The sequence below is a fragment of the Clavelina lepadiformis genome, chromosome 3 (assembly GCF_947623445.1).
Source record: "Clavelina lepadiformis chromosome 3, kaClaLepa1.1, whole genome shotgun sequence".
Classification (NCBI taxonomy): Eukaryota; Metazoa; Chordata; class Ascidiacea; order Aplousobranchia; family Clavelinidae; genus Clavelina; species Clavelina lepadiformis.
Window position 1 is genome coordinate 23,605,733 of NC_135242.1, and position 141,610 is coordinate 23,747,342.

Consider the following 141,610-nt stretch of genomic DNA (forward strand, 5'->3'; position numbering starts at 1 on the left):
AAGGTTTACCGGCATACACCACTCGAAATATATATGTAATTAGACCTAGCAATATAAATTTCGCTAACAATGAAAATATTCTGCAGCAGCATTTTCATAAAAGTCAACCAGTGACGTATTCAATATTAAAAATTTCATGTTAGGTGAGATCCAAGAAACCAGACAGCCGCCTTTTGGTGGCAAAACACATGGCGCATAGCTCTACAACCCAATTTCTTCTTCTTCACCCAATTTGATCATGTGATTGTGCATCGCTTTTTAAATCGTTTCTTGAAGAAACTGGTGCAGAATATGGTGACGTAGTGTACCACACCGATGTAAGGTGGCTAAGTCGAGGAAAAGTACTAAAACGGTTCATTGCTTTAAAAGACGAGACAAAGAAATTTTTGGAAAATTTCAATTTCAATTTCAATTTGGATCTTCAAGGAAAAGGACAACTGATTTTCGATCTTCTTGCTGCGGTAAACGGGTTCAAAGCAAAGTTAGGACTTTTCAAAAGTCAGCTTTTAGATGGAATATTGGTACATTTTCCAACCTGTTCACAGCATATTTTGCAAGAGAGGCATTCAGCAGTAGGAATCAAATATGCTCAACAAATCAAATTCCTGATTGAAGAATTTAACAGCAGGCTTTTTCTTTCCAGTGAAGAAAAACTACAGCTAAATTTCAATAGACACGGAAGAAGCACCTCCACATTCACAAATGGAGGTCATTGATTTGCAAACTTCATCTTTGTACAAAACAAAATATGGAGAAAGCAGTTTGCAAGAATTTTACAAGTCTTTGCCCAAAGAAAAGTTTAAAAATTTGCTTACCATGGCAATACCATACTTTCCATATTCATTTGCAATTCTTCATACCTCTATTCGTCATAGATGTATGACAAGAAAGCTTCAGTCAATATTGGCATATAGTCTTTAGAGCAATGATCAAAATAAAGAAACTACTGGAATTGGCCATTTTCCATTTCCAAATGCCATTGCTACTCTTTCACATTTACCAGCGAAATGGACAACTTCCAGGTGGAAAGGGACGACGGTGCAGGAGTTGTTTTCTATTACAAAAGAAACCAAAAGCAAGAGAAGTCAAAGCTGCGGATCACTGCAGTCCCATGCAATATTTCATCCTAATTCACGCCCATCTTATCTGGAGAGTTTTGTTAAGCTCGTTGCTAATTCCCAACCAAAAATACCAACAACTTTTTATAATCTTGGTGGTGTCTGTTCTCATTCCTAAAAATGTGCGATTTTTCCAAGTCTCGGTACTGAGTACTATATAGCTCGATGTGGACTAAATGCCTTACCATGGTAACATTTTCAAGTCGACAATTCATAAAACCATGATGCAATTGGTCCTGAAGTGCATAACTGAATCTCATGAAAATTAAACTCGAGTGCGGTTGATTTGAACACCTAGTGAATTATCTGTAGGAATAAATCAACACAAAGTTGGAGGTAAAATAATAGGAAGTTTGCCGTTTAAAATCCGAGGAGGCTCCTTGGTGGACAAATGGCACGATTGAGTGATATAAAAAATTGTTATGCCATTGAATGGGGTTATTGCGGTAAATGAGTGTGTGAAAACGTTGCACACAGGCATGCCAGCGTGCTTAGTAGGACTTCGCATCCAACACAAAAATGTAGGCCTACACCTCACTTACTGTGAAGTGCGCAACAGTGGTAACGCTCCTTTTGTAACATGACTTACACGATTCTGGTGTAAGTAAGGCCAAAGGTCCAAAAAGTTAAACCTTTTCGAAAACGAAGATTCACAGGCTACAATCTATTTTGTTCCATCAAGAAACAGAAAGGGAGAAGCTTCTAGACAGCATCACTTGTGTTTCATTTAGTCTTTTAAGATATGTGCAAGGTCTGATATTCTGGCTGGTTTGCTTGATTGATCGTTTGCTTCATTGAGTCATTAGCATTATATCGTTAAATGCACAAATGTAGTTCTCACTCAAAATAATTTTCATTGTTTTTCACCTGATAAATTGCATTCATTGATTTCATGCTTACTGTGTTCGTTACTAAACTTGCATGTCGTAATTTTTTTTTCGCGGTTTGATTGTGAAACAAGTGAAGAGCATGATTTGTAATGAATGATGCATGACTTGAAGTGGATGCTATTTGTGACCTCACATGATACGTGTGTAATGAATTTCCAAAAATGTGTTTACTGTTATGTTGGTTATTACAAAGCCTTAGATACTGAAGATGTTAACATTGATTGACGCTGTTAAATCTTGAGAGGTGTAAGTTTCTACTCAACTTGCAAATTTACAAAAATGAAGGTTTCACTATGTTGTGAAAAGTCATGAAGTAAGGTCTTGCCTATTTTCAGTGTTTCTTACTTTCAATTTATGTTCATTTTTTTATAAAGATTTCAAATGTTCTGTTTTAAGTGCTGTTTTGAAACAAGTTTGGAAAGAGAAAGCAAAGACCTTCAATTCTGAAAGTTGCATGCCACCAAATGAAATGGATGGAAACATGAAAACCAAACTTAGACAAAATGCCATTAAATTTGCGTGATTTTTCTCGTACTGCGCGTGTACGTAGATCTACAATGAAACTGTGTAATGATTTTACAATGCATTTTTCATGCAAACCTGGTGAATTCGGTTGTCTCACTTGGCAGTTATTATCCGGTTAACCGGTTAGATAAATTCCAAATATACGGATATATCCGTTATCCCGATAGTAAAAATTATTATTGATATCCGAACTAACCCTAATTTCAACTATGGAAGCGAAAATCTTCAATGCATTAAGTTAAACAAAAAATTTGAAAAATCACTAATAGCTAACATCGCTCGGATAACTTAAAGTGTGGGTCTATGTGTAGTAGGCCCATTAGTTACGTTCTTGTAGAAATCCTCTAAGCCTACATATTCAGACTGTACAGACATTCAAACCCCAATACTGCAAACCGTTGTTCGAGAAAGAAAAAAAGGCACAAATTTTTTCACAGAAACACGTCCACCCGTACGCTATGGCCACTTGTAACGAATGACTTCATTCTGTCGAGGGCGAGGTTTTATATCCTACAATCAGAACACCAGGCATAACATAGGCGTGATAAATGACACGTGAAGGCGTGTCGGGCATAGAATAGGTTTCTCTGAGGGAAAATCCAGAGTAAATTTTGCTGTTGGTTTCTCACGTAGCACCAATTCGTGGTGACTTCATCAAAGTCATTTGAAGAAATGCTAACGCATGGAGCGCGATCGATGACATCAGGCACTAATGCGTTAACAATTAGTTGGAAACAAGATGACAGCGACGGTTCCCTATCATTTACTATAACTAATAGCGTGCATTTCGTTTGGTAGCAAATGCAAATTTCCTTTATTTGTTGGTGTATGGTTTTGGTCTTTCCTTTTGGTTCTACTCGGTACTGAGTACTCTTAAATCTCATCACTAGATTTGTTAATGTTTTCAAATCACTTCACAACTCCAGTTCCTATAGTTGTATGAAATGGCCATCACCGTGATTAGATAGATGTTAACAATTAAAAAAAGAATTTCTTTCACAGTAGGTGGATGTAGACGATATCTGCGACAGAGGGCACACTAAGAATGGGTACCCCACGATGAAAAAACATCATAAAAGAATGTGATTTCAAACTAACATGTTTTACAAAAAGAAAAGAAGACTCCGTCCACTTTGATCTCCCACTGAAATGCATTGACAAACTTAATGTTGACGACATTCCCGCTGGCTTTCTATCCAAGAGGTTTGTTTATCCAGGCTTGATGGCAAGTGACATAATCAAAGCGACAGAGGATAAAAACATCATGCCATTAGTCCTGAAGTACATCACTGAATCTCATGAAAGTTAAACTCGAGTGCGATTGATATGTTGAAGGTATCAACACCTAGTGAATTAATGATGAATAGGAATATTTACAGTAACACATGATGTTGGAGCTAAAACAATCGAAGTTCGCCGATTGAAATCCGAAGTGGCTCCATGTTGGACAAATGGCACGATTTAGTTAAATGAAAACAATTCATGCGTGAAATGGGGTAATTGAAGTGAGAGTGTGTAAACGTTGCACATAGGCAATAGGCATCCCAGCGTACTAAGCATTGGGACTTCACGTCCAACGACCTACGTTGAGACGTACAAATTCCTTCATTTACGCCATGAAAACATGAAATCGATGAAAAAAATCAGGTTCATACCTCATAGAAGATGATCCTACTGGCACTTGCTGCCAACAAACTTAAGTATGCGCATATCAATGCAGAAATGTACTGTATGTCGAAAATGTACACGACTCTGTGTTAGCCCTACGGAAACATGTAGGCCTACACTCTACTTAATGAAGTGCGCAACAGAAGTAACGCAGCTTATGAAGCACGATTGAAGTTAACAGTTCGTACATTACGTACGGCAACTGGTAACCGAGTCCGCAATGTTTTCAGTGACTGCATCCAACAGGACATCTTTTGTCGGATATTTTCTTTTGTATTTATCTTTAAATGCTTTCTTTCCCGTGCTACTTCACCATTTCAACTTCATCAGCGCAACAAATCAATTCTTGGTGCTATTGACCGTCCATCAACTAAACCCATAAAAATATCCTGCATATAAACTTTACTGTTCAGCTCACACTGGTCGGCAATCTCCATACTCCCGTAGGCCGTACCCACGGAACATACAACAATAGGCTATTCAAGTATGGAAAGAAAAAAACAAAGATCTTCAATGCCACCAGGTGAATCGGATGAAAAAAAATGGAAACAATACCATTGCTCGGATAACTAAAGCTGTAAAATGCCGTGTAGCCCTATACCATAACACAGGTCATGCGTCAAGCTGAATGTTGATTGGTGACACGTCAAAACACCTCATCAGTGCCAGGAGTGAATCACTGGATAAAGAATGTGTTGGCATGTGTTGCATATTAGTTAATTCTGGCTAGGGGCTGTTAAACATATCTTACGGACCCTGTGAAGCCAAGACGCTTAAGAAGGCATTGGGTACAGGAAAGGTTTATTTGAGGCTTGTCCAAAAAAGCATATCACTTTCATCCTTTGAAAACAAATCGCAAAAATGCGGAGAAATGCTTGACTTGTGGTGAAGTCATTTCACTTCCAAGGTACGAATGAAATTTGTTATTACGTGATTACACTTCTACCATATGATATTTAAGTGCATGCAAGCACTCAACGCACATTCATCCTCAGTGTCAAGTCCACAGCAGTTCAATGCACCAGTAGATGTGCCATCTACACCAATTAATGACAAAATGCCCGGAGATCCTCTGAAGGGTGCAGTCATCAGTCCTTTGTTGAAAAGCTGACCAGTATAATGTAAATTTTAAAATGTATTACATCAGAATATCATAACAACCACAGTGATTAGGACAAATTTATTTTAGGCCAGGTGAAAATGTATGAAAATTCCTTTGTTAACTCGCCTCGTTTATCTTAATTACTTCTTGTGTTTGTTTATGCTTCGGGCATCCCTTAGTCGAAGACAAAGATTACTTCTCGGTTCGTATTGTCACAAGTACTGAATTTAGCCTGATGTAAAAAACGTATTTTTGTCTTAGAGAAAGCAGGAACCGCCTGCTCGAAAGCTTGAAGATTTTAAAAGCTAAAAGAGAAGCGGTTGATGCCAAAATTGACTCAACGAGAAACTTTTAAAACATTGGAAGTATAAATAAAAGGCATATACAGTCGAATCCGCTTATTTCGGACACCGGATAACCATACTCCCGTAGCCACGGAACCTACAATATGCTATTCAAGTATGGAAAGAAAAAACAAAGATCTTCAATGCCACCAGGTGAATCGGATGAAAAAAAATGGAAACAATACCATTGCTCGGATAACTAAAGCTGTAAAATGCCGTGTAGCCCTATACCATAACACAGGTCATGCGTCAAGCTGAACGTTGATTGGTGACACGTCAAAACACCTCATCAGTGCCAGGAGTGAATCACTGGATAAAGAATGTGTTGGCATGTGTTACAATCATTATCATAACTTTTTTTGAAGGCTTCAATGTTGTTTAACAATGAAGTCCGGATGATAATTTGACCAAACGTTGTGGCCCAAAAAAGCGCATCTTGAAGCCAGAAAAATACGGAATTGTATGAACATCACTATGACAGTGTTCGACAAGATACGCTTCACCCCCTCAAGGAAACATAAGCATCGGGGACAAAAAATTTCTAATGGCATTGGTTGTATGAACAACTGAAACCAACTCCCACGTTCTCTTGAAGTAACATAGATACAGTACATGTAGGCCTAAAATATGTGATAGCTAATAGGAAAAGTCTGTAGACGTAACGACTGAATGATGACACAACTTTTCGAAAATGACTGCGGTTGATAATGTCGCGTTCATTGGTTCCCAATCAATCAAAATTGCGCTGTCGACCTGAACCAGGCGAATCATGAAATGAGACATGGCCATGAAAGTTCTCATTCACTTGAACGACCAGATAACAAAAACCAAGCCACCGTACATCACAGCATGTTCCATGTGGTTTAGTCTCGAAATCCTCTAAGCCTACATATTCACAGACTGTACAGACATTCAAACACTAATAATTCTGCAAACCATTGCCAAGACAGAAAAAAAGCAATACATCAACTTGACAGTTTTCACGAAAAAACGTCCACCCGCACGATAAGGTGGCTTGTAACGAATGATTTCATTCTGTCGATATCGACGCAACGACGTTTATATCGTCCAATCAGAACACCAGGTATGATGTTGATCATGCGTTCGATGCGTGGCCTAAGCGTGACAAATCAGGCGTGAAGGCGTGAAGGCGTGTAGGGCATAGAAAAGGTTTGTCTGAGAGAAATTCCACACAGGAGTATAGGACCAGCAATTCCCACATTGGTAAGAGGGACGTTGAAAATATAAAAATGGATAGCTGAATTTCCGGTTAAGAACCCAACGAATGTTGTTAACATAGAAAGTAGCTCAAAAACAACCAAAAAACCTACTTTACCAATGTCACTATGTCTTGTTACGCTTTCAATTACAATGATGCGGGACTATACACACGTTCACTAACTATCATTGTTCTCTTTTACTGACCTACTGACAATACCGTACGAAATGCCTAGAAAGGCAACAATTTTACTTGAATAAAGCAAGTGTTGCCTTGACCAATCGCCTAAGCCCTAATTGAATGCGCAAACGTGTAATATGCAATGCAATGCAAAATAGCTCAGAGTCTCCTGTCCTCAGCATCGGGGTTAGTTAAGCTTCTGCGAATTAACAAACAAAGAACTACGGGATTGAATGATTCGCAACCAACAGTGATTTTCACTACGACATCTATTACTGCGATGAGAATCATCATGAAATTTCTGCTTTGCCAAATAGCCTAGTTCAGCGGTTCCCAACCTTTTTGGTGACGTGACCTTTTTATAACATTTGCCAAGTTGCGGTGACCCCAAGGATAAAATTAGTTGAGTTGATCCTCCTTCACTGCACTTTTGGAGCTAACTAGTAGGCTACTAGGCTATATATTAAATTTGACTTCTAAATAAATAAACAACACAACAAATCAACTTATCAACACAACAATTTGTTCAGTGAGAAGGCTGTGCTTGCTTCTTTTTAGCCAGATCTGAAATCCTTGGAGCAGTCTTTGCAAGAGCACAACGCAGATCATCTTCTGCATCAAGTCTGCTCCTGTATTTAGATTTGATAACCAACAAGCTTGAAAAGCCTGTTTCACAAAGGTATGTTGTTGGAAAAGGAAGAATCAGGCGCAATGCGATCTCAGACAGAACGGGATATGACTGCAAACTCTTGATCCAAAATTTGGTAACTGACATTGAAGAAAAATCAGTTTTTGCTGCATCACTGGTAATGAGTTCAATGAACTCCTCTTGTGCATTCTCAGGAACATCTTCAACTCTGATGGTGAATGGGCTTCTAGCAAGTGCAAATGGTGTGTCAGGTAAATTAGGAAAATATCTTGAAATTTCTTCTTCAAGAATTTTGAAGTGTTCTTTGACAGAAAGTATTGTTCTATTCATTGTTTCCTGTTCAATATCATTTTCCTCAAAGAAAGCAGATAAGTTCGGCAACATGTAAATTCTATTTTCATCCAATTTTTTTTGCCAAAGTTGAAGTTTCAACTTGAATGCTCGGATCTTTTCTGACAAATCTAGGCATGTTGCATTTGGTCCTTGGAGAGACAAATTTAACTCATTTAAGATTGCAAAGATGTCAACCAAGTAAGCAATTTTGTGAAGTTGGTTTTTTTCGCCGAAAAGTGCTTCAAACTGTGGTTTAGATTTTTGATTAAAAAATGTTTTCAATTCATCACGAAGATCAAAAACACGTTTCAAAACTTTGCCTCTGGACAACCATCTCACACTAGTGTGAAATAACAGAACATTATTGGATGCATCCAACTCACTGCAAACTTTTGAAAATAGGCGGCTGTTTGAAGCACTAGCTTTTACAAAATTCACGACACTTACAACGCTTTTCATTGTATCTTGGAATTCTTGTGGCAAAGTCTTCGTTGCTAACACTTGTCGATGAATCATACAGTGAGTTCCGATGGCTTTCGGTGATGCATTGATTACCAAACGTTGAAATCCAGACCTACATCCCAGCATTGCTGGAGCACCGTCTGTGCAAACACCACAAACATTTTCCCAAGGAATGCCATGATTTTGCAGAAATGATCCAACTGTGTCAAAGACATCGCGTGCAGTAGTTGTCGTTTCAAGTGGTTTGCAAAAAAGAAACTCATCTTTGAAATCACCTTCATAAATGTACCTCACGTAAACCAGTAACTGAGAACAGTTTGCCACATCTGTTGATTCATCAAGCTGGATACTAAATATTCCAAGTGGAGCTGATTTCATTTCCTGGATTACTTGCTCCATAATATCAGCAGACATGTCGTCTATTCTTCTACTGACGGTGTTATTAGACAAGGATATTGTATTCAGTTTGTTAACATATTCAGCTCCAAGCATAACTCGAACAATGTCTTTGGTTGCTGGCAGCAGCAACTCCTCGGCAATGGTGTGAGGTTTCTTGGCTTTGGCGATTCTGAGAGCCACCAAATATGAAGCTTCAATGGCTGCCACATTTTGCTGTTGGTACTTGCCGCCAGAATCCAGCCTGTTTTTTTGGACACAATCAGCTTTGTTCTTAAAATACTGGACATCCTTGCCCGCAAAGTTTGGATGCTTAGCGTCAAAATGGCGTTTCATTTTGTTGGGCTTCATCGATTCGGCTGACATAATTGTGTTGCAAATGACACATTGTGGCTTTTCAATTCCTGCGTCAACTATGAAAGTAAATCCGTACTTCAAAAATTCCTCACAATATTTTCTTTTCCTAGGCCTAATACTTGTCTCTCGATTCATCATGGGAAATCTGAAATTTTACAAAATAAATTTTAGTTTATGGCGCCCGTTATTCTTAAACTCTTTCCAACGGGTACTTTTTTTGCTTTTTTTTAAGTCTAGCAAATGTTATCAGTCGCTTTTGAAAGTTCTGTAGGCTAGGCTAGCTATCGTAGGCTACCTATGGTTGATGCCGGGAATTCAATAGTAAGCCTACACTGGCTTGCCTAGGCTATCAACTGATGCAAAAATAATAGCCTAGCTCTCAACATGCTTCCTGACTGCTCAATGTTTGAAGATTTAACTTTTTTTCTCACAAATATCAACAAAAATCGCTACCTCAAGTCCAACTTTTGCTTAAATGCATTTCAGGAATCAGCAATTAAATTGTTATTTTCATGGTTTTCATGGTTTCATGGTATTTTCATTCAAAGGCCTTTGTGACGTAATGAATTAACTGAATTAAATGAAACTGCCGTTAAAATCTTGCTTTCCGAGCATATTTGCCATTATTAAACGAAAATCCTGTAATGAGGCCCAGGGTGTTCTGGTTTGTCTAGTATAGTAAAATCACGATGCGCTCTGTGGTGAGCTGCCCATTGTTAAGAGTTAATTTTCTAAATTTCTAAACTTTTCAGAAGGCCTCAGGTGACCCCAGGCAAATTGTCAGGCGACCCCAGTTGGGGTCGCGACCCACAGGTTGGGAACCGCTGGCCTAGTTATAATAAGGTGCCAGTTTTTGACACATTAGTAATGTACACTACGATATTTTCTACTCACCAGAGGAGCTTAATTTTGCATTTTTTTTTCACTTGTCAACAATTCACGAAAAAAAGCAACAAAACTGACTGGTATTAAAATTTGCACAAGAAATATTTGATTAGACTATTGAAAGCAGCGAGCTGCAGAAAATGTTATTGGCCGAATGAAGGGAAGTGCTAATACGTAGACAGGGTTGCCATACCGTCCGGACATGTCCGGAATGTAGGGTTAAATTTTGCGTCCGGGAGGAATTTAAAAAAATGCTCAAATGTCCGGAATTTTATGATGGGCGTTTTGGGGGAATTAAAATTGCGGGAATAATCCTGTAAATCAGGGGTGTCCAACACGTGGCACGCGACGTGTCTGACCTAGACCTTAGCCTAGAGATCACCATAGCCTAACCCTAGCCTAGAGATCACCAGAGGTCAAATCAGAAATAGCCCAATAGCCTAGTTAATTCACGACACTATGTTCAAAAATCCCCTCCGGTATACAACGGATAGGCAAAGCATTGCTACTGTGACGTCATATTGACAGACAATGTGTTCATACTTCATTTTAAAAAACCGCTAGTGGGCACTAAAGAGTGTCCGGATTTTACGCCACGAAAATATGGTAACCCTTGTAGTACAACACTCGATATTGCTCGTTAGCTTCATCAAGTGACAGGGTTGCATAACTCCTGTTATACAGACGGTAGCGATGGATGGCTTTAAATAAACGTCATTGTAAGCAGAGAAAGAACAAGGCATGGTGTAGCTCCATCCTGTGAAATGAACAAAGATAACACTGGCCAACAAAAAAATTTTGGCATGGAAGGTAAGAACGATTTTAGGGTATATCAGGGGCGCTGAGCTCGAAAATGTCATTAGTTTTTGCAAATTGGCTCTAGTTTTTAAGATATTAGCGAATTTTGATATTTTTGGTACCTTTTAATTTTGAACGTAGGTTACATTTTATCTAATGGAACAGCCTATATTAAATGTTGTTGTAAGTCTATCTGCACTAAAACCACAAGAATGAGCAAAAGCTAAGGACACAATGAGATTAACTAAAAGAAGAGGTGCTGCATAAGTCTATTCTTTTCCTTATATTCAACACAAAAAATGCCCCATTTATTCGTCTTTTCAACAGATTCTCTTAACATATTGCAATGTGTGAGACTAAGCTTCCAATACCACATTAAAACTTGCTTGAAGTGAACAATAAATAGCAGTAATTTGGTAATAACAAACCAAGTATGCCTAAGCCAACAAGAAAGACGACAATTTGTAAAAACAGACGAAATAAACAAGCAATCAATTTTTTTATTTGCCACGGAGTATTCAAAACAAAACACTATACGAAAAAATATACCCATCTCACGATGTGCATTAGTGAAGTTCTTAGATGCACTCTAGTTAATTACTCAAATTAGCTTAAAGTCATCTGCAGGAAAGTCCTCTTGTACGACTTTCGTCTGTAGTCTTGTTGTTGACAACTTCGCATTAGGCACCAGCAGTAATCTGCCATCATGTGAGTATCTCATCTACCTTGATATCTCTTATCTATTAATTTGATATCTTTAACCTTTCACCTTCTTCCTCAATCTTATTTCCAAGGTTTTCAGGGAAGCGATCCAAGTAACTGAATAGATAGTGAACTTTTATGTTCATCCTTGATCCAAGAGCTTGAAAGTTTGTAAGCTTTACTTCTAGGAGATCCACATAGTTGCTTGCTTTTGTGCTTCCAAGAAATCCTTTTACAACTGCAACGAAAGAGTGCCAGGCTGCCTTCTCAACTTCAGTCATATGTGATGGAAAAACTTAATATTAAATTAATTTTCGTATTTGTGGCCCATCAAAAATTCCTGCTTTCAGCGTTTCAATACTAAGACCAGGAAATACTTTGCACAGGTGATCAAAACAAGCACTATCTTTATCTAATCTAAGGCCTTGACAAATTGTTTCATCAAACCCAGTTTGATGTGCAATGTGAGTAAAATGATGCGATCACAAATGACCAAAGGTTCATTTACAATGTTTTTATCTTCGTGCACAAGCTGTTCACGTATGGGCCATTCCTTTTTAATCCAGCGTTGATCAGTGGCCCGACTATCCCAGTAACAAATAAAGCAGGGATACTTGGTGTAGCCGCCTTGTTGTCCTAAGAGAAAGTTTAACATTTTCAAATCAACGCATATCTCCCAGTTATGCTCAGTATAAGAAAGTTTCTTCAAGATCATCTTTACACTTTGATAGTGTTCCTTTAAAACGACTGAGTGGCCAATTGGAACACAGGCAAACTTATTTTCGTTGTGAAGTAGCACACATTTCAAGCCTTTTTTGGAGCTGTCAATGAATGACCTTCATTCTTCTGGTTTATACTCAAGTAGACCCATAGATGAAAGAAGTCCTTCGATGTTTTTACAGTACACAAAATTATCTTTTTGAGAGAAAAATTGCATTAACATTTCTTCTCTGTCCCGGTAAAACGTTATTTTTGTTGCCGAATCAAGAATGTTATGCTATGTGTTGATGTTAAGGCTTATGTTAGTGCTTGATGGGAGATGATATAAACTAATCTAAGGTCTTATTTACCTCTCAAGCGAGAAAATTGTGCCAGACAACTCAACATTTGGGCAAAACTAAATAGCTGCTTCACATGGCTTCAGTTTTTGTTAACCTACGTTACTCACTAGCATACATTTGTAACTTTTCATGGCGTATTTAGGAAAAAGCAATATCTCAAAAACTAGAGCCAATTCAGCAAAAGTAATGGCATTTTCGGACTCATATTATTATTATTATTATTAAATATTATCAAAATATTATTATTAAATGGTTTCTCCCAGCATGATGCCAAATAGTCGAGTTCTTGCCAAATGCTCTTAGTTTTCAAGCCGTTCCACCGCGTCAAGGTGGCAGTCGTTGGAACGGTTCTTTGGGAACGGAAAGAATCCCCCACTTCGCTAACAGATACGTATAGAGAAGCAGGATAAAGACCGCTGTAACAAACCGAACACTGTCTCTACATTTATAATCGAGCACAGGATTTGGTAGGTTACGGTTAAACCTAATGTTGAAAAACTGGATTTGTTCTGTTACAGCCAAATCTTTTGTCGAAGAACTAAATTTGTTCTGTTGCAGCTAAACCTAATATGCGACCGCCTTCTCTTAAAGCCAGGGGGAGCCCGCCCAACTGTTTATTGTCCTTTCACTGTATGGAATTACCTGTAACCTGTAAATTAACGCTGCAAACGCGCAAAAATAAGACAACGAGATTGGGCGGACAAGAACACATGGGGACCCAAGAAGAAAATTTTAGGTTTTAATCCAGAACAGAAAACAGACAAGACAACTCATGACCCTACCTCACCTATGAAATGTTGGAGGGGCCTAGCCGGTATCACCCGGTGTGGTATGTTGTGAGAATTTTATACAAGGCAATAAGAGAAGGCAGATGGTCGCGTTAGATGTTGTGGCCTATTGTTGTTGTTTCAATTTTATTTGACTGAAAATGCAGTCAACAAGACCGAAGTGCGGTCAACCTAGGATTGTTTAACTCTGTAATACTTTACCTGGTAACCTGAAAAAAAATATTAAAAATCAACACCGGTAAATCAGACCGGTCATATTTGGATTGTCATATTTCTGAGATTGTGTTTATTTTAGGTTGTGTTGCGCGCTAAGACACCGATCCAACCGCTGCATTAGGTTGGAGTGCCAGAATAAATGAAAGTATAGAGTCTTATGCCTAAGATAATTTAAGCAAAAAATAGACATAAAATTGTACTGGAGTCGATGGACACAGTGGAAATATCTAGCAGAGAATTGTGTGGTTCCAAAAGCTTGAAACCTAAATGTTAGTTCGCAAAGTTGAAATAAAATAGTGCTGGATAACCTAAGCGAGCTAAACCCTAGGAGCACTATTTTATCTAAGGACCCACAACGAACCCCACAAGCGTCGAATTGTTTGTGTCTGTGGCCTAATGCCCCGTCGGACCTACTTGTATCAGTGCCGCCATCTAGGGGAGGCGCAAAATGTCGGAGGTCCCTACCCTAATCTAGACGACACTAAGTACCCCTAGGATAGAGTTATGAGTGTGCAGGCTAGTTTAGGGGCGCGAGGGCAAAAAGTTGATAAAAAATTGGGCCGGGGACACTGGGTCGGTTTGGGCTTGGCCAACCCAGTGCTGCATCGGATCCTGCACCCTTCCGACGATAAAACACAAAACAAATACACAAGAGAGAAAAAAGAACCCCTTTATCCAAACTATGATCGCCCCAAGCCCACATACGAGAGAAATAAAACAACGTGCAATAAAAATAACACCAACAACAATGATAACCATTTCAAGAGATAGAAAAGTGACTATGCCTTCGACTCCAGTACTTTCGCTACAGTATTGTATGTACAAAACGTAATGCCAGCCAGTTTTTTTACTGGACTTGGTTAACTCTTATTGGTTAACCCGAAAACAGTTCTTTGTCTTTCAAAATCTGTTTCCGCGTTTAAAATCTATGCAACTTCTTAATTACGAAAACTAACATAAAAAACTGTTATAATTAGAAATATAATCAGTTAAAATATCAGGTGTATTGTCATTATTATATGACTAGTATATACTACTAAACTATACTATAATATACTATATATGTCATTACTATAAAATAAATTTAATAATACTCAAGTAATGAAATATGAAATAGGCAACTAATAATAATTGAACATTTAATAATCAAGCTAATCTAATAGTAACATTACAGTTGACAAAAAACTAAAGCAACACATAAGGCCTAAGCAAACAAAATATTTGACAATTCACCTCGGATCTTCCAAACGTTACCCCAGGTATATCTGATACATACCCTGAAACAAAATTACCATCGCGTTTGCATTGACGCCCTCTACCGACGAAAGAAAAACATAAGGAGAAAAGGAAGGAAGAAAAAATGCACAAAAATACGAACTGTTTCTGTTCTAAAAGTCTTATTGAATTTTTTAGTCCGATAGCAGAACGTCCATTTGATGTAAACCAATATGACTGATTGTACGCCATCTTGCTGCGCTACATTGTTTAAAATTTGTACACCAGGGGCGCAATGTGCGATGGTAATGGCGCCAAAACCTACGATGCACTGGCGCGCCGGCAGCATGTCGTCGGAAGCTTTCTTTCTCATTTATGTTGTCGCATCGTCACATCTAATCGTCCCTCGTTGGTTACCAGCACGCTTCTAACGTTCTAAAGCTCTACTACTAACTATTGCAGGGATGTCCAACCTTTTATTATAGTGGGCCGCATTGTCACTTGAAATAATTGAATGGGCCGCAAAACCTATTAAAGTTCAATTTCACATACTTTTGGAGTGAAAATGACTAGCGGGCCGCACAAAAATCTCAGGCGGGCCGCAGGTTGGACATCCCTGAACTATTGCTTTGTTGTTGGTCGTTCCTCAACTTGATACAAACGGGAGTGATTTCTTGGTCAGATTGAATGTGGACAAAATCATCTGATGGAAGAATCATTTCGGGAACGAACTGAAATAATAATTGGATCAGAGACATGCAAAGATTTTTTTAAGAGATGCCACTGCAATAGAAACTCACCTGGAGGATGAGTTACCATATAATTAGTATCCGTAAGAGAGCGATGTTCTCCTTGTCGCAATTGTATCGTTGGCAATGGAGATGAACATTTAAGCTCTAGAACTCGTACTTCTAAAAATAAAACTGAAGTCCTAAAAATACTTACAACAAACCTTGCAAATATAAATGAGGATGTCGTCACAAAGTAGGCTTGGCACGTCACATTTACGTCAACAATTGGCGTATGAAAATGCGAAAATGGCAACTTGAACATAGTGTTAGATTAAATCTACAAACGGGAGTGATTTCTTGGTCAGATTGAATGTGGACAAAATCATCTGATGGAAGAATCATTTCGGGAACGAACTGAAAATATAACTGGATTAGAAATATGCCAAGATTTATTTTAAGAGATGCCACTGCAATGGAACAAACTCACCTGGAGGATGAGTTACCATATATTAAGTATCCGTATGAGGGCGATGGAGAGGAGACAATTTATTGTCATCAAACTTTCCCTCCTTTGACGCAATTGTATCGTTGGCGATGTAGATAAACGTTAAGGCTCTGGAACTCCTACTTGTAAATATGAAACTAAAGTCTTAAAAATACTTACAACAAACCTTGCAAATATGAATGAGGATGTCGTCACAAAGCAGGCTAGAAAATATCACGACACGGTGGTGACGTTCAGCGACACAGTTTGAATACAACTGGCTTTATTGACTAAGAGAATATGGGCTTGTTGACGTCCTTTGACATGACATAAAAGAAACTTACTCCTGTTAAGTGATCCTGATAAACAGTTCTTAATTCAAATAGTATAATTTAACAAATAAAAATAAATGGGACAATATTGAACAAAAGCTACAACTCGTTAACCGATGTGCGATGAGGATCGAGCGATGAGGAATCATCGCCGGGTTTAAGTCGTGCAAAGACTCAGGCCGAGGACAAAAATTCTGACACCATGTCATGCCCTTTTAGGACAAACTGGACAAAGATGCAGCAATTGAAATCAAGCTTGAAGTGGGCTGATATCGTTATGGATAGGTTCAACGTGAATAAAAACGATAGAAGGAAACAAGCCGTTCCCAGTACTTTCTGTGATCATCATCAAACAATTCAAAAATTCATCCGTGGAACCAACCCTTGCCTACGTCATGCAGCGGCTAGGACAGCGATTGCAGCAACATTTTGACCGCAAAATCCCTCGAAACGCATCTGATGCTACAAGAGCCGATCGTTGAGTGGTTTGCATCGAACGCATCGGGAAACAGAACAAAGGAAACTGGAAACCGAGAAACGTATTCTCGATCCAATTACACAAAGACGAGTTCCTGGAATTAATTGAATCCTTGAATAGATCTTGTTTGAAAACTGAGGTTCGTCTCTTCTTGACGCTCTTTATGACATCACAATGGTAGACTGAATTCCAGGTTTTACCTAACCCTGGTAGCTGCTTCCTTGATATGCCAGGTTGTGATGAAGACAACCTGGAAATAAGAAGAAATCGCTTTGTTTTCTTCAAATTGACATTGATTTGAACTTATACGCCACCAAAATTAATCGTACTTTGGCAAACTTCCTTCACTGGTGTTCAAAGTGGCGTCCATTTTAAGGATTTCTTTCCTTTGCGTTGGTTATAAAGTTATCGTTTGAACGCGTATCATTGGTTCGTCTTGTGCAGTCTATGGCAAAAAAACAAACGAAGTCGAGAAGATGTTTAGAACGCCAAAATTGATCTTGTGACGTAATAATCAATTCAAGGCTTAATTCTTGCAGTTGTTTTCAACTCGTTTTACTGAGTCAAGTTTTCACGCGACAATTAATTAACTTTGAATCAGTCGCTGAATAAAGAATAAAGGGGAAAAACATGAAAACACTTCAACATATCGCGATAGTTTTTGCGCTTGGAACGGTTGCTAGGTGGGCCCAGATGTGATGAAAATATCGATCCAGCGATATTTTAAGACGAGATGCGATATGTTTAGTCGTTGTGTTTTATAAAGGTGTTTATGGGAGCCAAAACCGTTTCTTAAAATTATGTCTCTGCAACCACAACAGAGAATTAACAGTTAGCAAGAAAGTTAGCAGTTAGCAGAAATTAGTAAGTCTTTAAAAGTCGCTGTCTCTTGGAATTTCTCAGCGATCGCCTCACTCTGTGTTCAGTTGCCGTTTGGTGCTGTTTTTAAAAGAAGTTTGCTCGGTGTTTATAAACAGAATCAAATTCACTCCAAGTATTGATGTTCTTATTTCATTATTTCAGTTGTTTGCGGGGACTAAGCCACATCCTGCCATCGAAATAAAAATAATGTAAAAGTTAAATCGGCCTTCCCATCATCATCACGTGACAGAGGTTAGGCAAGGACAATGTTGTTTATTAAAAAGTCGAATTGTTTCTTTGATTCTTTGGTCACAGAAGAGATCATTCTTGGGCAATGTTGAAGCATCCTCAATTTGCTCTTGAGGACCCATTTCAAATTATTTTCAATGTGAGTTGAATTTTCTGTCGTTATAGCAAAACTAATTTCTCTTGTTTATTGATCGTTTTTACCAAAGTTTTTCCACCAATTAGATTCAGTTTATCGAATGTTCACAACAAAACCTAATTTGATGACGTGTGACGTCGTCGCCAACATGTTTATTAGCACTAACTTACCGTCTGCTATAATTGATAAAGTTTTGTTGAATCGGACTTTCGGATTAAAGGTGCGAAAGTTTATTAGGCCTACTTTATTCCTTGGAAGCGAAACAGAAGTTAATTTTTAACAAAGTACAATACTCCAGAAATATTTTTACCGCAAGTTTACATTCGAACTTCTCAGAAGTCAGCAATCGTCATGGCTTGCTTTTCAGCAATTGTTTGATCACAATGACAATCTTTATTTGGTCAACAAACACAGTTTGAAAGACGCGACCAAATCTTTTGTGTTTTCCGCTTTAAAAGAACTACATCCGGCTTTCCGGTTTGTAACCTTAGTTGCATTAAATAGTTTGTGCGGCATTCTAAATACATCTTTTGTAGAAAATTAAACAGTGTTTTACTGAAACATGAACAAACAACAAGATGTAAAAAGAATGATCGGAATTTTTTTCTGGAAACCACAAAAGATGTGATTTCAAACAATGAATTCGTACTTCATGCAATTACATTATTTAATAATGGACGAATATTTTACAATTTTGTTGAACTGCAAAATATTCTGTGTAACTGTTAAATCAGTGGTTCCCAACCTATGTAGGCTACACCGGGGGACTGGTAAAGATTTAAAAAAAAATTTTCACGGATCGACAACAAAAGATCGTAGTGAATAGAACAGGTATTTGTAATCTTTGTTTTGACTAAAGTTATCATTACGTTTGCGGTATCAACGAAGGCTAGATACGCCAGTTTTACTGCTGTGAATCGGCCTGGCGTAAAATGAGTTCGACAGGGAGTAACAACTTTGCAATGCTTATGAGTCCATATTAAGACTGGCTTGGCAGAAAGTGAGGTACTTTGCGGACCGGCAATAAAATTACGCGGACCGGCGGTTGGGAACCACTGTGTTAAATGACTCGTATCTGTACTTGGTTAACCGATCATGGTTTCTGCTTCTTTTCCATAAATAAAAAAGGTTTTTCTAATACCTGGTTATTGAAACAGCAAGCGATCACATTACGCAGTAACCAAGTAATGCAGAAGCCTAAAGGTTATTCAAAATTATTTTTGAAAAGATTAAATATTTATTGTGAAAATTCTTCTGAACATGCTAAAACTTTTTATAACGGCTGTAGTTATGAACTGGGGAAAACTGTAATGATGGCTGTAATATGTGCAGTACATAGACCATGTGACATAGACACAATACTTCTGATGAATAGTTATGGCAGTACAGTTTACAAAATAAAATTTTTCAAACATAGACGGTGAGGTAGCACGCATTTTGCTCTACACTCTAATCAGTAATCACAATGCAGAACGCACACCAAGGATTCCTTGGCAAGGAAGCACATGTCGGAAGCATGACTAACATTGAAGTCTTAATAAGTACTTTATACGTATCAACAATTTCAAAAATCCCTAAATCATCAAAATCCCTAAACTTGTCCGTAAAAGGGGCTAAAAGTTCCAATTTGGAACTAAATCCCTAAAAGTGAGAGCGCTGACAACGCTGGTAGCTTGAAAACAGACTTTAACTCGCCGTACAACCAGAAGAACACGGCGTTGACTACTCTTCTCATTTCCTTTGTTTAATTCAAATGACCCGTATTCAGGGTGACTGCTCCAACTGGTGACTTATGCCTCATACAACTAATCAATGAAGTGAAGGATTTTATGCTTTCAGCGACATAATCCACATAATTATTGGATTTAGTGGTGAGTAGTTTGCAATTTAATGTTATTCTATTCCATGTAAATTATTCTGTGGTCATGTGAAAGATACCTTCGTCATGCGACGTAATTACTTGGTCATATCATTAAGACGTTCAATATGTGCAGTTAGACTAGCCTATATCATACCTGGAGCAACCCAGTTCACTTCAACTTTATTACTTATGTCTCTGTGTACTCGGTTGTTGATTAATTGTTAATTTCAGGACTAACAAACGCGCATTGCATCAGATAATTATTAACAATAACATGCTTTGGTTTTATTTTACTTGTTTTTCAATGTTACGCATCAATTATTTTGAACTTTGCTCCACAGTCGAAGAAAATAAAAATCCTCTTTTACGCTCAATTAATAGCACGCAAAGTCTAACACAGTTTAACTTAAGTCGCTGACCATCTCACGATTCGAGTTAAACTCGAATGACCCACATAAAGCGTGATTGTTGAAATGGGCAACATATGCCGCGTAATCAATAAAAATGAAATGAAAGACGTTACAAGTAAAAGGATTTTATGCTTTTAGAAAAACGTTCGGCGTAATTGATGTATTTACAGGCAGATAAAAACAGAGCTTTTTTCGTTTGATTTTTAACTTATTGAGTAATCTTGTGAAATATAATTGCTTCAGGCAACATGACTACCAGGTAAAATTATTAAGGCATTTAATATAGAGTTAATATGTAGAAAGATCTTCTCATAATTAAAGCAAGGCAATTCACCACAACCTCAATAATCTCATCGCGCTGGATTGTTAACTCATCCTTAAATATAAATTGAACAACAATTTATAAAAATTCGCATACCCAAATTATTTTCCATGTCTTTTTATTAGCGACATAATATATAATGCAACGTTCATAACTGAAGGACATGGTAAAACACTTAACTGAAGCAAGGAATCATTGTTTGAAATTATGTCTTCAGCTTCTCGTTGCTTCCTGAATAAAACTTACTCTGTTTTAAACGTTGCTCACAGAACTTGTCGTGACTTTTGAGTTGACACTGAAAGATAGCGATTAATATTAGACTGTTTGCAGCATAGGCCTAATATAAGCATTAGGTTTGTTATTCGCCATAAACTTGACAAATAAAAATATAACTTAAACTGTAAAGACTACAAACGTTTTTGCTATGTTTCGGTATAAGAATCTAACTTTTGTGCAAAATTTCCATGTGATTATCATGAAATGATATGTCATGATATTACTTGATTGTTATGTTGTGATTCATATCTCATAAAGATAACAGTGCAAATGGGTCGTCAACGTTATTGTAATGAGCTATGGCCACCACTTACCCGGTTTCAGCCTGGGATCGTTTCTTGCTCATTTGCTCATGATGAAACAACGTGATTCCAAATGCAAGAACTATACATTTATTTCTATTTCTTGTCTTATGGGTTTAGTGGCCGTGCTAGTTGTTACCAGCAATTTATCACCATTATTTGTCGTTCTCGACCGTAACCTACGTTAGCACATGTCATACTAAGAGCTAATGAGGCACTAGTAACATAAAATGTTTGACGTCAAACTTTACCAAACTACATCAAAATTTTCTCTCACATTTGTTTGTAAACTGACGGTATTCGTTTCACTGACAAGACCAGGACCACTAAAAACGTGGCGTACCACAAGCAAACACAAGCAGACAGCAACATCAATTTGACGTAGGTCGAAGCTTGCAAGACTGCACTGGCGGCAAAAATACCTGCAACCAAACAACAGTTACTCATTACTGTGTAAGTAGTAGTCACATTATGTCATACTCATAACTACGGATCGTGACCTGCAGTAAAACCAACACAGATGATAGCATCCGCCAATCCGTATACGGTTCCGTAGTTTGACATTCCACTAACTGCTACCAGCCAGGCCAAATTTGGATAAATAAAACCGGCAACCACCCCACATCCACAGCCAACAACAAGCAAACAGATCAGGATGTGGAATAAGCTGAACAAGAAGAAATATCTCGGTACGTTTGAGCTGATATCTTTGCCTTTTTGGCAAGTTCGTTGTGACAAAAATGCTCTGAAACTCTCAATTTGTAGACAACGTTATTGTATCAAAATACATTTAAACCTTGATGAAAGTATTATTGCCAATAATCCCAAAGAAGTGATGGCCATTCCCAGCGCCACAATCGTCAACGGGAAAAGATAGCGGATGGAAAGGGTTGAATAAGGGACTAAACTTGCTGTCAGCTGGAAGCCAAAAAACGCAGGAAGAAAAACAAAACCCTTACCGGTACCTGGAAACAGTTCATTTTAAAAATAAAATTACTTGTGTGACAAACTTTGACTTAGAGTTTTAGCTACTTGATATTTTGTCTCTAAAGCTTGTAATTGAAACTATAGCTTTAATGCAATCTAGTAATTGGTAAATAAATAACTGATCAAAACCTAAACTCGTTTTAAACCAAAGTTCTCGGAGCAAAATCCTTAGCTAATCGGAAATTGGCCTCTACAATTTCTTATTAAGTTTTTCTTTACAAACAAATGACTGTAATGTAGACACCATAGACTGTTGAGAATTTAAAGCATAAAAATGCAGAGGCTAATATTTTCAGTTTTACCTGAAATTAATTCAGGAAATGACCGACAAGTTAACCAGCTTGAAAATCCGCCGAACATAACTCCTACCACCAATCCAAGTAACAGAAGGGCTTCCAGCACAAGCACGTAGAAGTGTTTGGGGAATTTCCACATGTCGATTGGTTTCTTATCCTATTACAGATTATAGTTTATTCTCTAAAGATCTCACGAAGACAATGCCTAATACAGTCAAAAAAATCAGTCAATGTAATAACCTTTTCAACTTTTTTTTCAGTCAATGTAACAACCTTTTTAATGGTTTTGGTGTCCAAATAACTGTGGAAAAGCTGACAGAGTCCGAGCGAAGTTATCGTCGCTGCAATGACGAAAAACGTGGCTGCATTTGTAGTATAGTCAACTGGGTTCAGTAAGCTCCAGACTGCCAGCCCACCTTCGTTGCAACAGTGTAATGTAATACACTCTACTAAGTTGATGTTGTCTTAACCGTGATAACCGAACAAACTAGTAATAGGCATAAAATTGTAATGCTGTTATGTTTAACAAATACCCCTTGAACAGTACCCACCTGATATGGAAGCTGCTATTGATGCCAGAGTCAGCTCAAATATATTTCGTCGTTCTTTTTTGTGGTTGAAGGTCTTCGCCAGCATAGTCATCCCGCCTACCGTAACACACGAAGACCCAATGCCATGTATGGTGGCCGATAAAAGAAGAAGAGGGTAACTCTGGCCCAGACAAAATCCTAAAATGAACATTTTTAGTTCAACTGAAACAATATTAAATGGTTTTTGGGACGCTTCTTTATAAAAACGTCGCCAATGCAGACCAGTACAAATGAATCCACATGAAAGGGACTAATGTTAGAACAAGACAAATCTAACAATGTTAAGCGGATTAGACTTCAGAGAATGTTGTACCAAAGCTTATACTTACTAATCTTTACCCTTAACTGAACAAAATTAAATTCCCCCCCCCCCCCAATTAAACAAAAGCGTTGTTGTAGATTTGTCTGAGATAAGCAAAAGCAAGAAATGAGTTTAAAATGTGTTGAGTTGATCTGAGTGAATGAACTTCATACATGTAAAAATATAGACTACTGCAGAATGGTTAAAGTAACCGACCTATTGCAGTTATGAAGAGAAATACTGTTCCTGCATACATGGCAAACTTGTGCCCGAATCTATCGATGATTGGACCTATGACAACACTGGAAAAAGCTTGAAATATTGATTTAGCGGTATAAAAAGCAGTTTTGTTGAAGTTTTCAAAGAAAGGAAAATATTTTTCAGCTTCCTTTGAACTTCGTGGCGTGACAACTTGCTGTGCAGACGACACATTTGCAGTTGCCAACCCAAAGGTGGCGTTTGTTAACCTGGTACCGTTAACGCTAGCTTTGGTCAAGTCTGAGTCACATATCATGGGGGTGTTCTGAAAGATCTTTGGAACGACCAGGGCTGTAAAACAAAACACTTAAAGCTTTAAAGCAATAGAAGCATTCCCAGCATTTTAATCCAAGCACATGATATCAACTACAAAAATAGTTTGCAGTAAAGTGTATTTAAAGAAATTTTTTGTTTTAAGAACTGCCCAAAAAACATTCAGCCAGCTTGATAAAGTCTGACATGACGCCTTTGCGTGTCTTCCAAGTTGTATAAAACTTTGACAGTGCAATTATATGCAACATTATAACGAGATTACAAATGTTTTGGACATAAACAACCATTTAATGATAAAAAATCCCAGGTATTAAAACAAACACTTACCCGTCATCGATAGAAGACCAAAATTGATTGTCATAGCAAGATTCACGACAACCACAGCAAACACTTTGAACATCAATATTTTTTCATTGGAATGCATTCTTAATTCCTTGCTTTGGGTAAATGATCTACGAGCTTAGTACAGTATTTACAATAGCTTCGCTAACTTAATGATTCTGAAAAACGAATTTGTAATTGATTCAGTTGAGATGCCAGCCTGGCCATCCACTGGTTTGGTCCTGCAATGTTACATATCGAGAAGAAAACGCGGAGCCGCGGACTTTGACGCAGTGCTGTCGGTTCTGTCTGCTATTGTTAATAGTTGATTAAGATCGTACGAAGTGCAGGATATATTTAGTACACCACAACAAAACCATTGAAACGAGCATATGTCATTTTTTTTTATAATAACAGCATAAAACAAAATTTGCGTTTTTGAAATAACACTCATTTATTCTGACGCAAATACCAAATCATTTTGAGGCGCTTATCTTCATACTTCTCAGCTTTTGCCTCGCACAGGTACTAAAATATTTCTTTGACATCGCTATAACAACCATAACGGTCAACAGCACGGTACCGCCGCACTTTCTTCTCGTTCTCTGACAGTGACAGAGTAGCACCGTTCTGGTACAGACCAGTGTGCGGCTAGTGTATGTACAGTATATCATGTTAAGTTGTAACTATAAAATTTACTTCTATATTCTAATTTACTAAACTTCTTTATAAACGACAAAAAAAAAATTAACTACAAAATAACACAGGCCTATACTTGTTAATCTTGTAGGTGATTTTCACGATTACTGTTCAACCTTAATGAAATTTTGGTTTACATATATGATACTATTACTTCGTTCATACAAAAATCCATTGGTATTAAAACATTTCTTACTTGACCAGTCTATGAGAAAAGTAGCACCATACTTTCGGCTTCTCACAGCCAACGATGAAGAATAAATAACACATTACAACTGACCGCAACACTGTCTGATACCAGTAACCTATTTCAACTGGTTGTCAGCATATAACCAGTTGCAGTAACCAAATTGACAAAGCTGCCACTATTGCACGGCAAAAATGCGTGCGTTCGATACTATTTTTAACAGTTCCTTGTTAACTAATGTTACGACGTAGTAACCTAAATCTAACTTCAATCATACCCCAAAATCAACTTTGGTCATATGCTCTGTGACCTAAATGCAGTGAAATAATCCCTTCCAATTGACAAACCCTGCAGCTTCAGTCTGACAGTGCAACTTAAAAGCTACTGTACATGCGTTGTTACATGCGAACATGAACAACTTATTCTGCAGCTGAAGCTGATAAAGTCTGACATCATGTCTCAGCAACCACAGTGAGCGGTGTGCCGTAATCTGTCGGCTGTGAATAGACTTCATGAAAAAGCAAACCACGTGTCGCTCGCTGCTGTTCTAGTTATGTTATTAGGATTAACCTAGATTCAACGTCTTGAAACGACAGTTCCAATAAGTGACATCTGCCCAGTGCTGTAATATAATGAACCAGAAGGCTGTAGTCTGGAACTGATCTCAGCTCGTCGAAGGAACCGAAGAACACGCCGCCGGCTGCCGTTCTATTTCCTTTGTTTAATTAAGGTCAATCTTGGAGCAGCGTGACTGACCGTTCTAATGGGCAACATATGCTTCGTAGTTTTGTAGTGGTAGTTTTGTAACAGCTGGTAGTTTTTGTGCGTTTCGAAATATCGTCCACGTACTTGTGATGGTAGAATATAATCCCGGCGTGGTTCTAAACTTAATTACAGTCTGGTGAAAGATAACTAATTGCGTCAAGTAACGTAAACCTTTGGTTACATTATCAACGCATTCAACATGTGCATTGAGACTATGATAGATTTGGATCAAGGTTGGCTACAACTAGATAATTTTTACTATCCGGATAACGGATATATCCGTATATTTGGAATTTATCTAACCGGTTAACCGGTTAGATAACTGCCAAGTGAAACAATCGATTTCACGAGGTTTGCATGAAAAATGGATTGAAAAATCATTACACAGTTTCATTGCAGATCTACGCACACGCGCAGTACGAGAAAAATCACGCAAATTTAATGTTCACTGCTTCTGCAACGCCCTCCTTTTAAAGCACAATGCATCATTCAATAATTCATTATGCTTTCTTTGTGACGTGATACTAAATTTCACTCGTGCATTTTACGAGTACCGTAGTTGAAAGTATAAGACAGGGGTGGACAAACTGCGGCTCTCCGGCATTTTTTTGTGGCTCTTCTAGTCGAATCGTAAAATTTCAAAGAAATTGTATAGGCTACCAAGACTACCGTTTATGAACGTTTCTCTCTTTTTCTTTTCCTTATTTAGGCCAGCATTCATGACAAGTTGTTAATTATTCAAATTTAATGATATTTTTCGATTGAGGAATGTAGATATGGAAAAATTAAACGATATAACTATTTATGACGTCATAAGTTCTTATGACTTGGCTCGTCAGTAAAAATTTAACAACCAAAGCGGCTCTCGGGTTCAAAAAGGTTGCCCACCCCTGGTATAAGACAATAGAAGTGTGAAAAAAGGTTTAATTGCGCTCAGCGGGAGTCAGCCTCTACGTAACAAAGCATGTTCAAACTTATTAAAAAGTGTAAAACGCATTAGCAACGATACTCTTCTAACAGGTTAACCGGCAGATTTATATCCGGATATCAGATAGAAAAAAAACCTGCGGTTAACCGGTTAACCGCTATCCGGATAATCCAACCATAGCTACAACCTCATTACTTCGTTGAGTTCTGAAATATTAATTCACTACCTAATCTAAACCTTATGAACGCGTATGTGGCATCAGATGATAATAAGTAGGGCAACCAAAAGTCAATATGGTCAATTTTTTTAACCTGCTCAGAATGCTATCAAACAAGCACAAAACAAATTTCAGCTTTGTACGACGTATAGTATAGAAGTTATTAGGTCAATATAAAGTCAAAATGTTACCTTAGGTCAAAATTTAAACTTTTTAGGTCAAAAAACTGCCCTAATAATAAATAACAATAAAAAGTTAGCTTAACATCTTGGACGTTGTCTCCTACAACAGGGTTTTAAATTAGACTGATCAAGTTTTATTCAATTCGAAAACACTGATGGCAAGACAAAAGGGATTTAACTCGCCCCACACACAAAAACAAACCTAGTGATGCCTTTTTTAATTTTAATCTTTTAAAAACCTTTTTTCTTTTAAAAACCTTTTAATTTCCTTCGTTTTAATCAGTCAACTTGCAAACGCTGAATGACTTCTCCATCAAGCAACATATGCCTCGATGATGAGTTTGCCAGGTCAAGCTGAAAGCCTTAGAATTGCCTTGAAATTACCTGCAAGGCAGACAGTTGTACGTTCATTTTAAAAAGGAACAGCGTCTCGACTTGACCTTCATAGCCTTCCAGAATTTTAACAAACAGACTCGAAGGAATGCCAAGATTACAACAAACTACAAGTTTGTTTTTCAGGAGTTTTAAGTTAAGATTAAGAAGTTGGAATATACCAGTGGGGCTTGATGAAGTAGCAAAATGCAATCTAGCAATACACCAGGTTTGGTTATTTTGCTCTGCGTTTTTTTTATCACTTGCAATCTTTCAATAACAACAAGCAAGCGCAAAACTATAGTTATCCTGAGACTTTTAATCCTTGGAATTAGTTGTTTTTTTCAAAGCGTTTTTGGAAACAGTTTTATTCTTGACCCAATGCTACTAATTGCATTTGCAAATTCTTCACAAACAATAGAAAATATGCGAAGTGCGTCGGTGCGAAACAAAAAGGTTTTGAGCAGTCACTGAAAGGTTCGTGAAACACATCTCTTGTCCTATGACGTAATCTGCATAGCACATCAATGCATCTATTTCATAACTTTCATGGTTTGAAGTTCAAACTTTGAACACTTTGATTTTTATTAATTCATTTTCTGGCTTTAGGCAAAGCAGACTTCGGGGATGTTGTCTTTGCTTCGACTGCTGTAATTTCGTTTGGAATTGCCTTGGTTGCCCCTAACATTCATCCAACCTTGACTTTACTCGCTGAAGAAAATCATGACTCGAACTATGCTACTGTGTACGCATTGGCGGACGTTGCACTCAATGTCGGTGTTATTGCAAGTAACGTTGCGTAAGTTTGACGTAAAGTTAACGTGATTTGCGAGAAGAAGCCAGAAGTTCAAATAAATGCATTTTGTCGGTCTGTTGGCAGTCAGCGGAATTATGACAGGGCCTAACATGCTCCCAGTGCTGCTCTGTTTGTCTACCCCCTTGGCTTTTTATGTCAAGTGTTTTTTGGCTGAAATTCAGCAACCATCAACGCTTGGTGTAAAGAGGTGAGAGCAGTTCTTTGTGTTAGCACATCAGTTTAATCCCAGCCAATTTAGTATGAATTGGAAGTTGAAAATAAAATTGGAAGATATTTAGCTGCAATGTCTTGTGTCAGTCAAGTGAGTACAAGTATTAAGTATTAATTGTTGCGTATGACTATAAGCAGGTTATACAAGGCTCGGGTTCCAAATAGCGACTGTCAGAACAGCGACTGTCAATAGAGCGACCACACGACAGCGATTCATTTAAAACAGCGACTGTCAATAGAGCGACTACACGACTACTTAAAATCAATGAAATTTTTAAAACGACCTTAAAATCAATGTGACACGTCATAGTGTTGCCTTCCATTTATAAATGCCTCATTCGACTCAGTGAACACGAGTTAAGTCTAGGCTTACCATACGTCCCGTTTTAGCCGGGACAGTCCCGCTTTTAAAGGCTTTGTCCCGGCGTCCCGATCAGTCAACTAAAAGTCCCGCTTTGGCATTTACTGAGCCAGCATTGCCCCACACTACACGAATATTAGCATGATGTGATTGGTTTGTTTAGCCAATTTGCTGAAAAGCAATACCCGATGCGTGTTCTTGTTTCGTTGTGTTAAATGTGAAAGTAATTGTTACATCATTGTAGCGGGTAATTGGTCCAGTGGTGAGTTGAATGTTAGCGCATTCGCTTGTTCACTGTTCAGTAATAGTAGGCTAGGAGGAGGAGATGATCTTTTTGCAGTTAGGTTATTGAAAGAACTTATTTCGTACGGTTCCGGTACTCGTTTGCATTTTCTTCCGCTTTTCAATCAAAAAAATATGGTAAGCCTAGTTTAGTCGATATCACAACAGTCGCTGTTTTAATGCGGTCGGCATTTATACAATCGCTGTTTGGAATGTCGCTCACTTGATTACGTCGCTATTATGAAGTCGCCATTATGACAGTCGCCATCCGGCCTCAATGCCCCCAAAACCAGACCAATTGATTCTCTCCCTGATACGTATGATAATTAATACAAAAAAGTATGCTCTTGGGACCCTGTCGATATTTGGATCCACATACGTATGTGAGCTACTTTTCTCTAACATGAACTACATTAAAAACAGATACCGCACACGTCTCACAGATGACATGCCACAGCCCTCACGTACAGATGCTTTGCAATGAAATGCAAGAGCAAAAATCAAATTAATTAAATCTTACTGAATTATAAATAAGTAAGTTCCCTTTTTAACGCTTATGTGGAAGCAAATTTTAATTAAGTTTGTTTTGTATTTAGCCGTTCACCGTGTCAAAGATTTGGAATCAGGTTGTCAAGACTCCATATCTACAAGACTTGATATATCGGTAGCTTGCAAACGTACGTATTTTCAAATACATTGTTAGATATTTCGGATGAATTTTACCGAAAAGTGGGAAGTTTTTGTCACTGACATATTTGATTGGGTTCAAAGTTCAACCAAAAAGTTGTCAACGAACCAATTCTGCATTTTTCGTTGTAAGTCAAAACCTGTAAACATTCAGTTTAATCTTCCGTATTATCGTTATTATTTACGCAATACACAACCTGCATAGGAGAATGGCAGAAATGATTACGTGGGAATTTGCTTGTCTGCGATTTTGCTCAATCACCATTATAATTTTGTATACAGCGGATGAAAGACCAAACATAATGAAATTAACTACCACAAGTCCCCGCTAAACCCATCTCCTCACAATGACGTTCATTGTTGTATCACCACTGTAGTTTACTTGTGGCGTATTTCAAGCTCTCAGGGCTTTGCCACGTTTTTCCGTTTGTTGTTTATTTGTGAGCATATTCTTGTTTGCCCAGTCTACAACGAAGTTAGCACAATGTTCTTTGCCCCGCGCAGTCAATGGTGAAATATAAATATATAGTATGATAAGATAAAAAAAAATTTTTTGTACACTGAAATTTCAAATCAGTGCAAATCCAAACTTTGCAATCGTGCGCACTTTTAGGCTGCCAGGTGTTCTTGTTGATGCTTTAGCAGGCCCGTGTCTGCGAGAAAAAAAATTGCAATAAATCCTGTAAAAATGCATAAAAACGGTGTTCACAAATGATTAAATGCTTTGAAAATTCAGCTAAGTTCATATAAATGTGTTCAACATACCTGAAGTGTACTACTGAATATAATTATAACCGCACTTCAGTGTGCTCTTGCCCAATTCTGTAGACTGCCTTTTTAAGTTGATTGAAGGTTTTACATAGCGATGTTTAAGTTGACATTCACATGTCAGTAAGCGCAGGAAAAATGCTAAGACTGATAAATGGAGTGCACCTAGCGCTTGACAGCGGCTTTTTTAAAAAAGTGTTACTCATGCGTTTCGATGAAAAAATGCTTTTGCTTTTTTAAAAAAATGTGATCAATTTTTCACTCCCACTCTTTTTAACAATTATAGGCATTTTCATTTTGCCGCATTCTGGAACACGATGGTACATTTGCAAGATTGATTGGTTTTACAGTTTCCGATAATCCGGAGACCCCGCTAACCCGACATTTTATGACGAAACAATGTGGTCCGGATTAACCAGGTCCTACTGTACTTACGTGTAGTAAGCTTATTATTCTCTTTTAAATACTTTGTCCTAAAACCCGACCGACACTTTTTAAATGCTCAACCCAACTTCCGTTTCTTGTTTCAACGCTAAGTTATGTTGTTAATTAATAATGTTAGATTAGTACAAGGCAGGTTGATAAAAAATTATAATTTTTTATGGTAATTAAGGTGGTACTGTATTGACCTACTGAAAATACAGTATCTGTAATTTGATTTCATATTTGTATTTTGGTTTCAGATAAATGTTGCTATCATCCACAGGCTCTGTAATAGAATAAGTAATGCGTAAACTTAGCAAGAAATACTGTAGATGTAGAACGAAATGTTGTTGGCCAGGGGTGTTCAAATGATTTCTGCCATGATCCACCACAGCCAAACCTGACAACATGATGCTTCACTAAATACGAATAGTAAACATATTGGACATGCTTAAATTTTTATGGTGTTTTATTTATGTAAATTAACCCTACAACATAATAATAACTTTCTAAAAATCAAAAGTGAAGTGTGCTACAGTTGCAAGATTTGTTCAGTGAGAAAAATGATGAGTTGGTTTAGATCTCACAATAGCATCGAATGGGGGCTTTCTGTCACTCACTGATATCCTCAAAAGCTCATGAAAATGAGCATTTGTGAGCCTCGTTCTATGCTTGCAAAGGTACGTAGAAGCGAAGCAAGTAAGGACCCTTCTAGCCAGCCTGGTTATAACTGGGTACCTTTCCAAGGTTACAAGTGATAACCAAAACACATTTGGATCTGCGATACAAATCTCATCTCCTTTAAGATTACACAGTTCTACCTGCATTTTAGACACCACCAATGCATATTCAGTGGAAAGTTGGGTTTTCCAAGTGTCATCAACATCAGCAGACAGTGGATGAGAGATTAGCTCTATAACTGAACTGATTTCATAAAATTCCTGTTACAAAACTCGGTGTCCAAATTTGACAAAACATGACAAATCATTATCACAGCTAACTTCTTGTACTTGCACTTTCAAGCATGGAAAGTGGAGCATGTCTTTGGTGATAGTTGAAACGAATAGCAACAGCTGTTGCTTGAAAGATTTCTGGCCACAGTTGAATGATAGTATGCCCCTTGCCCTGGAGCTTTAAGTTCAGAGTATTTAGATGGGTAAAACGGTCAGCGAGAAAAGCAAAGTTACATAGATTGGTACCTTCAAGCAGAGTACTAGTTTGACCCTTGTCATTCAAAAACATGACCAGCTCTTTACGAATTTCCCACAGCCTTTTCAAAGCATTGCCCTTACTTAGCCATCTCTTGTTATTATGCGTGAGTACGTCACAAAATTCAGCGTTATGCTGATCTAGAAAGTTCCTTAGTTGCCGGTGCTTAAAAATATTTTTTTTGTTCAATATTTATTTACACTAAAAGTATGAGAATACATATAATTTTATGCTATTAAAAAGTCCAAAAATTAATTTCAACGCTGACAATTGGTATCCACATGAAAATACTGTAAAATGTTTTTTTTTTCAAGACTACATTGGAAGATCCACACAAAAAGTTGAAAAGATCCAGATCGAGATCCTCCATTTGAACCCCCGGTTGTAGGCTATGTTGACACAGTAGCTGAGTGATTAGAGCGCCAACCTTGCAATGGTGTGAATCCCTGCTTTATTCGTAGTGACTCTGTTGAAATGTTCCTGAGCAAGACATAAAAATTGTTTTCTCATTTGCAGTGATTCTGGTGAATAGTTTCGAATTTGGGCAGAACAAATAGCAAGTCAAAGTATAACAGTGTACGCAGAATAGTAAGGTAGCCGACCCAGTAGAAATCATTGTCTAGTGTAAGTGATATGAAGACTTCTGGGTCCTAGGATTGATAGTCCGGTACCATATTAAAATTGACCTTGCAGCGTGTTGCTTTTTGTGATGTGTGTTTCAATTACATTTAATGATTTTTTGATGATACATTTTGTCATACATTTCATGATACATTTTGTGATGTGTGCTTCAACACAATTGATGTGTTTTTTAATTCGCTTTTGAAATTAGTATGATATCAGGTAATAAAGAAACACTAGTTTTAAAAGGGATATTTTCCTTACATGGGCCTATCACAGAAAGTTGCCTAAGGGGCCCGTAGGTGTCTTGCTGAGCCTACGTATTGTACTGTAATGGTGACAAGAATGTCAGTTTCTTGTCTGCATGGCAGTATATCAGTGTTTTCATTCCATCTTAACATTATTACCGTCTTTGCAGAAGTTTACCCATAATTTACGCATACAGGGGATTGAGCTGACAAGCAGTAAGATTGTTTAAAATTCTCCATGCCTTAAACTACAAATGGTAGAATTTGGTAGTATTAGAAACTCCCATCATTACTGTAGCTTTGGAGGTATTACATTCGGAGTACTTACACAGTGAATAGTTAGTGTGTTTGCCAGATGAAACCATGTTGTTTGCTACAAATTGTAACACTAACAATGTTTCCTGTATAAGTCTACACACTCTGAAGAAAATAAATTAGTCATGAGACCCTGTTGTACAGTATTTAAAGTGTTAACTTCTAAAAAAACTGAATTTAATAATAATGTGAATGTTTTAGGTGTATGCTGTATTTAGTTTAATTTTTAGGTTTTACTTAGTTTTTCAAAAGTGAAATGCCTAAAAGACAGAGGTAAGCATGATGCTCACACAAATGTATTCTTATATGTTTTAGCGTAACTTGTATACATGTAAGCAAGAATTACATTTGCAGAGTAGTTTGAATTTGTAGTCCAGTCATCCAACGTTTTCTTTGGTTAAGGTTGTATGATATTGTAATAGACTCGATTTGCTGGCTACTCAGGTAGAGCTACTGACTGAGTATTGGCAACAAGGAATGCGAGATCTTTCAGATCCCAGGGTTGCTGAAGCCGCTGTTTCAGCACATTTGACGGAGAATCAAGTGAAGGTACAAAAAGGTTAATCTTAGTAAAACCTAGAAAGGTTTAATAAATCATCGTTCAATTTGGAAGAACATTTTTTTGTATTTTAGGTCTGGATAAAAGATACGTGGACAAAAAATTCCACCAGCGCTAGTACCCTGGGAAAACTTGAAAATATCTCTTGCAAAAGAAGAGTGTCAGGGTATAACCTGTATTCTTCTTCTCTTAAAAAGGACGGAATTGGTACATTGTTTTCTTTAGATTGTGTTAAAAATTGCAACAGAAATAGAAAAATTTGCATAATTGTGTAGTCTATAACTAATGAACAGCATATATTTCGTAATTGTGTTGCTTATCAATTATGATTTAACATTTGCATGTGCTATTTCTTCTAAGTAGCGTCACAGCTACATGGTATTGAAAAAAACAACTGCTGTCAATTTTTCCAGTTTTCATCCCCCCTGAATAGTTTGGCTTGCCATTTTTCTCCAGAATAGTGTTTCAATTGTTTAATTACTCTGTCTGGTTTTCTTTGCAAAAGTTTATTTGCAGTTGAATTTAAGGTTTTAGACAATGGGCAACAAAATGGAAACAACTGAGTGATGAGAAAAAGAAGGTCAAAAGGCAACTTTGGCAGAAAGGCTTGCTCCAATCACCGAAAAACGAATCAAGCATCTAAAAAACCGTCAGTTAAAGATTATAGAATATAGATAATGCTGTGAGTAAACACTACTGCAAAGTACTTCAGTTCTTGTTATGACAAAAATGGGTAAAGAAGTAGAAATATAAATTATATATATGTTTGTTTTCTAATAAAATATTCAAAAGTTACATGCAACTTAGTTTATTTTGTGTAATGTTTAAAGTTGGAACAAGTTGGTTATGTAGCTGGTGGTGCTATTCACAAGGATGGGTTGTTTGATTTTTTTGGTTGCAAAACAGCCACTCATTTTTTTAGTGGTACATCTTTTCAAGAAGCTTTCATAAATGAAAACCATCTTGCTACCTTTCTAAGTGGTATGTATGAAATATGTCCTTTTTGTCATTTAACTATTAGGATCAACAAATATTAGGAAAGCCTATTACCAGGATGATACCATTACTTTGATCGATGATTTTCTGTTAAAGCAGGTTTAACCAACTACATTAGCAACTTAACATTGCTCTACTGCAATTGCATTATTACATTTGACATTTTGATTCAAAATTGAAGCTTAAAAATGAAAGGTCACTGTTCAGGAACTGAGATATTTGCGGTACTAAAAATTGATCGTATCTACAGAAAGAATTTGAAAAAATGAAAGACTTTCAGAAATTACTTGCTTAACTATGGCAGTTATTGACAGTTTCAGTCTGTTTTTAGTCTCATTTACAGAAAATATTAAAACCATATTTCAACTGTGAAGTGAACTTATTGCATTTTTGGAGCATTTTTATCAGACAGATTTTGCATAGCTGCGATTGATGTGTTGTCATTAATAATTGTGTTCAATTTTTTTTGGGATATTTTAGACAAACCATCCACTTCTAGAAGTTTGAAAATCCTAAAAAAAGAAGTCAGAGCAATATTTAATGAGAAATGTTGTTAGGTTTTTCTTTTGTATTGTTTCAGTTTTACAGTTATTATGAAATAATTGTAGTGTTATTTATTAAATTCTTTAGCAGAAGCTGTGAAAAAAAACAACCAGCGGCTGCCATATTCCAAACTTAATGAACTAGGCATAAGCATGCTTGGCCTGCCATCAGGAGTTTTTTTAAAAAACCCAGCAGCGTATGGTGCGTGCATATGCAAAGATTTTGTCAGTTGTAGGAACCAGCTTAAAGTAGTTATCAACAGGTGTGGTTTCGGCTTTGTTGTATGTTATATTTGTCTGTCATAGATGCAGTATATCTTAAGCTGATGCAGTGGTAGTGTATCTTGTTTTCATGTATCTTGGGATACTGGTATATTCGGTATTATACTATTCTTTTTTTATTGGTAGGTCTGCACCAGAGAGTGAAAAAGATATGCTTGAAGTGGTAGTGTTAGAAGGTTAAACTGTAACAATTCATATAATGATGTTTCATTGCCAGAGGTGGGTGGTCGGTACTTTGAAAGAACAAAGCGATTATTATTAACTCGGCTATTACAGTGCAATACTGAGGGATGTAAGCAACTACACGTGATATACGTACAAACCCAGAAACCAGTGTTAGCAAACCGTACATGTTCAAAGTCGGATTGTTAGAGAGCAAGCGTGAGCACACATGCGGATGAAGAAGAGGCTTTACTGCTTTGGTTCAAGCAAGCTGTAGACTTAAGTAGACGTCCGTGTACTTAAGCTTTCAATTTTATTCCATGATAATGAAATAAATGTGTTGTATATGTGATAAGATAACCAATAGAAAAATACAGTACCAAAATCCGACTGAATTATGACACAACTTTTGTAAAATGAACGCGGTTCACCTGAACCAGGTGAAGAATGAAATTAGACATAGCCATGCAAGTTTTTTTGAAAATTTTAATGTTAATTGTGCGAAACAATTAATTCCAGATGATTGTTTGACGATTGACGAAACGTTGTATTCAACAAGATTACGTTCTGCTTTTAAACAATGAAACCCAAACAAGCCAGCAAAATACGGAAAGAGACATTGATGCAATGGCCGCGAAACTGCTCGGCGCAGCTGACGCCATGTTAGGTTGCCTACAAGGTGACCATAGTCTGCAAGCTGTTGTGATTTGTCTGTTCCGGTAAAGAAGAGCCAGTAACTTGGAACAGCCGCAGGATGCGCTTGACGAGCAGGCGAAACTAACTTGTAAGCGAGCAATAGTCAAATATTCCAGAAAACCGATTGTGAAGAACACGTCAACGCTACACTGTCAAAGACTTTGCCAAAAGGTCGACATTTTCAAAGTACGATGCCTGGGCGAGCTCACCTGGCTGTGATTTGCCGCAACAATGGACTGGGCAGTGGTATAGCTAGGGCGTGTGCAACTTCCGGCGTTGGTTTGCAAGTGGGTTGTCCAGCAACGAAACGCTTAGCTGGATTGAAGAGAGATACCCCGGCAGCTCGATGGCGACGGAAGTTCTGCAAAGGTAGAATATTTGAACAACACGAGCTGAGTGTTCTCAGCTCAGTTCTCCAGTTTGGTTCTATTGCTTGCCATAGATTTACTGACTGACTGCTAGGTTCTTCAGCATTTAAGCTGTAACCACTTCATTACCTCTTAGACTTTAAGATGTTTCATCTACATTTACTCATATGTAGGATTGTAGGTTATTATTCATTGTAGTGTGATCGTGTCTTTGTTAATAAGTGTTGTAAAGACTTAGTGTTCATGTCAGTTACCTCTTTCTGTGTACCAGTTAGTAAATAAAAGCCAAACATCAACTCAACAATTTTCACAGAAAAACTGCTGTTGGTTTCCCACGTAGGACCAATTCGTGTTGACTTCATGGGTATGATGGGTTATAAATTATAATGCCTAGATTGGCAGCTTTTAAAATTCTTTAGAGGGACGTTGATAACATAATTTCCGGTTATCAAGCTAAACGAATGTTGTTAACGTAGAAAATAGCTCATGAACAAACCAAAAAATTTCAAGCACAGGTTCACACACAATCATGATTCTTTTTCACTGAACTACTGACAATACCTTGCGAAATGCCTGAAAAAGCGTTGCCTTGGCCAAGTACCTTACTGATGGTAATGCTAGGAGTGTCCTTAGCATGGAGGTTAAGTAAGCTTCCGCGAATCAACAAAAAAATGAATATGCGGTTGATAGACTGTGGCGGAAAAGAGCAGCCAATAACTTGGGATCTTCATTACCAGGCAAAACTACAAGAAAGCGGGCAATGGCCAAATACTTCAATGAAACAATTCTTTCAAGAATAGGCCTACGTCAAAAACAAGGAAGGTTGAAAGCGTTCAAGGAACGACCCTGCTAGCTTTTGACACATGGCAATTATTCATAACTGCTGATATGATCGACATAGCCATTCTGTTTACTTACAAAAAAGTTGCCTTTAAAGAATCGAAATGTGATCCCAACAACGTTTTGTTCACTTTTCCGCCATTGTCTGAGTGTGGAGGGTTATGAATATTAGTTAAGTCTGGTAAGGGGCTGTTAAATATATCTTACGGACCCTGTGATGCCATTGTGCTTGAGGAGGCATTGAGCACAGGAAAGGTTTATTTGAGGCCTATCCAAAAAAGCATATCAGTTTCATCCTTTGAAAGCAAATCGCAAAATGTCGAGAAATGCTTGACTTGTGGTTGAGTTATTTCACTTCCAGAAAAATGCAACTCCATTTTTTCGAAAAACATAAGGCACAAATGAAATTTGTTATTACGTCAGTACACTTCTACCAGACGGTATTTAACTGCATGCAAGCACTCCACGCCCATGTACACAGCAGCTAAATGCACCAGTAGATGTACCATAAAAACCAATCAATGACATTGACAATGAAGACATAACACAAGGGAACACAATTTTTGTTGACGTCGATCTAACAATTGTTTTTAACTAGGTTTTGGGCGCTGAATCCAAAAGTGACATCGGTTTTTCTCTATCACGTCAAGTTTTTGAGCTAGGCACGCACCATTTTGTCGCATAACCGACAAAATAGTACAATTAACACATCTGCGTTTATTGTATAAAACGTTTGAAGAACTTCAAGCAACCGAAAGTAATTCAATGGTTTCCAAATAAACATTTGTACAGCTCTATTCTGTTTAAAACGGATATTGCTTCTGCAGCACAAAAAGGGCGAGTTTTAGGGCAAAAATTTACTCTTGTAGCTTTTCCTGGCATTGAACCACTGAAACGTTGATGACATGGTACCAAAACCAACTAACTTCAATTTCACCTTTCTTATCTAGTTTCGTTGGATGATTGCATCCTCCATTTAGTCTATTACGTATGGAAAAGCAATACGGCTAATGTCGTGAAAAGTTGCATATTTTGGATGTATGCTGTAGAGCCAAAAACTTGACATGATTGAAGAAAACTGGCGGCATTTTTTAATTCAGCACACCGGAATTAGCCTAAATCAAGTGCAAAATGAAATTCAACAGATTTTTTTTTCCAAATTTTTCCCCAGTGTAATCATTTCAGAAATTAATGATAAAATACCCAGAGATTGCAGTCATCAGTTCTTTGATTGAAAAACTGAAGAGTATAAAGTAAGAATTCAAAAATGTATTACATCAAAATATTGTAAGAGTTAAAAATCTTCGTCTTCAATCAGCTCGAAGAAAATTTCATCATTGGTTTGGATTTCGTCCAACATCATCAAAGCCGGATTTGCTACAAAGACACATTTCTAGAAGCTGGGTCGTCGTCGAAACCTTGATGACAAAGTGACCTCACAGCGGAACGAAGTCTATGTCGTTGAAGACCTGATCGTCCCGTCGTGTCCATACCGCTAAATTCAACTGATGTCGCCACGGGAGAATCCGAGTCGATATTATTGATTTCTAGTGCGACTGAGCAACCATTAAATCAAGCACTGGAAGGCTCCTTGGATCACAGAGAAGGGCAACAAAAACTATTTCTTCAGGGCAGACAGTTTTAGTTGCAGACGAAAGTATGACTGTAGAAGTTGGCGAGGTTTCCCACATTTCTGTTTCCAGATCAAATCCCCTGGCCAAACTTTGGCAGAAAGGGATGCACACACAAGATAATCCAACTGGCACTTGATTAAAATTGTAGACAACATACACATGGTCCTCTACAAATAACTGCTTAGCACTTGTTGGCAATCCCCATACTGCAGTAGCCACGGAACCTGCAGCAATCATGAGGCTTTTCAACTATGGAAAGAAAATGTGCTATGAGCATGTTAACCCTTTGCGGTGCACCCTACATCCCTGGATTACTTTTGCAGAAATGCTGATTCGATGCCTAAAAGTCAATATGCTTTCTGAGTTTCTTTTGCACAAATGCATCATCAACACCAGTTCTTGTATTTGTTTTCTCAGGCACCTCAAACTAATCAATATCCAAAGCTTGAGTAGGCCTCCAAGTTCTGCTGGCATTACTGCTCTTGCAAAGGAAAATAGAGCCATTACACAAACAGAAAAACAGCCATTTCTTTGTTTGACATGTGGTGGCATATTCGAGGTGAAACAGAGTGGGGAGATCCCGATGCGGCATCGTTTTGTCAATATTTTTCTTGGGGAAAACGATCGTTTTGCCGCATTCAGAAGTTTCATTGAATGTTTCAATGTTAAATGTGCTAAACCAGGGGTGTGCGGGCCAAATGCGGCCCGCAAAGGAAAAATATGCGGCCCGCGGAGAAGTGACAATTTTGAACGGTGTGCGGCCCGCGAAACGAGTTTTAGTTTAGTTTAGTCTGCTATGTGCAATCAATTCCAATCCCCTTGCAGTGCTGAATCAAACCTTGGCTGAATGTCTGTGACGCAACAATACCCTAACCCAGGGGTCGGCAACCTTTTTGAGCCGCGGGCCAATTTGATAAAATAAAATATAATGGCGGGCCGGAACTGCCGGGACAGCTTTTCTGAAACGCGAATATCTTACCCTTAAATTGCACGGCGTTTTACACTCCTATTCATGCTTATATAATATGTTCATTGATATGATAAAAGGAATTTATTACTTTGAAATCGATTATTAAAAGAAAAAAATGTGTGTAACAATTTAATGTGAAGTTTGATGTTGTTTGCATTTTTTTGCCAAATTGCCAAAGTCAGTTTTGATATTGGAACAAGAAATTTGTAAAACATCATTAACATGTTCATCAGATAAACGTGATCGAAGTTTATTTTTTGCAAAGTTCATCTTGGAAAATAATTGTTCGCAAAGATAAGTGTTTCCAAACATGGACGCAATTTTTTTCGCATTATCTCGTAATTTCGGAAATAAGGTTGCAGATACATGTTCTTTGTAAAACACTTCCGGAGAAGTAACGTGAAACTTCGACTTTAACGTTGTATTATTCTGAAGTTCAATCAGTTCCATCTGCACGCTATTGTCCGCATCGGCTGGATCCACATCAAAAGGTGTTGCCAGTAACGCGAATTCGTGTTTGTGCCTTCGCATGTCCTGGAACCGGGAAGCAAACTGCTGTTTGATGTCAACAATAACTTCCACATATTTCAACGTACTTGACGGACTGTTGTTACCAAGATTGGAAAAATGTGCAAAATTAGAATTACGAAGTTGGTGTTCCCAAAGTCGCAGCTTACATTCAAATGCAGCAATAGAATCATAAAGAGAACTTATCAGGTGTCCGCGACCTTGTAATTTTAAATTCAAATCGTTCAAATGGGTTGTTAAATCCACCAAAAAGGCCAAGTCAGTAACCCATTCGGGGTCATCAAAATAACTTGTGTTCATGTTCTTTTGTTGCAATAACGTTACAATTTCTTTTCGCAAGTTATAGACTCGTTGGAGCATTGAACCGCGACTAAGCCATCTGACATCGCAGTAATACACCAAGTCAGGATATTGTGAATTCTCATGAACTAACAGGGCCTGAAACTGGCGATGATTCAAACCTCTTGCTAAAATGAAGTTAACAGTTTCCACAACATGGTCCATTACGTCCGACATATGTTTGAATTTTGATGCCAAAACCTCCTGGTGTATGATACAGTGGAGCTTAATAATTTTGTTGCTAAACCTCAATGTTTCCAAATGTTTTTGCAACAGAGCAACAACTCCTTTTCTTTCTCCTGTCATAGCTGGAGCGCCATCGGTAGTAACTGATATCAATTTGGAAAGATCCAAGTTAAGATTGTCTGTACAAGACTGTAACAAAGCCTCCAATACAGTGGTTCTTAAACTGGGGGGCGCTGACAAACTGTCTATTATATGAGCTATGTCTAAACATGCTTTCTTGACTTTCGCTATAGGTTCATTTTTATTAAAATTTTAAAGTGTGTCACGATGGCAATTGTATTTTTGAAATTTGATTCTGAAATATGTCAATTGTTACGTCATAATATCTGTTGTCTCTCCGCGTTGAAGCGTATTGTTTTCCTTTACTCATTCATGCAATCCTAGCTCGACTAACTGTTCTCTTTTAGCGTGACCTGTTTTTCTCACAACGGGGGGCGGTGTAACAAGAAAAACTTTTACAAATGTATCACTTGTAGAAATACTTAACTTACACTAAATGCATTTTCTTTAGTTTTACAATAATGATGTACACAGGAAACCAGGTGTTTTTGCTACTAACCTGTAAATATCCGAAGTTTACGACGTATAATTTTCGAGTCATTAACGATTGAAAACTTGTGTGCAGTGTCGGCCACACATAATAAAAATAGTAATGTCGCGCACCCGGTTTAAATACGGTAAAACCAACGTCAGCCAATATTAAAACCGTAAAATGAAGTAAAACTTAAATTTAATATTGATTTAATAAATACATATTTCAGTAATTAAACTAATTGTATTGAGTGGAAAAAAGAGAAAGTATGACCAAAATTATCTGACGTATGGCTGTATAGATACCACAGTAACCACAGTGAACGAAAAAGTCGTACCGCAATGCGTGATATGCTTAGAAAAGCTAAGCAACGACGTTTTGAGACCAAGTCGTTTGCAGCGTCATCTTCATGAATATAAAGACAAAGCCTAGGAACAAACTTGACTGTGCAGCCGACCTAAGATGTGCATTATCTTCCACAAAGCCTCGAATTAATCGTTTGGTTTCCCAAAAACAACTACATCCTTCTCATTAATGAAAGTTAATTGAAAATAAATTGTTGTTTTGTTTAATGCTTTTTTATTTTGCAATGAGGGGGGTCGCGAAATTTTTAGGTACCGTCAAGGGGGGCGTGTGCCAAAAAGTTTAAGAACCCCTGCTCCAATATGTCTTCGCCACGTGTTGTACCGTGCATGGGTACAACCTCCACAAACTCCTCAGTGACATCAAAATTCGGTGTCACGCCACGTGTAAATACTGCTAACTGAGCTGTATCTTTAACATCAGTACTTTCATCGATCGCTAATGAAAAATACTCCAATCGAGAACATTTATCTCGAAGTTGGCACTTAACATCGCTCGAAATTGTTTCAACTTTACGCGTCACAGTTCTTGCAGATAAACTGACGTTGGAGAAAAGCGCTCTTTTGTCTGGGCAAACTTCATCTACGACGGCCATTAAACATTCTTTGACAAACTCGCCGTCAGTGAATGGCTTCATTTTCTTAGCAATTATGGAGCTGACCGCAAGGGAAGCTCTTGTATTAGCCTCAGCCTCACTGTTCTCCTTCACGAATAAGCCTGATTGTTTTTTTAAATTTGATTTCATCTTCTATCTCAGTGAGAGGACACTTCTTCAAATTTCTGTAGACTCTACAGCAGTGATTCCCAAACTGTGTGCCGCCACAGATTCTCAGGTGTGCCGCGAATCTTTTTGGAATTTTGGAAAAGAACTGTGTAAATATTAAAAGTAAGGCATGCAGACAAGCATATGCGACTTAAAAGCTTTCTAGCTGCTTCAATAGCTGAGAAATAAGCACATGTGACGATGAAACCAATTATGGCATTGTCGATGGAGTAGGGTAAATTTTTAAAGCAACATTTCTTCTCTTGTAAGTGTGCCGCGAGCGTTTTCTAATTTTTCTAGTGTGCCACAAGCTGAAAAAGTTTGGGAACCACTGCTCTACAGTCATATCTTCGTCTGCTTCTAAAGGTTACAAAATCTACAACATATCTGGTTGTTGTAAAACTAATTTGCTGAACTACTGCGAAATTAAAACATTTGTTTTTAGCACAGCGTTCTAAAACTCTAAAAAAAAATTCTGATGTAATACGTTTTAAAATTCTTACATAATACTGTTCAGAACTGATGACTGCACCCTTTGAGTGAAGAGAATCTCCGGGTATTTTGTCATTAATTGGTGCAGATGGCATATCTACTGGTGCATGGAACTTTAATGAAATGATGGTTTATCGTTCCTTAGCCTGTAAGGACGACCACTTCAATTACAAAGTTTGTCTGTTGAATAGTTTTGTTGTCCTCGAAGTCATTGAGTCTCAGGTCGTTGTTTCGCTTTTCTTAATCTTAGACAACTGTATAAACTGATTATATTGTTTCTTGTTTAAACGATTACATTAAATAAGACATTGGGACAGCTACATTATAAAGTCGACCGTTTGTCTGTTGAATAGTTTTGTTGTCCTCGAAGTCATTGAGTCTCAGGTCGTTGTTTCGCTTTTCTTAATCTTAGACAACTGTATAAACTGATTATATTGTTTCTTGTTTAAACGATTACATTAAATAAGACATTGGGACAGCTACATTATAACTTCGTGGACTGTGACGCAATGAATAGCTATAAATAAAAGAATAATTAACCTCACGAATTATAACGATACACAGGAAGTCATGCATAGGCGACACGTAACGCAATGCTTTGCTTTGCTTTGCCGATTTCCGTTTTCTATGCGGCATTCAATTTGCAAACAATTTTATAAAATCATCACAGAACTGCTGTGGACTTGACACTGACGATGAATGTGCGTCGAGTGCTTGCATGCAGTTAAATGTCGTATGGTAGAAGTGTACTGACGTAATAACAAATTTCATTCGTACCTTGTGTTTTTCGAAAATGTGGTGCTGCATTTCTGGAAGTGAAATGACTTTACAACAAATCAAACATTTCTCCGCTTTCAAAGGATGAAACTGATATGTTTTTTTGGATAGGCCTCAATAAACCTTTCCTGTACCCAATGCCTTGAGCATCTTGGCTTCACAGGGTCCGTAAGAAAAATTTAACAGCCCCTTGCCAGAATTAACTAATATGCAAAACCTTCCACACTCGGACAATGGCAGTTTCATCATTGAAGTCTAGTCCCAATGCATTCAATAATTGTTTGTAGTAGATTTTTCCACTGTTCCAGGACAAAGCTGCCAAATGCGCTCATCTTTTTACAGCTGAGGCTCCAAAAGCACATTCTTTTGGACATCGTCTCCACACTGTGGCGTTGAAGGCCTAGTTTTGATTTTGTGTGAAGCCGTCCACACATCTCCTCAAAAGAGATTTATCAGACAGTCTTTGATACACCGGTAGCAAATTGGGCAACAAAGATTGAGGAAGTCTTTTCTTCTTATTTTCTTCATGGTTGTAATTAGAAGTGCCTTCTTATTGGTCTTTGAGAAAGGAACACCAAGTTGAGTCAAAATAGCTATGCTGTAAATTTGGAATAAAAAACCGAATGATGGAGATTTGCGATGATTCTTTGTTGCATGTTTTCAACACTTTTTACAATTTCAGATTGTAGTTTTGATTTTGTGGTATTATCCATTGTGGTTTTTGTGTAAAAAGATACCATGGCTTCAATTTTCTCACCGGTCAATCCTCCTTTGCCACCTTTCACCTCCTTGTTGCTCGTGGTCCGCGGGTGGAATCGTCCGACCACCGTTGTCTACACTTTAAATCAAGTGCCAGTTGGATTATCTTGTGTGACGTATGAACCCAATATGTAACCCGATTCATTTTTGTAAATGAAGGAATTTGCACGTCTCAACGTAGCTCGTTAGATACGAAATCCTACTGCTAGTCTGCTATGCCTATGTGCAACGTTTAAACACATTCACCGCAATTATCCCATTTGACGGCATTATTTTTTTTTGTCATTTGTTCACAATGGAGCATCTTTGGATATCAATCAGCAATCTTCATCGATGAGAGACACATCCAAAGGTGATGGTAACTGAGCTATATTTTTCTTTTTCCTCCACCTACTGTGAAAGAAACTCTTTTTAAATTGTTATGTTTCTTAAATTGAGTTATTGTCTGAGAGAATAACAGCTTGTTATGGCGTTTTCTTGCAATTCAACACACTTTGTGCAAATGGCTTCTCCTTGACATCCTATTCACATTACATAATGTCTCAGTTCTTACGTACAACGATTACATTAAATTAACCCAAATTATCATCTTTACTTGCTCAATAATTTCCTGAAGTTCTTCTTCAGTTTCTGCTGGTGAAAATATTGGTGGCTATTCATTCTTTTGTAACAAAGAAAGGGACAGTAAGGAGTCCAGCTTATCCTCAATCACAGAAACTTTCCGAAGTAGCAAGGAAATATTAGCTTTTACAAGTGAAATTTCATGTGAATGTGACACAACCCGAGGCATGTTTCGCTTTTCAAGTGGTGGTTCATTGCTCAAGGGTCCAAGCTTTTGAGCCAACCTTAAAAAACAAGTAAACACTTACACATGCATTAACATTGCAACATACGCAAGGCAAATTTTACAATTAATCAGCAATGTTAGGTGACACTAGTGTTCAGAGCCAATGTTGTCATTTTATTGACATTCGTTTTATACATTATCAATTTGAATACATACATATATTGAATAACTTGTACATTGTTAAAAACATTATTATCATGATCAATACACACATTTTTAACAAATTGAACATTATCATCATGGTAAATACATCATCACTGAAACATTGACTAAGGAGTTTTTCCCACACCAAAAATGTGGTGCTCCAATGCTGGATAAGCAAGCCAATTTAACATTTCGTATGTTGCTAGCAAATACACCATGCCTTGGAATGCATTTGCCTTTCCTATCAAAAAATGTAACTTTCCTCAACATCTAATTTTGCTACAATTTTTTGATGTAATCGAAACTGTGTGGGTCTCCACCTCCTACAGTGCACTTAAAAGAGAAAGCTTCCTAATTCTTTTTTGAATCCGCCCACAGAGTATCAGTTGTTCTCCAAGTTGCTACTGCATATTCCTCAATGCACTGCAAGTAAAAAGAAGCATGGCTTTACTTTTTGAAGCACACTACACACAAAAAACCTTAGTAATCATTACTACAAATGAATTTTACCATATCCAGACAATAAATGTGTACTGTCTCAATGTGTTTAACAGCATGGTACATGGAACTTTAAAACTTTCAGTGACAAAAATAAAAAAATTGAATTACCTTTTCTGGATGTTGCCCATATTCAGGGTATTTTTGAGCACCTCTTCTATACTGTTATTACAACAAAGATACTGTATTTCCGACATACTATCATTCCTCTCCTTCTCCCACTTTTCTGCTGAGTTGCATCTACCTGCGACACAATCTTGGACAACTGCGAATCCTTTTGCGCACGGCAGCGATTAGTGCTGCCCAGGGCTGATCTCCATTGCAAGTTAGGACCGGGTATTCTGTAATCATGTTTCTCGCTATTTTATTATTATTATTTACAATTTTGGCCTCCTTTCCCAGCTTCCCAAAAAAGACTTAGCAAACTCCGAATGTTGCACACAATTCTTTATACAAAGTTGTCGTGTATGAGCAAAACAGCTTACTCTTTCTGGTAAGTGAGTGAGAATAACAGGAAATCAGCACCCTCCTCGGACATTTCTTGTTCAGGATCAGGATTCAACTGTTTCTCATTGTCCTCATTGATTTAAGTCTAAACTTTTCTATTACGTTGTCAAAAGCCTCAGCAATGTTTTCAGCTGTATGCCGTCCTAAAAATGAGTCCACTGCCAGGACAAAGCTGCGTAGCTTCCATTCTGCATCAACAAAATGCATAGTGATGCCCAAGAAACTTGTCATGTTGCGGTTAGTCCAGAGATCAATTGTCAAGTAAACATTTGACGAAGGTGCAAGTTCACGTCTCATCTCTTCTTCCATTTGCTGAACAACCGTTGGTGTTAGCCTTTGTTGGGGAATTTCTGAATGTGGAGCGGCTTGGTATAACATATCTTGGTTCAGCAGTCAACAACAGTTTTCTGAATGTTTGACTATCCACAACACAAAATGGGAACTAATCACAAGTTATTGATTTGAGTAAAGCTTTTGTTAATGCTTTTTGAGTGGCTTCATATGAAGCAAATTGCTGGGAAGAATTAAAAAAATGACTTCATAGGTGTTTGACTCTGATCTACCTTTGTCTTCTTCGTGTTTTCTTTTCAGGTTTGTACATTTACGATAAAGATTGTGTAGTGTGCCGAGATTATTTGACAGTAAAGAATTGCATTGCTGTAAACTAAAAGATGCCCATTTCAATTTGCATAGCTATTCGAAAATGAGAGTTTGTTATGCAGCACAGCTTTTGTCCAAGTCTGTTTGTGAGCTTATGAAGAAAAGGGGTGGAGAGAAAATGGAGCGAAGTGCATGGCTTGCAAACCTCATGAATAAATGGTTTGACCTGATGAATACAAGGCTCAATTATGGTTACAACAAAGATTTGATTCCCTATGGGTGGGATGCAGCAAAACCGATCAAGTACATATTATCTGTGATCAACTACTATTGATCTTTACTAACGGTATGCACCAGCGACGATCAAAGATAATCCAGGATTAAAATGAGGCATTTAATCCTTGAATTTAATGCTACTGACGAGGAGGTTTAACTCTAGAATAGATCAATGTGAATAATTGATGAAAAGCAAGTTTATGGAAGTATTGGAGAGTGCTATAGGTTGTGTATTGGAAGTGCTACTAGCCTTTGAGCCAATGTTACATGCAATGGCAGTAACACCACAGAAGGTTAAGCCTATCAACCGTTGAACTCATATGGCAGGTAGCAGAGGCTTGTGTTGCTTTATTTCATTACATAATTAATTGCAACCTACACAGCAGAGAGATCAAGCGTTTGCTAGATTTTTTATGGAATACAAACAAAACTGTGAGACCAAGCATCGGTTAACCTTTGTTAACATAGTTACCTTACCTTATGTTACCTTGTTTATTGTGTCATTTTCTGTCAGATTTAGCAATAAAACGTTGCAAACATTATTATTGATTGTATTGAGTTCATTGAACATTTTGTTGAGACAGACCCATTTGAAAATTTTACAGAAGAGCAATTTCGCGAACGTTTTCTCTTTAGAAAGGATTCAGTTCTTCAACTTTTGATGAGATGATTTCCTCTGATTTAGAGCATAACACAAGTCGTAATCACTGTATACCACCAATTCTGCAACTTGTCACTACTTTACGGTTTTATGCCGCAGGACATTTTCAGCGAATGGATGGTGACTAAATTGGCATCGACCAATCTAGTGCTTGCCGGGTTATTTATAGAGTAACACGGGCGATTGCCGCCAGACATCACCAGTTCATAAGATTTCCAGGCAATCAGGATTCGAATAACATCAAGTTTCATTTCAAAAATATTGCTCAGTTTCCAGGGTGCTGGGAGCAATTGACTGCACCCATATTCCCATTAAAAGGCCAAGTGGAGACAATGGAGAACTTTATCGCAACCGCAAAGGTTCTCCATCAATGTTCAAGCAGTGACAGATGCAAACATGTGCTTTACCAAAATGGTCTATAGGTGGCCTGGATCTACACACGATTGCAGAATTTTTGACAACAGTTCACTTTCATACAAGTTTGAAAACAATCTTCTTGATGGAATTTTGTTGGGAGATGGTGGCTACGCTTGGAGAAGGTACATGATGGCACAAGAAAAAAATCTAACCTGAATTGAAAAAAAAATAAACACATAATTATGGCCACAGTGCGCACGTGGAACGTTTGATGTTGCTCACAGTGGTCCAAGGGACCGCTCAGGGAGTTAGTGTGTTAGTTAGTGTCTCAGGGAGTTAGTTTGCTCAGACTAGTGAAAAATTAGAGGGAACATTGATGATGACACCAATTTTAAACCCTGCAACACAAAAAAAGAATTGAATTTTAACAAATCACATGTTGCCGCAAGAATAGTTGTTGAAAGAATGTTTGGTATTAGGAAGCAAAGATATCAGTGCCGATTTCCGTATTCTATGCGGCATTCGATTTGCAAGCAATTTTAAAAATCATCACACATTCATGAATTATGAAGTCATACTGCCCTACTGCTAATTGCAAAATACTCTCCTCAAACGTAAGAATAAAAAACATGATAATTGTGAAGTATGTTATGTAAGACTTCTATTGTGGAGTTTCATTAAGTTGGGTTAGGTATTTCACGTTAAGAAAGACTTGGAGTTAGGTTAACGAGAACTGATGATCGTCAACTACTGGCTGAATACTTTTTTTTTATTTTATTATTTCAATCTTAATTCACAGAATCAATAGCTCAATAAAAATGAAAGTCAATGAAAAATATCATGTTACTGACAACATCAGATACAACTTGACTTCAACACACCATAAAATGCAAGCTAGTTAGCTTTCACTTTCATATTTGTTTAACTTCATATGTAAAATTTCCATTTTGAGCTCATGGATGTACGTACGTGTACAATTTAAACAGTTACGAACTTCATGGTAGCCTATCTGTGATACCAAAGCCTGCGAGCTTGCCTGATTTCTCCCTGATAGCCTAGGGCTACATCTAGGTTAAGATCTCATAAACAAATAGATACACAGGCTAATGATGCCTAATGCCAATCAACAAACTAATGATGTCCATTGCTTATAAATCTGTCAGTAAGTGCTTGGCCTTTCTATCTCTGTGTTAACTTATGCTGTCTTCAACAATGGGATGTCATGCAGCCTGCACATGATCTCGGTTCCAAATCATTAGGCTGTTAGCGTTGATCAAGATCATGCGTCGATCACGTGATCCTCACCAGATCGGACTTGGTGCATGACAATTAAGGATCCACTTAAAACCTTGATCATATCATCTCATTTTGTTCTTTAATCCTTGATCAAGTTGATCTGTTGTGGTGCATCCCACCCTTAGTCTTGTTCTGTGCTTCAACGACGCACAAAGTTACGTAGAAGCAAAAAAATAAGGACCTTTCTAGCCAGCCTGGTCATAACTGGGTACCTTTCCAAGGTTACAAGTGATAACCAAAACATTTGAATCTGCGATGTGAATGTCATCTGCTTCAGCAATGCATATTTAGTGGAAAGTTGGGTTTTCCAAGTGCCATCAACATCAGCAGACAGTGGATGAGAGATTAACTCTATACCTGAGCTGATGTCATAAACTTCCTTGAACCTGTTACAGAACTCGGTGTCCAAATTTTCCAGAAAGCATGACAAATCATTGTCACTGTAACCGGCAAATTTACAGAAGCCGATCACCTATAGTTGATTGGGCCAACAAGGCCTGAATTCCACCTTATTCAAATAGAAATGCACACGTAATCTTGCAGCTGTTATATTGACCAGTTGTAACGATATAGTATATGGTAACGTACATGTGATTTCTACAAAATACTGAACCCAGGTGGTTACTTAGCATCTGAAAGTACAGTACCAACAATGTAGCCTAGTCGTAGATAACAATAAAATAGGTCTCAATCACATGGTTAATCAGTTTACGAATCACAACATGTTCACTGACAACTACTCAACGTACTGCATGCAACCCTCATGGTTAGGCTAACACAATACTGGGCCTCACAACACGGCCTCGACTATAATTACAGCAATTTACGACAAGAACACGAGGCCAAACACACAATCATCAAGTTGTCCGGAATTTTGATTACCGAGGCAATTGGAATTTTAGTTCATATAAGTCCTTATCACAAATCATATAATTTGGAGGAACAACATGTTAATTTGTACGTTACAGTCACATCTAACCTCTTGTACAGTCACTTTCAAGCATGGAAAATGGAGCATATCTTTGGTGATATCTGAAACGAATAGCAACAGCTGTTGCTTGAAAAGTTTCACTGCTGACCAAAGTTGAATGATTCCTTGTTCTGGTGCTTCAAGTTCAGAGAACAGTCTTACATAGATTGGTACCTTCAAGCAGAGGATTACTTTGACACTTTTCATTCAAAAACATGACTAACTCTTTACGAAGGTCCTACAGCTTTTTCAAAGCATTGCCCTTACTTAGCCATCTCACGTCATTATGCGTGAGTATGTCACAAAATTCAGCATTATGCTGATTTAGAGATGAGTTTGCTTTCTGTTTATTGATTAGTTTCATTGCATCAGTCATTAGCTCTTGGAAGTCTCCGGACACCTTGGCACATAGTTTGGATTGGTTGATGATGTAGTGGATTCCTATCAGATCACGACAGTACTTGGTTCTCAAGTTGGTGACCTCACCTACATAAAAATTAGAAGAGTTGTTTACCGTAAAGTCATGTTACCTCTTGAGCTATGTGAATACAAATAATTATGCCATGCTAGATTTCGTGCAATGAAATATTTAATAGACTTAATACATTCTCTTACAACTATGACATGTTGTTTTTTACATGCGGTTTAACAGGATAATGGCCTGGTTTGTTGTTATCTGGTCGTTCAAGTGAATGAGAACTTTCATGGCCATGTCCAATATCATAAGGATTTTAAGAATCCATTGGCAGGCAAGCGCAACACTCTGCGTTCATTCATACTTCAGGAAAACGTTCACAAGGTTATTACAGTTACCTCTTAGCTATAAGTAACAATTCTAGTTCTCTCTAGTTCCCACTCAATCACGCTATACTTATACGCTTAAGAAATAATAAGGAAATAAAAATACTCTGAAATAGATAATAAGGAAAGAGGATTTCAACTTGAAGAGAATGCGTTTTTCATTACGGAAATGATTCGGACTTTTAAACGTGACGTATTATAAGTCAGGTGGTCGACACAGGAAACAATATGTCAATCAATCAACGTCTATTTTATCATAACACTGCTGTTAATGCGAGGTCAATCGTGCAGATAAACATGTTTACTAATAAGCTGTCAATCACACAGAAGTTAACAAAATGCAATAAGTTCAAAAGTGCAAGCGGAGGTAAGCTCGCGGAATCAACTGTCAATCAACTTCATTTCGGTCAATGTGTAATTTTACCGTGAACTGTGATTGACTTATGGCAAATATGACGTTATGTAATAGCGTGGTAACGTCACAGATATGATTATAACAACACAACTTGGAAGACATTGGAAACAGTGTCTTCCACACACACTCATTTACCGCAATTACCCCATTCAATGGCATAATAATTTTTTACATCACTCGATCGTGCCATTTGTCCACCAAGGAGCCTCCTCGGATTTTAAACGGCAAACTTCCTATTATTTTACCTATAACTTTGTGTTGATTTATTCTTACAGATAATTCACTAGGTGTTCAAATCAACCGCACTCGAGTTTAATTTTCATGAGATTCAGTTATGCACTTCAGGACCAATTGCATCATGGTTTTATGAATTGTCGACTTAAACAATAGTTGTGAAGTAGACTGATTACCATAGTGATGAGAATTTATAGTATTCAGTACCGAGACTTGGAAAAATCGCACATTTTTAGGAATGAAAACAAACAAATTAAACTTAAGTTTTATTGTCAAGTTGTAACTAAATTTTAACGAGAGCGAGAACTTTAGAGTATCTTATCCACTCCTACGATCGGAAATGGTGAGAATTTTAGTAGATGCCATTTTCATGAACACCAAGCGTCGGGAGTTATCTACCATTGCCTACCAAATTGTGTCTAAGTATCCTCAATCATTTAAAGATGAGGTGGATGGAATCACTATTGGGACTGGTCAATCGTAAAAGGAAAAGGTTTGCTGGCATCACACAACCTGTTTTTCAAATGCACCTGCCCTCTACCTCAGCGATATTAACTCCTGCTAAACAGTGTGACCAACGCATGGAATGTGACGAAACCCTTAATGCACACTGCTTATGGCTATGTCAAGAATACAAGAAAGGTAAGTCTAAAATTGCGAACAACATACCGGTTGCAGAGAAATGTTATTCTTGAAAAGAAATCCATTTCTTCTGCATAAAGAGCATCTGCTCAACCACTACAATACACTTATGTAAGGAGAGGCAATTGACTCCCATGAGTTGCTGGATGCCATTACAAATCGATCAAGTTTCATTTACAAGTGGGTTGCACAACACAACACTTGGTTACACAACATTACTATGTACATGTGTTAAAATTTATCAATTGTCATGAAACTTGTTGATGTACTTAAGTGGCTTAGCACAAATGCAGGCAATTTTAACCTTAAGTGTAAGACGTTCAAGATTGCACAGATATGTAAATACCAAAGATTTTTAGACATACCTAAAAGTTATTTTTGTACACTACATACAGAGTTTTGAAAAATGGAAAGGGAAGGTTAAAGAGGAGATTATAAATTTGAAGCAAGAAGCCAGTCGTTTCAATAATAAATCAGCATATGCAATTTTCTTTCTCCACTTGCTGACTTTTTTTTTTTGCAAAGAACTTTTCATTTATCAAAACAAGAATAACTTTCAGAAAAGAACAAAGATCAAAATTTATTACATTGTTTATTTATTACATTGCACGTGGAGGATCAATGATGGAGGACCACATAGGAATGTAACTCGTAAAGTAACTCGTAACCGTCAGTCAATTCAAAGTCATCTACGCACTCTTGGGACATCCTGTTGTATAGATCGATGATTTGTCCCGGATCTCCCATCACCAAGAAGAAGCCTTTGTCTATTTCAAGGTTCGACACCATCATTCGATTTTGTGTCGGAGTTCCCACAGCCTCTAAAATCTTAACCAGACATTTCTTCTTCTCCATTCGTTCGGCCGTCAACATCGGACAAACGATGATGGTGGCAGCAAAAATTCAGGCACATTTGCTGATGAATGATCTTAATGAAGAAGACCGTTGCTTCAACTGGGGTGTCATGGAGGACAAAAGAAATGATGAAAATGGTAACTTCGAGAAAGACAGCCACACCTGAGATGATTTCGATAAAATGTTCGACTTCACGAGCTATGAGGGTGTCTCCGACTTCCAGTCCGGATGCGATGCGTCTCATCACCGTGTTGTCAAGAAAAGCAATCTATCTATGAAGTCTTTGCTGTAAGTAAACTGTTGGATTCATTGTCAAGGTTGTTCTCTTATGACTGGAAGAACAAATGTAGTGTCGATAGAAAGACAAGTCCTCTTTCAATCGAAGTTTTTTGTATTTGTATTCGTCATACTTTGTGTTTGATATGGTATATCCACAAAAAGCCAAATTTACGTTTGAATTTGTTCAAAGGTACTGCATTTGTGTGCAAGAGAATTACTTTGCTGCAAAATACTGACTTACTAATGTTTAATTTTTATGTGAATGTACTTTGCCAAAAATAATGGGCCAACCACCAGGAAACGTCAGAAACATGAAGTTACAAAAACTTAATCGAATTGGAGATTTTTGCTTTCCATAGTTGAAACGCCAAAAAATTTCCTTGGGCTAACACAGAGTCGTGTTCATTTTCGACATGTATTGCATATGATTGATATACACATGCTTAAATTTGTTTACAGCAAGTACCAGTTGATGATGAACCTGATATGTTCATTGTGTAACTGTAAATGAAGGATTTTGTATAGGCTTACCATATTTTTTTGATTGAAAAGCGGGACGCTTCAGAACAACAAGCCCTATCAGATAAATGTGGTTTACATTTTACTAGAAGTATGAGACTATTTTGGATTCCTATCGTCAGGGACAACTGAAGTAGTAAGACACCAAGAAAAACTAAAATAATGGATTTTACTAGGAAACAAAACAATGTTCAAGCATTTGTAAATTTACATAATCGTCCAATCATACTTTTCTGTAGACAATACTTTCTTCCAGAAGTCTATATTCAACTTTATTTTCTCATAAAAACCACAGCAGGAAAAGTCAGTTTTAATTTTGCAGGTGATAAGGGCTTTCACATTCAAATGGTTTTTGCAGAAGAAAATGCAAACAAGTACCGGAACCGTACGAAATAAATTCTTTCAATAACCTAACTGCAAAAAGATCATCTCCTCCTCCTAGCCTACTATTACTGAACAGTGAACAAGCGAATGCGCTAACAATCAACTCACCACTGGACCAATTACCCGCTACAATGATGTAACAATTACTTTCACATTTAACACAACGAAACAAGAACACGCATCGGGTATTGCTTTTCAGCAAATTGGCTAAACAAACCAATCACATCATGCTAATATTCGTGTAGTGTGGGGCAATGCTGGCTCAGTAAATGCCAGATCGGGACGCCGGGACAAAGCCTTTAAAAGCGGGACTGTCCCGGCTAAAACGGGACGTATGGTAAGCCTAATTTTGTATGTCTTTACATACCTCGTTGGGATCGAAGTCCTACTGTTTAAGACGCTGACAACCCGATGTGCAACATTTACACACACCGCAATTGCCCCATTTGACGGCAAAATTATTTTATTTCACTTAATCGTGCCATTTTCGAACTCAATCGGCAAACTTCTAATATTTTACCTCCAACATCATGTGTTGATTTATTCCTGTAGAATATAGATAATGAACTCACTAGGTGTTCAAATCAACCGCACTCGAGTTTAACTTTCATGAGATTTAGCGATGCACTTCAGGAGCAAGAACTTGAAGTTTTTATCGCAGATAGTTTTGTCTGCACATCCAAACGTGATAGTAATTGAGCTATATTCTTCGTTTCCACCCCACCTACTGTAAAAGAAGTTTGGTCATACAACTAGGTGACTATAAAAAGTGCATATGAATTTGTAGGCAGGAAACATCGCCATACTCATGCGAATCGATCAAGAAAAATAGATTGACTTGAAGATTTTTAGTACAACCTTCATACTGGGTTTTTGTTTGCAGTCGTTTTGTTCGCTTAACCCTATTTACGATAGGTGTTGCCGGTAATCTACGAACCGTATGGTGTTTTGAACTTTTGAATCAGGCGACTGACAAAGAACGTTGTTAAAACTGTTTTTTAAATTATGTTTATCAACCAACTTTAATTGTCGGCTGAAACATCTACAGACGAAATCGGTTAATCGCATAGTCAATTTGCCAAGCTTTTTTATGCGATTAACCGATGTATGCGTTTCCTACATTTTCTCCGATATTCTCTTTTTTAAACACCGGCGCACGCATTCTTGGATTATGACGCAACAAGTGAGCTTCCTTCTTTTCATTTCGACACGTGAAAAAACGAAAAAAACAAACAAAAAAAACACGAAACAAAAACGGAAATCAATTTTCAATTTTTCAATAACAAGGATTCTATCGGACAGACATACCTCTTTTCGCTTTGCTGGCTGACTACTTCTTGGCATTTTTTTCGTACCGTATACGTAGGCTACAGTACAGTACTGTACAGGTATGCTATGTTTCTGCAGTGGTTTGCGCTTTGCGACGTAACAATCCTTTGACAACGATTAGTCTTGTAATGTACAAACGTGGGATTGGCAGAGGCTACACATGGCATGGAAAAATCTAGTGAACTGGCAGCATCGCAGTGGTACATCTGACAAGCAAATGCGAATTTCTTTCCATAATTTATATACAATCATGTCCAAGTTCTGGTATGTACTTAAACCATCGTATATCTTGTAAAATGTATGTGAAGTTGTGAACAACTTTAAATTTCATCCACAGACGTTATGATTGGGAAATTCAACTTCTTGGAAGCACTATTGTAGTCCAACTGACAGAGGTGCATGGTGAGATAAATTACTACTTCTACGTCTAACACCCATGCAAGGTAATCATTACAGCTACACTGATACTTTTCAAAATACTGAGCTAGCTCTTTGCGTTTATCCAGTATAATTTCTTTTATGTAAAGGTTGCCCACAGTGATACGGGAAATAACAGAGTTGTCGATCCATCGCTTCCTCACTTGTTGTACACACAGTCTGCTGCGAACAAACTGCATGACATTCAATAAAAGGTAGCTATTGAGATCTTCCTCTGTGTACTTAACTTTAGAATCATAAAGCTTTAATTTTGTCATTGAACATTGTAGAAAGAGATAATGGCGATAGGCAAACATGTTAGACTTTGCATTTTCTACAGAAAACTGAATCAGGTCCTCCAGCGATGGGGTTCCTAATCAGAAGTGTATATATTTGAAAATCGTTTGAAATTTCGTTGCTTCTTTTGATTATACTTCCGGTAGCATCAAAATAAACAATGTCCTTTTGGTTGGTTTCATGATATGCTTTTACCTGCCCCGTTGAATACAGTATTACCCCGGGTTCATGGGCTATAATTTCTCTGATGAATGGTTGTTTGCTTTCAACGAAATGTTCACGAAGCTGCATTAAATTCAGTACCCAATTTGAGCTATACCGTTCCGAAATATTGCCTTGGTATTTTATGTTTCTCAGTACAGCTTGTGATGGTGCGTATGTGTGGCAGCCAAAATAGCGCTCCTCATCAGTCATCTGGTTTTGCAATTTGCGGAATATTACCGCTGGAGGATTGTACTTTAGTTTTTTGTCTATTTTTTTTCTAATTTCGCCCCTGACTGGCCTTGATTGTATGCATCCACTTAAATGATTGCGTTCGCCAGATATTTGCAATACAACTTCTATTTTATCAACAAGTGAATAAAATTTTATTTTTCCTTGCATTGAGCATTTGCAACATGAACATTGAGAACAATATACGGTGACGTAGCCTTCGTAATACCGGTTTTCAGCTGCCTTTATGTTCATCACTCCACATTTACTTCGTAAGTAATGGTTCCTAACACAAGGAACGCATCCGTCATACATTTTTCGAATTTTTTCATCAGTGTCGCTCTCGATTGAAGAAGAACTCAGCAACGCATCATAAGATGAAATGCTTATGTTTGAAGCCAAAAGCTGAGCTTGCTGCGGATTTGTTTCATTAGGTTTTTCTGATGAAAATTCGTTAAGAATATTCTTACACGTTTCGAGATTTATCGTCGAATTGATGGTTGTTTTAACATCTTTCAATGTACCCGGAGATTGTGTTGGTGTGTTATTAGGTGCAGGGTCAAGATGGAAAATTGTAGGAGTTGTTTCAGTGTCATTTATTATTGTACCCTTACACACACAGCGGCTGCTTTTCCACTCCTGTCGTGTTAATTTAAGCGCTACCACCATCAGGAAATACACACTTTGGATGAAGCCAATTATTGCATCCTTCACAGAACACGTACAGCTCATAATTATCTGGTTTATTGCAAAAGCAGTACATTTTAGGAGAAATAATGCCGGAAAGCCTGTCACTACATTGTGTTTTTGAGAACACGGGCAGTTTTACCAAATTTTCGATATTGTTCTGTTCACGTGAGTTGTCTTCTTTTGGGTGGATTTGATTCTGAAGCAGCTCTTTTGCAAGGGTGCAGCTTGTTTGTTGTTTGAAGTTTGTAGTTAAAGCCTTAGATCTTTTTTGATCGAGGCCGCTCCCCGAAAATTGTGAAGCTAACGATTTTGTCATAAAAACTCTGACAAAATTAATGAGTGTCCCAGCATTTCTTCCATCACAGTGCAATAAAAAATGCCTTATTGTTAGGTTGAAAAAGAAGTGGTTATTTTGTCCTCGTTTTTCGGCTGCATGTTATCCACAATCGAGGCTAACAAGCCGTTAACAGATTGCTAATAGTAAGCACCTTTCGTTTGCCAAACAGTACCGAGTACCGAGTACAACTTTTGATCAAAGTTGAACGAGTTTTATACCACATTGGAATGCAGCAGGTCACTGGTTTTATCAGGAATTCAAAACAATCATTTCCTTTCGTGGGATGGGTTGACGTGTTGGAGACGTCATCGTGCTTGGAGAATCTGAGAATTCGAGATGGGAACTATCGAGGCGGGTTTGAAAATCCATTGAAAGTCTTTGATTATTTGACCTTCAGCGTGGATTTTAAATTCACCTGCAAGAATATGTCTGAGGTCAGATATAAATGGTTGGTGTTCCCAGTGGCAACAGACATGGATATGGCAACATATACATATGAAGTTGAGTTTGAGAAGGAGTCATTTGAACCAGAACTTATCATCAGAGCCGATACATTGTCACCCGGCTTGTATGTCATAAAGGTTAAAGTTACCAGTGAGAACGTGACAAGTGATGTGTTGGAGGGAAAACTCAAAGATTATACTTTGATAGAAATTATCAAGAAAAAGCTACATTTTGTGATCTTAGGAGGAAATGTTCTCCAGGCTGGTGAGTTGGTTATTATCAGATTTCTATGTGACTTCATAAAATATTTTCATGAATTTTTTTTTAATTTTCGACTACATTGGACCATCCATAATTTTAATGTATTATAATTTCCCTGCATAGACTGCAACGTGACTGTCCTAAGATTTGAATCTTCAATTGATTTCAACAAATATTATCGACACATCAGCTACAACTGGTTTTGCTCCATCACGCAAGAAGAACTTCCGACAAGGACAGTGATGGGGAAAATACAGAGAAAAGGTTTAAAATTTTTTTTTCAAATATCATTTGTTCCAAATTTAAGTTTTTTTCTCATGTTTAAGATTCCTGCTTTGATTGGCACACTCTCTGGGTGACCAGTGGTCATGTGATGGAAATATCCATGAATGAACTCAGACAAAGTGAACATTATTACATCCGATTAATCATATCTGGACCCCATCATGATGCAACATACGCAGATCAGAAAGTTGTTGTTCAAGCAAGACGAGCCCCGATTGTTAATTTAAAGTGAGCATTGGATAAAATTGCAGCAGAAAAAGTAAAAACATTTCATTTAATTTTCTTTCCATCAAATCGCAGATGTTGGTCCAATTGTGGGAAGTACTTTTATCCTTACCTGTCAATCATTCTACAATTGGAATGTGATGATTGTTTACGTCGTAAATGGACATTGTCACCAAAACCTGGACATAAACTGCCACTATGTGATGATCAGGAGTTTTGCAAACTAAATGCTTTATTACTTATTTCATCATCAAATGTCTCAGGAACAGGTGAATCTCCTAATATGGTACTAATTCATTCACAAATTTAAACCTGACTTCTATGTGCAGGTTACAATATTCACGGAGAGAACTCCTCAGTGACCATTTTCCTCAATGCTCTATCTTCTCATGGTGGTGGTAGCTGCATTGTTTTACCTAGGATGGGAAGTGCGTATACCACCAAGGTTAATGTCACATGTGCTGGTTACATAGAAGGCAAATACCAACCGATGTACAAGTTTTTCTTCCAAGAGAAAGGTGAATAAAGTGTCAGGTGGAAATAGAGCAGAATTAATTTGACAAGACCAAAATTCCATCTAAGAAATATAAATCCTTCCCAGGCCATCGATATCTTCTACAATATGGATTTGATCCAGTTCTCTATGACATCATAATTCCACCTGGACGTTCATCTAATGACGTCACAATTGTCATAGAAATATGCACTCCTGACCAATCGTGTGTTGAGGAAAATCTCTTCGTCACTGTGGTTGATAATTATGACGTCAACGATGATATAATAAATGAACTGGACGCAGCATTGTTAAGTAACAATCTGCAGAAGATTGCTCAGTTTGTTCTCGTCTTATCGTCAACCAACAAACTCAACCAATCAAAGGTTAGTTTGTGACGTATTAACTTTATATTTTTTATCAAAGTTTTAGATTTAAAAGACAAAATTTTGCTTAAACAGAGAAAGGAAATAATTTTCAAAATGGTGGAATATCCCATCTTATCGTTGGAGCCGGTGAAACAAATTGCCGATGTAATAAGCCACGTAACAAACAATCCTAAACTTCTGGAAGAAACTCAATTGGTAAAGTTTAAAATTACACAAACTTGCATTTGGAGTCCACAGGTTTATCCGTAATATAGACTGAGTAGAAGAAAGTTACTTTGTATTACAGCAAGATGTGCAGGATATCCTGGACCGAGTAGAGAGCTTTGTTCCATTTTCTGCCAGTCGTTATGATGACGTAAACTCCATTGTGAGGTCATGTATGACTACGACATCACAATTGATGAGACTTGTTCGATTTTATCCTTTCAAGGTGACCAAGTTAACATTTTCAATAATCTAGCACCTGATTAATTATTCAACTAACAACGACTTTTATGGAAGAATGACGAAAATTTGCGAATGAATCGTCTGGGAAAGTTGCTCATGGCATCATTGACTCCTGGTGAGGAGGCAATATCCTTTGAAACAAAATCTGTCGAAGGAAGAATGATTAAGTTGAACAATCATGTCACGAGTAAGCAAGAAGTGTTACAATTTATAAGCCACGTACATCTGATGCGCACATATTATTCACACACATACAGTGCACAGTGGTAGCAACGTTCTCATGTGTGAGGTGTAACTCTTCATATAAGTTCCAATACTTTGATTATGACCACAATGAAATGTTTTTGAGTGCTGAGTGCTGAGTACACGCTTAAGGTCCACAGCTGAATCATGGTCGGAAATATGAGAAGCCCCTAAAAAGTTTGAAGTTCGGTTTTAATTCCAACAGTAATGAAGCGCTTTCATACAAAGAAATGTTCATTCTACACGAAGCACTTTCAGGATTTGATGCCGGGAGGAACCAATGTTTGATATACAGCTTCGGCCAAATTGAAATATTCAAAATATCAATTTCCACTTCTCGTAAAAGTAGCGCTTTGAAAATGAAAATAATACAAACTTTCGTTACCTCAACCCGTTCTCGTAGTGTAGCGGTTATCACGTTCGCCTTACACGCGAAATGTCCCCAGTTCGATCGTGGGCGAGAACTTGTTTAAAGTTTATTTGCGCAATAAAATATCAGACTTAATGAAAATATTTCAAACAAAATTCAATTGCTATTTCCAATCTCGTTCGATGTTTTGCTTCGGTTGTGTAAAGGTTATCACGTTTGCCTCACACGCGAAAGTTTTCGACATGGGTCGAAGAAACCTAAAGGTTAATCTTTTCAGAAAGCATCAAGCAAATGAACATGTTGCTTTTATAATTTGCGAAACGTTTCGGTGGAATGATTTTACGACCAGTTCGAGACGTCTTTATAACCGCAGGAGGTTTTGTTGCAGGAGGTTTTGTTGGCTCCGGGGCGGTGACAGTTGGTGGTACCGTTTCTTGTCTCGCCGAGGTGGAGGGCAATGACTGCGGAGCAGGATCTTGTGTCTGCAAAGAAAAATTCTGTTGTTGATGCGAACGTGTTGGTGGTAAAGGGGTCTCAATATTGATAGTGTAGCTAGGCTTTAGACGGTCGAGGGAAACGCGGTCCGGTTTCCCCTGTCGAGAAATAACAAAGTACTTTTCGTATCTCTCCAATACTGGAAACGGACCAACATAAGGGCGTTCCAACGCTCTTTTTACATGGTCACAGCGCACATAGACGCGGTCACAATGTTTCAAATCCGGATGAACATAGGACTGTATGAATTTCGTATGCGCGGTCGTTGATGTAAACTGAAGGTCGTTGATGAAGTCTCGATACGCACCGAGGTAGCTGGATGTAGGAACTGCAGAGGCAAGCTTGGAGTCAGAAAAGAAACCACCTGGAAGACGTAAGGTGTGTCCAAAAGTTAACTCAGCTGGTGTACATTTCAGGTCATGCAGATAGCGATTTCGCAGAGCCAGGACAATAAAACCCAGTTTGTGAAACCAACGCTCTGGTTCGTCTGAACACTTGATGGCGCGCTTGATCTCCGCATTTGCACGTTCCGTAATTCCATTGGACTGGGGATAGTAAGAAGTTGTCAGATTGTGTTGAATACCTAGGGATCGCATAATTTCCGCCCAGGCAGAACTTGTGAAACATGGTCCACGGTCACTTGTGAGGATGACTGGAACGCCGACCAAGGAACACCAGTGATTTACAAAGTAAGCGGCGACGGTTTCTGTGGTGGCATCCGGGATTGGTATGGCTTGAACGAAACGCGTATAACGGTCAATGCAGGTAAGAATGTATTTTTACCGTGTGAGGTTGGAAGTGGTCCGATCAGGTCAATTGCAACATCGAAAAATCGATCATCCGGAATCTTGAATGTCCCTGGTGCGGTTTTGGTGTGACGGAAAATTTTTCCTCCTTGACAGTTTGGGCATTGCTGGACCCAGGTCGCGATCTGTTTACACATTCCTGTCCAGATAAATCGTTCCTTGATGAGCTTGATGGTGGCTTTCTTTCCAGGATGCGATAAGTTATGTAAGTGCAGAAATACTTGACGCCGAAAGGATGACGGGACCAGGACCCGCTCCGTGTCGGCGGACACGTCACAAAGAATGGTTACATCGTTATTGGGCAGCTTGCAGTCTTGACGTTTGAGTGCTGTTGTCGCGGCACGTAGTTTTTGAATGGCAGGATCTGTGGTTTGAGCTTCTGCTATTTTCTCATATTCCAAAGGCGGCGGAAAACTGGAAATAGCGTTAATGTTGGGTGTTGCATTATGAGACCTTGACAAAAGATCCGCCACCACGTTTGTCGTATATTCTGTAATGAACAGCAATTGTCGGAATTGTCTTGGTGAGTAATGTTCGGAGAGCTTCCCGAGACTCGAAACCAGAGGTAGATGGTCAGTACGTAAGGTGAATTGACGGCCTGTCAAGAAGTAACGAAAATGTCGAATTGACTTGTAAGCGGCCAACAGTTCTCGGTCGAAGCAACTGTATTTCTGTTGAGTTGCAGTCAGCTGTCTTGAAAAGAATGCTAACGGGACAAGTTGGTTTCCTTGTTGTTGTTCCAACGTTGCTCCAATACCGGTCAATGAAGCGTCAACTGTTAAATAAGTTGGGGCGTGAAGTTTTGGAAACGCCAATGTGCTGGCATTTGCGATAGCTTGTTTGCTGTCGGCGAACGCGCGTTCTGCCTCCGCATTCCATTGTAAAGGGGCGCGTTTGTTTCGATTGCCTGGAACTAGCTTGTACAACGGCTGTAGCATGGCAATAAACGCCCAAGTAACTTTTCAGCTGTTTGCAGGTTTTCGGCTGAGGGTAATCGAGAATGGCTTGCACTTTTTCTTGAGTCGGTCGTATACCCTGAGCGCTTATGTGATGTCCTAGGTATTCAAGTCCCTGGCGGTTGAATTCACATTTGCCGAAATTCAACGTTAAGCCGAATTCATCAAGCCGTTGAAAAAGCATCTTAAGGTGTTCAAGATGTTCTGACAGATTACCACTTCCGATTATGATATCATTGAGGTAGGCAAAGATTCCCAGGTGTTGAAGGGGTCGTACCACTTCTCCTATGAGCCTGGAAAACGTCCGTGGTGCGTCGGACAGACCAAACGGAAGTCTTGTATATTCAAATTGTCCAAGGGGGCAAACGAATGCCGTCTTATGAACGTCTTCAGGAGCCACCGGGACTTGGTGGTATGCTTGCTGGAGATCTAACTTGGAGAAGACCGTCTTACCATATAAGACGTCTGCAAAGCTGTGTAGGAACGGAAGCGGGTAACAGCTGTCGGTTGTTTGTTTATTGACCAATTTGTAATCAATGACAAGACGATACTTGTTGCCTGACGAGCCTTTAGGAACTAGTAACGCTGGGCTCCCGTACGGTGAATCACTGTAGCGGATGATTTCCCGTTCTAGCAAGCTGTCAATTTCTTTCTTCAAGATTTCCATTGTTTCTGGACTATAACGACGCGGGCGTGAACGCACAGGCGGACCTGTGGTATGAATATGGTGAACGATAGAATGTTTCACCGGTTTAACAGCAGCTGACAGGGGTTGTAGCAGGTCCGGAAATTGATGTAACAGATGGCCCACCGGATCTATCTGACTGAGAATCGATATTCGAAGAGGGTCATACGCCTCAGGCTCTAGCGTGTATTGTTGTTGGTTGGGAACATCTATGAGCTGCTTCGCTTTAAGGTCCAAGACAAAGTTGTAATTAGTGAGAAAATCCAACCTCAGGATGAAAAAAGGTGTGTCCGCCAGTACAAACTCAAAGGGATAAGAAAAGCGAGGATGCAAAGAAACATTAAGCTGTTTATTGCCATACGTAGTAATGAGCGTTTTGTTGGCTGCAAACAGCGGCGCTTTTGATTCTCGATTAATTTTGTCAGCTGAACTGGTCGATAAAAGCGAAGTTGAAGCCGCGCTATTAACTTATGCTGTGATTGCTGTCTTCAACAATGGGATGTCATGCAGTCTGCATATAATCTCGGTTCCAAATCATTAAGCTTTTAGCGTTGATCAAGATCATGCGTCGATCACATGATCTTGACCAGATCGGACTTGGTGCATGACAATTAAGGATCCACTCAAAACCTAGATCATATGATCTCAGTTTAATCCTTAATCCTTGATCAAGTTGATCTGTTGTGGTGCATCCCGCCCTAAGAATGAAATGAAAAACTATGAAAACATTAAGGATGTGCTGGAAACACTGAAGTACAGTGATGACATATGTGCAGACATGAAATATTGAACCTTCTGTTATCAAAGCAAGGTGTTCACACCAAATACCCTTGTTTTCTTTGCTACTGGGATAGCAGAGCCATAGATGAGCATTGGATAAAGGATAAGTTTATCACTTGGAGAGAAATATATCATTCATAACCTAGTTTGTTGATACCAAGAAGATCATCCTATATAATTTGTTTTTTACATAGATACATGAAAGAGCGCTAGCAAGGCCGATGGCAGAGGGCGTTCCAGCAGTTTTGATTAAAAGCACCTCTACATTTCGGTTTCTGCTTTGCGGTATTATTTTATAATGAACATATGTAACATCTCAAAGACATGATGTGATAAAAAAAATAATGACAGATTCGGATTAAGCGCCCCAAAATTAGGTAAAAAAGACCCAAACATAGTCTGCCGCAAAAATCGTGTTGACCAGTGTAATTTTTCTTTTATAAATGTAGACTCATGTCTGCACACATGGGACACTCAGAAATTTTGTCAGAGTTTTCATGACAAAATCGTTAGCTTCACAATTTTCGCGAAGCGGCCTCGGTTATGAATGTTACACGCCGCCCAGTTTAAGGACCACTGCTATGAAGACAGTAGCATGTAAATGATTTGAACAATAAAGTAAGATTTCACCAAAAACTGCCTTCTCTACAGTGATTAATAACCACAAAACTACGTTTCATTTAGGATAGTTACATCACAATAGAACACAAGAATAATTTTCATTTCAGTATTGTTACGTCGCAAAGCGCAAACCACTGCAGAATCATAGAACACCTGCATTGAGTAGCCTACGAAAACGATGAAAAATGCCAGGAAATAGTAGGCCAGCAAAGGGAAAAGATTTGAAAGAAAGCATCTCAGTGCGAAGTTGCCAAGGAGTTTGGAATTTCACAGTCCCAAGTGTCGCGCATTTGCAAGACGAAGCGGAAGCTTTTATCCGCTCATCAAGGCAACAGAAACCGATCGTTAAACCCAATAGCAGACGTTTATAGAAAAGATTTTATTCATTGATGTATCTGATTCTTGTTGCTTAAGTTTGTGTTGAATTAACCTTTCATGAGCATCAACAGCTAAACATTCCATTAGTAGATATGTTGTTTTTGTCCGACCAGAGGTCATATCTTTTGTTGCTTTGGAATCACTAGCAATATGCTTCAGGGTTGGTACCATGTATGACATGAAATTGAAATAAACATTGCGTCTTGCAATTAAGGCCACAGTATTCAATGCAGATTTTATGCAGCCCTGACTACTTGTGACATATTGCTCCATCGATGTGCTTCCAACCAAGAAGTTGTGCAGCATTTTGACAATGTTGAGCAGTTTTTACATGCCTCATTAGTTCTGATTTCCCAGCAAAAACGTTCTTGTCACAAATTTGACAAAATGCTTTTGAAATTTGAAAAAAATAAGGTTGAAAAACATTGGGTAGGCCAGTAAAATTACCGGTGACAACTCATGTAGCACGTCTTGTTCCTTTAATAGAAAGGTTTGCTTGAGGAAGGAGCTTTTCTCTTTGAAAGTAAAATTTTCTTGAAAGGTGAACTGGTCAGCACCTGCGACTTCATGGCTTTCCTCTTCCGGGCGGTCAGTTTCGTATGAGTGAGTGGAGAGATTTCCATCACATGAACTGCAATCTGAGCACTGGTGGGCCATCACTAAGCAGAATACCCCCAACCCCTTCAGCTGCAGCCTGATTGCTGGGAGCAGAATCACCACCCCGCTGCATACCCGCAACCCCTTCTCTTTCACCAGCAGTCTGAGAGCTAGTGATAGTGTTATTCCACAGCTGAATGCTCGTAACCCCTTCTACTTTAGCCAGAGATCTGGTGGTTGCACCAACAGCTTCCAATTCCGGTGAATCAACAGCATGGATCTCAGTCACCATCGACGGGGCAAAGTCTGTTTTGTCAAAAATGTACGGGTTGAAGGGCATTGTACCTGCCGACTTGAATCCATTCACAGCTTTCTGAACTCTAGCCGCTTTGGAATATGCAGTGTAAAAAAATCCACACACTCTATAACTTTGAACACGTTTACCACAAATGGTCACCATCCAGTGGTCGATAGCCTGATTCTAATGAGTCTTCAAAGGCCAAAAGAATGTCCTATCCAGGGGTTGCAACTTGCAAGCGGTGAGATGTGTGAGGAGGAATTGACAACATCATGATTCCATTCTGACAAGCAAATCGCAGGCAGGGTGAAATGGCTCACATGATTAATAGAACGTTTTTATCAATGGAGGGATCTAGCCAGACGTTGAGGCAAATCCACGAGAACCTGATGGGACAGTGGACATCAGAATTACGTCAAATACGGCTTTCCTTGATCCGTAGAATGAGTTGCTCGCCTCGACACAGTTTTGTTTGACAAAGAAATTTCCCGCATTTCATTGGCCTCTTTTTGCCGTGAACTGTTGCGCTCATTTTGGTTGCAGCTGGTAAAATATGTTCTTCAACAAGGAAGCCTCAAACGATTCTCTTGTGTACTTCCCTTTATCTACAAATTCACTTTCAAATGATTGTCTTTGTCTTTCCGATGTTCGCAGAAAACGATGAAAAAACTCGACTGGCTTGTTGCGGATAAGTATCATACTTGGTGTGAAGATGTCTTTTCAACTTGTCAGGCTTAAAACTTTCGCTTGCCAGCACTGCATTGCAGATCAAACAAAGTGGACGATGTTCATTGTTTTCCGAAAAAAAGTGAAACCATACTGCAAAAAACTTTTGTTATATTTTCTCTTTTTCATATGAATAGTCGCCTTTTCTCCAATGCACTTGCGCTTTTTCGATGTGCAAGCTATTTTTGCATCGGCCTCTACCTCAGCTTTCACATGATCTGCAGTAGGCTTATTACTAGGGCAAGTTTTTGTTGCACTAAAAACTTGAGAAAGTTGCATTTATTTTTAACAAAAGTTGCAGTAAAAAGTTGCATTTATTTTAGACCGCCGAAAATTCATTTTTTGCCGGTACGCAGCAAGAAAATAACGCTCAACAATAACTCAAATAACTGAACAATAACTCAAATTTAAACGATAGTGAATTAATCAAGCGATCTATTTACATATAGTGCCAAATATTTCCACACATTGTCTGGGGAGAAATGGCGATCGTTTGCCAACAGTTTGCGTAGCATGCTAAAACTTCGTTCCACAGAGCATGAAGTTGCTTGGCAATTCAACAATTTGGTATAGAGTTTTGGACTGATGTTTGGTCGGGTCATTTCCACAATTGCTTTTAGATCACTGTTCAGTTCAAATCGATGATCCAAATACAATTTTATTCCAGATATATTATATTATATTTACGTTTTGCGCAATACTTGATAAAAGTTGCAATATAAAATTCCTACAAACAGCTTAAAACATCATTCTACGTAAATTGTGAGTATTTAGGAAGCTGCCGGAAGCTGTAAAAAAAAGTTGCAAAAACTTGCCCTACTTATTACCATTATCGTTCGATTTTTTTAACCACCTATCCATTCGATCAGTCTTTTCTTAATAATTAGCTACCAGCATGCACTCCTTAAGTTTAAGCTCTGTGTTTTCGGTAATTAGGATCTCGTACGTCCGCAGAGGTAGAGAGATCTATGACGTCATAAAGCGCAAAAAGAAAAAGTTGTGCATGCTACTGCGACACGTGGTGCGTATGCGGTAACGTTCATCAACTGTCAATAAATGAAGTCCTACAATTTACGGTAGTAGCCTACTAAAACTAGAGTAAGGCCTATTTACGTAGAATCTAACTCAGTTTAGGATGATATTTTGCACAATTGCAACAATAGTATAGGCAGTACTTCATGTAAAATTGGTATACGCTCTGCGACCCCCAGTTTGGGAAGCCCTGACCTAATTTATAGCTCTAAGTGTAATCATTTAATATCATGAAGCTCGTTCCTCGTGTTGGTACAGCAGAATGTATATCGATTCATTTTGGGCCGCTGGTGAATTCGACTTCTTCCAGCATTTCCCAAAAGATTTTCTGAGGCCATACGGCTTAGCAACAACTGAAGCATCTGGTACTGAAGACTTCAGCAACGGCAATGGTAGGAAAGCCCAGAATTACTGTCGAGCAAGAGCATAAAAGGGAGTATTACAACGTCAATGGAAAAAGTGCAGAATACAACTGTTTTTCAGTTAGGGATCGTCAATGTACCTCATTTAGGCGCTGCAAAGCTTGTTTTTTAACAACCTCGACAAAGGAAAACGTTGTTATCGGAGGGAAAGACCAACCTTGACTCTATGAAAAATTAAATATACAATGGCAGCTGTGGTGGATGTAACACAAACAGTGAGTTGACGTCAGTGTTTTTTTCAGTACACTTGCCCAGCTTCTATTGGATGAGCTGTTTCACAAGTTTTGGCTGGCTGTAGAAACTGGGAAGGGGGAAGAAATGAAAGACGAAGTAAATCCAGTGATTCTGGTGGAAGCACTGAACCGTGTCTTCAGAGTCTTTGCCAGAAAATACCACTCGGTTCGACACAGCCTGATAGACTGCTTAAATCACTGAAGTAATATCTGATAAGTTTACAAATAATCTATGTTTTTTATTATCGATGACTGTAGTTTCGGCAACAAATACACAACTTACTGAAAAAGTAAGCAATCAAAAAAATGTGTGTTAATCACCACAGTGAGAACATTTCAAAATGAATTAATGAACAATTTCAACATTGCTCCCCTTTACTTGTTTGTATTATTTCCGCCCATATGAATTTACTTCAGGAGCCTCATTGCTTCCTCCTGTACGGCGAACTTAACCAAAAAAAGCTTCCAAAGGTTCTTTGTTGATGCGACGAGTACAAACATACGAACCAGGACTAGTTGAGAGCAAGTACTGTACAAGTTCTGACATAGCTTTCGATGCCATTACTAGGCCTGCATATGTCTGTTTTGACAGAAATTGTTTTTCTTTTTCTAATTCATTTTTACCTTTTGTACTTCCTTTCCAGTTGTCAAGCTCGTTAATAAAAGTGTCAGACAGCCACATCAAGCGGGGATCATGAACATCCTTATAGCGAATCAAATCTTTGTTGTCTCCTTAGCATGGGGATTAGGTAAGCTTCCGCGAATTATCAAACAAAGAACTACAGGATGAATGATTCGCAGCGAACAGTGATTTTCACCATGACGTCTAATACTGCCATGAGAAGCATAATGAAATTTCTGCTTCGCCAAGTAGTTACAATAAGGTGGCTGTTTTAACACATTAATGATGTACACTACGATAATTAATTACTATTCACCTGATGAGCTTAATTTTGCTTTTTTGCTTGGTAAGCAGAAACATGCTGCTCTTTTGTTCATTGTGGGGTGACTGAAGAATTTTAAAAGATTGCAGGAACGGAGTTGAATGAACCTTAGTATTACAGTACCACCAGTTCCTACGCTATCAAGATCTTGCTGCCAATAAACTAAAGCGTCCGCATATTGATGCAGAAATGCATGTCGAAAAATATGGCACAAGTCTGTATATATGTACGTGTTAATTTTTGATAAATTGTTGTTATGGCGTTTAGTTAATGTGTGTTAGAGGTTTTTGAATGCTTTTATGAAAAATGGAAGGATAGTGAATTTGCCTGAAATACCGCATTAAGTTCTTTTATCCTATATCACAAACACTCAACTAGGTGACCGACTGACCGGGTTCGTTTACTAGTGAATACAGTTTGCATTGCTTAACATAGCCCAACAGCTCAATCTGGTAGACCATTAAATTTAAAACAAGCAATTTTCAAAAACAAAGCTTTAAAATAAATCACCGACAATGTTAGAGAACATGACCTCTATAAACTATATATCTTACAACAAAGTAGTTGTCTCCTTGTTTGTGTAAATTTTGGAACTATTTTATTACTTTTTGGAATTACAGTCGACTCCGCTTAATTCGGACACTTTGGGTATGGTTAGTATATGGTTAAATTTTTGTTCCCAAAATTGTTTCATGAAACAAATTTTTGTTCCCAAAATGAAAAAAGTGTTTCTGAAACAATATTTGTTCAGAAAATTGTTTCAATATTCTCTTCATGAATGGTAATTAAAAACAAATTTTGTTTCAACAAAAAACTGTTTTTGAAAAATTGATACCGACTTCTAAATTCCCAGGAAATTTGTTTCACAAATGTAACAAATTCTTGTTTCGAAATTTGTTAGGAAATTATAAACATTTGTTACGAAACTTTCGCAGTCACAAGATGGCGTTAACGAACACTTGTACACTGAATATTAAATTTTTTTACTGGAACTTGAGCAAACTTGGCTAGTGGTATAAATTTTATTCCAGATTTTTTCTGAAAAAAAAACAGCATGTTTGTTAAATTTGTTTCCTGGAACAAAATTTTGCAGGATGTAACAAATTTAGACACAAATTTTGTTCCGAAAAATGTTTCAGAAACAAAATTTCTGACAAAAAATTTTCCCAAACTTTCTGGAAACAAATTACCAACTCGAGTATGTAACAAAATTTGACTCAAAAAATAGAACTTCAACACATTTGGCTACGGTCATAAATCCTATTTATTCCAATTTTTTCGGAGAAAACAAATCATGTCTCTATAATTAGTTTTCTGAAACAAATTATGCCAATATGAAACAAATTCAGACGCAAAATTTGTTCCAAAGAATGTTTCAGAAACAATCTTTGTAACAAAAATTGTTCCAGAAACAAGTTTTATAGCAAAAAATGTTCCAAATATTTTATGGAACACACTGACATAGAGATTTCATGAAGACCGCTTTCGGTTTCCAGAATAAAGTAGGCCTACATTAAAGGTGAAAAAGAGAAAATCTGTTCAAACCACTAAAATAATCGTTATTAAAGAGGCACAAATTTACATCCTGTGATGTTTTCGAGTTACGAATCTGTTAAAAAAGCAATGTCGTATTTCAATCTATTTAAAAATTAAATGTCATTTCAACTATTTTGGTAAACTTGTACAATGAAGAGTTTCGCTTTGTTCAAATGAAGCATTAAGAGAAATGTCAAAACTGCACTCGGATAAACATATTTGCAATAACCTGTAATCATTTCAGCAAACTTAAATCTCCAAATAACTTTTTTATGTACGGTATCAATCCCTGTAAAAATTAAACTTGCATATATTTCTGTCACTGTCGACAATTTTTGCAATGCAATTCATATTAGCAAACATTCATGTTAAGTTAAAATGTTGTTTTTACACAAGATAATACAATGCAATTTACTGAAAACAAATCAAACATAAAAACATAACTTTCTTTAAAATGATCAAAAAGGGTTGTATTAGACTATGGTCAAGGTACAATGTTAATGATAAATGCAGGGCTACTTTAAACGATGCCTGCAAGTATTTACCAACATTTTTATGAAATTGCCCGTTTTAAACAAACAACTATAAATTGTCTAGATTTTATCTTTAAAACAAGTTTGCAGCACGTTACATTACAAACATATAAGTTTCATCGAGATACATTTAATATAAAAAGTTTAAAGCCCGGTTAACTTAACGTTGATGATGTAAATAAGTCTATTTCTAATCGACGCCTCAGAAGTGCGCTACTTACTGTACATAATTGCTTGTATTAACTAAACGAATTTGAATTTTATAAATCTGTTTTTGCAACAAGTTTTTATTGCATTAAATTACCAACATACAAAGTTTCATCGTGATACATTTAATATAAAAAGTTTAAAACTCGGTCAACCAATTGTTGGTGAGTTAAATATGAGTATTTCCAACGACGCCTCAGAAGTGCGCTATTTTCTGTACATAAATGCTTGTATTAACTAAACGAATTTGAATTTTATAAATCGGTCTGTTGCAACAAGTTTATATGACATTAAATTACCAACATACAAAGTTTCATCGTGATACATTTTATATAAAAAGTTAAATGCTCGGTCAACCTATTGTTGGTAAGTTAAACATATGATTCTTTGCAATGGCGCCTCAGAAGTGCGCTACTTACTGTACATAATTGCTTGTATTAACTAAACGAATTTGAATTTTATAAATCAGTTTGTTACAACAAGTTTGTATTGCATTAAATTACCAACATACAAAGTTTCATCGACATACATTTCATATAAAGACTTTAATGCCTGGTAAACCTATTGTTGGTGAGTTAAATATGAGTATTTCCATCGTCGCCTCTGAAGTGCGCCGCATTCTGTACGTAATTGCTTGTATTAAGTAAGCTAATTTGAGAATAGGTTAATTAATTTTTGCAACAAATTTATATTTCATTACATTATGAATATACTAGATTTCATGTGCATAAGTGTAATTGAAAATATTTAATCGCCTTAACCACTCCGCCACCTCAACTGTGCCTAATGCATAGATGAAATAGATAAAATGCCACATTTCCGAATATCCATATGAAATTGCAAAAGTAATATCGGCGTTAAGTAATATCATACTACATTGGAAAAATCGGTGCACGTCGATCGACAAGATGCAGGTTCAAACCAGCGGGCCGCAGAGTGACGAGCCAACAACCGTTTGATGACCATAAACTGACGTCTAGGCCACCAGCTGGCTATACTGACGTCGACGCCACAATCTGGCTGGACTGACGTCTAGGCCACAGGCTGGCTAAACTGACGTCTAGGCCACCAGCTGGCTAGACTGACGTCTAGGCCACCAGCTGGCTAGACTGACGTCTAGGCCACCGGCTAACTAGACTGACGTTTAGGCCACCGGCTGGCTAGACTGACGTTTAGGCCACCGGCTGGCTAGACTGACGTCTAGGCCGACAGCTGGCTGGACTAACGTCTAGGCCACCAGCTGGCTAAACTGACGTCTAGGCCACCAGCTGGCTAGACTGACGTCTAGGCCACCGGCTAACTAGACTGACGTCTAGGCCACCGGCTGGCTAGACTGACGTCTAGGCCGAAAGCTGGCTGGACTGACGTCTAGGCCGACAGCTGGCTAGACTGACGTCTAGGCCGAAAGCTGGCTAAACTGACGTCTAGGCCGACAGCTGGCTAGACTGACGTCTAGGCCGACAGCTGGCTAGACTGACGTGTAGGCCGACAGCTGGCTAAACTGACGTCTAGGCCGACAGCTGGCTAGACTGACGTCTAGGCCGACAGCTGGCGACAGACTTGAAATTAGTTGGGCTCTGCCCGCGTAGGTTGGAATATTGCCGACAACGCGGAATTGAAATTATTTTTTCATAGGAGACTCGAGAAAAATGCGATTTTAACAATTTGCATTGTAAATTAAGCACAGTTGTCGTGGCCGAGTGGTTAAGGCGACAGAATTGAAATATGTAGGGCTCTGCCCGCGTAGGTTCGAATCCTGCCGACAACGTGGGATTGAAATTATGTTTTCATAAGAGATTCGAGAAAAGTGCGATTATATTTATTTGCTTTGAACATTAAGCACAGTTGTCGTGGCCGAGTGGTTATGGCGACAGACTTGAAATCTGTTGGGCTCTGCCCGCGTAGGTTCGAATCCTGCCGACAACGCGGGATTGAAATTATGTTTTCATAAGAGATTCGAGAAAAGTGCGATCTTATTTATTTGCGTTGAACATTAAGCACAGTTGTCGTGGCCGAGTGGTTAAGGCGACAGACTTGAAATATGTAGGGATCTGCCCGCGTAGGTTCGAATCCTGCCGACAACGCGGGATTGAAATTATGTTTTCATAAGAGATTCGGGAAAAGTGCGAGTTTATTTATTTGCATTGAACATTAAGCACAGTTGTCGTGGCCGAGTGGTTAAGGCGACAGACTTGAAATCTGTTGGGCTCTGCCCGCGTAGGTTCGAATCCTGCCGACAACGCGGAATTGAAATTATGTTTTCATAAAAGATTCGAGAAAAGTGCGATCTTATTTATTTGCGTTGAACATTAAGCACAGTTGTCGTGGCCGAGTGGTTAAGGCGACAGACTTGAAATATGTAGGGCTCTGCCCGCGTAGGTTCGAATCCTGCCGACAACGCGGGATTGAAATTATGTTTTCATAAGAGATTTGGGAAAAGTGCGAACTTATTTATTTGCGTTGAACATTAAGCACAGTTGTCGTTGGGCCCTGCCCGAAATCTGAATCGAATCCCCGAATCCTGTCGACAACGCCGATATTACTTTTGCAATTTCAAATGGATAATCGGAAATGCGCCATTTTATCTATTTCATCTATGCATTCAGCACAGTTGTCGTGGCCGAGTGGTTAAGGCGACAGACTCGAAATCTATTGGGCCCTACCCGCGTAGGTTCGAATCCCGCCGACAACGCCGATATTACTTTTGCAATTTCATATGGATATTCGGAAATGTGGCAGTTTATCTATTTCATCTATGCATTAGGAACAGTTGTCGTAGCGGAGTGGTTAAGGCGACAGACTCGAAATCTGTTGGGCCCAGCCCGCTTACGTTCGAATCCCGCCGAAAAAGCCGATATTACTTTTGCAATTTAATCTGGATATTGCATATGCGTATTCATAGGAATATGAAACTAGGGGGTGGGTGGAGGGTACTCATACTACAGTGGAAAAATCGGTAAACGTCGTTCGACAAGATGCAGGTTCAAACTAGCGGGCCGCAGAGTGACGAGCCAACAACCGTTTGATGACCATAGACTGACGTGTAGGCCACCAGCTGGCTAGACTCACGCGTAGGCCACCAGCTGGCTACACTCACGCGTAGGCCACCAGCTGGCTACACTGACGCGTAGGCCACCAGCTGGCTACACTGACGTCTAGGCCACCAGCTGGCTAGACCAGGGGTGGGCAAACTACGGCCCGCGTTGCCACTTTCTGCGGCCCGCCGGCACCTGCAGAAACTCCTACTCATCACTTATTGTTTCAATTAAACAGGTTACATGACAAATTATTACCTTTACGAGTGTGTTTTTCTCTTCACTTTCAGTGCGTAAACACACACACGCCAGTCGCGCATGTATTGCAACATGCTTTCAGCAACTAGCGGTCCACTTCTCACGCATTGTTTGATTCAAGTGTTTGATCATAAAATACAAATACGGTTGCGGCTACCGTAGGCTTTTGGGATGAAGTTGCGTAGCTTTAAACGTAACTGAGTGTGAAATGCAAAAATTGTGTTTAATATAAATATGCGTTTATTTACATACCGGGTAAACTTTCCTACTTTGTAATGAGAGTGTGCGGCCCGCCGGCTGCAACATTTTTTCCAATGCGGCCCGCAGTACAAAAAATTTGCCCACCCCTGGGCTACATTGACATCTAGGCCACCAGCTGGCCTAGACTGAAAAAAACAGACTTGAAATCTGGAACGATGTTTTTCAAATATAGGCGCTTAGGTTAACAGTAAGTCAAACTGAAGGAAATAACAGAAGTTTACTTTAGTACTTAAAATTTGGTTGAAACTAGCTTATAGTTAACTAGGAAACTCTACTTTAATAAAGAACTGAAAAAAGTGGCAGCAAACGATAACAAAATTTTTTCATCAGAGATTCGAGAAAAGTGCGAGTTTATCTATTTGCAGTGCAAATTAAGCACAGTTGTCGTGACGGAGTGGTTAAGGCGACAGACTTGAAATTAGTTGGGCTCTGCCGGCGTAGGTTGGAATATTGCCGACAACGCGGAATTAAAATTATTTTTTTATAGGAGATTCGAGAAAAGTGGGATTTTAACAATTTGCATTGTAAATTAAGCACAGTTGTCGTGGCCGAGTGGTTAAGGGGACAGACTTGAAATCTGTTGGGCTCTGCCCGCGTAGGTTCGAATCCTGCCGACAACGCGGAATTGAAATTATGTTTTCATAAGAGATTCGAGAAAAGTGCGATCTTATTTATTTGCGTTGAACATTAAGTACAGTTGTCGTGGCCGAGTGGTTAAGGCGACAGACTTGAAATATGTAGGGATCGGCCGCGTAGGTTCGAATCCTCCCGACAACGCGGGATTGAAATTATGTTTTCATAAGAGATTCGAGAAAAGTGCGAGTTTGTTTATTTGCATTGAACATTAAGCACAGTTGTCGTGGCCGAGTGGTTAAGGCGACAGACTTGAAATCTGTTGGGCTCTGTCCGCGCAGGTTCGAATCCTGCCGACAACGCGGAAGTGAAATTATGTTTTCATAAGAGATTCGGGAAAAGTGCAATCTTATTTATTTGCGTTGAACATTAAGCACAGTTGTCGTGGCCGAGTGGTTAAGGCGACAGACTTGAAATATGTAAGGCTCTGTCCGCGTAGGTTCAACTCCTGCCGACAACGCGGGATTGAAATTATGTTTTCATAAGAGATTCGAGAAAAGTGCGAGTTTGTTTATTTGCATTGAACATTAAGCATTAGCAACCCAATCAACAAAACTCAAAAGCTTAGAAAATACGCTATCCAAAGATGTCAGCACACTCCATAGTTTCTTCGATAAATGGTACCTGAAAATGAATACCTCCAAAACCGTTACTTCTGTATTCCACCTGGACAACCAACGCGCAACCCAGACACTGAAAATACGCATTGGAAGCAAGCCGCTACCAGCAGAGCGTAACCCAAAATATCTTGGAGTAACACTAGACAGAACATTGACTTACAGCAAACACACTGAAAATGTAGCGCAGAAATTGAAAACCAGGAACTCGATTCTGAAGAAACTCACTGGAACAACTTGGGGTGCTCACCAAACCACACTTAGAACATCAGCCTTGGCACTCTGCTATAGTGTAGCAGAATACTGTGCGCCAGTATGGGAACGCAGCAAACACACAAACAAAATTGACATTCAACTCAATAATACAATGGAAATTCTCTCAGGCTCCTTAAAATCAACACCCAAGATCTGGCTTCCAACCATGGCAGCTATAGCTCCACCACACCTCCGAAGACAGGAAACCACCGAACGGATTCACAACCAAATTGACGACCTGCCCGACGACATTCCACTCAGTCAAGTCACTCAAAATGCACCCACCACAAAACGATTAAAAAGCCGCAAACCTTTATATAACTCACACAACAGTAACTTCGATGTGCACACAGCCTGGAAAAAACCTACTGGCAAAAACACAAACCTCTTGGAGCAGATTTGATAACCGACCCCACAAAAGCACTACCCGGTTTCTCAACATCCACACGAAAAATGTGGTCCACGGCAAACAGAATAAGATCTAGACAGGCAAGAACAGCTTCAAACTTATATTGATGGGGCTTAATCGACTCCCCAACATGCCCAGCATGTAACGAAGCCCCCTAAGATACGGACCACCTCGTGATAAAATGCCCCAATACAAAGTTGACTGGAGGCTACAGCACCGTCAATGAATGCGGCCAAAACTTCAAAAACTGGATTGACAATATGATGGTGAACGTGTGAAGACCATACGACGATGATGATTGAACATTAAGCACAGTTGTCGTGGCCGAGTGGTTAAGGCGACAGACTTGAAATCTGTTGGGCTCTGCCCGCGTAGGTTCGAATCCTGCCGACAACGCGGAAGTGAAATTATGTTTTCATAAGAGATTCGAGAAAAGTGCAATCTTATTTATTTGCGTTGAACATTAAGCACAGTTGTCGTGGCCGAGTGGTTAAGGCGACAGACTTGAAATATGTAGGGCTCTGTCCGCGTAGGTTCGAATCCTGCCGACAACGCGGAATTGAAATTATGTTTTCATAAGAGATTCGAGAAAAGTGCGATCTTATTTATTTGCGTTGAACATTAAGTACAGTTGTCGTGGCCGAGTGGTTAAGGCGACAGACTTGAAATATGTAAGGATCTGCCCGCGTAGGTTCGAATCCTCCCGACAACGCGGGATTGAAATTATGTTTTCATAAGAGATTCGAGAAAAGTGCGGGTTTGTTTATTTGCCTTGAACATTAAGCACAGTTGTCGTGGCCGAGTGGTTAAGGCGACAGACTTGAAATCTGTTGGGCTCCGCCCGCGCAGGTTCGAATCCTGCCGACAACGCGGAAGTGAAATTATGTTTTCATAAGAGATTCGAGAAAAGTGCAATCTTATTTACTTGCGTTGAACATTAAGCACAGTTGTCGTGGCCGAGTGGTTAAGGCGACAGACTTGAAGTATGTAGGGCTCTGTCCGCGTAGGTTCAATTCCTGCCGACAACGCGGGATTGAAATTATGTTTTCATAAGAGATTCGGGAAAAGTGCGAACTTATTTATTTGCGTTGAACATTAAACACAGTTGTCATAGGGCCCTGCCCGAAATCTGAATCGAATCCCCGAATCCTGCCGACAACGCCGATATTACTTTTGCAATTTCAAATGGATAATCGGAAATGCGCCATTTTATCTATTTCATCTATGCATTCAGCACAGTTGTCGTGGCCGAGTGGTTAAGGCGACAGACTCGAAATCTATTGGGCCCTACCCGCGTAGGTTCGAATCCCGCCGACAACGCCAATATTACTTTTGCAATTTCATATGGATATTCGGAAATGTGGCAGTTTATCTATTTCATCTATGCATTAGGCACAGTTGTCGTAGCGGAGTGGTTAAGACGACAGACTCGAAATCTGTTGGGCCCAGCCCGCGTACGTTCGAATCCCGCCGAAAAAGCCGATATTATTTTTGCAATTTAGTCTGGATATTGCATATGCGTATTCATAGGAATATGAAACTAGGGGGTGGGCGGAGGGTACTCATACTACAGTGGAAAAATCGGTGAACGTCGATCGACAAGATGCAGGTTCAAACCAGCGGGCCGCAGAGTGACGAGCCAACAACCGTTTGATGACCATAGACTGACGTCTAGGCCACCAGCTGGCTAGACTGACGTCTAGGCCACCAGTTGGCTAGACTGACGTCTAGGCCTCCAGCTGGCTAGACTGACGTCTAGGCCACCAGTTGGCTAGACTGACGTCTAGGCCTCCAGCTGGCTAGACTGACGTCTAGGCCACCAGCTGGCTAGACTGAAAAAAACAGACTTGAAATCTGGAACGATATTTTTCAAATATAGGTGCTTAGGTTAACTGTAAGTCAAACTGAAGGAAATAAGAGAAGTTTACTTTAGTACTTAAAATTTGGTTGAAAGTAGCTTATAGTTAACTAAGAAACTCTACTTTAACAAAGAACTGAAAAAAGTGGCAGCAAACGTTAACATAATTTTTTCATAAGAGATTCGAGAAAAGTGCGAGTTTATCTATTTGCAGTGCAAATTAAGCACAGTTGTCGTGACGGAATGATTAAGGCGACAGACTTGAAATTAGTTGGGCTCTGCCCGCGTAGGTTGGAATATTGCCGACAACGCGGAAGTGAAATTATTTTTTCATAGGAGATTCGAGAAAAGTACGATTTTAACAATTTGCATTGTGAGTTAAGCACAGTTGTCGTGGCCGAGTGGTTAAGGCGACAGACTTGAAATCTGTTGGGCTCTGCCCGCGTAGGTTCGAATCCTGCAGACAACGCGAGATTGAAATTATGTTTTCATAAGAGATTCGAGAAAAGTGCGAGTTTGTTTATTTGGATTGAACATTAAGCACAGTTGTTGTGGCCGAGTGGTTAAGGCGACAGACTTGAAATCTGTTGGGCTCTGCCCGCGCAGGTTCGAATCCTGCCGTCTACTTAGCTACTTAGCTACTTAGCTACTTAGCTACTTAGCTACTTAGCTACTTAGCTACTTAGCTACTTAGCTACTTAGCTACTTAGCTACTTAGCTACTTAGCTACTTAGCTACTTAGCTACTTAGCTACTTAGCTACTTAGCTACTTAGCTACTTAGCTACTTAGCTACTTAGCTACTTAGCTACTTAGCTACTTAGCTACTTAGCTACTTAGCTACGATTTTACTATCCGCTTCAATGCAATCCGACACAAAGTTAGCATATAAGTGAAGTAAAAATATCCAAAGCTACTGTCAGAAGTGGGATTCGAACCCACGCCTCCCATCCTACTCCCACGCTACTTAGCTACTTAGCTACTTAGCTACTTAGCTACTTAGCTACTTAGCTACTTAGCTACTTAGCTACTTAGCTACTTAGCTACTTAGCTACTTAGCTACTTAGCTACTTAGCTACTTAGCTACTTAGCTACTTAGCTACTTAGCTACTTAGCTACTTAGCTACTTAGCTACTTAGCTACTTAGCTACTTAGCTACTTAGCTACTTAGCTACTTAGCTACTTAGCTACTTAGCTACTTAGCTACTTAGCTACTTAGCTACTTAGCTACTTAGCTACTTAGCTACTTAGCTACTTAGCTACTTAGCTACTTAGCTACTTAGCTACTTAGCTACTTAGCTACTTAGCTACTTAGCTACTTAGCTACTTAGCTACTTAGCTACTTAGCTACTTAGCTACTTAGCTACTTAGCTACTTAGCTACTTAGCTACTTAGCTACTTAGCTACTTAGCTACTTAGCTACTTAGCTACTTAGCTACTTAGCTACTTAGCTACTTAGCTACTTAGCTACTTAGCTACTTAGCTACTTAGCTACTTAGCTACTTAGCTACTTAGCTACTTAGCTACTTAGCTACTTAGCTACTTAGCTACTTAGCTACTTAGCTACTTAGCTACTTAGCTACTTAGCTACTTAGCTACTTAGCTACTTAGCTACTTAGCTACTTAGCTACTTAGCTACTTAGCTACTTAGCTACTTAGCTACTTAGCTACTTAGCTACTTAGCTACTTAGCTACTTAGCTACTTAGCTACTTAGCTACTTAGCTACTTAGCTACTTAGCTACTTAGCTACTTAGCTACTTAGCTACTTAGCTACTTAGCTACTTAGCTACTTAGCTACTTAGCTACTTAGCTACTTAGCTACTTAGCTACTTAGCTACTTAGCTACTTAGCTACTTAGCTACTTAGCTACTTAGCTACTTAGCTACTTAGCTACTTAGCTACTTAGCTACTTAGCTACTTAGCTACTTAGCTACTTAGCTACTTAGCTACTTAGCTACTTAGCTACTTAGCTACTTAGCTACTTAGCTACTTAGCTACTTAGCTACTTAGCTACTTAGCTACTTAGCTACTTAGCTACTTAGCTACTTAGCTACTTAGCTACTTAGCTACTTAGCTACTTAGCTACTTAGCTACTTAGCTACTTAGCTACTTAGCTACTTAGCTACTTAGCTACTTAGCTACTTAGCTACTTAGCTACTTAGCTACTTAGCTACTTAGCTACTTAGCTACTTAGCTACTTAGCTACTTAGCTACTTAGCTACTTAGCTACTTAGCTACTTAGCTACTTAGCTACTTAGCTACTTAGCTACTTAGCTACTTAGCTACTTAGCTACTTAGCTACTTAGCTACTTAGCTACTTAGCTACTTAGCTACTTAGCTACTTAGCTACTTAGCTACTTAGCTACTTAGCTACTTAGCTACTTAGCTACTTAGCTACTTAGCTACTTAGCTACTTAGCTACTTAGCTACTTAGCTACTTAGCTACTTAGCTACTTAGCTACTTAGCTACTTAGCTACTTAGCTACTTAGCTACTTAGCTACTTAGCTACTTAGCTACTTAGCTACTTAGCTACTTAGCTACTTAGCTACTTAGCTACTTAGCTACTTAGCTACTTAGCTACTTAGCTACTTAGCTACTTAGCTACTTAGCTACTTAGCTACTTAGCTACTTAGCTACTTAGCTACTTAGCTACTTAGCTACTTAGCTACTTAGCTACTTAGCTACTTAGCTACTTAGCTACTTAGCTACTTAGCTACTTAGCTACTTAGCTACTTAGCTACTTAGCTACTTAGCTACTTAGCTACTTAGCTACTTAGCTACTTAGCTACTTAGCTACTTAGCTACTTAGCTACTTAGCTACTTAGCTACTTAGCTACTTAGCTACTTAGCTACTTAGCTACTTAGCTACTTAGCTACTTAGCTACTTAGCTACTTAGCTACTTAGCTACTTAGCTACTTAGCTACTTAGCTACTTAGCTACTTAGCTACTTAGCTACTTAGCTACTTAGCTACTTAGCTACTTAGCTACTTAGCTACTTAGCTACTTAGCTACTTAGCTACTTAGCTACTTAGCTACTTAGCTACTTAGCTACTTAGCTACTTAGCTACTTAGCTACTTAGCTACTTAGCTACTTAGCTACTTAGCTACTTAGCTACTTAGCTACTTAGCTACTTAGCTACTTAGCTACTTAGCTACTTAGCTACTTAGCTACTTAGCTACTTAGCTACTTAGCTACTTAGCTACTTAGCTACTTAGCTACTTAGCTACTTAGCTACTTAGCTACTTAGCTACTTAGCTACTTAGCTACTTAGCTACTTAGCTACTTAGCTACTTAGCTACTTAGCTACTTAGCTACTTAGCTACTTAGCTACTTAGCTACTTAGCTACTTAGCTACTTAGCTACTTAGCTACTTAGCTACTTAGCTACTTAGCTACTTAGCTACTTAGCTACTTAGCTACTTAGCTACTTAGCTACTTAGCTACTTAGCTACTTAGCTACTTAGCTACTTAGCTACTTAGCTACTTAGCTACTTAGCTACTTAGCTACTTAGCTACTTAGCTACTTAGCTACTTAGCTACTTAGCTACTTAGCTACTTAGCTACTTAGCTACTTCTTAGGCAGGAGTCGAACCTACGCGGGCAAAGACCAACAGATTTCAAGTCTGTCGCCTTAACCACTCGGCCACAACAACTGTGCCTAATGTTCAATGGAAATAAATAAGAGGGTTCTTTTCTCGAATCTCTGATGAAAACATAATTTTAATCCCGCGTTGTCGGCAGGACTCGAACCTACGCGGGCAGAGCCCAACAGATTTCAAGTATGTCGCCTTAACCACTCGGCCACGACAACTGTGCCTAATGTTCAATGGAAATAAATAAGATGGTACTTTTCTCGAATCTCTTATGAAAACATAATTTCAATCCCGCGTTGTCGGCAGGATTCGAACCTACGCGGGTAGACCCCAACAGATTTCAAATCTGTCGCCTTAACCACTCGGCCACGACAACTGTGCTTAATGTTCAACGCAAATAAATAAAATCGTACTTTTTCTCGAATTTCTTATGAAAACATAATTTTAATTCCGCGTTGTCGGCAATATTCGAACCTACGCGGGCAGAGCCCAACTAATTTCAAGTCTGTCGCCTTAACCACTCCGTCACGACATCTGTGCTTAATTTGCAATGCAAATAGACAAACTCGCACTTTTCTCGAATCTCTTATGAAAATATAATGTTAACATTTGCTGCCATTTTTTTCAGCTCCTTGTTAAACTAGAGTTTCCTAGTTAACTATAAGTTAGTTTCAACCAAATTTTAAGTACTAAAGTAAACTTCTGTTATTTCTTTTAGTTTGACTTACTGTTAACCTAAGCGCCTATATTTGAAAAATATCGTTCCGGTTCATTTTTATGCTGAGTTCAAATTAAATTCGATAAGTTTTAAAAATCTGCCTTCAACAACATTACCTTCTAAAAGTATGAAACTAAAGATGTCCAATAATTATATTTATTGTAATGGGAAAAGCTGAAACAAAGCAGTTGAATAATTGTAGCTGTCTCACAAAACGCGTATAAGTGTTGCGTCATAACAATCGTGCACGAAAGACAACAAGAAATGAGAGCGTTGAAATTCTAACTAAACGAAATTGGCAGTTTTTGTTCCTGCTTACTTGGCAAGTATAATATCCAGTTAGTTGACGACCTACCACCCAGGACCAACTGTTTGAGTGAAGCAGTTGAGCACCGAGGCAGGCCTGTTAACAAGTAAGTTTTTTTACTCTTTTTTGAGCCATTCCAGCACTACCAGAAGATCTAAGATATTGTTAACTATACAAAAGCAATGCCATGGGAAGAAATATGAGAATAAAACGACAATTTTGAGCCGGCAACACAGTGATTATTACGTGTTCGCACTCAATGCGTCATATTAAAAAAAGTAAAAATTTTCCGGTCCAATGCGCATGTGACGTCGATGTGGAGTAGTTCGTCGTTGCTTTGACGACAGCTGGTTCCAGGTCTAGGCTAAGTTGTAAATTTTGTGTGGGTTTGAATTTTTGGTTTTTTGGAGTATTTGTCATAAAGTTTTAAGCTAAAAACTTGTTGTAAAGTGTAGGCAACTGTTATAGAAAACTGAGTACATGGATTTTGTGCAAATTAAGACTGTAGACAGACATTACCTAGGTCTCGTTGCAAGCCAAAATTCAGGTTAGGTTTATGATATACTTTTGCGTTGGTAGCTTCTTGATTTAATGTATTTTGCATTGGAAAGCCTATCTCTTTGGTCCCCTTAAGAACAAGGACCACAGCTAAAATAGCTTTACATGTAAAAAGACATGGAAATGAGACTCTAGTACTCTAGTAGTAGTTTAGTAGTACAGTAGTAGTAGTAGTTAGCTAGATTCCACGTCTCCATTCGGAGACCAGAACACCCTAGAGCCGCACAAATCGGCTAAGCCTCTGCTTGAGTCAGGCGCCTTAGACCACTCGGCCATCCTGACCTCTATGTTTTGTATGCATCTCAGTTCTTACAATACTTACCACAAAACCAGGAAAGGGCTTAATTTAGCATTAATATCACGGTTGTTTTTCCGCGTGGTTGAATAAATTCACAGATGCATGCAACGATGTTTAATCGAGGATAAGTACAACGAACCAGGCAAAGTTGTTTCGTTCTAGTTTCACTTCATGGAAGACGTAGACGATGATGTTAACGGTATGCTCAATTTAGGATGAAACTATGTACAGTTAAGTGATAAGATTTTAAAAATATTAACAATCCATTGCGCCACAGAGACAAACTCATACCAACCTTTAACATTTTCACGCTTTAAAAAACAATCCAGCCTAGAAAGTTGGAAAAAGTTACTTGAACAAACCGTTTCTGAACTAAGACATAACTTTCTCAATGTTCGATTTTACTATCCGCTTCAATGCAATCCGACACAAAGTTTAGCTACTTAGCTACTTAGCTACTTAGCTACTTAGCTACTTAGCTACTTAGCTACTTAGCTACTTAGCTACTTAGCTACTTAGCTACTTAGCTACTTAGCTACTTAGCTACTTAGCTACTTAGCTACTTAGCTACTTAGCTACTTAGCTACTTAGCTACTTAGCTACTTAGCTACTTAGCTACTTAGCTACTTAGCTACTTAGCTACTTAGCTACTTAGCTACTTAGCTACTTAGCTACTTAGCTACTTAGCTACTTAGCTACTTAGCTACTTAGCTACTTAGCTACTTAGCTACTTAGCTACTTAGCTACTTAGCTACTTAGCTACTTAGCTACTTAGCTACTTAGCTACTTAGCTACTTAGCTACTTAGCTACTTAGCTACTTAGCTACTTAGCTACTTAGCTACTTAGCTACTTAGCTACTTAGCTACTTAGCTACTTAGCTACTTAGCTACTTAGCTACTTAGCTACTTAGCTACTTAGCTACTTAGCTACTTAGCTACTTAGCTACTTAGCTACTTAGCTACTTAGCTACTTAGCTACTTAGCTACTTAGCTACTTAGCTACTTAGCTACTTAGCTACTTAGCTACTTAGCTACTTAGCTACTTAGCTACTTAGCTACTTAGCTACTTAGCTACTTAGCTACTTAGCTACTTAGCTACTTAGCTACTTAGCTACTTAGCTACTTAGCTACTTAGCTACTTAGCTACTTAGCTACTTAGCTACTTAGCTACTTAGCTACTTAGCTACTTAGCTACTTAGCTACTTAGCTACTTAGCTACTTAGCTACTTAGCTACTTAGCTACTTAGCTACTTAGCTACTTAGCTACTTAGCTACTTAGCTACTTAGCTACTTAGCTACTTAGCTACTTAGCTACTTAGCTACTTAGCTACTTAGCTACTTAGCTACTTAGCTACTTAGCTACTTAGCTACTTAGCTACTTAGCTACTTAGCTACTTAGCTACTTAGCTACTTAGCTACTTAGCTACTTAGCTACTTAGCTACTTAGCTACTTAGCTACTTAGCTACTTAGCTACTTAGCTACTTAGCTACTTAGCTACTTAGCTACTTAGCTACTTAGCTACTTAGCTACTTAGCTACTTAGCTACTTAGCTACTTAGCTACTTAGCTACTTAGCTACTTAGCTACTTAGCTACTTAGCTACTTAGCTACTTAGCTACTTAGCTACTTAGCTACTTAGCTACTTAGCTACTTAGCTACTTAGCTACTTAGCTACTTAGCTACTTAGCTACTTAGCTACTTAGCTACTTAGCTACTTAGCTACTTAGCTACTTAGCTACTTAGCTACTTAGCTACTTAGCTACTTAGCTACTTAGCTACTTAGCTACTTAGCTACTTAGCTACTTAGCTACTTAGCTACTTAGCTACTTAGCTACTTAGCTACTTAGCTACTTAGCTACTTAGCTACTTAGCTACTTAGCTACTTAGCTACTTAGCTACTTAGCTACTTAGCTACTTAGCTACTTAGCTACTTAGCTACTTAGCTACTTAGCTACTTAGCTACTTAGCTACTTAGCTACTTAGCTACTTAGCTACTTAGCTACTTAGCTACTTAGCTACTTAGCTACTTAGCTACTTAGCTACTTAGCTACTTAGCTACTTAGCTACTTAGCTACTTAGCTACTTAGCTACTTAGCTACTTAGCTACTTAGCTACTTAGCTACTTAGCTACTTAGCTACTTAGCTACTTAGCTACTTAGCTACTTAGCTACTTAGCTACTTAGCTACTTAGCTACTTAGCTACTTAGCTACTTAGCTACTTAGCTACTTAGCTACTTAGCTACTTAGCTACTTAGCTACTTAGCTACTTAGCTACTTAGCTACTTAGCTACTTAGCTACTTAGCTACTTAGCTACTTAGCTACTTAGCTACTTAGCTACTTAGCTACTTAGCTACTTAGCTACTTAGCTACTTAGCTACTTAGCTACTTAGCTACTTAGCTACTTAGCTACTTAGCTACTTAGCTACTTAGCTACTTAGCTACTTAGCTACTTAGCTACTTAGCTACTTAGCTACTTAGCTACTTAGCTACTTAGCTACTTAGCTACTTAGCTACTTAGCTACTTAGCTACTTAGCTACTTAGCTACTTAGCTACTTAGCTACTTAGCTACTTAGCTACTTAGCTACTTAGCTACTTAGCTACTTAGCTACTTAGCTACTTAGCTACTTAGCTACTTAGCTACTTAGCTACTTAGCTACTTAGCTACTTAGCTACTTAGCTACTTAGCTACTTAGCTACTTAGCTACTTAGCTACTTAGCTACTTAGCTACTTAGCTACTTAGCTACTTAGCTACTTAGCTACTTAGCTACTTAGCTACTTAGCTACTTAGCTACTTAGCTACTTAGCTACTTAGCTACTTAGCTACTTAGCTACTTAGCTACTTAGCTACTTAGCTACTTAGCTACTTAGCTACTTAGCTACTTAGCTACTTAGCTACTTAGCTACTTAGCTACTTAGCTACTTAGCTACTTAGCTACTTAGCTACTTAGCTACTTAGCTACTTAGCTACTTAGCTACTTAGCTACTTAGCTACTTAGCTACTTAGCTACTTAGCTACTTAGCTACTTAGCTACTTAGCTACTTAGCTACTTAGCTACTTAGCTACTTAGCTACTTAGCTACTTAGCTACTTAGCTACTTAGCTACTTAGCTACTTAGCTACTTAGCTACTTAGCTACTTAGCTACTTAGCTACTTAGCTACTTAGCTACTTAGCTACTTAGCTACTTAGCTACTTAGCTACTTAGCTACTTAGCTACTTAGCTACTTAGCTACTTAGCTACTTAGCTACTTAGCTACTTAGCTACTTAGCTACTTAGCTACTTAGCTACTTAGCTACTTAGCTACTTAGCTACTTAGCTACTTAGCTACTTAGCTACTTAGCTACTTAGCTACTTAGCTACTTAGCTACTTAGCTACTTAGCTACTTAGCTACTTAGCTACTTAGCTACTTAGCTACTTAGCTACTTAGCTACTTAGCTACTTAGCTACTTAGCTACTTAGCTACTTAGCTACTTAGCTACTTAGCTACTTAGCTACTTAGCTACTTAGCTACTTAGCTACTTAGCTACTTAGCTACTTAGCTACTTAGCTACTTAGCTACTTAGCTACTTAGCTACTTAGCTACTTAGCTACTTAGCTACTTAGCTACTTAGCTACTTAGCTACTTAGCTACTTAGCTACTTAGCTACTTAGCTACTTAGCTACTTAGCTACTTAGCTACTTAGCTACTTAGCTACTTAGCTACTTAGCTACTTAGCTACTTAGCTACTTAGCTACTTAGCTACTTAGCTACTTAGCTACTTAGCTACTTAGCTACTTAGCTACTTAGCTACTTAGCTACTTAGCTACTTAGCTACTTAGCTACTTAGCTACTTAGCTACTTAGCTACTTAGCTACTTAGCTACTTAGCTACTTAGCTACTTAGCTACTTAGCTACTTAGCTACTTAGCTACTTAGCTACTTAGCTACTTAGCTACTTAGCTACTTAGCTACTTAGCTACTTCTTAGGCAGGAGTCGAACCTACGCGGGCAAAGACCAACAGATTTCAAGTCTGTCGCCTTAACCACTCGGCCACAACAACTGTGCCTAATGTTCAATGGAAATAAATAAGAGGGTTCTTTTCTCGAATCTCTGATGAAAACATAATTTTAATCCCGCGTTGTCGGCAGGACTCGAACCTACGCGGGCAGAGCCCAACAGATTTCAAGTATGTCGCCTTAACCACTCGGCCACGACAACTGTGCCTAATGTTCAATGGAAATAAATAAGATGGTACTTTTCTCGAATCTCTTATGAAAACATAATTTCAATCCCGCGTTGTCGGCAGGATTCGAACCTACGCGGGTAGACCCCAACAGATTTCAAATCTGTCGCCTTAACCACTCGGCCACGACAACTGTGCTTAATGTTCAACGCAAATAAATAAAATCGTACTTTTTCTCGAATTTCTTATGAAAACATAATTTTAATTCCGCGTTGTCGGCAATATTCGAACCTACGCGGGCAGAGCCCAACTAATTTCAAGTCTCGGCAATATTCGAACCTACGCGGGCAGAGCCCAACTAATTTCAAGTCTGTCGCCTTAACCACTCCGTCACGACATCTGTGCTTAATTTGCAATGCAAATAGACAAACTCGCACTTTTCTCGAATCTCTTATGAAAATATAATGTTAACATTTGCTGCCATTTTTTTCAGCTCCTTGTTAAACTAGAGTTTCCTAGTTAACTATAAGTTAGTTTCAACCAAATTTTAAGTACTAAAGTAAACTTCTGTTATTTCTTTTAGTTTGACTTACTGTTAACCTAAGCGCCTATATTTGAAAAATATCGTTCCGGTTCATTTTTATGCTGAGTTCAAATTAAATTCGATAAGTTTTAAAAATCTGCCTTCAACAACATTACCTTCTAAAAGTATGAAACTAAAGATGTCCAATAATTATATTTATTGTAATGGGAAAAGCTGAAACAAAGCAGTTGAATAATTGTAGCTGTCTCACAAAACGCGTATAAGTGTTGCGTCATAACAATCGTGCACGAAAGACAACAAGAAATGAGAGCGTTGAAATTCTAACTAAACGAAATTGGCAGTTTTTGTTCCTGCTTACTTGGCAAGTATAATATCCAGTTAGTTGACGACCTACCACCCAGGACCAACTGTTTGAGTGAAGCAGTTGAGCACCGAGGCAGGCCTGTTAACAAGTAAGTTTTTTTACTCTTTTTTGAGCCATTCCAGCACTACCAGAAGATCTAAGATATTGTTAACTATACAAAAGCAATGCCATGGGAAGAAATATGAGAATAAAACGACAATTTTGAGCCGGCAACACAGTGATTATTACGTGTTCGCACTCAATGCGTCATATTAAAAAAAGTAAAAATTTTCCGGTCCAATGCGCATGTGACGTCGATGTGGAGTAGTTCGTCGTTGCTTTGACGACAGCTGGTTCCAGGTCTAGGCTAAGTTGTAAATTTTGTGTGGGTTTGAATTTTTGGTTTTTTGGAGTATTTGTCATAAAGTTTTAAGCTAAAAACTTGTTGTAAAGTGTAGGCAACTGTTATAGAAAACTGAGTACATGGATTTTGTGCAAATTAAGACTGTAGACAGACATTACCTAGGTCTCGTTGCAAGCCAAAATTCAGGTTAGGTTTATGATATACTTTTGCGTTGGTAGCTTCTTGATTTAATGTATTTTGCATTGAAAAGCCTATCTCTTTGGTCCCCTTAAGAACAAGGACCACAGCTAAAATAGCTTTACATGTAAAAAGACATGGAAATGAGACTCTAGTACTCTAGTAGTAGTTTAGTAGTACAGTAGTAGTAGTAGTTAGCTAGATTCCACGTCTCCATTCGGAGACCAGAACACCCTAGAGCCGCACAAATCGGCTAAGCCTCTGCTTGAGTCAGGCGCCTTAGACCACTCGGCCATCCTGACCTCTATGTTTTGTATGCATCTCAGTTCTTACAATACTTACCACAAAACCAGGAAAGGGCTTAATTTAGCATTAATATCACGGTTGTTTTTCCGCGTGGTTGAATAAATTCACAGATGCATGCAACGATGTTTAATCGAGGATAAGTACAACGAACCAGGCAAAGTTGTTTCGTTCTAGTTTCACTTCATGGAAGACGTAGACGATGATGTTAACGGTATGCTCAATTTAGGATGAAACTATGTACAGTTAAGTGATAAGATTTTAAAAATATTAAGCCAATCATCCCTGCCGGGACTCGAAGCGGGAACCTCTTGATTAGAAGTCCAGCGCGCTAATCCATTGCGCCACAGAGACAAACTCATACCAACCTTTAACATTTTCACGCTTTAAAAAACAATCCAGCCTAGAAAGTTGGAAAAAGTTACTTGAACAAACCGTTTCTGAACTAAGACATAACTTTCTCAATGTTCGATTTTACTATCCGCTTCAATGCAATCCGACACAAAGTTAGCATATAAGTGAAGTAAAAATATCCAAAGCTACTGTCAGAAGTGGGATTCGAACCCACGCCTCCCATCCTACTCCCACGCTACTTAGCTACTTAGCTACTTAGCTACTTAGCTACTTAGCTACTTAGCTACTTAGCTACTTAGCTACTTAGCTACTTAGCTACTTAGCTACTTAGCTACTTAGCTACTTAGCTACTTAGCTACTTAGCTACTTAGCTACTTAGCTACTTAGCTACTTAGCTACTTAGCTACTTAGCTACTTAGCTACTTAGCTACTTAGCTACTTAGCTACTTAGCTACTTAGCTACTTAGCTACTTAGCTACTTAGCTACTTAGCTACTTAGCTACTTAGCTACTTAGCTACTTAGCTACTTAGCTACTTAGCTACTTAGCTACTTAGCTACTTAGCTACTTAGCTACTTAGCTACTTAGCTACTTAGCTACTTAGCTACTTAGCTACTTAGCTACTTAGCTACTTAGCTACTTAGCTACTTAGCTACTTAGCTACTTAGCTACTTAGCTACTTAGCTACTTAGCTACTTAGCTACTTAGCTACTTAGCTACTTAGCTACTTAGCTACTTAGCTACTTAGCTACTTAGCTACTTAGCTACTTAGCTACTTAGCTACTTAGCTACTTAGCTACTTAGCTACTTAGCTACTTAGCTACTTAGCTACTTAGCTACTTAGCTACTTAGCTACTTAGCTACTTAGCTACTTAGCTACTTAGCTACTTAGCTACTTAGCTACTTAGCTACTTAGCTACTTAGCTACTTAGCTACTTAGCTACTTAGCTACTTAGCTACTTAGCTACTTAGCTACTTAGCTACTTAGCTACTTAGCTACTTAGCTACTTAGCTACTTAGCTACTTAGCTACTTAGCTACTTAGCTACTTAGCTACTTAGCTACTTAGCTACTTAGCTACTTAGCTACTTAGCTACTTAGCTACTTAGCTACTTAGCTACTTAGCTACTTAGCTACTTAGCTACTTAGCTACTTAGCTACTTAGCTACTTAGCTACTTAGCTACTTAGCTACTTAGCTACTTAGCTACTTAGCTACTTAGCTACTTAGCTACTTAGCTACTTAGCTACTTAGCTACTTAGCTACTTAGCTACTTAGCTACTTAGCTACTTAGCTACTTAGCTACTTAGCTACTTAGCTACTTAGCTACTTAGCTACTTAGCTACTTAGCTACTTAGCTACTTAGCTACTTAGCTACTTAGCTACTTAGCTACTTAGCTACTTAGCTACTTAGCTACTTAGCTACTTAGCTACTTAGCTACTTAGCTACTTAGCTACTTAGCTACTTAGCTACTTAGCTACTTAGCTACTTAGCTACTTAGCTACTTAGCTACTTAGCTACTTAGCTACTTAGCTACTTAGCTACTTAGCTACTTAGCTACTTAGCTACTTAGCTACTTAGCTACTTAGCTACTTAGCTACTTAGCTACTTAGCTACTTAGCTACTTAGCTACTTAGCTACTTAGCTACTTAGCTACTTAGCTACTTAGCTACTTAGCTACTTAGCTACTTAGCTACTTAGCTACTTAGCTACTTAGCTACTTAGCTACTTAGCTACTTAGCTACTTAGCTACTTAGCTACTTAGCTACTTAGCTACTTAGCTACTTAGCTACTTAGCTACTTAGCTACTTAGCTACTTAGCTACTTAGCTACTTAGCTACTTAGCTACTTAGCTACTTAGCTACTTAGCTACTTAGCTACTTAGCTACTTAGCTACTTAGCTACTTAGCTACTTAGCTACTTAGCTACTTAGCTACTTAGCTACTTAGCTACTTAGCTACTTAGCTACTTAGCTACTTAGCTACTTAGCTACTTAGCTACTTAGCTACTTAGCTACTTAGCTACTTAGCTACTTAGCTACTTAGCTACTTAGCTACTTAGCTACTTAGCTACTTAGCTACTTAGCTACTTAGCTACTTAGCTACTTAGCTACTTAGCTACTTAGCTACTTAGCTACTTAGCTACTTAGCTACTTAGCTACTTAGCTACTTAGCTACTTAGCTACTTAGCTACTTAGCTACTTAGCTACTTAGCTACTTCTTAGGCAGGAGTCGAACCTACGCGGGCAAAGACCAACAGATTTCAAGTCTGTCGCCTTAACCACTCGGCCACAACAACTGTGCCTAATGTTCAATGGAAATAAATAAGAGGGTTCTTTTCTCGAATCTCTGATGAAAACATAATTTTAATCCCGCGTTGTCGGCAGGACTCGAACCTACGCGGGCAGAGCCCAACAGATTTCAAGTATGTCGCCTTAACCACTCGGCCACGACAACTGTGCCTAATGTTCAATGGAAATAAATAAGATGGTACTTTTCTCGAATCTCTTATGAAAACATAATTTCAATCCCGCGTTGTCGGCAGGATTCGAACCTACGCGGGTAGACCCCAACAGATTTCAAATCTGTCGCCTTAACCACTCGGCCACGACAACTGTGCTTAATGTTCAACGCAAATAAATAAAATCGTACTTTTTCTCGAATTTCTTATGAAAACATAATTTTAATTCCGCGTTGTCGGCAATATTCGAACCTACGCGGGCAGAGCCCAACTAATTTCAAGTCTGTCGCCTTAACCACTCCGTCACGACATCTGTGCTTAATTTGCAATGCAAATAGACAAACTCGCACTTTTCTCGAATCTCTTATGAAAATATAATGTTAACATTTGCTGCCATTTTTTTCAGCTCCTTGTTAAACTAGAGTTTCCTAGTTAACTATAAGTTAGTTTCAACCAAATTTTAAGTACTAAAGTAAACTTCTGTTATTTCTTTTAGTTTGACTTACTGTTAACCTAAGCGCCTATATTTGAAAAATATCGTTCCGGTTCATTTTTATGCTGAGTTCAAATTAAATTCGATAAGTTTTAAAAATCTGCCTTCAACAACATTACCTTCTAAAAGTATGAAACTAAAGATGTCCAATAATTATATTTATTGTAATGGGAAAAGCTGAAACAAAGCAGTTGAATAATTGTAGCTGTCTCACAAAACGCGTATAAGTGTTGCGTCATAACAATCGTGCACGAAAGACAACAAGAAATGAGAGCGTTGAAATTCTAACTAAACGAAATTGGCAGTTTTTGTTCCTGCTTACTTGGCAAGTATAATATCCAGTTAGTTGACGACCTACCACCCAGGACCAACTGTTTGAGTGAAGCAGTTGAGCACCGAGGCAGGCCTGTTAACAAGTAAGTTTTTTTACTCTTTTTTGAGCCATTCCAGCACTACCAGAAGATCTAAGATATTGTTAACTATACAAAAGCAATGCCATGGGAAGAAATATGAGAATAAAACGACAATTTTGAGCCGGCAACACAGTGATTATTACGTGTTCGCACTCAATGCGTCATATTAAAAAAAGTAAAAATTTTCCGGTCCAATGCGCATGTGACGTCGATGTGGAGTAGTTCGTCGTTGCTTTGACGACAGCTGGTTCCAGGTCTAGGCTAAGTTGTAAATTTTGTGTGGGTTTGAATTTTTGGTTTTTTGGAGTATTTGTCATAAAGTTTTAAGCTAAAAACTTGTTGTAAAGTGTAGGCAACTGTTATAGAAAACTGAGTACATGGATTTTGTGCAAATTAAGACTGTAGACAGACATTACCTAGGTCTCGTTGCAAGCCAAAATTCAGGTTAGGTTTATGATATACTTTTGCGTTGGTAGCTTCTTGATTTAATGTATTTTGCATTGAAAAGCCTATCTCTTTGGTCCCCTTAAGAACAAGGACCACAGCTAAAATAGCTTTACATGTAAAAAGACATGGAAATGAGACTCTAGTACTCTAGTAGTAGTTTAGTAGTACAGTAGTAGTAGTAGTTAGCTAGATTCCACGTCTCCATTCGGAGACCAGAACACCCTAGAGCCGCACAAATCGGCTAAGCCTCTGCTTGAGTCAGGCGCCTTAGACCACTCGGCCATCCTGACCTCTATGTTTTGTATGCATCTCAGTTCTTACAATACTTACCACAAAACCAGGAAAGGGCTTAATTTAGCATTAATATCACGGTTGTTTTTCCGCGTGGTTGAATAAATTCACAGATGCATGCAACGATGTTTAATCGAGGATAAGTACAACGAACCAGGCAAAGTTGTTTCGTTCTAGTTTCACTTCATGGAAGACGTAGACGATGATGTTAACGGTATGCTCAATTTAGGATGAAACTATGTACAGTTAAGTGATAAGATTTTAAAAATATTAAGCCAATCATCCCTGCCGGGACTCGAAGCGGGAACCTCTTGATTAGAAGTCCAGCGCGCTAATCCATTGCGCCACAGAGACAAACTCATACCAACCTTTAACATTTTCACGCTTTAAAAAACAATCCAGCCTAGAAAGTTGGAAAAAGTTACTTGAACAAACCGTTTCTGAACTAAGACATAACTTTCTCAATGTTCGATTTTACTATCCGCTTCAATGCAATCCGACACAAAGTTAGCATATAAGTGAAGTAAAAATATCCAAAGCTACTGTCAGAAGTGGGATTCGAACCCACGCCTCCCATCCTACTCCCACGCTACTTAGCTACTTAGCTACTTAGCTACTTAGCTACTTAGCTACTTAGCTACTTAGCTACTTAGCTACTTAGCTACTTAGCTACTTAGCTACTTAGCTACTTAGCTACTTAGCTACTTAGCTACTTAGCTACTTAGCTACTTAGCTACTTAGCTACTTAGCTACTTAGCTACTTAGCTACTTAGCTACTTAGCTACTTAGCTACTTAGCTACTTAGCTACTTAGCTACTTAGCTACTTAGCTACTTAGCTACTTAGCTACTTAGCTACTTAGCTACTTAGCTACTTAGCTACTTAGCTACTTAGCTACTTAGCTACTTAGCTACTTAGCTACTTAGCTACTTAGCTACTTAGCTACTTAGCTACTTAGCTACTTAGCTACTTAGCTACTTAGCTACTTAGCTACTAACCAGGTTTGGTTATTTTGCTCTGCGTTTTTTTTATCACTTGCAATCTTTCAATAACAACAAGCAAGCGCAAAACTATAGTTATCCTGAGACTTTTAATCCTTGGAATTAGTTATTTTTTTCAAAGCGTTTTTGGAAACAGTTTTATTCTTGACCCAATGCTACTAATTGCATTTGCAAATTCTTCACAAACAATAGAAAATATGCGAAGTGCGTCGGTGCGAAACAAAAAGGTTTTGAGCAGTCACTGAAAGGTTCGTGAAACACATCTCTTGTCCTATGACGTAATCTGCATAGCACATCAATGCATCTATTTCATAACTTTCATGGTTTGAAGTTCAAACTTTGAACACTTTGATTTTTATTAATTCATTTTCTGGCTTTAGGCAAAGCAGACTTCGGGGATGTTGTCTTTGCTTCGACTGCTGTAATTTCGTTTGGAATTGCCTTGGTTGCCCCTAACATTCATCCAACCTTGACTTTACTCGCTGAAGAAAATCATGACTCGAACTATGCTACTGTGTACGCATTGGCGGACGTTGCACTCAATGTCGGTGTTATTGCAAGTAACGTTGCGTAAGTTTGACGTAAAGTTAACGTGATTTGCGAGAAGAAGCCAGAAGTTCAAATAAATGCATTTTGTCGGTCTGTTGGCAGTCAGCGGAATTATGACAGGGCCTAACATGCTCCCAGTGCTGCTCTGTTTGTCTACCCCCTTGGCTTTTTATGTCAAGTGTTTTTTGGCTGAAATTTAGCAACCATCAACGCTTAGTGTAAAGAGGTGAGAGCAGTTCTTTGTGTTAGCACATCAGTTTAATCCCAGCCAATTTAGTATGAATTGGAAGTTGAAAATAAAATTGGAAGATATTTAGCTGCAATGTATTGTGTCAGTCAAGTGAGTACAAGTATTAAGTATTAATTGTTGCGTATGACTATAAGCAGGTTATACAAGGCTCGGGTTCCAAATAGCGACTGTCAGAACAGCGACTGTCAATAGAGCGACCACACGACAGCGATTCATTTAAAACAGCGACTGTCAATAGAGCGACCACACGACAGCGATTCATTTAAAACAGCGACTGTCAATAGAGCGACTACACGACTACTTAAAATCAATGAAATTTTTCAAACGACCTTAAAATCAATGTGACACGTCATAGTGTTGCCTTCCATTTATAAATGCCTCATTCGACTCAGTGAACACGAGTTAAGTCTAGGCTTACCATACGTCCCGTTTTAGCCGGGACAGTCCCGCTTTTAAAGGCTTTGTCCCGGCGTCCCGATCAGTCAACTAAAAGTCCCGCTTTGGCATTTACTGAGCCAGCATTGCCCCACACTACACGAATATTAGCATGATGTGATTGGTTTGTTTAGCCAATTTGCTGAAAAGCAATACCCCATGCGTGTTCTTGTTTCGTTGTGTTAAATGTGAAAGTAATTGTTACATCATTGTAGCGGGTAATTGGTCCAGTGGTGAGTTGATTGTTAGCGCATTCGCTTGTTCACTGTTCAGTAATAGTAGGCTAGGAGGAGGAGATGATCTTTTTGCAGTTAGGTTATTGAAAGAACTTATTTCGTACGGTTCCGGTACTCGTTTGCATTTTCTTCCGCTTTTCAATCAAAAAAATATGGTAAGCCTAGTTTAGTCGATATCACAACAGTCGCTGTTTTAATGCGGTCGGCATTTATACAATCGCTGTTTGGAATGTCGCTCACTTGATTACGTCGCTATTATGAAGTCGCCATTATGACAGTCGCCATCCGGCCTTAATGCCCCCAAAACCAGACCAATTGATTCTCTCCCTGATACGTATGATAATTAATACAAAAAAGTATGCTCTTGGGACCCTGTCGGTATTTGGATCCACATACGTATGTGAGCTACTTTTCTCTAACATGAACTACATTAAAAACAGATACCGCACACGTCTCACAGATGACATGCCACAGCCCTCACGTACAGATGCTTTGCAATGAAATGCAAGAGCAAAAATCAAATTAATTAAATCTTACTGAATTATAAATAAGTAAGTTCCCTTTTTAACGCTTATGTGGAAGCAAATTTTAATTAAGTTTGTTTTGTATTTAGCCGTTCACCGTGTCAAAGATTTGGAATCAGGTTGTCAAGACTCCATATCTACAAGACTTGATATATCGGTAGCTTGCAAACGTACGTATTTTCAAATACATTGTTAGATATTTCGGATGAATTTTACCGAAAAGTGGGAAGTTTTTGTCACTGACATATTTGATTGGGTTCAAAGTTCAACCAAAAAGTTGTCAACGAACCAATTCTGCATTTTTCGTTGTAAGTCAAAACCTGTAAACATTCAGTTTAATCTTCCGTATTATCGTTATTATTTACGCAATACACAACCTGCATAGGAGAATGGCAGAAATGATTACGTGGGAATTTGCTTGTCTGCGATTTTGCTCATTCACCATTATAATTTTGTATACAGCGGATGAAAGACCAAACATAATGAAATTAACTACCACAAGTCCCCGCTAAACCCATCTCCTCACAATGACGTTCATTGTTGTGTCACCACTGTAGTTTACTTGTGGCGTATTTCAAGCTCTCAGGGCTTTGCCACGTTTTTCCGTTTGTTGTTTATTTGTGAGCATATTCTTGTTTGACCAGTCTACAACGAAGTTAGCACAATATTCTTTGCTCCGCACAGTCAATGGTGAAATATAAATATATAGTATGATAAGATAAAAAAAATTTTTTTGTACACTGAAATTTCCAATCAGTGCAAATCCAAACTTTGCAATCTTGCAATGGTGTGAATCCCTGCTTTATTCGTAGTGACTCTGTTGAAATGTTCCTGAGCAAGACATAAAAAATGTTTTCTCATTTGCAGTGATTCTGGTGAATAGTTTCGAATTTGGGCAGAACAAATAGCAAGTCAAAGTATAACAGTGTACGCAGAATAGTAAGGTAGCCGACCCAGTAGAAATCATTGTCTAGTGTAAGTGATATGAAGACTTCTGTGTCCTAGGATTGATAGTCCGGTACCATATTAAAATTGACCTTGCAGCGTGTTGCTTTTTGTGATGTGTGTTTCAATTACATTTAATGATTTTTTGATGATACATTTTGTCATACATTTCATGATACATTTTGTGATGTGTGCTTCAACACAATTGATGTGTTTTTTAATTCGCTTTTGAAATTAGTATGATATCAGGTAATAAAGAAACACTAGTTTTAAAAGGGATATTTTCCTTACATGGGCCTATCACAGAAAGTTGCCTAAGGGGCCCGTAGGTGTCTTGCTGAGCCTACGTATTGTACTGTAATGGTGACAAGAATGTCAGTTTCTTGTCTGCATGGCAGTATATCAGTGTTTTCATTCCATCTTAACATTATTACCGTCTTTGCAAAAGTTTACCCATAATTCACGCATACAGGGGATTGAGCTGACAAGCAGTAAGATTGTTTAAAATTCTCCATGCCTTAAACTACAAATGGTAGAATTTGGTAGTATTAGAAACTCCCATCATTACTGTAGCTTTGGAGGTATTACATTCGGAGTACTTACACAGTGAATAGTTAGTGTGTTTGCCAGATGAAACCATGTTGTTTGCTACAAATTGTAACACTAACAATGTTTCCTGTATAAGTCTACACACTCTGAAGAAAATAAATTAGTCATGAGACCCTGTTGTACAGTATTTAAAGTGTTAACTTCTAAAAAAACTGAATTTAATAATAATGTGAATGTTTTAGGTGTATGCTGTATTTAGTTTAATTTTTAGGTTTTACTTAGTTTTTCAAAAGTGAAATGCCTAAAAGACAGAGGTAAGCATGATGCTCACACAAATGTATTCTTATATGTTTTAGCGTAACTTGTATACATGTAAGCAAGAATTACATTTGCAGAGTAGTTTGAATTTGTAGTCCAGTCATCCAACGTTTTCTTTGGTTAAGGTTGTATGATATTGTAATAGACTCGATTTGCTGGCTACTCAGGTAGAGCTACTGACTGAGTATTGGCAACAAGGAATGCGAGATCTTTCAGATCCCAGGGTTGCTGAAGCCGCTGTTTCAGCACATTTGACGGAGAATCAAGTGAAGGTACAAAAAGGTTAATCTTAGTAAAACCTAGAAAGGTTTAATAAATCATCGTTCAATTTGGAAGAACATTTTTTTGTATTTTAGGTCTGGATAAAAGATACGTGGAGAAAAAATTCCACCAGCGCTAGTACCCTGGGAAAACTTGAAAATATCTCTTGCAAAAGAAGAGTGTCAGGGTATAACCTGTATTCTTCTTCTCTTAAAAAGGACGGAATTGGTACATTGTTTTCTTTAGATTGTGTTAAAAATTGCAACAGAAATAGAAAAATTTGCATAATTGTGTAGTCTATAACTAATGAACAGCATATATTTCGTAATTGTGTTGCTCATCAATTATGATTTAACATTTGCATGTGCTATTTCTTCTAAGTAGCGTCACAGCTACATGGTATTGAAAAAAACAACTGCTGTCAAATTTTCCAGTTTTCATCCCCCCTGAATAGTTTGGCTTGCCATTTTTCTCCAGAATAGTGTTTCTTGTTTCAATTGTTTAATTACTCTGTCTGGTTTTCTTTGCAAAAGTTTATTTGCAGTTTAATTTAAGGTTTTAGACAATGGGCAACAAAATGGAAACAACTGAGTGATGAGAAAAAGAAGGTCAAAAGGCAACTTTGGCAGAAAGGCTTGCTCCAATCACCGAAAAACGAATCAAGCATCTAAAAAACCGTCAGTTAAAGATTATAGATAATGCTGTGAGTAAACACTACTGCAAAGTACTTCAGTTCTTGTTATGACAAAAATGGGTAAAGAAGTAGAAATATAAATTATATATATGTTTGTTTTCTAATAAAATATTCAAAAGTTACATGCAACTTAGTTTATTTTGTGTAATGTTTAAAGTTGGAACAAGTTGGTTATGTAGCTGGTGGTGCTATTCACAAGGATGGGTTGTTTGATTTTTTTGGTTGCAAAACAGCCACTCATTTTTTTAGTGGTACATCTTTTCAAGAAGCTTTCATAAATGAAAACCATCTTGCTACCTTTCTAAGTGGTATGTATGAAATATGTCCTTTTTGTCATTTAACTATTAGGATCAACAAATATTAGGAAAGCCTATTACCAGGATGATACCATTACTTTGATCGATGATTTTCTGTTAAAGCAGGTTTAACCAACTACATTAGCAACTTAACATTGCTCTACTGCAATTGCATTATTACATTTGACATTTTGATTCAAAATTGAAGCTTAAAAATGAAAGGTCACTGTTCAGGAACTGAGATATTTGCGGTACTAAAAATTGATCGTATCTACAGAAAGAATTTGAAAAAATGAAAGACTTTCAGAAATTACTTGCTTAACTATGGCAGTTATTGACAGTTTCAGTCTGTTTTTAGTCTCATTTACAGAAAATATTAAAACCATATTTCAACTGTGAAGTGAACTTATTGCATTTTTGGAGCATTTTTATCAGACAGATTTTGCATAGCTGCGATTGATGTGTTGTCATTAATAATTGTGTTCAATTTTTTTTGGGATATTTTAGACAAACCATCCACTTCTAGAAGTTTGAAAATCCTAAAAAAAGAAGTCAGAGCAATATTTAATGAGAAATGTTGTTAGGTTTTTCTTTTGTATTGTTTCAGTTTTACAGTTATTATGAAATAATTGTAGTGTTATTTATTAAATTCTTTAGCAGAAGCTGTGAAAAAAAACAACCAGCGGCTGCCATATTCCAAACTTAATGAACTAGGCATAAGCATGCTTGGCCTGCCATCAGGAGTTTTTTTTAAAAACCCAGCAGCGTATGGTGCGTGCATATGCAAAGATTTTGTCAGTTGTAGGAACCAGCTTAAAGTAGTTATCAACATGTCTGTCATAGATGCAGTATATCTTAAGCTGATGCAGTGGTAGTGTATCTTGTTTTCATGTATCTTGGGATACTGGTATATTCGGTATTATACTATTCTTTTTTTATTGGTAGGTCTGCACCAGAGAGTGAAAAAGATATGCTTGAAGTGGTAGTGTTAGAAGGTTAAACTGTAACAATTCATATAATGATGTTTCATTGCCAGAGGTGGGTGGTCGGTACTTTGAAAGAACAAAGCGATTATTATTAACTCGGCTATTACAGTGCAATACTGAGGGATGTAAGCAACTACACGTGATATACGTACAAACCCAGAAACCAGTGTTAGCAAACCGTACATGTTCAAAGTCGGATTGTTAGAGAGCAAGCGTGAGCACACATGCGGATGAAGAAGAGGCTTTACTGCTTTGGTTCAAGCAAGCTGTAGACTTAAGTAGACGTCCGTGTACTTAGGCTTTCAATTTTATTCCATGATAATGAAATAAATGTGTTGTATATGTGATAAGATAACCAATAGAAAAATACAGTACCAAAATCCGACTGAATTATGACACAACTTTTGTAAAATGAACGCGGTTCACCTGAACCAGGTGAAGAATGAAATTAGACATAGCCATGCAAGTTTTTTTGAAAATTTTAATGTTAATTGTGCGAAACAATTAATTCCAGATGATTGTTTGACGATTGACGAAACGTTGTATTCAACAAGATTACGTTCTGCTTTTAAACAATGAAACCCAAACAAGCCAGCAAAATACGGAAAGAGACATTGATGCAATGGCCGCGAAACTGCTCGGCGCAGCTGACGCCATGTTAGGTTGCCTACAAGGTGACCATAGTCTGCAAGCTGTTGTGATTTGTCTGTTCCGGTAAAGAAGAGCCAGTAACTTGGAACAGCCGCAGGATGCGCTTGACGAGCAGGCGAAACTAACTTGTAAGCGAGCAATAGTCAAATATTCCAGAAAACCGATTGTGAAGAACACGTCAACGCTACACTGTCAAAGACTTTGCCAAAAGGTCGACATTTTCTCTGAGTGAGCTGAGTGTTCTCAGCTCAGTTCTCCAGTTTGGTTCTATTGCTTGCCATAGATTTACTGACTGACTGCTAGGTTCTTCAGCATTTAAGCTGTAACCACTTCATTACCTCTTAGACTTTAAGATGTTTCATCTACATTTACTCATATGTAGGATTGTAGGTTATTATTCATTGTAGTGTGATCGTGTCTTTGTTAATAAGTGTTGTAAAGACTTAGTGTTCATGTCAGTTACCTCTTTCTGTGTACCAGTTAGTAAATAAAAGCCAAACATCAACTCAACAATTTTCACAGAAAAACTGCTGTTGGTTTCCCACGTAGGACCAATTCGTGTTGACTTCATGGGTATGATGGGTTATAAATTATAATGCCTAGATTGGCAGCTTTTAAAATTCTTTAGAGGGACGTTGATAACATAATTTCCGGTTATCAAGCTAAACGAATGTTGTTAACGTAGAAAATAGCTCATGAACAAACCAAAAAATTTCAAGCACAGGTTCACACACAATCATGATTCTTTTTCACTGAACTACTGACAATACCTTGCGAAATGCCTGAAAAAGCGTTGCCTTGGCCAAGTACCTTACTGATGGTAATGCTAGGAGTGTCCTTAGCATGGAGGTTAAGTAAGCTTCCGCGAATCAACAAAAAAATGAATATGCGGTTGATAGACTGTGGCGGAAAAGAGCAGCCAATAACTTGGGATCTTCATTACCAGGCAAAACTACAAGAAAGCGGGCAATGGCCAAATACTTCAATGAAACAATTCTTTCAAGAATAGGCCTACGTCAAAAACAAGGAAGGTTGAAAGCGTTCAAGGAACGACCCTGCTAGCTTTTGACACATGGCAATTATTCATAACTGCTGATATGATCGACATAGCCATTCTGTTTACTTACAAAAAAGTTGCCTTTAAAGAATCGAAATGTGATCCCAACAACGTTTTGTTCACTTTTCCGCCATTGTCTGAGTGTGGAGGGTTATGAATATTAGTTAAGTCTGGTAAGGGGCTGTTAAATATATCTTACGGACCCTGTGATGCCATTGTGCTTGAGGAGGCATTGAGCACAGGAAAGGTTTATTTGAGGCCTATCCAAAAAAGCATATCAGTTTCATCCTTTGAAAGCAAATCGCAAAATGTCGAGAAATGCTTGACTTGTGGTTGAGTTATTTCACTTCCAGAAAAATGCAACTCCATTTTTTCGAAAAACATAAGGCACAAATGAAATTTGTTATTACGTCAGTACACTTCTACCAGACGGTATTTAACTGCATGCAAGCACTCCACGCCCATGTACACAGCAGCTAAATGCACCAGTAGATGTACCATAAAAACCAATCAATGACATTGACAATGAAGACATAACACAAGGGAACACAATTTTTGTTGACGTCGATCTAACAATTGTTTTTAACTAGGTTTTGGGCGCTGAATCCAAAAGTGACATCGGTTTTTCTCTATCACGTCAAGTTTTTGAGCTAGGCACGCACCATTTTGTCGCATAACCGACAAAATAGTACAATTAACACATCTGCGTTTATTGTATAAAACGTTTGAAGAACTTCAAGCAACCGAAAGTAATTCAATGGTTTCCAAATAAACATTTGTACAGCTCTATTCTGTTTAAAACGGATATTGCTTCTGCAGCACAAAAAGGGCGAGTTTTAGGGCAAAAATTTACTCTTGTAGCTTTTCCTGGCATTGAACCACTGAAACGTTGATGACATGGTACCAAAACCAACTAACTTCAATTTCACCTTTCTTATCTAGTTTCGTTGGATGATTGCATCCTCCATTTAGTCTATTACGTATGGAAAAGCAATACGGCTAATGTCGTGAAAAGTTGCATATTTTGGATGTATGCTGTAGAGCCAAAAACTTGACATGATTGAAGAAAACTGGCGGCATTTTTGAATTCAGCACACCGGAATTAGCCTAAATCAAGTGCAAAATGAAATTCAACAGATTTTTTTTTCCAAATTTTTCCCCAGTGTAATCATTTCAGAAATTAATGATAAAATACCCAGAGATTGCAGTCATCAGTTCTTTGATTGAAAAACTGAAGAGTATAAAGTAAGAATTCAAAAATGTATTACATCAAAATATTGTAAGAGTTAAAAATCTTCGTCTTCAATCAGCTCGAAGAAAATTTCATCATTGGTTTGGATTTCGTCCAACATCATCAAAGCCGGATTTGCTACAAAGACACATTTCTAGAAGCTGGGTCGTCGTCGAAACCTTGATGACAAAGTGACCTCACAGCGGAACGAAGTCTATGTCGTTGAAGACCTGATCGTCCCGTCGTGTCCATACCGCTAAATTCAACTGATGTCGCCACGGGAGAATCCGAGTCGATATTATTGATTTCTAGTGCGACTGAGCAACCATTAAATCAAGCACTGGAAGGCTCCTTGGATCACAGAGAAGGGCAACAAAAACTATTTCTTCAGGGCAGACAGTTTTAGTTGCAGACGAAAGTATGACTGTAGAAGTTGGCGAGGTTTCCCACATTTCTGTTTCCAGATCAAATCCCCTGGCCAAACTTTGGCAGAAAGGGATGCACACACAAGATAATCCAACTGGCACTTGATTAAAATTGTAGACAACATACACATGGTCCTCTACAAATAACTGCTTAGCACTTGTTGGCAATCCCCATACTGCAGTAGCCACGGAACCTGCAGCAATCATGAGGCTTTTCAACTATGGAAAGAAAATGTGCTATGAGCATGTTAACCCTTTGCGGTGCACCCTACATCCCTGGATTACTTTTGCAGAAATGCTGATTCGATGCCTAAAAGTCAATATGCTTTCTGAGTTTCTTTTGCACAAATGCATCATCAACACCAGTTCTTGTATTTGTTTTCTCAGGCACCTCAAACTAATCAATATCCAAAGCTTGAGTAGGCCTCCAAGTTCTGCTGGCATTACTGCTCTTGCAAAGGAAAATAGAGCCATTACACAAACAGAAAAACAGCCATTTCTTTGTTTGACATGTGGTGGCATATTCGAGGTGAAACAGAGTGGGGAGATCCCGATGCGGCATCGTTTTGTCAATATTTTTCTTGGGGAAAACGATCGTTTTGCCGCATTCAGAAGTTTCATTGAATGTTTCAATGTTAAATGTGCTAAACCAGGGGTGTGCGGGCCAAATGCGGCCCGCAAAGGAAAAATATGCGGCCCGCGGAGAAGTGACAATTTTGAACGGCGTGCGGCCCGCGAAACGAGTTTTAGTTTAGTTTAGTCTGCTATGTGCAATCAATTCCAATCCCCTTGCAGTGCTGAATCAAACCTTGGCTGAATGTCTGTGACGCAACAATACCCTAACCCAGGGGTCGGCAACCTTTTTGAGCCGCGGGCCAATTTGATAAAATAAAATATAATGGCGGGCCGGAACTGCCGGGACAGCTTTTCTGAAACGCGAATATCTTACCCTTAAATTGCACGGCGTTTTACACTCCTATTCATGCTTATATAATATGTTCATTGATATGATAAAAGGAATTTATTACTTTGAAATCGATTATTAAAAGAAAAAAATGTGTGTAACAATTTAATGTGAAGTTTGATGTTGTTTGCATTTTTTTGCCAAATTGCCAAAGTCATTTTTGATATTGGAACAAGAAATTTGTAAAACATCATTAACATGTTCATCAGATAAACGTGATCGAAGTTTATTTTTTGCAAAGTTCATCTTGGAAAATAATTGTTCGCAAAGATAAGTGTTTCCAAACATGGACGCAATTTTTTTCGCATTATCTCGTAATTTCGGAAATAAGGTTGCAGATACATGTTCTTTGTAAAACACTTCCGGAGAAGTAACGTGAAACTTCGACTTTAACGTTGTATTATTCTGAAGTTCAATCAGTTCCATCTGCACGCTATTGTCCGCATCGGCTGGATCCACATCAAAAGGTGTTGCCAGTAACGCGAATTCGTGTTTGTGCCTTCGCATGTCCTGGAACCGGGAAGCAAACTGCTGTTTGATGTCAACAATAACTTCCACATATTTCAACGTACTTGACGGACTGTTGTTACCAAGATTGGAAAAATGTGCAAAATTAGAATTACGAAGTTGGTGTTCCCAAAGTCGCAGCTTACATTCAAATGCAGCAATAGAATCATAAAGAGAACTTATCAGGTGTCCGCGACCTTGTAATTTTAAATTCAAATCGTTCAAATGGGTTGTTAAATCCACCAAAAAGGCCAAGTAAGTAACCCATTCGGGGTCATCAAAATAACTTGTGTTCATGTTCTTTTGTTGCAATAACGTTACAATTTCTTTTCGCAAGTTATAGACTCGTTGGAGCATTGAACCGCGACTAAGCCATCTGACATCGCAGTAATACACCAAGTCAGGATATTGTGAATTCTCATGAACTAACAGGGCCTGAAACTGGCGATGATTCAAACCTCTTGCTAAAATGAAGTTAACAGTTTCCACAACATGGTCCATTACGTCCGACATATGTTTGAATTTTGATGCCAAAACCTCCTGGTGTATGATACAGTGGAGCTTAATAATTTTGTTGCTAAACCTCAATGTTTCCAAATGTTTTTGCAACAGAGCAACAACTCCTTTTCTTTCTCCTGTCATAGCTGGAGCGCCATCGGTAGTAACTGATATCAATTTGGAAAGATCCAAGTTAAGATTGTCTGTACAAGACTGTAACAAAGCCTCCAATACAGTGGTTCTTAAACTGGGGGGCGCTGACAAACTGTCTATTATATGAGCTATGTCTAAACATGCTTTCTTGACTTTCGCTATAGGTTCATTTTTATTAAAATTTTAAAGTGTGTCACGATGGCAATTGTATTTTTGAAATTTGATTCTGAAATATGTCAATTGTTACGTCATAATATCTGTTGTCTCTCCGCGTTGAAGCGTATTGTTTTCCTTTACTCATTCATGCAATCCTAGCTCGACTAACTGTTCTCTTTTAGCGTGACCTGTTTTTCTCACAACGGGGGGCGGTGTAACAAGAAAAACTTTTACAAATGTATCACTTGTAGAAATACTTAACTTACACTAAATGCATTTTCTTTAGTTTTACAATAATGATGTACACAGGAAACCAGGTGTTTTTGCTACTAACCTGTAAATATCCGAAGTTTACGACGTATAATTTTCGAGTCATTAACGATTGAAAACTTGTGTGCAGTGTCGGCCACACATAATAAAAATAGTAATGTCGCGCACCCGGTTTAAATACGGTAAAACCAACGTCAGCCAATATTAAAACCGTAAAATGAAGTAAAACTTAAATTTAATATTGATTTAATAAATACATATTTCAGTAATTAAACTAATTGTATTGAGTGGAAAAAAGAGAAAGTATGACCAAAATTATCTGACGTATGGCTGTATAGATACCACAGTAACCACAGTGAACGAAAAAGTCGTACCGCAATGCGTGATATGCTTAGAAAAGCTAAGCAACGACGTTTTGAGACCAAGTCGTTTGCAGCGTCATCTTCATGAATATAAAGACAAAGCCTAGGAACAAACTTGACTGTGCAGCCGACCTAAGATGTGCATTATCTTCCACAAAGCCTCGAATTAATCGTTTGGTTTCCCAAAAACAACTACATCCTTCTCATTAATGAAAGTTAATTGAAAATAAATTGTTGTTTTGTTTAATGCTTTTTTATTTTGCAATGAGGGGGGTCGCGAAATTTTTAGGTACCGTCAAGGGGGGCGTGTGCCAAAAAGTTTAAGAACCCCTGCTCCAATATGTCTTCGCCACGTGTTGTACCGTGCATGGGTACAACCTCCACAAACTCCTCAGTGACATCAAAATTCGGTGTCACGCCACGTGTAAATACTGCTAACTGAGCTGTATCTTTAACATCAGTACTTTCATCGATCGCTAATGAAAAATACTCCAATCGAGAACATTTATCTCGAAGTTGGCACTTAACATCGCTCGAAATTGTTTCAACTTTACGCGTCACAGTTCTTGCAGATAAACTGACGTTGGAGAAAAGCGCTCTTTTGTCTGGGCAAACTTCATCTACGACGGCCATTAAACATTCTTTGACAAACTCGCCGTCAGTGAATGGCTTCATTTTCTTAGCAATTATGGAGCTGACCGCAAGGGAAGCTCTTGTATTAGCCTCAGCCTCACTGTTCTCCTTCACGAATAAGCCTGATTGTTTTTTTAAATTTGATTTCATCTTCTATCTCAGTGAGAGGACACTTCTTCAAATTTCTGTAGACTCTACAGCAGTGATTCCCAAACTGTGTGCCGCCACAGATTCTCAGGTGTGCCGCGAATCTTTTTGGAATTTTGGAAAAGAACTGTGTAAATATTAAAAGTAAGGCATGCAGACAAGCATATGCGACTTAAAAGCTTTCTAGCTGCTTCAATAGCTGAGAAATAAGCACATGTGACGATGAAACCAATTATGGCATTGTCGATGGAGTAGGGTAAATTTTTAAAGCAACATTTCTTCTCTTGTAAGTGTGCCGCGAGCGTTTTCTAATTTTTCTAGTGTGCCACAAGCTGAAAAAGTTTGGGAACCACTGCTCTACAGTCATATCTTCGTCTGCTTCTAAAGGTTACAAAATCTACAACATATCTGGTTGTTGTAAAACTAATTTGCTGAACTACTGCGAAATTAAAACATTTGTTTTTAGCACAGCGTTCTAAAACTCTAAAAAAAAATTCTGATGTAATACGTTTTAAAATTCTTACATAATACTGTTCAGAACTGATGACTGCACCCTTTGAGTGAAGAGAATCTCCGGGTATTTTGTCATTAATTGGTGCAGATGGCATATCTACAATGAAATGATGGTTTATCGTTCCTTAGCCTGTAAGGACGACCACTTCAATTACAAAGTTTGTCTGTTGAATAGTTTTGTTGTCCTCGAAGTCATTGAGTCTCAGGTCGTTGTTTCGCTTTTCTTAATCTTAGACAACTGTATAAACTGATTATATTGTTTCTTGTTTAAACGATTACATTAAATAAGACATTGGGACAGCTACATTATAAAGTCGACCGTTTGTCTGTTGAATAGTTTTGTTGTCCTCGAAGTCATTGAGTCTCAGGTCGTTGTTTCGCTTTTCTTAATCTTAGACAACTGTATAAACTGATTATATTGTTTCTTGTTTAAACGATTACATTAAATAAGACATTGGGACAGCTACATTATAACTTCGTGGACTGTGACGCAATGAATAGCTATAAATAAAAGAATAATTAACCTCACGAATTATAACGATACACAGGAAGTCATGCATAGGCGACACGTAACGCAATGCTTTGCTTTGCTTTGCCGATTTCCGTTTTCTATGCGGCATTCAATTTGCAAACAATTTTATAAAATCATCACAGAACTGCTGTGGACTTGACACTGACGATGAATGTGCGTCGAGTGCTTGCATGCAGTTAAATGTCGTATGGTAGAAGTGTACTGACGTAATAACAAATTTCATTCGTACCTTGTGTTTTTCGAAAATGTGGTGCTGCATTTCTGGAAGTGAAATGACTTTACAACAAATCAAACATTTCTCCGCTTTCAAAGGATGAAACTGATATGTTTTTTTGGATAGGCCTCAATAAACCTTTCCTGTACCCAATGCCTTGAGCATCTTGGCTTCACAGGGTCCGTAAGAAAAATTTAACAGCCCCTTGCCAGAATTAACTAATATGCAAAACCTTCCACACTCAGACAATGGCAGTTTCATCATTGAAGTCTAGTCCCAATGCATTCAATAATTGTTTGTAGTAGATTTTTCCACTGTTCCAGGACAAAGCTGCCAAATGCGCTCATCTTTTTACAGCTGAGGCTCCAAAAGCACATTCTTTTGGACATCGTCTCCACACTGTGGCGTTGAAGGCCTAGTTTTGATTTTGTGTGAAGCCGTCCACACATCTCCTCAAAAGAGATTTATCAGACAGTCTTTGATACACCGGTAGCAAATTGGGCAACAAAGATTGAGGAAGTCTTTTCTTCTTATTTTCTTCATGGTTGTAATTAGAAGTGCCTTCTTATTGGTCTTTGAGGAAGGAACACCAAGTTGAGTCAAAATAGCTATGCTGTAAATTTGGAATAAAAAACCGAATGATGGAGATTTGCGATGATTCTTTGTTGCATGTTTTCAACACTTTTTACAATTTCAGATTGTAGTTTTGATTTTGTGGTATTATCCATTGTGGTTTTTGTGTAAAAAGATACCATGGCTTCAATTTTCTCACCGGTCAATCCTCCTTTGCCACCTTTCACCTCCTTGTTGCTCGTGGTCCGCGGGTGGAATCGTCCGACCACCGTTGTCTACACTTTAAATCAAGTGCCAGTTGGATTATCTTGTGTGACGTATGAACCCAATATGTAACCCGATTCATTTTTGTAAATGAAGGAATTTGCACGTCTCAACGTAGCTCGTTAGATACGAAATCCTACTGCTAGTCTGCTATGCCTATGTGCAACGTTTAAACACATTCACCGCAATTATCCCATTTGACGGCATTATTTTTTTTTGTCATTTGTTCACAATGGAGCATCTTTGGATATCAATCAGCAATCTTCATCGATGAGAGACACATCCAAAGGTGATGGTAACTGAGCTATATTTTTCTTTTTCCTCCACCTACTGTGAAAGAAACTCTTTTTAAATTGTTATGTTTCTTAAATTGAGTTATTGTCTGAGAGAATAACAGCTTGTTATGGCGTTTTCTTGCAATTCAACACACTTTGTGCAAATGGCTTCTCCTTGACATCCTATTCACATTACATAATGTCTCAGTTCTTACGTACAACGATTACATTAAATTAACCCAAATTATCATCTTTACTTGCTCAATAATTTCCTGAAGTTCTTCTTCAGTTTCTGCTGGTGAAAATATTGGTGGCTATTCATTCTTTTGTAACAAAGAAAGGGACAGTAAGGAGTCCAGCTTATCCTCAATCACAGAAACTTTCCGAAGTAGCAAGGAAATATTAGCTTTTACAAGTGAAATTTCATGTGAATGTGACACAACCCGAGGCATGTTTCGCTTTTCAAGTGGTGGTTCATTGCTCAAGGGTCCAAGCTTTTGAGCCAACCTTAAAAAACAAGTAAACACTTACACATGCATTAACATTGCAACATACGCAAGGCAAATTTTACAATTAATCAGCAATGTTAGGTGACACTAGTGTTCAGAGCCAATGTTGTCATTTTATTGACATTCGTTTTATACATTATCAATTTGAATACATACATATATTGAATAACTTGTACATTGTTAAAAACATTATTATCATGATCAATACACACATTTTTAACAAATTGAACATTATCATCATGGTAAATACATCATCACTGAAACATTGACTAAGGAGTTTTTCCCACACCAAAAATGTGGTGCTCCAATGCTGGATAAGCAAGCCAATTTAACATTTCGTATGTTGCTAGCAAATACACCATGCCTTGGAATGCATTTGCCTTTCCTATCTCAATTTCCCGAAAGAGGTAAATAAAAAAATGTAACTTTCCTCAACATCTAATTTTGCTACAATTTTTTGATGTAATCGAAACTGTGTGGGTCTCCACCTCCTACAGTGCACTTAGAAGAGAAAGCTTCCTAATTCTTTTTTGAATCCGCCCACAGAGTATCAGTTGTTCTCCAAGTTGCTACTGCATATTCCTCAATGCACTGCAAGTAAAAAGAAGCATGGCTTTACTTTTTGAAGCACACTACACACAAAAAACCTTAGTAATCATTACTACAAATGAATTTTACCATATCCAGACAATAAATGTGTACTGTCTCAATGTGTTTAACAGCATGGTACATGGAACTTTAAAACTTTCAGTGACAAAAATAAAAAAATTGAATTACCTTTTCTGGATGTTGCCCATATTCAGGGTATTTTTGAGCACCTCTTCTATACTGTTATTACAACAAAGATACTGTATTTCCGACATACTATCATTCCTCTCCTTCTCCCACTTTTCTGCTGAGTTGCATCTACCTGCGACACAATCTTGGACAACTGCGAATCCTTTTGCGCACGGCAGCGATTAGTGCTGCCCAGGGCTGATCTCCATTGCAAGTTAGGACCGGGTATTCTGTAATCATGTTTCTCGCTATTTTATTATTATTATTTACAATTTTGGCCTCCTTTCCCAGCTTCCCAAAAAAGACTTAGCAAACTCCGAATGTTGCACACAATTCTTTATACAAAGTTGTCGTGTATGAGCAAAACAGCTTACTCTTTCTGGTAAGTGAGTGAGAATAACAGGAAATCAGCACCCTCCTCGGACATTTCTTGTTCGGGATCAGGATTCAACTGTTTCTCATTGTCCTCATTGATTTAAGTCTAAACTTTTCTATTACGTTGTCAAAAGCCTCAGCAATGTTTTCAGCTGTATGCCGTCCTAAAAATGAGTCCACTGCCAGGACAAAGCTGCGTAGCTTCCATTCTGCATCAACAAAATGCATAGTGATGCCCAAGAAACTTGTCATGTTGCGGTTAGTCCAGAGATCAATTGTCAAGTAAACATTTGACGAAGGTGCAAGTTCACGTCTCATCTCTTCTTCCATTTGCTGAACAACCGTTGGTGTTAGCCTTTGTTGGGGAATTTCTGAATGTGGAGCGGCTTGGTATAACATATCTTGGTTCAGCAGTCAACAACAGTTTTCTGAATGTTTGACTATCCACAACACAAAATGGGAACTAATCACAAGTTATTGATTTGAGTAAAGCTTTTGTTAATGCTTTTTGAGTGGCTTCATATGAAGCAAATTGCTGGGAAGAATTAAAAAAATGACTTCATAGGTGTTTGACTCTGATCTACCTTTGTCTTCTTCGTGTTTTCTTTTCAGGTTTGTACATTTACGATAAAGATTGTGTAGTGTGCCGAGATTATTTGACAGTAAAGAATTGCATTGCTGTAAACTAAAAGATGCCCATTTCAATTTGCATAGCTATTCGAAAATGAGAGTTTGTTATGCAGCACAGCTTTTGTCCAAGTCTGTTTGTGAGCTTATGAAGAAAAGGGGTAGAGAGAAAATGGAGCGAAGTGCATGGCTTGCAAACCTCATGAATAAATGGTTTGACCTGATGAATACAAGGCTCAATTATGGTTACAACAAAGATTTGATTCCCTATGGGTGGGATGCAGCAAAACCGATCAAGTACATATTATCTGTGATCAACTACTATTGATCTTTACTAACGGTATGCACCAGCGACGATCAAAGATAATCCAGGATTAAAATGAGGCATTTAATCCTTGAATTTAATGCTACTGACGAGGAGGTTTAACTCTAGAATAGATCAATGTGAATAATTGATGAAAAGCAAGTTTATGGAAGTATTGGAGAGTGCTATAGGTTGTGTATTGGAAGTGCTACTAGCCTTTGAGCCAATGTTACATGCAATGGCAGTAACACCACAGAAGGTTAAGCCTATCAACCGTTGAACTCATATGGCAGGTAGCAGAGGCTTGTGTTGCTTTATTTCATTACATAATTAATTGCAACCTACACAGCAGAGAGATCAAGCGTTTGCTAGATTTTTTATGGAATACAAACAAAACTGTGAGACCAAGCATCGGTTAACCTTTGTTAACATAGTTACCTTACCTTATGTTACCTTGTTTATTGTGTCATTTTCTGTCAGATTTAGCAATAAAACGTTGCAAACATTATTATTGATTGTATTGAGTTCATTGAACATTTTGTTGAGACAGACCCATTTGAAAATTTTACAGAAGAGCAATTTCGCGAACGTTTTCTCTTTAGAAAGGATTCAGTTCTTCAACTTCTGATGAGATGATTTCCTCTGATTTAGAGCATAACACAAGTCGTAATCACTGTATACCACCAATTCTGCAACTTGTCACTACTTTACGGTTTTATGCCGCAGGACATTTTCAGCGAATGGATGGTGACTAAATTGGCATCGACCAATCTAGTGCTTGCCGGGTTATTTATAGAGTAACACGGGCGATTGCCGCCAGACATCACCAGTTCATAAGATTTCCAGGCAATCAGGATTCGAATAACATCAAGTTTCATTTCAAAAATATTGCTCAGTTTCCAGGGTGCTGGGAGCAATTGACTGCACCCATATTCCCATTAAAAGGCCAAGTGGAGACAATGGAGAACTTTATCGCAACCGCAAAGGATATTTCTCCATCAATGTTCAAGCAGTGACAGATGCAAACATGTGCTTTACCAAAATGGTCTATAGGTGGCCTGGATCTACACACGATTGCAGAATTTTTGACAACAGTTCACTTTCATACAAGTTTGAAAACAATCTTCTTGATGGAATTTTGTTGGGAGATGGTGGCTACGCTTGGAGAAGGTACATGATGGCACAAGAAAAAAATCTAACCTGAATTGAAAAAAAAATAAACACATAATTATGGCCACAGTGCGCACGTGGAACGTTTGATGTTGCTCACAGTGGTCCAAGGGACCGCTCAGGGAGTTAGTGTGTTAGTTAGTGTCTCAGGGAGTTAGTTTGCTCAGACTAGTGAAAAATTAGAGGGAACATTGATGATGACACCAATTTTAAACCCTGCAACACAAAAAAAGAATTGAATTTTAACAAATCACATGTTGCCGCAAGAATAGTTGTTGAAAGAATGTTTGGTATTAGGAAGCAAAGATATCAGTGCCGATTTCCGTATTCTATGCGGCATTCGATTTGCAAGCAATTTTAAAAATCATCACACATTCATGAATTATGAAGTCATACTGCCCTACTGCTAATTGCAAAATACTCTCCTCAAACGTAAGAATAAAAAACATGATAATTGTGAAGTATGTTATGTAAGACTTCTATTGTGGAGTTTCATTAAGTTGGGTTAGGTATTTCACGTTAAGAAAGACTTGGAGTTAGGTTAACGAGAACTGATGATCGTCAACTACTGGCTGAATACTTTTTTTTTATTTTATTATTTCAATCTTAATTCACAGAATCAATAGCTCAATAAAAATGAAAGTCAATGAAAAATATCATGTTACTGACAACATCAGATACAACTTGACTTCAACACACCATAAAATGCAAGCTAGTTAGCTTTCACTTTCATATTTGTTTAACTTCATATGTAAAATTTCCATTTTGAGCTCATGGATGTACGTACGTGTACAATTTAAACAGTTACGAACTTCATGGTAGCCTATCTGTGATACCAAAGCCTGCGAGCTTGCCTGATTTCTCCCTGATAGCCTAGGGCTACATCTAGGTTAAGATCTCATAAACAAATAGATTGTGATAAATATATCACTTAATGTAATATAAAATTGTGCACTACATAGAATTCTCATCTATGGAATCAGTGAAGCATAACGTGACGTAATCGATTGTTCCCTTGTGCGTGCATTTTGATTCATTCAGTCTTTTTGGTTTCTACGTTCAACGCCGCAACATGTCTTTGTGCTGTTGCTGTCACAGTGTTCTATCTTGATGTATACGTTCAAAGAAGCTTCAAATATAATCAGATTATACAGTAGTCATTCCTGTGTCATTATTGCTGAAGTCTATCAAAGTTCACTGTTAAGTAATACACAAGGAAACAGACTTTGTAGTGGAAGTGGGTAAACCTTACAGGTTAAGGTAAAATATACCACTTTTATTACAAACTGATGCAGCCGAGTGAGGACGAATTGACGATAAAAAGAAGACATTTCCATTACAAGTGTGGTGGAGCCGAAATAGCTGAGAACTACGCTTTTCTTTTTTGAGCAACCTATGAACAATTAAATTTGAGGTTGAGAGAAGTCTAGTGATCTCAGACTAGAAGTTTCGAAGATATGTCTCATCCACAACTCATACAACACTCATTGGATATAGCCGACAGACATCTCGACAATATGATATTCGAACAAATCAACTACAACGACGGTGACGAAGAATCGCCTGGACTTCGACCAACTTCGAATGCAACAATGACCGACGAACAAAGCACTCCAGTGAAAACACTTTGTCGGTATTTGGACATTCAGTAATGATTTTTGTTTGTTTTTTCTCTATGTAGTATATATTATAGCGTTATTGTGTAGTTTACCTTAATTGATGGTGGCTTAATTGCCATACTCTCTAACGGTTCAACCATGCCGGAGAGAAATTTTTCTTTGTGTTATTTTGTTATGCTTTAAAACATAGCGGTTGTTTTCGAAGGTTAAACAAATGCCCAAGGCTAACACCGATACACTATGTTGAATGTCAATTACAAAACGTATTTGACTAATTTTATATATATGTTTTGCAAAACGCGTATTTCCAAGTGAAATATTCACGCAGCTACACTGGGAAAACCAGACGCTGTAATATGATTGAATGGTCTTATATTTGAAAATGCCTAGTGCAAATTTCTCTTATGTTGATCAGAACGCGTGAGCATACAAAAATTCTATACCATACGTTGTTTACGGAAATCAGCATCAAGAAACGTGAGATGAAAAATTTGCTGACGACTTCCTAATTTTGCGAATATGCTCAAAGAAGCTAATGCATACGCGTGATGTGTCAAATGACATCCTGTGCTCTGTTTTCTATTTAAAGTCGTGACATAAACGTCATTGTTTGTTTTGTACCTTCGTTTTGCTTAATGAGTTACAGAAAACATATTACTATCTTTTTGCGAATGTATTGCCAATATGAATTGTATTGTAACTATGTTTCAACGTTTATTGTCATTTGATATACATTTAACGTGTTATATTGACTTTCGTTATCCACACTATTGTTTTAATTATTGTTCACCGAGAATTGTTTTTATCCTGATCATAAAAAATCGTGAGTTTTTTCAAAACTTACGATCTTTTCTTGGGGAAGGTTATGTGATAAATATATCACTTAATGTAATATAAAATTGTGCACTACATAGAATTCTCATCTATGGAATCAGTGAAGCATAACGTGACGTAATCGATTGTTCCCTTGTGCGTGCATTTTGATTCATTCAGTCTTTTTGGTTTCTACGTTCAACGCCGCAACATGTCTTTGTGCTGTTGCTGTCACAGTGTTCTATCTTGATGTATACGTTCAAAGAAGCTTCAAATATAATCAGATTATACAGTAGTCATTCCTGTGTCATTATTGCTGAAGTCTATCAAAGTTCACTGTTAAGTAATACACAAGGAAACAGACTTTGTAGTGGAAGTGGGTAAACCTTACAGGTTAAGGTAAAATATACCGCTTTTCATTACAAGATACACAGGCTAATGATGCCTAATGCCAATCAACAAACTAATGATGTCCATTGCTTATAAATCTGTCAGTAAGTGCTTGGCCTTTCTATCTCTGTGTTAACTTATGCTGTCTTCAACAATGGGATGTCATGCAGCCTGCACATGATCTCGGTTCCAAATCATTAGGCTGTTAGCGTTGATCAAGATCATGCGTCGATCACGTGATCCTCACCAGATCGGACTTGGTGCATGACAATTAAGGATCCACTTAAAACCTTGATCATATCATCTCATTTTGTTCTTTAATCCTTGATCAAGTTGATCTGTTGTGGTGCATTCCACCCTTAGTCTTGTTCTGTGCTTCAACGACGCACAAAGTTACGTAGAAGCAAAAAAATAAGGACCTTTCTAGCCAGCCTGGTCATAACTGGGTACCTTTCCAAGGTTACAAGTGATAACCAAAACATTTGAATCTGCGATGTGAATGTCATCTGCTTCAGCAATGCATATTTAGTGGAAAGTTGGGTTTTCCAAGTGCCATCAACATCAGCAGACAGTGGATGAGAGATTAACTCTATACCTGAGCTGATGTCATAAACTTCCTTGAACCTGTTACAGAACTCGGTGTCCAAATTTTCCAGAAAGCATGACAAATCATTGTCACTGTAACCGGCAAATTTACAGAAGCCGATCACCTATAGTTGATTGGGCCAACAAGGCCTGAATTCCACCTTATTCAAATAGAAATGCACACGTAATCTTGCAGCTGTTATATTGACCAGTTGTAACGATATAGTATATGGTAACGTACATGTGATTTCTACAAAATACTGAACCCAGGTGGTTACTTAGCATCTGAAAGTACAGTACCAACAATGTAGCCTAGTCGTAGATAACAATAAAATAGGTCTCAATCACATGGTTAATCAGTTTACGAATCACAACATGTTCACTGACAACTACTCAACGTACTGCATGCAACCCTCATGGTTAGGCTAACACAATACTGGGCCTCACAACACGGCCTCGACTATAATTACAGCAATTTACGACAAGAACACGAGGCCAAACACACAATCATCAAGTTGTCCGGAATTTTGATTACCGAGGCAATTGGAATTTTAGTTCATATAAGTCCTTATCACAAATCATATAATTTGGAGGAACAACATGTTAATTTGTACGTTACAGTCACATCTAACCTCTTGTACAGTCACTTTCAAGCATGGAAAATGGAGCATATCTTTGGTGATATCTGAAACGAATAGCAACAGCTGTTGCTTGAAAAGTTTCACTGCTGACCAAAGTTGAATGATTCCTTGTTCTGGTGCTTCAAGTTCAGAGAACAGTCTTACATAGATTGGTACCTTCAAGCAGAGGATTACTTTGACACTTTTCATTCAAAAACATGACTAACTCTTTACGAAGGTCCTACAGCTTTTTCAAAGCATTGCCCTTACTTAGCCATCTCACGTCATTATGCGTGAGTATGTCACAAAATTCAGCATTATGCTGATTTAGAGATGAGTTTGCTTTCTGTTTATTGATTAGTTTCATTGCATCAGTCATTAGCTCTTGGAAGTCTCCGGACACCTTGGCACATAGTTTGGATTGGTTGATGATGTAGTGGATTCCTATCAGATCACGACAGTACTTGGTTCTCAAGTTGGTGACCTCACCTACATAAAAATTAGAAGAGTTGTTTACCGTAAAGTCATGTTACCTCTTGAGCTATGTGAATACAAATAATTATGCCATGCTAGATTTCGTGCAATGAAATATTTAATAGACTTAATACATTCTCTTACAACTATGACATGTTGTTTTTTACATGCGGTTTAACAGGATAATGGCCTGGTTTGTTGTTATCTGGTCGTTCAAGTGAATGAGAACTTTCATGGCCATGTCCAATATCATAAGGATTTTAAGAATCCATTGGCAGGCAAGCGCAACACTCTGCGTTCATTCATACTTCAGGAAAACGTTCACAAGGTTATTACAGTTACCTCTTAGCTATAAGTAACAATTCTAGTTCTCTCTAGTTCCCACTCAATCACGCTATACTTATACGCTTAAGAAATAATAAGGAAATAAAAATACTCTGAAATAGATAATAAGGAAAGAGGATTTCAACTTGAAGAGAATGCGTTTTTCATTACGGAAATGATTCGGACTTTTAAACGTGACGTATTATAAGTCAGGTGGTCGACACAGGAAACAATATGTCAATCAATCAACGTCTATTTTATCATAACACTGCTGTTAATGCGAGGTCAATCGTGCAGATAAACATGTTTACTAATAAGCTGTCAATCACACAGAAGTCAACAAAATGCAATAAGTTCAAAAGTGCAAGCGGAGGTAAGCTCGCGGAATCAACTGTCAATCAACTTCATTTCGGTCAATGTGTAATTTTACCGTGAACTGTGATTGACTTATGGCAAATATGACGTTATGTAATAGCGTGGTAACGTCACAGATATGATTATAACAACACAACTTGGAAGACATTGGAAACAGTGTCTTCCACACACACTCATTTACCGCAATTACCCCATTCAATGGCATAATAATTTTTTACATCACTCGATCGTGCCATTTGTCCACCAAGGAGCCTCCTCGGATTTTAAACGGCAAACTTCCTATTATTTTACCTATAACTTTGTGTTGATTTATTCTTACAGATAATTCACTAGGTGTTCAAATCAACCGCACTCGAGTTTAATTTTCATGAGATTCAGTTATGCACTTCAGGACCAATTGCATCATGGTTTTATGAATTGTCGACTTAAACAATAGTTGTGAGTAGTGAAGTAGACTGATTACCATAGTGATGAGAATTTATAGTATTCAGTACCGAGACTTGGAAAAATCGCACATTTTTAGGAATGAAAACAAACAAATTAAACTTAAGTTTTATTGTCAAGTTGTAACTAAATTTTAACGAGAGCGAGAACTTTAGAGTATCTTATCCACTCCTACGATCGGAAATGGTGAGAATTTTAGTAGATGCCATTTTCATGAACACCAAGCGTCGGGAGTTATCTACCTTTGCCTACCAAATTGTGTCTAAGTATCCTCAATCATTTAAAGATGAGGTGGATGGAATCACTATTGGGACTGGTCAATCGTAAAAGGAAAAGGTTTGCTGGCATCACACAACCTGTTTTTCAAATGCACCTGCCCTCTACCTCAGCGATATTTTAACTCCTGCTTAACAGTGTGACCAACGCATGGAATGTGACGAAACCCTATGGCTATGTCAAGAATACAAGAAAGGTAAGTCTAAAATTGCGAACAACATACCGGTTGCAGAGAAATGTTATTTTTGAAAAGAAATCCATTTCTTCTGCATGAAGAGCATCTGCTCAACCACTACAATACACTTATGTAAGGAGAGGCAATTGACTCCCATGAGTTGCTGGATGCCATTACAAATCGATCAAGTTTCATTTACAAGTGGGTTGCACAACACAACACTTGGTTACACAACATTACTATGTACATGTGTTAAAATTTATCAATTGTCATGAAACTTGTTGATGTACTTAAGTAACTTAGCACAAATGCAGGCAATTTTAACCTTAACTGACTTCGCTGATAAAGGTAATATGTAAGTGTAAGACGTTCAAGACTGCACAGATATGTAAATACCAAAGATTTTTAGACATACCTAAAAGTTATTTTTGTACACTACATACAGAGTTTTGAAAAATGGAAAGGGAAGGTTAAAGAGGAGATTATAAATTTGAAGCAAGAAGCCAGTCGTTTCAATAATAAATCAGCATATGCAATTTTCTTTCTCCACTTGCTGACTTTTTTTTTTGCAAAGAACTTTTCATTTATCAAAACAAGAATAACTTTCAGAAAAGAACAAAGATCAAAATTTATTACATTGTTTATTTATTACATTGCACGTGGAGGATCAATGATGGAGGACCACATAGGAATGTAACTCGTAAAGTAACTCGTAACCGTCAGTCAATTCAAAGTCATCTACGCACTCTTGGGACATCCTGTTGTATAGATCGATGATTTGTCCCGGATCTCCCATCACCAAGAAGAAGCCTTTGTCTATTTCAAGGTTCGACACCATCATTCGATTTTGTGTCGGAGTTCCCACAGCCTCTAAAATCTTAACCAGACATTTCTTCTTCTCCATTCGTTCGGCCGTCAACATCGGACAAACGATGATGGTGGCAGCAAAAATTCAGGCACATTTGCTGATGAATGATCTTAATGAAGAAGACCGTTGCTTCAACTGGGGTGTCATGGAGGACAAAAGAAATGATGAAAATGGTAACTTCGAGAAAAACAGCCACACCTGAGATGATTTCGATAAAATGTTCGACTTCACGAGCTATGAGGGTGTCTCCGACTTCCAGTCCGGATGCGATGCGTCTCATCACCGTGTTGTCAAGAAAAGCAATCTATCTATGAAGTCTTTGCTGTAAGTAAACTGTTGGATTCATTGTCAAGGTTGTTCTCTTATGACTGGAAGAACAAATGTAGTGTCGATAGAAAGACAAGTCCTCTTTCAATCGAAGTTTTTTGTATTTGTATTCGTCATACTTTGTGTTTGATATGGTATATCCACAAAAAGCCAAATTTACGTTTGAATTTGTTCAAAGGTACTGCATTTGTGTGCAAGAGAATTACTTTGCTGCAAAATACTGACTTACTAATGTTTAATTTTTATGTGAATGTACTTTGCCAAAAATAATGGGCCAACCACCAGGAAACGTCAGAAACATGAAGTTACAAAAACTTAATCGAATTGGAGATTTTTGCTTTCCATAGTTGAAACGCCAAAAAATTTCCTTGGGCTAACACAGAGTCGTGTTCATTTTCGACATGTATTGCATATGATTGATATACACATGCTTAAATTTGTTTACAGCAAGTACCAGTTGATGATGAACCTGATATGTTCATTGTGTAACTGTAAATGAAGGATTTTGTATAGGCTTACCATATTTTTTTGATTGAAAAGCGGGACGCTTCAGAACAACAAGCCCTATCAGATAAATGTGGTTTACATTTTACTAGAAGTATGAGACTATTTTGGATTCCTATCGTCAGGGACAACTGAAGTAGTAAGACACCAAGAAAAACTAAAATAATGGATTTTACTAGGAAACAAAACAATGTTCAAGCATTTGTAAATTTACATAATCGTCCAATCATACTTTTCTGTAGACAATACTTTCTTCCAGAAGTCTATATTCAACTTTATTTTCTCATAAAAACCACCGCAGGAAAAGTCAGTTTTAATTTTGCAGGTGATAAGGGCTTTCACATCCAAATGGTTTTTGCAGAAGAAAATGCAAACAAGTACCGGAACCGTACCAAATAAATTCTTTCAATAACCTAACTGCAAAAAGATCATCTCCTCCTCCTAGCCTACTATTACTGAACAGTGAACAAGCGAATGCGCTAACAATCAACTCACCACTGGACCAATTACCCGCTACAATGATGTAACAATTACTTTCACATTTAACACAACGAAACAAGAACACGCATCGGGTATTGCTTTTCAGCAAATTGGCTAAACAAACCAATCACATCATGCTAATATTCGTGTAGTGTGGGGCAATGCTGGCTCAGTAAATGCCAGATCGGGACGCCGGGACAAAGCCTTTAAAAGCGGGACTGTCCCGGCTAAAACGGGACGTATGGTAAGCCTAATTTTGTATGTCTTTACATACCTCGTTGGGATCGAAGTCCTACTGTTTAAGACGCTGACAACCCGATGTGCAACATTTACACACACCGCAATTGCCCCATTTGACGGCAAAATTATTTTATTTCACTTAATCGTGCCATTTTCGAACTCAATCGGCAAACTTCTAATATTTTACCTCCAACATCATGTGTTGATTTATTCCTGTAGAATATAGATAATTAACTCACTAGGTGTTCAAATCAACCGCACTCGAGTTTAACTTTCATGAGATTTTGCGATGCACTTCAGGAGCAAGAACTTGAAGTTTTTATCGCAGATAGTTTTGTCTGCACATCCAAACGTGATAGTAATTGAGCTATATTCTTCGTTTCCACCCCACTTACTGTAAAAGAAGTTTGGTCATACAACTAGGTGACTATAAAAAGTGCATATGAATTTGTAGGCAGGAAACATCGCCATACTCATGCGAATCGATCAAGAAAAATAGATTGACTTGAAGATTTTTAGTACAACCTTCATACTGGGTTTTTGTTTGCAGTCGTTTTGTTCGCTTAACCCTATTTACGATAGGTGTTGCCGGTAATCTACGAACCGTATGGTGTTTTGAAATTTTGAATCAGGCGACTGACAAAGAACGTTGTTAAAACTGTTTTTTAAATTATGTTTATCAACCAACTTTAATTGTCGGCTGAAACATCTACAGACGAAATCGGTTAATCGCATAGTCAATTTGCCAAGCTTTTTTATGCGATTAACCGATGTGCGTTTCCTACATTTTCTCCGATATTCTCTTTTTTAAACACCGGCGCACGCATTCTTGGATTATGACGCAACAAGTGAGCTTCCTTCTTTTCATTTCGACACGTGAAAAAACGAAAAAAACAAACAAAAAAAACACGAAACAAAAACGGAAATCATTTTTCAATAACAAGGATTCTATCGGACAGACATACATCTTTTCGCTTTGCTGGCTGACTACTTCTTGGCATTTTTTTCGTACCGTATACGTAGGCTACAGTACAGTACTGTACAGGTATGCTATGTTTCTGCAGTGGTTTGCGCTTTGCGACGTAACAATCCTTTGACAACGATTAGTCTTGTAATGTACAAACGTGGAGAATGTACAAACGTGGGATTGGCAGAGGCTACACATGGCATGGAAAAATCTAGTGAACTGGCAGCATCGCAGTGGTACATCTGACAAGCAAATGCGAATTTCTTTCCATAATTTATATACAATCATGTCCAAGTTCTGGTATGTACTTAAACCATCGTATATCTTGTAAAATGTATGTGAAGTTGTGAACAACTTTAAATTTCATCCACAGACGTTATGATTGGGAAATTCAACTTCTTGGAAGCACTATTGTAGTCCAACTGATAGAGGTGCATGGTGAGATAAATTACTACTTCTACGTCTAACACCCATGCAAGGTAATCATTACAGCTACACTGATACTTTTCAAAATACTGAGTTAGCTCTTTGCGTTTATCCAGTATAATTTCTTTTATGTAAAGGTTGCCCACAGTGATACGGGAAATAACAGAGTTGTCGATCCATCGCTTCCTCACTTGTTGTACACACAGTCTGCTGCGAACAAACTGCATGACATTCAATAAAAGGTAGCTATTGAGATCTTCCTCTGTGTACTTAACTTTAGAATCATAAAGCTTTAATTTTGTCATTGAACATTGTAGAAAGAGATAATGGCGATAGGCAAACATGTTAGACTTTGCATTTTCTACAGAAAACTGAATCAGGTCCTCCAGCGATGGGGTTCCTAATCAGAAGTGTATATATTTGAAAATCGTTTGAAATTTCGTTGCTTCTTTTGATTATACTTCCGGTAGCATCAAAATAAACAATGTCCTTTTGGTTGGTTTCATGATATGCTTTTACCTGCCCCGTTGAATACAGTATTACCCCGGGTTCATGGGCTATAATTTCTCTGATGAATGGTTGTTTGCTTTCAACGAAATGTTCACGAAGCTGCATTAAATTCAGTACCCAATTTGAGCTATACCGTTCCGAAATATTGCCTTGGTATTTTATGTTTCTCAGTACAGCTTGTGATGGTGCGTATGTGTGGCAGCCAAAATAGCGCTCCTCATCAGTCATCTGGTTTTGCAATTTGCGGAATATTACCGCTGGAGGATTGTACTTTAGTTTTTTGTCTATTTTTTTTCTAATTTCGCCCCTGACTGGCCTTGATTGTATGCATCCACTTAAATGATTGCGTTCGCCAGATATTTGCAATACAACTTCTATTTTATCAACAAGTGAATAAAATTTTATTTTTCCTTGCATTGAGCATTTGCAACATGAACATTGAGAACAATATACGGTGACGTAGCCTTCGTAATACCGGTTATCAGCTGCCTTTATGTTCATCACTCCACATTTACTTCGTAAGTAATGGTTCCTAACACAAGGAACGCATCCGTCATACATTTTTCGAATTTTTTCATCAGTGTCGCTCTCGATTGAAGAAGAACTCAGCAACGCATCATAAGATGAAATGCTTATGTTTGAAGCCAAAAGCTGAGCTTGCTGCGGATTTGTTTCATTAGGTTTTTCTGATGAAAATTCGTTAAGAATATTCTTACACGTTTCGAGATTTATCGTCGAATTGATGGTTGTTTTAACATCTTTCAATGTACCCGGAGATTGTGTTGGTGTGTTATTAGGTGCAGGGTCAAGATGGAAAATTGTAGGAGTTGTTTCAGTGTCATTTATTATTGTACCCTTACACACACAGCGGCTGCTTTTCCACTCCTGTCGTGTTAATTTAAGCGCTACCACCATCAGGAAATACACACTTTGGATGAAGCCAATTATTGCATCCTTCACAGAACACGTACAGCTCATAATTATCTGGTTTATTGCAAAAGCAGTACATTTTAGGAGAAATAATGCCGGAAAGCCTGTCACTACATTGTGTTTTTGAGAACACGGGCAGTTTTACCAAATTTTCGATATTGTTCTGTTCACGTGAGTTGTCTTCTTTTGGGTGGATTTGATTCTGAAGCAGCTCTTTTGCAAGGGTGCAGCTTGTTTGTTGTTTGAAGTTTGTAGTTAAAGCCTTAGATCTTTTTTGATCGAGGCCGCTCCCCGAAAATTGTGAAGCTAACGATTTTGTCATAAAAACTCTGACAAAATTAATGAGTGTCCCAGCATTTCTTCCATCACAGTGCAATAAAAAATGCCTTATTGTTAGGTTGAAAAAGAAGTGGTTATTTTGTCCTCGTTTTTCGGCTGCATGTTATCCACAATCGAGGCTAACAAGCCGTTAACAGATTGCTAATAGTAAGCACCTTTCGTTTGCCAAACAGTACCGAGTACCGAGTACAACTTTTGATCAAAGTTGAACGAGTTTTATACCACATTGGAATGCAGCAGGTCACTGGTTTTATCAGGAATTCAAAACAATCATTTCCTTTCGTGGGATGGGTTGACGTGTTGGAGACGTCATCGTGCTTGGAGAATCTGAGAATTCGAGATGGGAACTATCAAGGGGGTTTGAAAATCCATTGAAAGTCTTTGATTATTTGACCTTCAGCGTGGATTTTAAATTCACCTGCAAGAATATGTCTGAAGTCAGATATAAATGGTTGGTGTTCCCAGTGGCAACAGACATGGATATGGCAACATACACATATGAAGTTGAGTTTGAGAAGGAGTCATTTGAACCAGAACTTATCATCAGAGCCGATACATTGTCACCCGGCTTGTATGTCATAAAGGTTAAAGTTACCAGTGAGAACGTGACAAGTGATGTGTTGGAGGGAAAACTCAAAGATTATACTTTGATAGAAATTACCAAGAAAAAGCTACATTTTGTGATCTTAGGAGGAAATGTTCTCCAGGCTGGTGAGTTGGTTATTATCAGATTTCTATGTGACTTCATAAAATATTTTCATGAATTTTTTTTTAATTTTCGACTACATTGGACCATCCATAATTTTAATATATTATAATTTCCCTGCATAGACTACAACGTGACTGTCCTAAGATTTGAATCTTCAATTGATTTCAACGAATATTATCGACACATCAGCTACAACTGGTTTTGCTCCATCACGCAAGAAGAACTTCCGACAAGGACAGTGATGGGGAAAATACAGAGAAAAGGTTTAAAATTTTTTTTTCAAATATCATTTGTTCCAAATTTAAGTTTTTTTCTCATGTTTAAGATTCCTGCTTTGATTGGCACACTCTCTGGGTGACCAGTGGTCATGTGATGGAAATATCCATGAATGAACTCAGACAAAGTGAACATTATTACATCCGATTAATCATATCTGGACCCCATCATGATGCAACATACGCAGATCAGAAAGTTGTTGTTCAAGCAAGACGAGCTCCGATTGTTAATTTAAAGTGAGCATTGGATAAAATTGCAGCAGAAAAAGTAAAAACATTTCATTTAATTTTCTTTCCATCAAATCGCAGATGTTGGTCCAATTGTGGGAAGTACTTTTATCCTTACCTGTCAATCATTCTACAATTGGAATGTGACGATTGTTTACGTCGTAAATGGACATTGTCACCAAAACCTGGACATAAACTGCCACCATGTGATGATCAGGAGTTTTGCAAACTAAATGCTTTATTACTTATTTCATCATCAAATGTCTCAGGAACAGGTGAATCCCCTAATATGGTACTAATTCATTCACAAATTTAAACCTGACTTCTATGTGCAGGTTACAATATTCACGGAGAGAACTCCTCAGTGACCATTTTCCTCAATGCTCTATCTTCTCATGGTGGTGGTAGCTGCATTGTTTTACCTAGGATGGGAAGTGCGTATACCACCAAGGTTAATGTCACATGTGCTGGTTACATAGAAGGCAAATACCAACCGATGTACAAGTTTTTCTTCCAAGAGAAAGGTGAATAAAGTGTCAGGTGGAAATAGAGCAGAATTAATTTGACAAGACCAAAATTCCATCTAAGAAATATAAATCCTTCCCAGGCCATCGATATCTTCTACAATATGGATTTGATCCAGTTCTCTATGACATCATACTTCCACCTGGACGTTCATCTAATGACGTCACAATTGTCATAGAAATATGCACTCCTGACCAATCGTGTGTTGAGGAAAATCTCTTCGTCACTGTGGTTGATAATTATGACGTCAACGATGATATAATAAATGAACTGGACGCAGCATTGTTAAGTAACAATCTGCAGAAGATTGCTCAGTTTGTTCTCGTCTTATCGTCAACCAACAAACTCAACCAATCAAAGGTTAGTTTGTGACGTATTAACTTTATATTTTTTATCAAAGTTTTAGATTTAAAAGACAAAATTTTGCTTAAACAGAGAAAGGAAATAATTTTCAAAATGGTGGAATATCCCATCTTATCGTTGGAGCCGGTGAAACAAATTGCCGATGTAATAAGCCACGTAACAAACAATCCTAAACTTCTGGAAGAAACTCAATTGGTAAAGTTTAAAATTACACAAACTTGCATTTGGAGTCCACAGGTTTATCCGTAATATAGACTGAGTAGAAGAAAGTTACTTTGTATTACAGCAAGATGTGCAGGATATCCTGGACCGAGTAGAGAGCTTTGTTCCATTTTCTGCCAGTCGTTATGATGACGTAAACTCCATTGTGAGGTCATGTATGACTACGACATCACAATTGATGAGACTTGTTCGATTTTATCCTTTCAAGGTGACCAAGTTAACATTTTCAATAATCTAGCACCTGATTAATTATTCAACTAACAACGACTTTTATGGAAGAATGACGAAAATTTGCGAATGAATCGTCTGGGAAAGTTGCTCATGGCATCATTGACTCCTGGTGAGGAGGCAATATCCTTTGAAACAAAATCTGTCGAAGGAAGAATGATCAAGTTGAACAATCATGTCACGAGTAAGCAAGAAGTGTTACAATTTATAAGCCACGTACATCTGATGCGCACATATTATTCACACACATACAGTGCACAGTGGTAGCAACGTTCTCATGTGTGAGGTGTAACTCTTCATATAAGTTCCAATACTTTGATTATGACCACAATGAAATGTTTTTGAGTGCTGAGTACACGCTTAAGGTCCACAGCTGAATCATGGTCGGAAATATGAGAAGCCCCTAAAAAGTTTGAAGTTCGGTTTTAATTCCAACAGTAATGAAGCGCTTTCATACAAAGAAATGTTCATTCTACACGAAGCACTTTCAGGATTTGATGCCGGGAGGAACCAACGTTTGATATACAGCTTCGGCCAAATTGAAATATTCAAAATATCAATTTCCACTTCTCGTAAAAGTAGCGCTTTGAAAATGAAAATAATACAAACTTTCGTTACCTCAACCCGTTCTCGTAGTGTAGCGGTTATCACGTTCGCCTTACACGCGAAATGTCCCCAGTTCGATCGTGGGCGAGAACTTGTTTAAAATTTATTTGCGCAATAAAATATCAGACTTAATGAAAATATTTCAAACAAAATTCAATTGCTATTTCCAATCTCGTTCGATGTTTTGCTTCGGTTGTGTAAAGGTTATCACGTTTGCCTCACACGCGAAAGTTTTCGACATGGGTCGAAGAAACCTAAATGTTAATCTTTTCAGAAAGCATCAAGCAAATGAACATGTTGCTTTTATAATTTGCGAAACGTTTCGGTGGAATGATTTTACGACCAGTTCGAGACGTCTTTATAACCGCAGGAGGTTTTGTTGCAAGAGGTTTTGTTGGCTCCGGGGCGGTGACAGTTGGTGGTACCGTTTCTTGTCTCGCCGAGGTGGAGGGCAATGACTGCGGAGCAGGATCTTGTGTCTGCAAAGAAAAATTCTGTTGTTGATGCGAACGTGTTGGTGGTAAAGGGGTCTCAATATTGATAGTGTAGCTAGGCTTTAGACGGTCGAGGGAAACGCGGTCCGGTTTCCCCTGTCGAGAAATAACAAAGTACTTTTCGTATCTCTCCAATACTGGAAACGGACCAACATAAGGGCGTTCCAACGCTCTTTTTACATGGTCACAGCGCACAAAGACGCGGTCACAATGTTTCCAATCCGGATGAACATAGGACTGTATGAATTTCGTATGCGCGGTCGTTGATGTAAACTGAAGGTCGTTGATGAAGTCTCAATACGCACCGAGGTAGCTGGATGTAGGAACTGCAGAGGCAAGCTTGGAGTCAGAAAAGAAACCACCTGGAAGACGTAAGGTGTGTCCAAAAGTTAACTCAGCTGGTGTACATTTCAGGTCCTGCAGATAGCGATTTCGCAGAGCCAGGACAATAAAACCCAGTTTGTGAAACCAACGCTCTGGTTCGTCGGAACACTTGATGGCGCGCTTGATCTCCGCATTTGCACGTTCCGTAATTCCATTGGACTGGGGATGGTAAGAAGTTGTCAGATTGTGTTGAATACCTAGGGATCGCATAATTTCCGCCCAGGCAGAACTTGTGAAACATGGTCCACGGTCACTTGTGAGGATGACTGGAACGCCGACCAAGGAACACCAGTGATTTACAAAGTAAGCGGCGACGGTTTCTGTGGTGGCATCCGGGATTGGTATGGCTTGAACGAAACGCGTATAACGGTCAATGCAGGTAAGAATGTATTTTTACCGTGTGAGGTTGGAAGTGGTCCAATCAGGTCAATTGCAACATCGAAAAATCGATCATCCGGAATCTTGAATGTCCCTGGTGCGGTTTTGGTGTGACGGAAAATTTTTCCTCCTTGACAGTTTGGGCAATGCTGGACCCAGGTCGCGATCTGTTTACACATTCCTGTCCAGATAAATCGTTCCTTGATGAGCTTGATGGTGGCTTTCTTTCCAGGATGCGATAAGTTATGTAAGTGCAGAAATACTTGACGCCGAAAGGATGACGGGACCAGGACCCGCTCCGTGTCGGCGGACACGTCACAAAGAATGGTTACATCGTTATTGGGCAGCTTGCAGTCTTGACGTTTGAGTGCTGTTGTCGCGGCACGTAGTTTTTGAATGGCAGGATCTGTGGTTTGAGCTTCTGCTATTTTCTCATATTCCAAAGGCGGCGGAAAACTGGAAATAGCGTTAATGTTGGGTGTTGCATTATGAGACCTTGACAAAAGATCCGCCACCACGTTTGTCGTATATTCTGTAATGAACAGCAATTGTCGGAATTGTCTTGGTGAGTAATGTTCGGAGAGCTTCCCGAGACTCGAAACCAGAGGTAGATGGTCAGTACGTAAGGTGAATTGACGGCCTGTCAAGAAGTAACGAAAATGTCGAATTGACTTGTAAGCGGCCAACAGTTCTCGGTCGAAGCAACTGTATTTCTGTTGAGTTGCAGTCAGCTGTCTTGAAAAGAATGCTAACGGGACAAGTTGGTTTCCTTGTTGTTGTTCCAACGTTGCTCCAATACCGGTCAATGAAGCGTCAACTGTTAAATAAGTTGGGGCGTGAAGTTTTGGAAACGCCAATGTGCTGGCATTTGCGATAGCTTGTTTGCTGTCGGCGAACGCGCGTTCTGCCTCCGCATTCCATTGTAAAGGGGCGCGTTTGTTTCGATTGCCTGGAACTAGCTTGTACAACGGCTGTAGCATGGTGGAGCAATGCTTCAGGAAACGAAAATAGTAGCAATAAACGCCCAAGTAACTTTTCAACTGTTTGCAGGTTTTCGGCTGAGGGTAATCGAGAATGGCTTGCACTTTTTCTTGAGTCGGTCGTATACCCTGAGCGCTTATGTGATGTCCTAGGTATTCAAGTCCCTGGCGGTTGAATTCACATTTGCCGAAATTCAACGTTAAGCCGAATTCATCAAGCCGTTGAAAAAGCATCTTAAGGTGTTCAAGATGTTCTGACAGATTACCACTTCCGATTATGATATCATTGAGGTAGGCAAAGATTCCCAGGTGTTGAAGGGGTCGTACCACTTCTCCTATGAGCCTGGAAAACGTCCGTGGTGCGCCGGACAGACCAAACGGAAGTCTTGTATATTCAAATTGTCCAAGGGGGCAAACGAATGCCGTCTTATGAACGTCTTCAGGAGCCACCGGGACTTGGTGGTATGCTTGCTGGAGATCTAACTTGGAGAAGACCGTCTTACCATATAAGACGTCTGCAAAGCTGTGTAGGAACGGAAGCGGGTAACAGCTGTCGGTTGTTTGTTTATTGACCAATTTGTAATCAATGACAAGACGATACTTGTTGCCTGACGAGCCTTTAGGAACTAGTAACGCTGGGCTCCCGTACGGTGAATCACTGTAGCGGATGATTTCCCGTTCTAGCAAGCTGTCAATTTGTTTCTTCAAGATTTCCATTGTTTCTGGACTATAACGACGCGGGCGTGAACGCACAGGCGGACCTGTGGTATGAATATGGTGAACGATAGAATGTTTCACCGGTTTAACAGCAGCTGACAGGGGTTGTAGCAGGTCCGGAAATTGATGTAACAGATGGCCAACCGGATCTATCTGACTGAGAATCGATATTCGAAGAGGGTCATAGGCCTCAGGCTCTAGCGTGTATTGTTGTTGGTTGGGAACATCTATGAGCTGCTTCGCTTTAAGGTCCAAGACAAAGTTGTAATTAGTGAGAAAATCCAACCTCAGGATGAAAAAAGGTGTGTCCGCCAGTACAAACTCAAAGGGATAAGAAAAGCGAGGATGCAAAGAAACATTAAGCTGTTTATTGCCATACGTAGTAATGAGCGTTTTGTTGGCTGCAAACAGCGGCGCTTTTGATTCTCGATTAATTTTGTCAGCTGAACTGGCCGATAAAAGCGAAGTTGAAGCCGCGCTATTAACTTATGCTGTGATTGCTGTCTTCAACAATGGGATGTCATGCAGTCTGCATATAATCTCGGTTCCAAATCATTAAGCTTTTAGCGTTGATCAAGATCATGCGTCGATCACATGATCTTGACCAGATCGGACTTGGTGCATGACAACTAAGGATCCACTCAAAACCTAGATCATATGATCTCAGTTTAATCCTTAATCCTTGATCAAGTTGATCTGTTGTGGTGCATCCCGCCCTAAGAATGAAATGAAAACATTAAGGATGTGCTGGAAACACTGAAGTACAGTGATGACATATGTGCAGACATGAAATATTGAACCTTCTGTTATCAAAGCAAGGTGTTCACACCAAATACCCTTGTTTTCTTTGCTACTGGGATAGCAGAGCCATAGATGAGCATTGGATAAAGGATAAGTTTATCACTTGGAGAGAAATATATCATTCATAACCTAGTTTGTTGATACCAAGAAGATCATCCTATATAATTTGTTTTTTACATAGATACATGAAAGAGCGCTAGCAAGGCCGATGGCAGAGGGCGTTCCAGCAGTTTTGATTAAAAGCACCTCTACATTTCGGTTTCTGCTTTGCGGTATTATTTTATAATGAACATATGTAACATCTCAAAGACATGATGTGATAAAAAAAAATAATGACAGATTCGGATTAAGCGCCCCAAAATTAGGTAAAAAAGACCCAAACATAGTCTGCCGCAAAAATCGTGTTGACCAGTGTAATTTTTCTTTTATAAATGTAGACTCATGTCTGCACACATGGGACACTCAGAAATTTTGTCAGAGTTTTCATGACAAAATCGTTAGCTTCACAATTTTCGCGAAGCGGCCTCGGTTATGAATGTTACACGCCGCCCAGTTTAAGGACCACTGCTATGAAGACAGTAGCATGTAAATGATTTGAACAATAAAGTAAGATTTCACCAAAAACTGCCTTCTCTACAGTGATTAATAACCACAAAACTACGTTTCATTTAGGATAGTTACATCACAATAGAACACAAGAATAATTTTCATTTCAGTATTGTTACGTCGCAAAGCGCAAACCACTGCAGAATCATAGAACACCTGCATTGAGTAGCCTACGAAAACGATGAAAAATGCCAGGAAATAGTAGGCCAGCAAAGGGAAAAGATTTGAAAGAAAGCATCTCAGTGCGAAGTTGCCAAGGAGTTTGGAATTTCACAGTCCCAAGTGTCGCGCATTTGCAAGACGAAGCGGAAGCTTTTATCCGCTCATCAAGGCAACAGAAACCGATCGTTAAACCCAATAGCAGACGTTTATAGAAAAGATTTTATTCATTGATGTATCTGATTCTTGTTGCTTAAGTTTGTGTTGAATTAACCTTTCATGAGCATCAACAGCTAAACATTCCATTAGTAGATATGTTGTTTTTGTCCGACCAGAGGTCATATCTTTTGTTGCTTTGGAATCACTAGCAATATGCTTCAGGGTTGGTACCATGTATGACATGAAATTGAAATAAACATTGCGTCTTGCAATTAAGGCCACAGTATTCAATGCAGATTTTATGCAGCCCTGACTACTTGTGACATATTGCTCCATCGATGTGCTTCCAACCAAGAAGTTGTGCAGCATTTTGACAATGTTGAGCAGTTTTTACATGCCTCATTAGTTCTGATTTCCCAGCAAAAACGTTCTTGTCACAAATTTGACAAAATGCTTTTGAAATTTGAAAAAAATAAGGTTGAAAAACATTGGGTAGGCCAGTAAAATTACCGGTGACAACTCATGTAGCACGTCTTGTTCCTTTAATAGAAAGGTTTGCTTGAGGAAGGAGCTTTTCTCTTTGAAAGTAAAATTTTCTTGAAAGGTGAACTGGTCAGCACCTGCGACTTCATGGCTTTCCTCTTCCGGGCGGTCAGTTTCGTATGAGTGAGTGGAGAGATTTCCATCACATGAACTGCAATCTGAGCACTGGTGGGCCATCACTAAGCAGAATACCCCCAACCCCTTCAGCTGCAGCCTGATTGCTGGGAGCAGAATCACCACCCCGCTGCATACCCGCAACCCCTTCTCTTTCACCAGCAGTCTGAGAGCTAGTGATAGTGTTATTCCACAGCTGAATGCTCGTAACCCCTTCTACTTTAGCCAGAGATCTGGTGGTTGCACCATCAGCTTCCAATTCCGGTGAATCAACAGCATGGATCTCAGTCACCATCGACGGGGCAAAGTCTGTTTTGTCAAAAATGTACGGGTTGAAGGGCATTGTACCTGCCGACTTGAATCCATTCACAGCTTTCTGAACTCTAGCCGCTTTGGAATATGCAGTGTAAAAAAATCCACACACTCTATAACTTTGAACACGTTTACCACAAATGGTCACCATCCAGTGGTCGATAGCCTGATTCTAATGAGTCTTCAAAGGCCAAAAGAATGTCCTATCCAGGGGTTGCAACTTGCAAGCGGTGAGATGTGTGAGGAGGAATTGACAACATCATGATTCCATTCTGACAAGCAAATCGCAGGCAGGGTGAAATGGCTCACATGATTAATAGAACGTTTTTATCAATGGAGGGATCTAGCCAGACGTTGAGGCAAATCCACGAGAACCTGATGGGACAGTGGACATCAGAATTACGTCAAATACGGCTTTCCTTGATCCGTAGAATGAGTTGCTCGCCTCGACACAGTTTTGTTTGACAAAGAAATTTCCCGCATTTCATTGGCCTCTTTTTGCCGTGAACTGTTGCGCTCATTTTGGTTGCAGCTGGTAAAATATGTTCTTCAACAAGGAAGCCTCAAACGATTCTCTTGTGTACTTCCCTTTATCTACAAATTCACTTTCAAATGATTGTCTTTGTCTTTCCGATGTTCGCAGAAAACGATGAAAAAACTCGACTGGCTTGTTGCGGATAAGTATCATACTTGGTGTGAAGATGTCTTTTCAACTTGTCAGGCTTAAGACTCTCGCTTGCCAGCACTGCATTGCAGATCAAACAAAGTGGACGATGTTCATTGTTTTCCGAAAAAAAGTGAAACCATACTGCAAAAAACTTTTGTTATATTTTCTCTTTTTCATATGAATAGTCGCCTTTTCTCCAATGCACTTGCGCTTTTTCGATGTGCAAGCTATTTTTGCATCGGCCTCTACCTCAGCTTTCACATGATCTGCAGTAGGCTTATTACTAGGGCAAGTTTTTGTTGCACTAAAAACGTGAGAAAGTTGCATTTATTTTAGACCGCCGAAAATTCATTTTTTGCCGGTACGCAGCAAGAAAATAACGCTCAACAATAACTCAAATAACTGAACAACAACTCAAATTTAAACGATAGTGAATTAATCAAGCGATCTATTTACATATAGTGCCAAATATTTCCACACATTGTCTGGGGAGAAATGGCGATCGTTTGCCAACAGTTTGCTAAAACTTCGTTCCACAGAGCATGAAGTTGCTTGGCAATTTAACAATTTGGTATAGAGTTCTGGACTGATGTTTGGTCGGGTCATTTCCACAATTGCTTTTAGATCACTGTTCAGTTCAAATCGATGATCCAAATACAATTTTATTCCAGATATATTATATTATATTTACGTTTTGCGCAATACTTGATAAAAGTTGCAGTAAAAAGTTGCATGAAAAAATGAAAAAAGTTGCAACATAAAATTCCTACAAACAGCTTAAAACATCATTCTACGTAAATTGTGAGTATTTAGGAAGCTGCCGGAAGCTGTAAAAAAAAGTTGCAAAAACTTGCCCTACTTATTACCATTATCGTTCGATTTTTTTAACCACCTATCCATTCGATCAGTCTTTTCTTAATAATTAGCTACCAGCATGCACTCCTTACGTTTAAGCTCTGTGTTTTCGGTAATTAGGATCTCGTACGTCCGCAGAGGTAGAGAGATCTATGACGTCATAAAGCGCAAAAAGAAAAAGTTGTGCATGCTACTGCGACACGTGGTGCGTATGCGGTAACGTTCATCAACTGTCAATAAATGAAGTCCTACAATTTACGGTAGTACTAAAACTAGAGCAAGGCCTATTTACGTAGAATCTAACTCAGTTTAGGATGATATTTTGCACAATTGCAACAATAGTATATGCAGTACTTCATGTAAAATTGGTATACGCTCTGCGACCCCCAGTTTGGGAAGCCCTGACCTAATTTATAGCTCAAAGTGTAATCATTTAATATCATGAAGCTCGTTCCTCGTGTTGGTACAGCAGAATGTATATCGATTCATTTTGGGCCGCTGGTGAATTCGACTTCTTCCAGCATTTCCCAAAAGATTTTCTGAGGCCATACGGCTTAGCAACAACTGAAGCATCTGGTACTGAAGACTTCAGCAACGGCAATGGTAGGAAAGCCCAGAATTACTGTCGAGCAAGAGCATAAAAGGGAGTATTACAACGTTAATGGAAAAAGTGCAGAATACAACTGTTTTTCAGTTAGGGATCGTCAATGTACCTCATTTAGGCGCTGCAAAGCTTGTTTTTTAACAACCTCGACAAAGGAAAACGTTGTTATCGGAGGGAAAGACCAACCTTGACTCTATGAAAAATTAAATATACAATGGCAGCTGTGGTGGATATAACACAAACAGTGAGTTCACGTCAGTGTTTTTTTCAGTACACTTGCCCAGCTTCTATTGGATGAGCTGTTTCACAAGTTTTGGCTGGCTGTAGAAACTGGGAAGGGGGAAGAAATGAAAGACGAAGTAAATCCAGTGATTCTGGTGGAAGCACTGAACCGTGTCTTCAGAGTCTTTGCCAGAAAATACCACTCGGTTCGACACAGCCTGATAGACTGCTTAAATCACTGAAGTAATATCTGATAAGTTTACAAATAATCTATGTTTTTTATTATCGATGACTGTAGTTTCGGCAACAAATACACAACTTACTGAAAAAGTAAGCAATCAAAAAAATGTGTGTTAATCACCACAGTGAGAACATTTCAAAATGAATTAATCAACAATTTCAACATTGCTCCCCTTTACTTGTTTGTATTATTTCCGCCCATATGAATTTACTTCAGGAGCCTCATTGCTTCCTCCTGTACGGCGAACTTAACCAAAAAAAGCTTCCAAAAGTTCTTTGTTGATGCTGCGAGTACAAACATACGAACCAGGACTAGTTGAGAGCAAGTACTGTACAAGTTCTGACATAGCTTTCGATGCCATTACTAGGCCTGCATATGTCTGTTTTGACAGAAATTGTTTTTCTTTTTCTAATTCATTTTTACCTTTTGTACTTCCTTTCCAGTTGTCAAGCTCGTTAATAAAAGTGTCAGACAGCCACATCAAGCGGGGATCATGAACATCCTTATAGCGAATCAAATCTTTGTTGTAACCATTTATTCATGAGGTTTGCAAGCCATGCACTTCGCTCCATTTTCTCTCCACCCCTTTTCTTCATAAGCTTACTTACAGACTTGGACAAAAGCTGTGCTGCATAACAAACTCTTATTTTCGAATAGCTATGCAAATTAAAATGGGCATTTATAAGTTCACAGCAACGCAATTCTTTACTGTCAAATAATCTCGGCACACTACAAAAATGTTCCAATCCCAATCTCCCAATCTTTATCCTAAATATATAAACCTCAAAAGAAAACACGAAGAAGACAAAGTTAGATCAGAGTCAACCACCTATGAAGTCACTCAAAAAGCATTAACAAAAGCTTGACTCAAATCAGCGCACGAGTGCGGTCAGAAATATGCTCGTGGATGAGCTGAGACACGGCTATAAAACAAAAAAACAACGTTGGATTGTTCGAGTAAGTTACCACATTATTCTTTCATGTAGAAAAGTTTTAAAAAAAGGATTTTCTTAATGCAGGTGCAAGATCACAAAACATCTGCCACATACGGCGATGCCACAATCGTCATGCCCGGATGGCTGAAGGAAGGACTGGACAACCTTGTCCAGTTCAACGGCGGTACTTGTGAGATACCTCATCAAGGAAAGGCTCTTACAAGTTCCGCCGCAGCTAAAGTTCTTCAGCGGGTCTGGAAGTTGGCCGGAGGTCGCGGAAAATTCACAGCGACCTCAAACAGAAAACATTCGGCGACACTAGTAATTGATCTTTTCTGTAATTAGACCTAGCAAGATAATTAAACGTTTGAAGAACTTCAAGCAACCGAAAGTAATTCAATGGTTTCCAAATAAACATTTGTACAGCTCTATTCTGTTCTTTGAAACGGATATTGCTTCGGCAGCACAAAAAGGGCGAGTTTTAGGGCAAAAATTTACACTTGT

At 38.4% G+C, this 141,610-nt stretch overlaps 8 protein-coding genes, 2 long non-coding RNA genes and 17 other non-coding genes across 39 annotated transcripts; 17 read left to right on the top strand and 10 right to left on the bottom strand.

Moving 5' to 3' along the window:
* Positions 1-7,572: 7,572 nt before the first annotated feature.
* On the bottom strand, positions 7,573-9,378 carry LOC143449874 (zinc finger BED domain-containing protein 5-like). The gene has a single exon (XM_076950202.1). It carries the CDS (start codon positions 9,376-9,378, stop codon positions 7,573-7,575), a length of 1,806 nt encoding a protein of 601 aa, XP_076806317.1.
* An 11,483-nt stretch (positions 9,379-20,861) lies between these two features.
* LOC143450831 (synaptic vesicular amine transporter-like) lies at positions 20,862-24,574 on the bottom strand. Of its 4 annotated transcripts, XR_013114782.1 has the most exons (10): positions 24,383-24,574; positions 23,741-24,073; positions 23,185-23,361; positions 22,874-23,049; positions 22,640-22,790; positions 22,147-22,315; positions 21,851-22,017; positions 21,628-21,772; positions 21,363-21,529; positions 20,925-21,067 (listed from the first exon to the last, which is right to left on the bottom strand). XR_013114782.1 is itself a non-coding variant. In XM_076951553.1 (9 exons), the coding sequence occupies exons 1-9, from the start codon at positions 24,477-24,479 to the stop codon at positions 21,025-21,027; spliced, it is 1,458 nt and encodes a 485-aa protein (XP_076807668.1). In that variant the 5' UTR covers positions 24,480-24,573; the 3' UTR covers positions 20,862-21,024. The 4 variants fall into 4 exon arrangements, 3 of the variants coding, with proteins under 3 accessions (XP_076807668.1, XP_076807666.1, XP_076807667.1); XM_076951553.1 differs by lacking the exon at positions 21,363-21,529 and having other exon boundaries at positions 20,862-21,067; positions 24,383-24,573; XM_076951551.1 differs by lacking the exon at positions 20,925-21,067 and having other exon boundaries at positions 21,086-21,529.
* Positions 24,575-27,666: 3,092 nt separating this feature from the next.
* On the top strand, positions 27,667-37,459 carry LOC143450602 (uncharacterized). Of its 6 annotated transcripts, XR_013114730.1 has the most exons (11): positions 27,680-27,955; positions 28,148-28,203; positions 28,336-28,525; positions 29,993-30,073; positions 31,138-33,940; positions 34,090-34,216; positions 34,301-34,433; positions 34,754-35,207; positions 35,703-35,774; positions 35,853-36,027; positions 36,173-36,680. XR_013114730.1 is itself a non-coding variant. In XM_076951214.1 (5 exons), exons 2-5 carry the CDS (start codon positions 33,924-33,926, stop codon positions 34,867-34,869), a joined length of 393 nt encoding a protein of 130 aa, XP_076807329.1. In that variant the 5' UTR covers positions 29,927-30,073; positions 31,138-33,923; the 3' UTR covers positions 34,870-35,673. The 6 variants fall into 6 exon arrangements, 1 of the variants encoding a protein (XP_076807329.1); XR_013114734.1 differs by having other exon boundaries at positions 27,667-27,955; positions 28,336-30,073; positions 34,112-34,226; positions 36,173-36,699; XR_013114731.1 differs by lacking the exons at positions 27,680-27,955; positions 28,148-28,203; positions 28,336-28,525 and having other exon boundaries at positions 29,927-30,073; positions 34,754-34,908; positions 35,057-35,207; positions 36,173-36,678.
* Positions 37,460-39,659: 2,200 nt separating this feature from the next.
* On the bottom strand, positions 39,660-43,469 carry LOC143449875 (general transcription factor II-I repeat domain-containing protein 2B-like). The gene is made up of 3 exons (XM_076950203.1): positions 43,049-43,469; positions 41,083-41,912; positions 39,660-39,995 (listed from the first exon to the last, which is right to left on the bottom strand). Exons 1-3 carry the CDS (start codon positions 43,467-43,469, stop codon positions 39,660-39,662), a joined length of 1,587 nt encoding a protein of 528 aa, XP_076806318.1.
* Positions 43,470-57,256: 13,787 nt separating this feature from the next.
* LOC143449453 (uncharacterized) lies at positions 57,257-57,896 on the top strand. Its single transcript, XR_013114570.1, has 3 exons — positions 57,257-57,393; positions 57,467-57,572; positions 57,657-57,896. It is a non-coding gene; the product is annotated as an uncharacterized LOC143449453 (long non-coding RNA).
* Positions 57,897-59,529: 1,633 nt separating this feature from the next.
* On the top strand, positions 59,530-62,233 carry LOC143449876 (uncharacterized). The gene is made up of 10 exons (XM_076950204.1): positions 59,530-60,010; positions 60,131-60,271; positions 60,334-60,520; positions 60,593-60,786; positions 60,847-61,035; positions 61,119-61,396; positions 61,472-61,594; positions 61,686-61,829; positions 61,901-62,033; positions 62,196-62,233. The coding sequence occupies exons 1-10, from the start codon at positions 59,530-59,532 to the stop codon at positions 62,231-62,233; spliced, it is 1,908 nt and encodes a 635-aa protein (XP_076806319.1).
* A 249-nt stretch (positions 62,234-62,482) lies between these two features.
* Positions 62,483-62,555, top strand: Trnav-uac (transfer RNA valine (anticodon UAC)). The gene has a single exon. It is a non-coding gene; the product is annotated as a tRNA-Val (tRNA).
* A 12,997-nt stretch (positions 62,556-75,552) lies between these two features.
* On the top strand, positions 75,553-75,634 carry Trnas-uga (transfer RNA serine (anticodon UGA)). Its single transcript has one exon. It is a non-coding gene; the product is annotated as a tRNA-Ser (tRNA).
* A 234-nt stretch (positions 75,635-75,868) lies between these two features.
* On the top strand, positions 75,869-75,950 carry Trnas-uga (transfer RNA serine (anticodon UGA)). The gene has a single exon. It is a non-coding gene; the product is annotated as a tRNA-Ser (tRNA).
* Positions 75,951-76,026: 76 nt separating this feature from the next.
* Trnas-uga (transfer RNA serine (anticodon UGA)) lies at positions 76,027-76,108 on the top strand. The gene has a single exon. It is a non-coding gene; the product is annotated as a tRNA-Ser (tRNA).
* A 1,692-nt stretch (positions 76,109-77,800) lies between these two features.
* Trnas-uga (transfer RNA serine (anticodon UGA)) lies at positions 77,801-77,882 on the top strand. The gene has a single exon. It is a non-coding gene; the product is annotated as a tRNA-Ser (tRNA).
* A 233-nt stretch (positions 77,883-78,115) lies between these two features.
* Trnas-uga (transfer RNA serine (anticodon UGA)) lies at positions 78,116-78,197 on the top strand. The gene has a single exon. It is a non-coding gene; the product is annotated as a tRNA-Ser (tRNA).
* A 1,293-nt stretch (positions 78,198-79,490) lies between these two features.
* Positions 79,491-79,572, top strand: Trnas-uga (transfer RNA serine (anticodon UGA)). The gene has a single exon. It is a non-coding gene; the product is annotated as a tRNA-Ser (tRNA).
* A 392-nt stretch (positions 79,573-79,964) lies between these two features.
* Positions 79,965-80,046, top strand: Trnas-uga (transfer RNA serine (anticodon UGA)). Its single transcript has one exon. It is a non-coding gene; the product is annotated as a tRNA-Ser (tRNA).
* Positions 80,047-81,421: 1,375 nt separating this feature from the next.
* Trnas-uga (transfer RNA serine (anticodon UGA)) lies at positions 81,422-81,503 on the top strand. The gene has a single exon. It is a non-coding gene; the product is annotated as a tRNA-Ser (tRNA).
* A 76-nt stretch (positions 81,504-81,579) lies between these two features.
* On the top strand, positions 81,580-81,661 carry Trnas-uga (transfer RNA serine (anticodon UGA)). Its single transcript has one exon. It is a non-coding gene; the product is annotated as a tRNA-Ser (tRNA).
* A 3,103-nt stretch (positions 81,662-84,764) lies between these two features.
* Positions 84,765-84,846, bottom strand: Trnas-uga (transfer RNA serine (anticodon UGA)). Its single transcript has one exon. It is a non-coding gene; the product is annotated as a tRNA-Ser (tRNA).
* A 76-nt stretch (positions 84,847-84,922) lies between these two features.
* Trnas-uga (transfer RNA serine (anticodon UGA)) lies at positions 84,923-85,004 on the bottom strand. The gene has a single exon. It is a non-coding gene; the product is annotated as a tRNA-Ser (tRNA).
* A 5,625-nt stretch (positions 85,005-90,629) lies between these two features.
* On the bottom strand, positions 90,630-90,711 carry Trnas-uga (transfer RNA serine (anticodon UGA)). The gene has a single exon. It is a non-coding gene; the product is annotated as a tRNA-Ser (tRNA).
* Positions 90,712-90,787: 76 nt separating this feature from the next.
* Trnas-uga (transfer RNA serine (anticodon UGA)) lies at positions 90,788-90,869 on the bottom strand. The gene has a single exon. It is a non-coding gene; the product is annotated as a tRNA-Ser (tRNA).
* Positions 90,870-95,133: 4,264 nt separating this feature from the next.
* Positions 95,134-95,215, bottom strand: Trnas-uga (transfer RNA serine (anticodon UGA)). Its single transcript has one exon. It is a non-coding gene; the product is annotated as a tRNA-Ser (tRNA).
* Positions 95,216-95,291: 76 nt separating this feature from the next.
* Trnas-uga (transfer RNA serine (anticodon UGA)) lies at positions 95,292-95,373 on the bottom strand. Its single transcript has one exon. It is a non-coding gene; the product is annotated as a tRNA-Ser (tRNA).
* A 5,904-nt stretch (positions 95,374-101,277) lies between these two features.
* On the top strand, positions 101,278-104,724 carry LOC143449561 (uncharacterized). Of its 5 annotated transcripts, none has more exons than XR_013114589.1 (8): positions 101,278-101,665; positions 101,837-101,941; positions 102,026-102,158; positions 102,486-102,633; positions 102,804-102,932; positions 103,428-103,499; positions 103,578-103,691; positions 103,866-104,157. XR_013114589.1 is itself a non-coding variant. In XM_076949814.1 (5 exons), the coding sequence occupies exons 1-4, from the start codon at positions 101,649-101,651 to the stop codon at positions 102,599-102,601; spliced, it is 393 nt and encodes a 130-aa protein (XP_076805929.1). In that variant the 5' UTR covers positions 101,278-101,648; the 3' UTR covers positions 102,602-102,633; positions 102,804-103,395. The 5 variants fall into 5 exon arrangements, 1 of the variants encoding a protein (XP_076805929.1); XR_013114586.1 differs by having other exon boundaries at positions 101,815-101,941; positions 103,866-104,155; XR_013114587.1 differs by having other exon boundaries at positions 101,815-101,941; positions 103,581-103,691; positions 103,866-104,155.
* Positions 104,725-107,153: 2,429 nt separating this feature from the next.
* LOC143449877 (general transcription factor II-I repeat domain-containing protein 2B-like) lies at positions 107,154-110,963 on the bottom strand. The gene is made up of 3 exons (XM_076950206.1): positions 110,543-110,963; positions 108,577-109,406; positions 107,154-107,489 (listed from the first exon to the last, which is right to left on the bottom strand). The coding sequence occupies exons 1-3, from the start codon at positions 110,961-110,963 to the stop codon at positions 107,154-107,156; spliced, it is 1,587 nt and encodes a 528-aa protein (XP_076806321.1).
* A 15,772-nt stretch (positions 110,964-126,735) lies between these two features.
* Positions 126,736-127,359, top strand: LOC143449408 (uncharacterized). The gene is made up of 3 exons (XR_013114562.1): positions 126,736-126,874; positions 126,948-127,053; positions 127,138-127,359. It is a non-coding gene; the product is annotated as an uncharacterized LOC143449408 (long non-coding RNA).
* Positions 127,360-129,010: 1,651 nt separating this feature from the next.
* On the top strand, positions 129,011-132,439 carry LOC143449878 (uncharacterized). The gene is made up of 11 exons (XM_076950207.1): positions 129,011-129,137; positions 129,245-129,490; positions 129,611-129,751; positions 129,814-130,000; positions 130,073-130,266; positions 130,327-130,515; positions 130,599-130,876; positions 130,952-131,074; positions 131,166-131,309; positions 131,381-131,513; positions 132,306-132,439. Exons 1-11 carry the CDS (start codon positions 129,011-129,013, stop codon positions 132,437-132,439), a joined length of 1,896 nt encoding a protein of 631 aa, XP_076806322.1.
* On the top strand, positions 131,956-132,028 carry Trnav-uac (transfer RNA valine (anticodon UAC)). Its single transcript has one exon. It is a non-coding gene; the product is annotated as a tRNA-Val (tRNA).
* Positions 132,440-141,610: the final 9,171 nt, after the last annotated feature.

Excerpts from the sequence above, each read along its gene's own strand:
- LOC143449874 (XM_076950202.1), bottom strand. The coding sequence starts at position 9,378 with ATGAATCGAGAGACAAGTATTAGGCCTAGGAAAAGAAAATATTGTGAG.
- LOC143450831 (XM_076951551.1), bottom strand. The coding sequence starts at position 24,479 with ATGCATTCCAATGAAAAAATATTGATGTTCAAAGTGTTTGCTGTGGTT. Across the intron at positions 24,074-24,382 it reads TGGTCTTCTATCGATGACGG|CCCTGGTCGTTCCAAAGATC; the intron begins GTAAGTGTTTGT and ends TTTGTTTTACAG. Across the intron at positions 23,362-23,740 it reads TCTCTTCATAACTGCAATAG|GATTTTGTCTGGGCCAGAGT; the intron begins GTCGGTTACTTT and ends TGTTCATTTTAG.
- LOC143450602 (XM_076951214.1), top strand. Across the intron at positions 34,217-34,300 it reads TGACGGAGAATCAAGTGAAG|GTCTGGATAAAAGATACGTG; the intron begins GTACAAAAAGGT and ends TTTGTATTTTAG. Across the intron at positions 34,434-34,753 it reads TCTTAAAAAGGACGGAATTG|GTTTTAGACAATGGGCAACA; the intron begins GTACATTGTTTT and ends GTTGAATTTAAG.
- LOC143449875 (XM_076950203.1), bottom strand. The coding sequence starts at position 43,469 with ATGAAATCAAATTTAAAAAAACAATCAGGCTTATTCGTGAAGGAGAAC. Across the intron at positions 41,913-43,048 it reads GGAGGTTGTACCCATGCACG|TTACTACCGATGGCGCTCCA; the intron begins GTACAACACGTG and ends AATTGATATCAG. Across the intron at positions 39,996-41,082 it reads AAGTGTTTTACAAAGAACAT|TTGAAAAGCCTCATGATTGC; the intron begins GTATCTGCAACC and ends TTCTTTCCATAG.
- LOC143449876 (XM_076950204.1), top strand. The coding sequence starts at position 59,530 with ATGCAGCAGGTCACTGGTTTTATCAGGAATTCAAAACAATCATTTCCT. Across the intron at positions 61,397-61,471 it reads ACAAACTCAACCAATCAAAG|AGAAAGGAAATAATTTTCAA; the intron begins GTTAGTTTGTGA and ends TTGCTTAAACAG. Across the intron at positions 61,830-61,900 it reads TTCGATTTTATCCTTTCAAG|AATGACGAAAATTTGCGAAT; the intron begins GTGACCAAGTTA and ends CTTTTATGGAAG.
- LOC143449561 (XM_076949814.1), top strand. Across the intron at positions 101,942-102,025 it reads TGACGGAGAATCAAGTGAAG|GTCTGGATAAAAGATACGTG; the intron begins GTACAAAAAGGT and ends TTTGTATTTTAG. Across the intron at positions 102,159-102,485 it reads TCTTAAAAAGGACGGAATTG|GTTTTAGACAATGGGCAACA; the intron begins GTACATTGTTTT and ends GTTTAATTTAAG.
- LOC143449877 (XM_076950206.1), bottom strand. The coding sequence starts at position 110,963 with ATGAAATCAAATTTAAAAAAACAATCAGGCTTATTCGTGAAGGAGAAC. Across the intron at positions 109,407-110,542 it reads GGAGGTTGTACCCATGCACG|TTACTACCGATGGCGCTCCA; the intron begins GTACAACACGTG and ends AATTGATATCAG. Across the intron at positions 107,490-108,576 it reads AAGTGTTTTACAAAGAACAT|TTGAAAAGCCTCATGATTGC; the intron begins GTATCTGCAACC and ends TTCTTTCCATAG.
- LOC143449878 (XM_076950207.1), top strand. The coding sequence starts at position 129,011 with ATGCAGCAGGTCACTGGTTTTATCAGGAATTCAAAACAATCATTTCCT. Across the intron at positions 130,877-130,951 it reads ACAAACTCAACCAATCAAAG|AGAAAGGAAATAATTTTCAA; the intron begins GTTAGTTTGTGA and ends TTGCTTAAACAG. Across the intron at positions 131,075-131,165 it reads TTCTGGAAGAAACTCAATTG|CAAGATGTGCAGGATATCCT; the intron begins GTAAAGTTTAAA and ends TTTGTATTACAG.